The 144,179-nt window shown below is 47.2% G+C and overlaps 3 protein-coding genes across 6 annotated transcripts; 1 reads left to right on the forward strand and 2 right to left on the reverse strand.

Moving 5' to 3' along the window:
• Window positions 1–22,906: 22,906 nt before the first annotated feature.
• TMPRSS3 (transmembrane serine protease 3) lies at window positions 22,907–44,507 on the reverse strand. Of its 2 annotated transcripts, none has more exons than XM_068976686.1 (13): window positions 44,490–44,507; window positions 42,999–43,140; window positions 37,619–37,729; window positions 36,670–36,786; window positions 36,166–36,289; window positions 33,308–33,433; window positions 31,908–31,951; window positions 31,167–31,332; window positions 30,301–30,470; window positions 28,010–28,105; window positions 26,792–26,934; window positions 26,002–26,154; window positions 22,907–22,924 (listed from the first exon to the last, which is right to left on the reverse strand). In XM_068976686.1, exons 1-13 carry the CDS (start codon window positions 44,505–44,507, stop codon window positions 22,907–22,909), a joined length of 1,428 nt encoding a protein of 475 aa, XP_068832787.1. The 2 variants fall into 2 exon arrangements, with proteins under 2 accessions (XP_068832787.1, XP_068832796.1); XM_068976695.1 differs by lacking the exon at window positions 44,490–44,507 and adding an exon at window positions 43,599–43,724 and having other exon boundaries at window positions 42,999–43,143.
• Window positions 44,508–57,038: 12,531 nt separating this feature from the next.
• UBASH3A (ubiquitin associated and SH3 domain containing A) lies at window positions 57,039–97,128 on the forward strand. Of its 2 annotated transcripts, XM_068983660.1 has the most exons (14): window positions 57,039–57,151; window positions 59,325–59,378; window positions 63,734–63,920; window positions 66,384–66,582; window positions 71,016–71,185; window positions 72,672–72,880; window positions 82,338–82,464; window positions 86,950–87,053; window positions 88,599–88,717; window positions 89,716–89,808; window positions 92,073–92,217; window positions 92,831–92,937; window positions 95,434–95,543; window positions 96,991–97,128. In XM_068983660.1, exons 1-14 carry the CDS (start codon window positions 57,039–57,041, stop codon window positions 97,126–97,128), a joined length of 1,875 nt encoding a protein of 624 aa, XP_068839761.1. The 2 variants fall into 2 exon arrangements, with proteins under 2 accessions (XP_068839761.1, XP_068839770.1); XM_068983669.1 differs by lacking the exons at window positions 92,831–92,937; window positions 95,434–95,543 and having other exon boundaries at window positions 96,991–97,054.
• Window positions 97,129–119,517: 22,389 nt separating this feature from the next.
• RSPH1 (radial spoke head component 1) lies at window positions 119,518–133,514 on the reverse strand. Of its 2 annotated transcripts, XM_068984984.1 has the most exons (9): window positions 133,461–133,514; window positions 131,180–131,293; window positions 130,972–131,077; window positions 129,584–129,674; window positions 128,956–129,091; window positions 124,070–124,141; window positions 121,456–121,615; window positions 120,357–120,497; window positions 119,518–119,570 (listed from the first exon to the last, which is right to left on the reverse strand). In XM_068984984.1, exons 1-9 carry the CDS (start codon window positions 133,512–133,514, stop codon window positions 119,518–119,520), a joined length of 927 nt encoding a protein of 308 aa, XP_068841085.1. The 2 variants fall into 2 exon arrangements, with proteins under 2 accessions (XP_068841085.1, XP_068841094.1); XM_068984993.1 differs by lacking the exon at window positions 131,180–131,293.
• Window positions 133,515–144,179: the final 10,665 nt, after the last annotated feature.

Consider the following 144,179-nt stretch of genomic DNA (forward strand, 5'->3'; position numbering starts at 1 on the left):
CAAAATGGATTAAAGATCTAAATGTAAGACCAGAAACTATAAAACTCCTAGAGGAGAACATAGGCAAAACACTCTCCAACATAAATCACAGCAGGATCCTCTATGATCCACCTCCCAGAATACTGGAAATAAAAGCAAAAATAAACAAATGGGATCTAATTAAAATTAAAAGCTTCTGCACAACAAAGGAAAATATAAGCAAGGTGAAAAGACAGCCTTCTGAATGGGAGAAAATAATAGCAAATGAAGCAACTGACGAACAACTAATCTCAAAAATATACAAGCAACTTATGCAGCTCAATTCCAGAAAAATAAACGACCCAATCAAAAAATGGGCCAAAGAACTAAATAGACATTTTCCAAAGAAGACATACGGATGGCTAACAAACACATGAAAAGATGCTCAGCATCACTCATTGTTAGAGAAATGCAAATCAAAACCACAATGAGGTACCACTTCACACCAGTCAGAATGGCTGCGATCCAAAAGTCTGCAAGCAATAAATGCTGGAGAGGGTGTGGAGAAAAGGGAACCCTCCTACACTGTTGGTGGGAATGCAAACTAGTACAGCCACTATGGAGAACAGTGTGGAGATTCCTTAAAAAATTGCAAATAGAACTGCCTTATGACTCAGCAATCCCACTGCTGGGCATACACACCTAGGAAACCAGAACTGAAAGAGACACGTGTACCCCAATGTTCATCACAGCACTGTTTATAATAGCCAGGACATGGAAACAACCTAGATGTCCATCAGCAGATGAATGGATAAGAAAGCTGTGGTACATATATACAATGGAGTATTACTCAGCCATTAAAAAGAATACATTTGAATCAGTTCTAATGAGATGGATGAAACTGGAGCTGATTATACAGAGTGAAGTAAGCCAGAAAGAAAAACATCAATACAGTATACTAACACATATATATGGAATTTAGAAAGATGGCAGTGATGACCCTGTATGCGAGACAGCGAAAGAGACAGAGATGTGTAGAGCAGACTTTTGGACTCTGAGAGAGAGGGAGAGGGTGGGATGATTTGGGAGAATGGCATTGAAACATGTATACTATCATGTAAGAAACGAATCGCCAGTCTATGTCCAATGCAGGATACAGGATGCTTGGGGCTGGTGCACAGGGATGACCCAGAGAGATGTTATAAGGAGGGAGGTGGGAGGGGGGATCATGTTTGGGAACGCATGTACACCCATGGTGGATTCATGTCAATGTATGGCAAAACCAATACAGTATTGTAAAGTAAAATAAAGTAAAAATAAAAATTAAAAAAGAATGATGAGCCATGTAGAAAAAAAAAAACTAATTAATACATTTTTTTGCTTTGTTCTTTCCTTTACAACGGAGTCCTTTTCACAGTGAGGTTGTGTGTATAAGAGCTGATGTGACACTGATGACATATCGGGCTTTCCCTTAAGCGGGAGGCCCGCATCTGGGAGGGGCTCCTTTGCTCGGGTCCTCCAGGTGTGGCCTCCTCGACTCTACACCCAAGGGGTCTCCTCTAGCCCCCGTGTCCCAGGTCCCTCCCCTGCGCTGGCCTTTCCTGCCCTGCAGCTCTCACTACCTTCTAAGGGACACAGGGATTTGCTTGTACCCTGGGCTTGTTATTTATCGATCCTCTCCCAGCCCTCCAGCAGAGCAGAAGGTCCGTGATATGCAGGGCTTCACCTACTTGGTGCGCTCAGGTGGACAAGCACCTGGGGTGCCTTATTCAATAAATATCTGTTGAAGAATGAATGAATGAATATTGGAGAAATGTTTTCTCTTCATTGAAAGAGTAGGCTCTGGGGAAAAAGTCAGGCCTTGGAGAGAGACTGATTTTTCTTGGGTGACCTGGTAAGTTTGCCCTGGTGGTCCCTCTGGGAGAGGAGTAGAGTCAGAACCGGGGCAGCCACGTTCTGAGTAAGGCTCACCCCCAGCCCACCCCCTTGGCTCCGGTTGCCAATCCCAAGACAGGGTGTCCAGGAGAGGCTCAATGTGCAGGATACATGGCTGTGTGTTACTCACTCCTTGTGCATGTATGACTTTGACCTCCCGTGTAGGTGGTATGGCTGGCAGAGCCCCTGTCACTCTCAGGCCATCTCAGACTTGCAGCAATGACTCCAAGACTCCTAGAAGACGAGGCTAAATAAGATCACAGAATCACAGGATAATTTATGATTCTATTTTTCTTTTTTAATGACCACTTGAAAAAGACAAGGCACTGAATTGAGTGTTGGTCTGCTAAGGGGTTGCGTCATCTTGCATAAATAGTTTAAGTCCTCTGGGTTTCACTTTTCTTACTGGAAAATAAAGTGGATGGACCCCGAGGGAGCTGGAGCCTGATCTAACCTGCCATCCTCTCATGCTAGGGTTCTGGGGTGGAGGATGCCCCTGATTTTGCATGCCTAGCAGATCTTCCTGCTTTGGGGATAAAGTTCTCCATCTCTGGGCCCCCTCCGCCACCCACACTGCCCGTGGTGTGACTTGGCCTGACTTGCCCCATCTCCTCACCCTCACACTGGTTCTGCTCAAGGGTCAGTGTCTGAGTTGGGAAAGCTGGGTGTCCTCTGTCTGCCCATCCCATCAGCTCTCTGAGCCTCTGGGGGGGTGGCACTGCATTGGCTGTGTCCTGCCTTCATGCCCTCGGGCTTCTGGCCACTGTGGTGGAGCCAGGAGGACACGGGTTCTTGGGAGGAAGTCAGCAGAGTCACCCTGGATGGGCCGTGATCCCAGGTCCACCTCCAGCCCCAGTGGGCAGTGTTCTCCACACAGTGGTCTTCTCCAGCCCCCCAAAACCAATCCCTCTCCTCACTCCTCTGGCAGAGAGGTTCACAAGCCCCACAGAGTGGTCAGCACTGTCCATCTAACTTTCTTTTAATTTCCTGGATTGGGAGTGACAGGCTGGCTGATTGACACAGAAATTGCTACCAACAGTGACCCTCTTTCTTAACAGATCCTGAAAATGAGACCCAAGTTTGGCTCCCCGGGCAGGTCTCCAGGCACAGGTCACAAACCCATCAAAGGTGGTGTGGAGTGAAAGTAAGGCAGGGTACCTGAGGAGGTGAGGCAGGGGGTGTGAACAGGGGGGCATCTCATTTCCCTGGTAACAGTCAAGTGGTAAAGATGGGGGTCAGTTGGCTTCTTCCAAGAGCTACACAACATTCAAGAAGGAAAGAAGAAATGGAGGGCTTAGAGTGTCCTCCTGGGAATGGGACAGTGGAAAGGCTTTCCTGGCTAAGCCCCCAGAGTGGCAGGGCAGTGAGGGTGGGGCTCAGGTCCAGCCCGGACACTGGGTTTACAGCACCAATTAGATGTCCATCATTTCCTGCTTCATTACACCAAAGCCTTGACACTGGAGAGCAAAGAGTTAAACTCTAAACATGAGATTGTGATGCTTGGGCAGAAAGATGAGAATGACGATTTGGGATACTGAGCAAATGCCCTGACCCTTTCCCCCAGCACAGGTGTTCCCTCTACCCCCATCTGAGACTGAGCATCTTTCCTCTCCATAAACACTTCCACTGACCATTGCCCAACCACACACCCCACCGCCCACCCCGCCCCAGCTCACACGGGATGCAGCCACAGGATGAGATCATTTCTACGTTTCTGTATCACTTCCAGGCACATGAGGCTGTGATGCCTCATAGCCCAGACAGAGGTACAACCTGTGTCCAGGAGAGTTGCAGAGGGGCATCAGCAGGACTCTGGAAGGACAGGGTGTGGGGTGGTGGCCACAGAGGATGAGGTGCCATGCTCAGAGGGCTGGCATCATAACACTCCCCAAGATTTGGGAGAGATGTGCTGACCAAGCACACGACAGGCTGTGACCATCCTCAGTTCAGTTCAGTCGCTCAGTCGTGTCCAGCTCTTTGCAATCCCATGGACTGTAGCATGGCAGGCTTCCCTGTCTATCAGCAGCTCCTGGAGTTCGCTCAAACTCATGTCCATAGAGTTAGTGATGTCATCCAACCATCTCATCCTCTGTTGTCCCCTTCTCCTCCTACCTTCAATCTTTCCCAGCATCAGGGTCTTTTCCAATGAGTCAGTTCTTCACATCAGGTGGTCAAAGTATTGGAGTTTCAGCTTCAATATCAGTCCTTCCAATGAATATTCAGGACTGATTTCCTTTTAGGATTGACTGGTTGGGTCTTCCTGCAGTCCAAGGAACTCTCAAAAGTCTTCTCCAGCACCACAATTGGAAAGCATCAATTCTTCAGTGCTCAGCTTCCTTTATAATCCAACTCTCACATCCATATATGACCACTGGAAAAGCCATAGCTTTTGTCGGCAAAGTAATGTCTCTCCTTTTTAATATGCTGTCTAGGTTGGACATAGCTTTTCTTCCAAGGAGCAAGCGTCTTTTAATTTCATGGCTGAAGTCACCATCTGCAGCAATTTTGGAGCCCAAGAAAATAAGGTCTCTCACTGTTTCCATTGTTTCCCCATCTATTTGCCATGAAATGATGGGACTGGATTCCATGATCTTCATTTTTTGAGAGTTGAGTTTTAAGCCAACTTTTTCACTTTCATCAAGAGGCTCTTTAGTTCCTCTTCACTTTCTGCCATAAGGGTGGTGTCATCTGCATATCTGAGGTTATTGCTATTTCTCCCAGCAGTCTTGATTCCAGCTTGTGCTTCATCTAGCCCAGCGTTTCTCATGATGTGCTCTGCATATTAGTTAAACAAGCAGGGTGACAATATACAGCCTTGATGTACTCCTTTCCCAATTTGAAACCAGTCTGTGACAATCCTGCTAGTGGGTAACCAAGTCCTGGGCTGAAAGTGGCCAGGAATCCATGCTGCAGAAATACTGGAGTCCCACCCTCCACCCCTCAAACAGGGCAACCTTGCTACTCAAAGTGGTCTTGGGTTAGCAGAATCCCACACAGGGATCTCAGCAGACATGCTCCCGCCCAAGCTTCATGAGGTCAAATCTGCATTCTAGAAAGTTCCAGGCACTGCACAGGCACGTTAGCTGTGGGAAGATCAGAGATGAAGCAGATACAGGGGTCCCAGGCTCAGGGAGGTTTCACTATTGGATGGACCTATGGTGTGAACCCTTCTCAATCACCCTGGGGTCCAACAACCCTCAACTTTGCCCTCAACTATCCTCCCCAGGCTCCTGCTGATGCAGTACTGCAGTCTTTTGGGTACACCTGTCACTCAGGTGTTCATAATTGCCCTGAGGGGACACCAGCATCCTTCACAAGACCCATGGCTCCTTAGGCCTTTGTAATCCAGAGTTGAGGTGGAATCCAGAGTCTCTCAACAAGAATAAAGGCCAGTTCCCCTTGAGGAAGAGCCTCACAGTAAGGCCACAGATGCAAGTGCTGAGCCTTCCCCAGAGTGATCTGGGCCATCCACTATGCTCATTTGCTAGAGATAAAGTATGTCCCCTCAAAAGATGCTGCAATCCTAACCCTTAGTACCCATAAATGTGACAGTATTTGGAATTGATTTGCAGATAATCAAGTTGGGATGAATTCATTAGACAAAGTATTAAAAAGCAGAGGCATCACTTTGCCAACATAGGTCTGTATAGTCAAAGCTATGGTTTTTCCATTAGTCATGTACAGATATGAGAGTTGGAGCATAAAGAAGGCCAAGTGAGAAGAACTGATGCTTTTGAATTATGGTACTGGAGAAGACTCTTGAGAGTTCCTTGAACAGCAACGAGATAAAATGAGTCAGTCCTAAAGGAAATTAACCCTGAATATTCATTGGAAGGACTGATACTGAAGCTGAAGCTCTAGTACTTTGGCCATCTGATGGGAAGAGCTGATTTATTCAAAAAGACCCTGATGCTGCAAAAGATTGAGGGCAGGAAGAGAAGGGGATGACAGAGGATGAGATGGTTGGATGGCATCACTGACTCAATGGACATGAGTCTGAGCAAACTCAGGGAGATAGTGAAGGACAAGGAAGCCTGACATGCTGCAATCCATTGGATTGCAAGGAGTCGGACATGAGAGTGACTGAACAGCAACATAATCCATTATGACTGTGTTCTTATAAAAAGAGAACATTTAGACACAGATATACGCAGAGGGAAGGGGATGTAAAACATAGACAGTTAATACCATATATGGCCAAGGAAACGCCTGAGGTTGACAGAAGCTGGGGGAGAACCAGGAACAACAGTCACCCTCAAAAAAGGAGCCAACCCCAGTGACAGCTTCATCTCAGACTTCTAGCCACTAGAATGAGAGACAATAAGCTTCTGTTTTAAATTCAGTTTGTGGTACTTTATTACAGCAGTCTCAGCGACTAATACAACCAGGGTGACTATGTATTGGAGAAGGAAAAATAAGACTTTCTGAAGGTCATTAAATATTGGGTCTGAACTCACACCAATCCTCAGAGCCCAAACATCACGTGGTTCACCAAAGATGGAGCCAATGGGTTTCAGGTGCAGGCTGAGGTCTTGGCCCAAGTCTGTCTCACTGTGGGTCCGGCAGTGTGACACAGGCATCCTCGGGGATCTCCGCAGGCCCAGAATTGATACATTCAGTAGGCACCTTGCTTCTCTGATTTTTGGAGAGGGTTATTATAGCAGAAGTCTCTCTCACCAAGACAGGGAATCAAAACCACTATCACAGTCCAGGAAAGAATTATAGAAATCAATGCCATTATCAAGGAACTGGAAAATTCAGGAGTGGTAACTGCACATGCCCTCTGAGTCCTGTGTTGAGCCAGTACTCAAGCCTGGTGAGTTATGGAGAAGGACTACAGAGCACACCCTCCTTATAAAGGGCCAGCCAGTGGATATTTGAGGCTTGACAGTGAAAGCTGCTCAGTCGTGTCCAACTTTTAGCGACCCCATGGATTACACAGTCCATGGAATTCTCCAGGCCAGAATACTGGAGTGGGTGGCCTTTTCCTTCTCCAGGGGATCTTCCCAACCCAGGTCTCTTGCATTGTAGCTGGATTCTTTCCCAGCTGAGCCACAAGGGAAGCTCTGTTTGAGGCTTAGTGGGCCACATTTGGTCTCTGTCACAGGTTCTTTTTTAAATTAATTTTTATTAGGGTATAGTTGCTCATATGCTCTTTGTTTTATTTTCATTACCCTTAAAACATGTAGAAACCAATCTCAGTTTGCAAGTTGTATAAAAACAGGCCACAGGCAGAGTTTGGCCCACAGAGTGACGTTTATCATGTGCCCTTTGTATAGAGTATCATACATTTAACTAAGTGTGACAATTTGCTGTTGAGGTTCTGGACATGATATTGTTCCTGGAACAAATGCCCTGGTATTTGACATGCAGCTACTGACCTAGAAAATGTTTGATTTTCCCCCATTTCTTAGAAAAGATAATCAGAAGTACATTGCCTTTGCATGGTGGGAGCAGCAATATACTTCTGCTGTGTGAACTTTGGTTATGCCAGGTCTCCTACTCTCTGACATAACTAACACATTCAGAGGAAACTTGAACAGTATGCTAAACATCCTGCTTTCTCATTACATTGAAGATTACATTGATGACATGATGCTATGTTGATTGGATTTGGAAAATGGGAAGTTAGAGGCCTTGTTAAAACACACTTGCAGCAGAGATAGGAACTGAAAAGGTTCAGGGACTATAAGTGAGGTGTTTAGGAGGTCTGGGGCAATTCTCTTAAAAGAAAAAGATAAATTTCTGCACTTTGTACCACTCATTCCCTCAAAATACTCATCGGGTTTTGAGGTAATATACATGACATTGGACATATTGTTTTGGCTTATTTTCCAGCTCACCAATAATTTTTCAGTTCTCAGTGGAGTTCAGAATCATAGAGAGTTCTGCAGCAGTTGCTCCAGGCTGTAATTCAAGATGCCTTGCCACTGGGCCCAGAAGTTCAATGGCTTGTGAAATATTCATGGCAGGCACAGATATTATATAACACCTTTGGGAAGTCCTACTAAGAGAATGGGCTTCCCTGGTGGCTCAGTGGTAAAGAATTCACTTACAATGCAGGAGACACAGGAGACTTGGGTTCAGTCCTTGCATCAGGAAGATTCCCCTGGAGAAGAGCATCACAACCCACTCCAATACTCTTGCCTGGAGAATCCCATGTATAGAGGCCTGGCGGGCTACAGTCCATGGGGGTCACAAAGAGACGGACACAATGGAAGTAACTGAGCACACACGCACGCACCAGGGAAATAACCAAATTCAGCTGGAGTGACAGCAGGTGAAAACAGGACAGGAAATGGGAAGGAAGTTAAGACAACCCACTTTGACATCCTGACCAGCAACCAAAGCAGGTACTGTAGCAGCTATGTTTAATGAAAATGACAGAAAATGATAGTAAATATTCAACACATTTCTGGAAAGTTTAGGGGTTTCTAAGCCTTATAACCATCCCCATGGAAAAGAAATGCAAAACAACAAAATGGCTGTCTGGGGAGGCCTTACAAATAGCTGTGAAAAGAAGAGAAGTGAAAAGCAAAGGAGAAAAGGAAAGGTATAAGCATCTGAATGCAGAGTTCCAAAGAATAGCAAGAAAAGATAATAAAACCTTCCTCAGCAATCAATGCAAAGAAATAGAGGAAAACAACAGAATGGGAAAGACTAGAGATCTCTTCAAGAAAATTAGAGACACCAAGGGAATATTTCATGCAAAGATGGGCTCGATAAAGGACAGAAATGGTATGGACCTAACAGAAGCAGAAGATATTAACAAGAGGTGGCAAGAATACACAGAAGAACTGTACAAAAAAGAGTTTCATGACCAAGATAATCATGATGGTATGATCACTCACCTAGAGCCAGACATCCTGGAATGGGAAGTCAAGTGGGCCTTAGAAAGCATCACTAAGAACAAAGGTAGTGGAGGTGATGGAATTCCAGTTGAGCTATTTCAAATCTTGAAAGATGATGTTGTGAAAGTGCTGCACTCAATACGCCAGCAAATTTGGAAAACTCAGCAATGGCCACAGGACTGGAAAAGGTCAATTTTCATTCCAATCCCAAAGAAAGGCAATGCTAAAGAATTCTCAAACTACCGCACAATTGCACTCATCTCACATGCTAGAAAAGTAATGCTCAAAAGTCTCCAAACCAGACTTCAGCAATACGTGAACCATGAACTTCCAGGTGTTCAAGTTGGTTTTAGAAAAGGCAGAGGAACCAGAGATCAAATTGCCAACATCTGCTGGATCATGGAAAAAGCAAGAGAGTTCCAGAAAAACATCTATTTCTGCCTTATTGACTATGCTAAAGCCTTTGACTGTGTGGATCACAATAAGTTGTGGAAAATTCTGAAAGAGATGGGAATACCAGACCACCTGACCTGTCTCTTGAGAAATCTGTATGCAGGTCAGGAAGCAACAGTTAGAACTGGACATGGAACAACAGACTGGTTCCAAATAGGAAAAGGAGTGCGTTAAGGCTGTATATTGTCACCCTGCTTATTTAACTTGTATGCAGAGTACATCATGAGAAACGCTGGACTGGAAGAAGCATAAGCTAGAATCAAGATTGCCGGGAGAAATTTCAATAACCTCAGATATGCAGATGACACCACCCTTATGGCAGAAAGTGAAGAGGAACTAAAAAGCCTCTTGATGCAAGTGAAAGAGGAGAGAGAAAAAGTTGGCTTAAAGTTCAACATTCAGAAAACAAAGATCATGACATCTGGTCCCATCACTTCATGGGAAATAGATGGGGAAACAGTGGAAACAGTGTCAGACTTTATTTTTTGGGGCTCCAAAATCACTGCAGATGGTGATTGCAGCCATGAAATTAAAAGATGCTTACTCCTTGGAAGAAATGTTATGGCCAACCTAGATAGCATATTCAAAAGCAGAGACATTACTTTGCCGACTAAGCTCCGTCTAGTCAAGGCTATGGTTTTTCCAGTAGTCATGTATGGATGTGAGAGTTGGACTGTGAAGAAGGCTGAGCTCCGAAGAATTGATGCTTTTGAACTGTGGTGTTGGAGAAGACTCTTGAGAGTCCCTTGGACTGCAAGGAGATCCAACCAGTCCATTCTGAAGGAGATCAGCCCTGGGATTTCTTTGGAAGGAATGATGCTAAAGCTGAAATTCTAATACTTTGGCCACCTCATGTGAAGAATTGACTCATTGGAAAAGACTCTGATGCTGGGAGGGACTGGGGGCAGGAGGAGAAGGGGATGACAGAGGATGAGATGGCTGGATGGCATCACTGACTCGATGGACGTGAGTCTGAGTGAACTCCGGGAGATGGTGAAGACAGGGAAGCCTGATGTGCTGCAGTCCATGCAGAGTCGCACATGACTGAGTAACCGAACAACAGCGAAGAAAAGCACTGAACGTAAACTGCCCTTAAGTAGAGCTGCCCAAGGATGGCAGTTACTGCCCCTGAAGCTGCTTCTGCGACACTATTTCACAAGCCCAAGATTATCCCATGGTTTACTGATCAGTCACGATTGATCAGTGTGGAGAGATTCATTTACTAGACCAAGGTTCTAGATTTGATCATCTCTAAAGTGGCTCAGGTGGTAAAGAACGCACCTATCAATGCAGGATACGTAGGAGGCGCAGGTTCAATCCCTGGGTTGGGAAGATTCTCCTGGAGGAGGAAATGGCAACCCATTCCAGTATTCTTGCCTGGGAAATCCCATGGACGAAGGAGCCTGGTGGGCTACAGTCCATGAGTTCACAAAGAGTCAGACACAACCAGAAGATAACACACATCGGAGAACACAGATCTAAATAATTCACAGGTTAAAAAATAAGTTTCAAAAGAAATTTAAAAGTACATAGAGCTGAGTGAAAGTGAACACAATATGTCAAAATTCATGTGTGTGTGTTCAGTCGTTCAGTCGTGTCCAACTCTTTGTGACCCCATGGACTGTAGCCCACCAGGCTCCTGTTTTCATGGAATTTCCCAGGCAAGAATACTGGATTGGATTGTCCTTTCCTTCTCCAGGAGATCTTCCTGACCCAGGGTTTGAACCCGTGTCTCTTATGTCTCCTGCATTGACAGGCAGGTTCTTTACCACAAGCACCACCTGCTAAAGCAGAGCTGAGAGGGAAATTCATTGCATAGACTTATTAATATATAAGAAATGGGAAAAGTTTTTAAATCAAAAAATTAAATTTCTTTTTTAACATATTTAAAACATTTTTAACCATGCGGCTTGTAAGATTTTAGTTCCCCAACGAGCTGTGCAACCTGTGCCCCTTGCAGTGCCATGCAGAGTCCTAACCACTGACCTGCCAGGGAATTTCCAAAAAATTGTTTCTACCTCAACAAATTAGAAAAAAAATAAGAGCCAAATAAGTCCAAAGAAATGAGAAGGAAGAAAACAAGAAAGACAAGAGCAGAAATCAAAGAAATGGAAAAATAGGAAAACAATAGAAAAAAACTAATGCGCTCAGAAGCTAGTTCTTCAGAAAAATAAGCAAAATTGACAAACTTCATAGCTTCCCTGGTAGCTCAGATGGTAAAGTGTCTGCCTACAATGCAGGAGACCCAGGTTCTATCCCTGGGTTGGGAAGATCTCCTGGAGAAGGAAATAGCAACCCACTCCAGTATTCATGCCTGGAAAGTCCCATGGACCAAGGAGCCGGGTGGGCTACATTCCATGAGTTCACAGAGAGTCAGACATGACCAGGTGACTAACACGCATGGGAGACCACATTTCTAAATGATTGACAGGTTAAAAAATAAGTCGCAAAGAGTTGGACATGACTGAGCGACTTCACTTCATAGCAAAGCTGACAAAAATTGAAAGCAAGAAGGCACAAGTAACATCAGAAATGAAACAAGGGATATCCCTACAGACCTTGCAGACATCTAAAGAATAATAAGGGAATTCTGTGAAAAATTTTACACTTATATATTTGACAACATGGAAGAAATGGATTAATTCATCAGAAACCATGAAAAGCCAAAATTCAGTGAAGATGGACTAGACGATCTGAATAGCCCTATAAACATCAAAGAATTCTAATTTGTAATATAAAACCTCTGAAAAAAGTTTCCACCCAGCTTTAAAAGAATAACAATAATCTTACATAATCTCTTTCAGAAAATAGAAAAAAGATAAATATTTCCCAGCTCATTTATGAGGCCAGTATCACCCTGATACCAAAACCAGTCAATGACAACACACATAAAAGGAAACTAGGAACCAATGTCTCCTTTGAGTTTAGACGCAAAATTCCCCAACAAAATATTAGCAAACTTAATTCAGCAATATAAAAAAGAGCATTCTATACTGTGGACAAATAGGGTTTATTCCAGGTATGCAGGGCTGGTTCAACATCAGGAAATTATCAATGTCAAGGTAAAGAGGAAAAACCATGTAATCATAACAACAAACACAGAAAACAAATTGACAAAGTCTGACAGTCATTCATAACAAAACCTTTCAGCAAGTTCAAAATAGTAGGATATTACCTCAGCTTGGAAAATGGAATCTACACCTAGAGCTGAGGTCAACCTTAAAAAAGCCTGATGCTTTCCCCCTAAAACTGTAGCAAAGCAAAGCTATCTGCTTTCATCACTTCTATTTAATACGTCCTAGATCTTCTAGCCACTGAAATAAGGGAACAAAAAGAAAGAAAAAGAACACAGACGAGAAGGGAAGAAAGAAAACCATTTGTAGGTGGCATGCTTATATGTATAAAATCCCAAGGAAACGAAAAACAAACTCTTAGAAATAATAAAGTTCAATTAAGTCATAGGATTCAGGATCAATATGCAAAGATCAAAGGTATTTCTACACCTCTCAGTTGTTCAATCACTAAACAGTGTCCAGCTCTTTGAAAACCCCATGGACAGCAGCATGCCAGGCTTCCCTGTCCTTCACCACCTCCTGGAGCTTGCTCAAACTCATGTCCATTGAGCCAGTGATGACATCCAATCATCTCATCCTCTGTCATCCCCTTCTCCTCCTGCCCTCAATCTTCCCTGCCTTCAAAGTCTTTTCCAATGAGTCAGCTTTTTGCATCAGGTGGCCAAAGTATTGGAGCTTCAGTATCAGTTCTTCCAATGAATATTAAGGGTTGATTTCCTTTAGGATTGATTGGTTTGATCTCCAGTCCAAGATACTCTCAAGAGTCTTCTCCAGCACCACTATTAGAAAGCATCAATTCTTCAGCTCTCAGCCTTCTTTATGGTCTAACTCTCAGTTAACATGCACAAACTAAAATTAATGTGATACTATTATAACCACTTAAAAGAACACTTAGGTATATGTTTAACAAAACACTTTACAGAACTGAATGCTAGAAATGACAACATTCTGATGAAAGCAATCAAAGAAAATCTAACAGATAGGTTGGAAGACTCACCATAGTCAAGATGTCAATTCTCTCCAAATTAATCTATAGGTTTATGCAATTCCTATCAAAATCCCAGTAAGGCATTATAAGCATAGAGAAACTTACTTTAAAATTTATATGGAAAGGCACAAGCCCTTGAATAGCTAAAACAATCTTGAAAAAGAACACAGTGAGATGAATCATTCTACCTGATAATATGGCTTTCTATCTAGTGGCGGTAATTGAAACAGAGGGATAGATGAATAGAACAGGACAGGGGACCCAGACATAGACCCACATAAATATGCCCAAATGATTTTTGACAAGGGAGTAAAAGCAATTCAGTGAAGGAAAGACAACCTTGTCAACAAATGGTGCTGGGCAAATGGACATCCACAGGGGGGAGAAAGTGAACTATGACTTAAATCCACATCTTATTTACTCAAAATACAGCATAGAATCGAATGTAAAACATAAACCTATAAATCTTTTGGAAGAAAATAAGTGAAAATCTTTGGGACCAAGAACTAGGCAAGAAGCTGTTTAACTTCGTACCATGAAAAAGACAAATAAAAATTGTGATAAATGGACTGTGTAACCCATTCCCCAAATTTAAAACTTTTGCTCTCTGGATGTCTGTGAGAGGAGAATGAAAAGACAAGCTACAGACCAAGGGGAAATATTTGCAAGCTACACATCAAACAAAGGACTTGTATCTAGAAGGTATAAAGAACTCTCAAGACTCAGCAGTGGGGAAACAATCCAATTAGCAAACAGGCAAAACGGGAACAGACATTCCACCAAGAGGATGCACAGATGGAAAATGATCACCTGAAAAGGTGTTGAACATCAGCCCTCTGGGAAACGCAAGTTAACTCCACGATGAAATACTGCCACACACCTATCAGAACATCTCCAATAAAACACAGGCACAATAGCAAATGCTGTTGAGGCTTCAGAAAATCAGAACTCTTGTGTACTTCTGGGCTTGTCAAATGCTGGAGTCGCTCTGAGAAAGAGGGCAGCAGTTTTCTAAAAATCTAGTTATGTGACTGGAGGATCCCCCAGCAAGTGCACGTCTGGGCATCTATCTGAGAGAAATGGAAACTGTCTGCTTCCTCTATGGGACATTTGGAAATGACTGTATTTTGGAAACGAAGAACAGACTAGTGGTTGCCAGAGATTAGAGAATAGGTCTGGGGTCAGGGGTGGGGGTGGTAGATTCATGAGGGAATTATTAATAGGTGGGGTTTTTAAAAGGGCAGAGGGGGGATCCTCACAGCCTTGAAACTGTTCAGTGTCTGCACCGTGGTGTTGGGTACACAGACCTACACAGGTTCGACAAGGTGAACAGAGCTGAGTACACACAGTACACACAGGCACACAGATAACACACCACATACACAGACCCAGACACAGCCTGCATACACACACCACCAAACACACATACTCACTCCACATACACACACATGCACATAAAAACACATAAACAGAAACACGACACATATAAACCAGAAATACACACATGTACAAACACATACATGTACACACAGACATACCGCGCGCACACACACACAAACCACAAATACATACATACATACACACATAAGCAGACACACCACCTGCACACACACATATGTTGTGGCAATTCGAGCATGGGTTGGAAAAGAACTTCTAGACACAGAGGGAGTGAGTTTATTAAGAGCAAAGAGCAGAGATAATGAGGGCGCTGCAAGCACACCAGGTCGACCGCCTGCTAGATCAGGCAGAGCCAACCCCTTTTGTGGGTTAGTGGCCAATTTTTATTGGGGAAGGAAGTGACAACCCACTCCAGTGTTCTTGCCTCGAGAATCCCAGGGACGGGGGAGCCTGGTGGGCTGCTGTCTCTGGGGTCACACAGAGTAGGACACGACTGAAGTGACTTAGCAGCCAATTTTTATAGCCTCAAGACAAAGCAAATTCCTGCTAGAAGAGTAGAGTGTTATAGGGTGATTACCAGGGTGGGCAGTTTTGCCTAATTTGAGGTCAGGAAGCTGGTTGTTAAGGATCGGGGGGTGTAGCCAGTGGTTACAATGGGGCTCAATCAGTTCCAGGGATGACCTTGTGGCGCTGGGATAGGATTCCATATTATACATACCACATATACACAGAGACACACAAAACACATGCCACATACAAACACACACAGGAGTATAAGGAAGACTGGACACATCCAAATATGGTCAATGCACTTGGTCACTGTCCACATCCTGCCTGAGATGGGGTCCTATAGGTTTGTAAAATGTCATCATGAGGGAAAATGGGGCCACATTCACAAGAGACCCCTCTCTGCCTTACTCCTCATGCCTGCACGTGATGCTGGAATGATCTCAATAAAGATTTCAGTTAGAAAATATTAGCCTGATAAGAATAGTTTTGGGAGGGACTTCCCTGGAAGTCCAGTGATTAAGATTCTGCTTTCCAATGCAGGGGATGCTGGTTCCATCCCTGGTTGGAGAGCTAAGCTCCCACATGCCCTTTGGCCAAAAAATCAAAACCCAAAACAGAAGCAACGTTGTAACAAATTTAATAAAGACTTAAAATGGTCCACATTTTAAAAAAGGGCTTCCCTGGTGGCTCAGCTGGTAAAGAATCTACCTGCACTGCAGGAGACCTGGGTTTGATCCCTGGGTTGGGAAGATCCCCTGGAGAAGGCAAAGGCTACCCACTCCAGTATTCTGGCCTGGAGAATTCCATGGACTGTATAGTCCATGGGGTCGCAGAGAGTCGGAAATGACTGAGCGACTTTCACCACATTAAAAAAAACCCCTTTAAAAAGAATGTTTCAGAAATCATGGTTCTGCGGCTTCATTAAACCAAACATAACTAAAATATCATTGTCACAGTTGTTTTTGTCAGCAACGCTCTGTGTGGTTGGCCATGGGAAAGTAAACGGAAACACCAGCACTCCACCCAGCCCCACGCACGTGACTGCACCGGTAGATAAGGCCCCCCAGCACCCCCCACAAAGGCCCACGGGGGAACTCTTCCCTCAGCCTCAGGGAAGCTGGGGGCTGTGGGGGCTTCACGGCCGAAGGCCTGACTCAAGCCCTGGTTGAAGTGGGTGCAGACCCCCGAGTCCCCCCGGGGCCCCGCCATCTTCCAGCATCCCTTCTGGCTGGCTCTGACTGACAAGGGGCACCCCAGGGTTGGGGCGGGGAGCAGCTCTGGCCTGGCCACCCTCTCACAAGCCAGGAGGAAGGTGAGATGTGGCGCCATGGCCACAGGCCCAGCAGGCTCCTGCCCGGGGTCTGGGAGAGAGTCTGGAATTTCCCAGTGATCAGGAGTGGAGGAGAGTGGCCGCACTCCCCAGAGCCCCACCTGGCGGCCAGGCCCGGGAAGCGCCCAGGTTTCCTTTCCTGGAGGCTCTCTGAGGGCGGGTGTGATAAACCAGCAGTCTGGACCCAGGACAGCGCCTTGCTCTGTCCCTTCCCTTTCCTGGCCTTGTCCTCTGGGGCTGCGGGAAATGAGCACTAACTTCAGATACTGCGCTGGGAACCAGTGATGTTACACATTACATATAGTGTGCCAACCTGGGCCCCCCGCCCCCGGGCAATCCCCTGGGCTTGAGGAGAGAGCAAGGGGAATCGTGCAGAGGTGGGTCTGCAGCCACTTCAAGGGAGGGGGGGTCAGCAGAGGGCAAGGCACTTCAGGGGGAGCACAGCAGACCCCAGCTCTTCCTGCAATCCTCCCCCGCTGCTCTGACCCCAGCAAGGAAGCGAGGGCCAGTGGCCCTTCTAGTTTGCACCTAAGATGAAAAGGAAAGAAAGAGGGAAAACGGTAAAAAGATCCTGATAGAAAAAAGAAATCTGAAGTCCATTTCTTCAACTCTGAAAACGTGACATCAGAGCTCAGCGGATAGATTTTAAAGAGCACCAATATCGTTTCTTTTCATTCTTAGAGTAAATCCTCTATTTTGCCATTTCTCGCTGCTTGATAGTTTTTCTGTGAACTAGACTTGGAGTCATAACTTTTTACAGAATTATGATCGTGCTATAGCACTCCACGATACAGCGGAGACGTCTATGAGGACTGAGTCTTCACACAACGGGTGGTTACTGTGTACCTTTAAGGGGAGAGAGACGGATGGTTTTCTAAAGAGTCATAATTTTCAGTCATGAATGTAATGATTAGGTTGATTTTCACCTCCTTTCACACGTATATGTCCTGGTTTATCACACAGGGGCATTCAGGCAGAGTCCGTAGAGGTGGCGTGTTTATTTCATGGTATCACTCAGTCCTCCGCTGGTGTCCTTGAGCAGCTTCTGGGTTCTGGGCTGGATGCTGAGATGTGCAGGTGAAGAAAACATAGCCTGAACTTCAGCCTAGATGAGAGGCAGGCTCAGAAACAAGTGAGTTTGTTGCTGTATAAATATGCTTCCATCTACGTGTGCACGCATGCACACACACAAACAGAGTGTTACAGGACCCCTGAAGAATGACCTCTCTCTACAGGTCCATGAGCTTTGGGGAAAATTCAGACCATTTAGGAACCCAGAAGAGGCACATGAACCAGAAGGCAGCGAGTCTCCAGAAGCTGCTCCCAGGCAGACCGACAGACAGCCCCATGGTTCTCGGTGTGGGGCTGGGCTAGGCACAGAGGACCTTGTGTCCCACCTCACCGAGACTCAGCAGGCCAGCCAGGCTTTCTTTCCCGCAATGAGGGAAAGATGAGTAAATTTGTATTAATTAATTGAGTAGAAGCCAATGTTGTTTAAGATCTCACAGCAGAAACTTGATCCTTCTTGGTCATCACCAGCACATCTGTTTGCTGGAGGCTGGGCCCTTGTAAAATGCATCTGCCAGTAAGCCAGAGCTTGGCTGCTACACATGTGCCCCAGTCCCACTGTCGTGCTTTGGAGACATTCTTGCCGAGGAGCTTCTGGACACTGAGACCAGCACAGCTGCACCTGCACCTTGAGCTTCTTCCACCAGCGGTGGCTCCTGGGCCCTCCAGGGTGCAGGGTGGGGAAAGCACAGCTAGGCCTTCCTGGAAGCTTCTTACACAATCCAGGTGGTCTCTCCAGGAAAGGAGCGGAGGAGATCAGTTCCAGCAGTTTCCTCGGCTCCTGGCAGAAGCCCTCCTATTTAGGAGAGGGAGGCAACTGACAGTTTTTGTGGCCGACTAGAGTATTCACGCTGTGGGCCACTTTTGTATACTGTTTGCAAGCTTTGCGTAATATTATTAGGTTTTCTGCAGTTCTCAAGTGTGCTCTCACGCCACTGAGTTGTGTCCGACTCTTTGCAACCGCATGGACTGTAGCCCGCCAGGCTCCTCTGTCCATGGGATTCTCCAGGGAAGAATACTGGAGTGGGTTGTCATTTCCTCCTCTAGGGGATCCTCCCGACCCCGGGATGGAGCCTGTGTCTCTTACATCACCTGCATTGACAGGTGGATTCTTTACCGCTAGAGCCGCCATGGCCGTATAAAATACCAAGGTAATGAAAGAGAGGGAGAAAGAGAGAGAGAGGAGCCATTTCTGGGATACTGTCCTGGACATTTGGGGTCAGGTGGCTCCCTCATCCACTCAGGACCTGAATGTCCCACAGCTGCTTCTTCAGATCTGAGTCACCCCACCAGCCCACCCATGTGGAAGACAGCCCACCCATCTATGAAGTGTTCCTCTGGCTGTGGTCGGGCTGCAGGTTAGGAGAGCCCAGCCTTCTCTCCTGGCTCCTGCTCTGGCTGGCTGTTAGGCACGAGGTGAGTGCTAAGCTCTTTTCACAGGAAAAAAGAACAAGATGGCAAACAGCTCCACCCATAAACCTCAAGCCAGCAAATATCTCCACTGGGACTAAACATTTCTAGGTAACAGAGAAGTTGGTTATGATTTTGAATCACTATTACATCTCAACTGAAGCTGAAACCCCAATACTTTGGCTACTTGATGTGAAGAACTGACTCATTGGAAAAACCCTGATGCTGGGAAAGATTGAAGGCAGGAAGAGAAGGGGGCAACAGAGGATGAGTTGGTTGGATGGCATTACCGACTCGACGGACACAAGTTTGGGCAAGCTCCAGGAGGTGGTAATGGACAGGGAAGCCTGGCATGCTGCAGTCCATGGGGTCACGAAGAGTTGGACATGACTGAGCAACTGAATTGAACTGAATGGAACTATGTCTCAAATGGGTTCAAGGTGGTGGTGCAAAGTCCCTCTGGACTTAGATGCCAAAGCATGCTTTACTTCCTGTAATGTACGCCACTGCCCCATGGATGGTCTTGGAAAAATATTGTCTGTTTCACAGCTTGCTTTCCTCACCTGCAGAGTGGGACTGTGAGTACCCCTGTGTCCTAGGGTTGGTGTAACCATGAAACAAGTCAGCACATGAAACAGGCTTAGAATGGGGCCAGGACCCAGAACATGCCAAGGAACTGCCTGCCCTTAGTGTTACCCAAGACCTTTCGAAAGATGTAAGCCAGCAAATATTTCCCAACAAAATAGCAGAAAGAAACCACAATAGGCTTGAAATACTTTTCTGGTGACCTCAAAGTCAGGTTTTCACAATTGAGATGATCACATATGAAATCTTTCATCTTTTCACAACTTGGATCCTTAGTACTTGAGTTACCACTACTCTCTTTTATTTATTTATTTTTTTTTTTTGGAGTACTACTTAATTTCTAACAGGGTGATTTTAATGACACTGAGCTTCCCAGGTGGCGCTAGTGGAGGCAGAGGATGAGAGAGTTGGGTAGTATCACCAGCTCAATGGACATGAACCTGAACAAACTCCAGCAGACAGTGAAGGACAGGGAAGCCTGACATGCTGCAGTCTGTGGGGTCACAAAGAGCCGGATATGGCTTAGCAACGGAACAACAGCAACAAATTTTAGTGGAGATACATGGCTTTAGACCAAGAAATGCTCAAGTGCCATGATGCCATTATAGACTGAAATATGAAGAACTTGACTATTTCTCTTTCTTTTTTCTTATAGAACATTGTTTTTTATTGAAGTATAGCAGGTGTACAATATTAGTTTCAGGTGTACAACATAGTGAGTCAGCATTTAAATATGTTATTAAGTTACTAAACAATCACTGCGGTAGGTCTAGTTACCATTTGTCCCCATATCAACCTGTTACTGTATTTTTGACTATATATATGTGCTGTGTATTACATCCCTGTTGCTTATATATTTTGTAACTGGTTTGTCCCCCTTAATCTCCTTCACCCATTTCACCCAGCCCTCAACCCCTTCCCCTCCGTCGACCACCCAAGTGTTCTCTGTATCTGATGGTCTTTTTCTGCTTGTTCATTTCCTTTGCTTTTTAGATTTCACATGTAGGTGAAACATTTCCTTGATTTTTTTGTATTTGTCTTTGTCTAATTTATTTCATTTAGTATGATATTCTCAAGATCCACCCACCTTGTCACAAATGGCAGGATTCTGGGCTTTTTTATGGCTGAATAATGTTCCATTGTATATGTATGCTCCGTCTTCTTTATCCATTCATCTGCTGATGGACACTTCCATATCTTGGCTGTTATAAACAAGGCTGCTATGAACACTGGGGTGCATGTATCTTTTCTGAGTAGTGGTTTTTGTTTTCAGACATATATCCAGAAGTGGAATTGCAGGATCAAATAGTAGCTCTATTTTTAGTTTTTTGAGGAACCTCCAGACTGTTTTTCATAGTGGCTGCACCAACTTACATTCCTACCAATGGTGCACAAGGATTCCGCATTCTCACTGGCATTTGTTATTTGTGTTCTTTTTGATAATAGCCCTTCTGACAAGAGTGAGGTGATAACTCATTGTGGTTTCGATTTGCGTTTTCCTGGTGATTATTGATGTTGAACATCTTTTCATGTGTTTGTCAACCATCGGCATGTCCTCTTTCGAAAAAATGTCTATTCAGCTCCTCTGCCCATTTTAAAAATTGGATTGTTTGCATTTTTTTGCTATTGAGTTGTATGAGTTCTTTGTATATTTTGATATTAAACCTCTATTGGTTATATCATTTGCAAATACCTTCTCCCATTCAGTAGGCAGCCTTTTCATTTTACTGATGCTCTCCTTAGCTGTGCAAAATACTTTTTAGTAAGATTTATTTTTGCTTTTCTGAGGAGACAGGTTAAAAAAATGATACTAATTTCAAAGAATTTACTGCCCATGTCGTCTACAAATTTTGTATTTTCAGGTTACATTTATGTCTTTAAGCCCTGTGGAGCTTGTTTTTGTGTATGGTGTGAAAGTAGGTCACTTTCATTCTTTTGCATTAGCTGAAGAGATTGTTCATTCCCCCACTGTATATTCTTGCCTCCTTTTTGTAGATTAATTGCCCATATAAATGTGGGTTTACTTCAGGGCTCTCTATTCTTTTCCATTGATGTGTACATTTTCATGCCAGTACCATACTGTTCTGAGGACTGAAACTTTGTATTTGATATCAGGAGAGTGATACCTCCAGCTTTGTTGCTCTTTCTCAAGATGCTTTTGTGAGCTACCATTGCTTTCAAAGAAAGCTGGGCAGAAACACTCAAAATAAAAACGGTCTTATCGCTTTCTGACATGCAGAGAGATCTGCGCAGGAACTCTGATGCAGTGAAGTGCATCCTAGCAGTTTGCCTGAGTTCCTCCTCATATCTTCCTCCACCCCCCTCTAAGACATGGCCCAGGAGGCTCCCTGGAGCTGGCCCTTCCCCAGGCACCTGGACCCATCTCTGATCTCCTTGGAACTCACCCATCTTTCCCACTGTTGCCTCAGGGCGAAGCATCAGATTCCTATTCTAACAAAGTCACTTGTGGTAAAGCACCACTGGACAACGATTACTTACCAAGGAATCTTCCCCTGTTATGCGTGTGTTATGGGGACTTCAGAGGATGGCTGGGTACCAGGCGGGGCCTCTAACCTGCAGCCATGCAGGAGATTGAACAGGCCCATATGGAGAGGTAGAGAAACCCTAGTGTCTTAATGACATGAGACTGTCTAGTTGGCCTTCGGTAACAATGTGTGGGAGTTAGGTGGTCCTGACTTATTCCTTTCTTTTCTTACTCTGCTTCTGACTACTCTGATGTAATAGGGGATGATTCTGATCTCCCAGTAAATCCGTTCCAACAGATCAAAGGAATTGAGCCTCTTGAATTAAGCTTACATGAGCAATCAAGATTCATTGAATAAACTCCGAGTGATGAACTTGCTGTGAAAGTCTATGTCCTTCGGAAGCAAGAGACAATGATACATCGAGGACCAAAGACTACAAAACTATAATCACCTACAAGTCCCCACGTGTCAAAGGAGATCCTGGTACAAAAAATCGGTTTGGTTCTGGTACCTGCATAAAACGTGTGGACAGCTGTGTCTACGCTGACAGCACTCCTGTAGGTCCTGGCTGCGTATCTTTGCTGAGGGGCTTTGCAAGGGAGGAAACCAGATAGAAAAGTGGGAAAAGGCAGCACTTTGGAGGTGTTCCTGCTTCTGTTCTTGGGAAGATGAGAAAGGAGGTTCAAGATCGTTTTGTTCTGATGCCCCTCTGGCTTGTCAGAGATGATAGAAGAAAATTGTTCTCAGTGTGGAGGGATGAAAAGATGCTCCTTCATTCGGCTCTGCTGTTAGAATCCGTGGAAAGACGGGAATGTCTCCATCTTGGCAGGAACTCATGGTGGTAACTTGCCTCTAACTTGTCAAGTTTTCAGGTCCCTCTAGAAATGAAAACGTACGTATTACATTTTTCATCATGTCAAGTCATCTCTCCAATAGTAAGATAAAGCGTGACGTGAATGCTTGCCCAGTCGTGTCTGACTCTTTTCAATCCCATGAACTGTGGCCTCCCAGGGTCCATGGGATTTCCCAGGAAAAAATGCCACAGTGGGTTACCATTTCCTCCTCCAGGGGATCTTCCCCACCCACAGGCTGAACACACATCTCCTTGTGTCTCCTGCACTGCAGAGGATTCTTTACTGCTTGAACTACTGGGGAAGCCCAAGATCAAGTGAGTACCAGCATTTCGCCCTGAGGAGGGCGTCAGCCGTTCACAATGAATGGGGACAAAATTGGTCTCTGTTCCACGTGGATCCCGGGTAAGTGTGAAATAGTTTCCCTGCCCTGTGCACCTCCAACCAGTCATTCCCCACCTTCTCCATCTCCAACCTGAGACTTTTCCACCGTTTCCAGCTCTTAGCATCAGTGTTCCCTGCTCTGAGCTGTAACAGTGATTCGAGCTCCCAGTAGGGAGAGAAAACTAGTGGATGAAAAATGAGGCAGTAACCTTTAGCATCAGAGAAAAAAGATGGGCTGATTCCCCTCGAGGAGTGTGAGCTACTGGAAGGCCCTCCCATAGATGTTCAAAAGAACCAACTAAAACGGCAGGGCTGCTGGAAACCTCTCATGGAGGGAAGCCTCTTCTGGGTTGCCCCCTGAGACATTTGAGGGGACGTGACCCACGGAGGCCTTTAAGGGCCAGGGCAGCCCTGGTTGATATGCTCCCCAGGCCTCAGCGGAGCCATCCAGCTGCCCAGAAGAGCCTGCTCCTCCAGTTCTGGGAGGAAGGGGAGCCCTTTCTAACCATTCCACTTCCCTCAGCATGCCATGGAGCCTCCTGCATCTGAACCACCAGACGCCTAATGAGAACCTCTGGAACAGGTCCTGGGACCCTCAGTGCTAGCAAGCAGCTGAGGGAGGTGCTCTGCACCCCAGGGTAGAACTCATCACCGTGCTGTGCGGCAGGTGTGGGGCTGGGCTCTCGGAGCTGGTCAGACTCAGGCTCTGCCCCTCATTAGCCTGGGTGGGGGCTTATGAGGGTCCCATTACCTCTAATATGGGGGTGGTCCCAGGGCCCAACAGCCAGGGCAGTGCTGGGGGACACAGGCTGAGATATGAGGGCACCTCCCTTCAGAAGCTCCCACAGTGATTTTGGAACCCTGCGCCTGACCTGCACTCCACCCAGCTCAGGACTGAGCCGGGCTTCTTCAACCTGCTGCTGCGACAAGCCTCGTCACACAGACCCTCTCACCCCGCGAGCACCCTCATGGGGGTGCACCTCTGAGGCTCCCTGGGTGAATGGGAAGAGTCCTCCGCCCCACCCTTGTCCACTCGGCTCTCAGCCCACGTGACCCTCCCCCTCCCCACCCACAGGTCCCTCCTCCCCCACCCCCCCGTGGCTCTCAACCCCTTTAGTCCTGTTCACAGGCTGTCTGCAGCCACTGCAGTGAGGAGGCTGCGCTTTCAAATGTCTGTTTTCCGAAGGAGTGATGGGTTTGGGCTGAATTTTGTGCTGAAGAGCACCGCATGGCCCTCAGCACTGGGCCAGGCAGCCAGCTAACAGCCAAAGGGCCCCAGCAGGTTCCCCCGCAGCCTGTCTGCTGCCTCACCCTGCAGTGGGCTGATAGCGCACAGCTACACAACAGCAGGGCTGGAATCCTAACCAGGCCCAGGCCCAGGGCCGCAGCCCTGCCCTCCTGATTTAAGGCAAATATGCAAGGAAGAAGGAGTGGAAATTGACATCAAGGCACTTGAGCAGTTTGGTGCCCGTCTTAGTCAGCTGCTTTAAATGAAAAGAAAGTGAAGGTCATTCAGTCATGTCTGACTGTTTGAGACCCCATGGACTATACAGTCCATGGAATTGTCCAGGTCAGAATACTGGAGTGGGTAGCCTTTCCCTTCTCCAGGGGATCTTCCCGACCCAGAAATTGAACCCGGGTCTCCTGCATTGCGGGTGGATTCTTTACCAGCTGAGCTACCAGGGAGCATTTTAAAAGGTCTTGATCCCCCAGGACAGAAAGTAGATTACTGGCCACCAGAGGATGAGATCCTGGCAACATGGAGTGACTGCTTCATGGAGTCTCATTTCCAAGAAATGGAAATGTTCTGGGTACAGGTCAGGCAGCAGCAACACAACATCCTGAATGGGCTGAATGCTGCCAGATTTGCACGTTAAGATGGTCAGCTTCACGTTGCGTATATTTTGCCTCAATCAACGACAACAAAAAACCCCAACAAAACCAAAAAACCAAAGTTCTTTAAAAGTGGTCCAAGGCCTGACATGGGGCTCAGCCTGGCGATCAAGTAGGTAAACATTCGCTGCATGCCCGTAAGGTGGAAGGCAGGCTGTTGAGGCTCCTGCTCCTGGAGAGAGTGTCACCCCATGTTCACTAAGCCATCACGGTTGGACCTGGAGTCAGCTGGGCACTTTCTGTCCCTGGATGCTCTGTTCTTCCTCCCACCATCTCCAGGGCTCTTCCAACCCGCGCTGGTCCTACCAAGCCAACCTCACTGACCCGTCTCCCTCCTCCCACCCCCACTGCAGGGAGGCCCCCAAGGCACAGAGCCACCCAGGCCCCTCGTGATGCCAGACACTCCATCCCACCCTGGTTCCCCCAAAGTCAAACTCCCCAGTGGGCACTGAGGGCTTCCAGTCCAGACCTCTCCCACCTATCTCCATGCCCACACGTGCCCACCTGACTGGTCTCCACCCCCAGGGCTGGTCCTCAGTTGCCCCTCCTCTTTCCCCATTTGGCAGAAGTACATGGTCCTCCACGTCCCAGCCACACTCGCCCTGTGTGTGTCCAGCCCACCAGGCCCACCCTGCCAGGTCCTTGCTGGTGGGGTTAGCCATGCCTAGTTCACACCCAGGAGCACAAAGTCACTGCTTAACAAATGAATAATGAATTAGTCACTTCCTGGCTCCAGATAGCAGGACTGCGGGCCCACAGAAAGGATGCTAGAGCTAGAATGATAGGCACCAACATGAGCTGCAGGGGTCGTGGGGGCTGCAACCCACCTCCATCTGCTCGTGAATCCAGTCCAGGAAGGAAGTGATGCGTGTGTAGACTCCAGGCTTGTTCACCTCGGCACAGCCGATGCCAAAGCTGGTGGCTCCCACCAGCTTCCACACCCTCCGCTCCTGACACACCAGGGGACCCCCGCTGTCTCCCTGGATGGCAAGGAAAGAGCAAAGGGCAAGGGCACGGAACAGACATTGCCACCCTGTGTCCCCCGTCCTGGTGACAGGACCCTGCTTCACCGTATCACAAAACACAGCGTGTGGACGGAGCGGCATCCACCACCTCCCCCACTGCCCTCCTGGAACTGACTTGCCCTCCTGAGGCTGGGGTCATCCTTCAGGGATGGTCCCCCTCCAGCTGTCTCCCTGCCAGGGCTCAGTGTCCTGAACCCACAAAGTCAAGGCAGCATGGGGAGCAGAGGGGAGCTTTCAGAGGGAGGATCTGCCTGGCCAGGGGCTTCAGCTGAACCAGGCAGTGTTGGAGTCTCGTCCACTGTGGCTGCGCAGGCTAGATTCACTGGTTTCCCCTGCCCTCTGCCCTTTTGGACCCCCTGGAAACTCTGAGACCCTCCTTGCCACCTCCGCCCAGCACTCAGGCAGAGGGGAGCGTTGAGTAAACACGGGCCCGGCCAGACAGGAAAGGGAGCGATATCTTAAGCAAACTTCTTCCCACACCCTGTAAATTTGCTTTTCAGTCGGTCATAGGGACACGCTGACGGTAGTCTGTCCTGAGGGCTGGGTCGCCTTGCCCACAGCGTGGCCCCCAGACGTCACTGGGTGCCCCTACCTGGCAGCTGTCCACACCGCCTTTCAGGTAGCCAGCACAGAGCATGGACGGGGAGATGATGCCACCGTACACATCCCTGTGGTTGCAGACCTTGTTGGAGATGAGAGGCACGGCCGCGTGGTTGAGGACCGGGGAGGCATCACCTGGGTCAGATCAAGGGGATGGGGGCTCTGTGCAGTGAGGGGGCCCCACCGGGAGCTCAGATGACTGCCTGGGGGTGGGGTGGCCTGAATGTAGACAGCCTTAGAGCTCTGTCCCCTAGTGAGTGGGCTGGGGGAAACCCTGCTTCATCCCAGGGCCACTCATTTCCCTAAGTCACCAGTGTGGGAGGATGGGGCAACTATAGCCAGCAGGCGCCCCTCCCCCAGGGCCCTTCCTAGACCAAGCACTCGACCAACACCAGCCCATTTAGTTCCCTGAACCCAGGTAACAGAAGGAAACAGGCTCGTGAAGGTCCCACACACAGCCTTGGGGTAGAGCCTGGGCATGGTCAGCAGAAACGTGTCCTCCAGGCCCCAACCCTCGGAACCTGGGACCCTGCCACCTTCCATGGCAGAAGGGCCTTTGTGGATGTGATAAGACCTTGAGATGGGGACGCCTGCGTGGGTGGACCTTAAATGTAATCCCAAGGGCCCTTCAAAGGGCTAGAGAAGGAGATGTGATGATGGAAGAAGCAGGGGTCAGAGAGGAGAGAGAGACTGCGGGACCCTCTGCTGCAAGGGGGGAGGAGGAGCAGGAGCAAGAGACGCGGGGGCCCCAGAGCCTGGAAAGAGGGGCACAGACCTCCCCCCAGAGCCTCGGGGAGGATGGCAGCCCCCACCCTGACACATTGATTTACAGCTTCCGACAGCCTTAACTGTGACGTGGTCCACAAGTGTTGCTTTAAGCCTCTAAGTTTGGGGTCATGAGTTGGAGCAGCGACCAGAAAGTAACAACATATCTGCGGTGGTCCAGCCTCAACCCCCTCACCCAGAGGGATGGACCCCCTCTAACTCCACCTGTTTGTAGACTGTGACCTTCACATCTTATGGGCTCACCACAGGGCACACCCCACCTCTCACTCCTCTCAGGTCTCAGCGTCCAGCTGAGGGTTTGTGCTCCCCCTCTGACCATGACATGTCAGGGGGACATTACACCGGGACACCAGAGGGGAGCAGGCACCGGGGCCTCTTGGTTCTGGGCACACTGGAAGCAGAATCTTGATCTCAGACCACTGACCTCCATCCTCTGTGGCCCCCCAGCCTGATGTCCAGCACAATTTTCCATCAGGAAAGTTCTCTTCAGAGTTGGGCAAACAGACTGGTTGGGTCATCTCTGTTTGGAGAGGAAACAAGAGAGCTTAGGCCATGGAAGCTGCCATCTGAGAAAGCCGCCACTTGGTGTCTGCCTCTCGGGGCTAGCGGTTGGGGTGTCTCCCAGAGAAAGTCCAGGTCCCTGGTCATTTGCTCAGACTAGGGACCTCTCCCTGACCAGAGCCCTAAAACAACCCTAGACCATGGCAACATGAATGAGTCTGGACCAGAGGTCAACTCAACCCAAGACCAAGGCAACACGGATGAGTTTAGACCACAGGTCAACCATAGACCGTGGCAACGTGAGTGAGTCTAGACCAGAAGTCAACATATTTTCTGTAAAGAGGAAAATAGTATATATTTTAGGTTTTGTAAGCCATGTGGCCTCGATTTCAACCCTTATCTCTGCCACTGTAGCATGAAAGCAGCCACAGGCAGTGGTGAACAGGGTGGGCTGTGTGCCAATAAAACTTTACTTAAAAGGAGGCAGAAGGTCTAATTCAACCCATGGGCCCTAGTCTGCCCACTCCTGGTCTAGACTGTGGGCACACTGCTTTATGGAACATCGCTCTGTGAATCTTCCCATCCCTCCTGACACATCTGGAGGCAATGAGCCTGCCTGTCGATGTGGGCTGTATCACACAAGCCCTCCACCAGAAGCTGTCACAGGGCCTTCACATGGCTACATTCTGAAATATGAACTAAGCTTTCCAGGTAGGACAAAACTGGAAAGGTGGAGAAAGGACAAGGGCACTCATTTTCAGTTTTATCAAAGTGCAAGTGTTGGCATCTCATTTTTTACAACCAAGGATCATTAATCATAATTAGCAAAGGAACACCACCATTACAACTTCTCTTTGTTTTTCTAGAAATATTTGTCTCAGAGAGTGACGCATAGAGAATTCCGTGTGCTGTGTGATAAATGCATTGATGACTCTACCAGCTCCAACCTGCTGTTGGTCCTGAGCCAGCTTTCTGCTCCAGCAAGGGCCGTGTTTGTTATACTCTACCTGATCTCCAAGCTGCTCTCGTCCTTGGGGAGAAGAAGGGGGCTTTTACTGATTTAGGCGGAGGCTCATGTGCTCTGTCATAATGGCAAGCAGCTGGAGAATTCTGTCCTGTGTGACTTTTCTGGTGTTTTTAAAACCTCCAATCATTAGGACTTGACATTTCCATGGGTAAACAGAGCTGCTGGACTCAGCAGCTGGTTGTGAGAGAATATTTCTGAGTATTTCCAGGAGTTGGAGATGCCCAGTTTATCTTCCAGCTTATAAAGAAAGGGCCACAGAGAAGATCCCACCCCAGCCAGCTGGCCAGCCTGAGAGGCCTTCTCTTCCTCAGCCAAGGTCAAGATACCAGGCATCTGGGTGGCACTGGCAGAGCACCTCACCAGAATAAGCACCAAACAAGGAAAAGCTCTTTGCCCCCAGGGACCTAAGACCCTCTTCTGCCACCCACAGGTACCAGGTGGCCTGGTCTGGGGAAACCCCTTTAATCTCCAAGAGGCACTAACTGAAAAAAAGTAGCTCAGGTGAGACCTCAGTGGCCCCAGGAAAACCAAGTTGGCCAAACTAGAACCACAAAGACTCTGAAGTCAAATAGCCGTCAGAACCACAACCCACTAAAGTAGACCAAGAGCTGCACAGTAAACTTGAACAGGGTGACCGTCTGTTAAAACTGAAGATGTCTGTCTCCTAACACGCTGGCCCAACTGTCCAGGATGTGACTGAAAATTTCTCCTCATACCAAGAACCAGGAAAATCACAACTTTAATGCAAAGAGACAATCAGCTAAGAACAATCAACACTGAAATGAATCTAGACATCGGACTAGACATTGGAATTACCTAGTGGAGAAGGCAATGGCACCCCACTCCAGTACTTTTGCCTGGAAAGTCCCATGGATGCAGGAGCCTGGTAGGCTGCAGTCCATGGGGTCGCTAAGAGTCGGGCACAACTGAGCGACGTCACTTTCGCTTTTCACTTTCAGGCATTGGAGAAGGAAATGGAAACCCACTCCAGTGTTCTTGCCTGGAGAATCCCAGAGACAGTGGGCCCCCATCTATGGGGTCGCACAGAGACGGACACGACTGAAATGACTTAGCAGCAGCCGCAGCAGTGGAAATTGTAAGGCAGCCTTCATCAACATGCTTCAACGAGCAATTCAAATTCTCGTGAAACAAATGATAGCAGGAAAATAACAGATCCCCGGACGTACCATTGAAAGTGACAGGTCCGGCCAGCTTCATGAGGGCGATGTCATTGCCCAATCTCTTCGGCTTGTACTTGCTGTGGTAGATGATTTTTTCCACCAGATGGGAGGGGGCTGGACTGTCTAGCAGGGAAACAAGGCCCACCTGGATGGTCCAGGACTTGGGCAGGTAAAGACTGAAATGAGAGAGCCCCAAGCACTTTCACCCACAGATCACAAGTCTCCCGAGAGCCAGTGCTAAGGAGATGGCAGCAGATGCCCCCACAAGCCCTGCAGAAGCTCAGATCCACCCATGCGTCCCCTAGACAGGCCTTGATCTCTGCACCTCTGGGCATTTGAGAAATGAACTCACCTTTCCATAATGGCCCATTCTCCATCAGAAATCGAAATAGAGGCAGGTGGAAATAACACGGACACTTGCTACTGTGTTTGGAAGTATTTTCTGTGGTTTTCTTCCACGCCAAACCCCCTAACAGAGATTGCTCTGGGGAGCCCCCGCCCACCCTGCACCATCCCTCTCTCTCTCAATCACTACACGGTCCATGGGAATGAGCTATAAGGAGGTCTAGGGGGTTTGCATTGCTGTGTTTCCTATACTTGAGAGTTTCCTTCCCCTCTTTCTATCTTTTCTATAAGAGCTGAAGGTCCTTAAAATGATCCTCGGGTCTCCAATCCCACCCAGCTGATGGAGCCGGATCCACAGTGAGAAGGGTCTGTGGACCTTACCTTGTGACAATACTGTCCGTTTTCATGCTTTCTTGACCCGCCTTGCTGCTGACCACCCAAATCAGCCTTGTCCCCATGTAGCCTGTACTGGATGGGGGTCTGTGGGAGATGAGGATGCCCCCCACCAGGAGGTCAGGAGAACTCACTCATAAACACAGTGGGCAGCAGTGACAACCCACAGGGGGGTGATGACGGACCCTCCGCACAAGTGGTAGCCCTGGAACTGCAGACTGGCCTGCCAGGGCCACTGCGCCAGCGAGGATGAGTTTCCACCCACGATGCGGGGGCTGGAGCCGGTCCTCAGACCACAGGCTGCAGAGGGAGAGGGAGCGGTGGGGCGGGTGCCTCAGGGGAGGGGAGGGGGCAGGTCACCTGAGACAGGGGATGGGCAGGGTGCTGTGGGGTGCAGTGGGCACAGCCCGTTAGAGCAAAGAGCTGGGAGCTAGCATCAATCTCCGCATGACACTCATGTCCCCAGGATGGTGATAGCACTCCAGGGGCTGGGGAGCCTCATGAATGCAGGGGCTGACTTCTTCAGCTCCAGCTCCTGCAACAAGAGCCCCCTGCCAGGAACAAGGGGCTGCTGCCCAGGCTGGGGCTGAGGGGTTGGACTGAGCAGGCTGTGCCCACTTTCTGGTGGGGGGAGGGGAACCGTAAGTCAGGCTGTAGCAGCCACCACGGAATCACAGAGCTCTGTGCACTGTGGTCCTGTCTGCTGCTGAGCAGTCTCTCCAGGCTGCCACCCCTGAACCGGCAGGTGGGGTCACAGAGCTCCCACCTGGCACCCAGGAGGAAGGGCCTGGTGGCAGAGTGGTCCAAGCAGAGCGGACAGGAGCCTGTGAGCCAGGGCTTCCCTCTGTTTCTCTCTGCAGTCCTGCCACTCTCACCTGAGCACTTCAAGGTAACCACGTGGCCCGAGGTACATCCCTCCCTAAAATGGAAAAAGAGTGTGTTTAATGAAACATCCCAGGCCTCAAAGAGTCAGGTACCACTGAAGCGTCTTAGCACTCACACACCCGAGGCCTGGGAACCAAACACTTTTTACTTAAATCTTGGGCTAAAAATAAATAAATAAATAAACTCTATTCCCCCACTCTTGAATACAGATTTCAATTTTTAGTCTATTAAAAAACAACCAAGTCATTAACAACCAGTGACCACAGTGAAGTATGGTGTATATGTGAACACTGTTGAGTGTTTCTAGGCTTTGTATAGCTAACGATAAGAGACATATAAAGAGCTATATTAGATAAACATATACTGGTATCATTTGCTTGTCCATTTTACCTTGATGTCCTTCACTGGCCCCTGCGGGACACAGAATGTCCATTGGATGGTGTGACAGACTCCCCTGGCACCAAGTCCTTGCAGCCTGGGACACACGCACGTCAGACAGGAAAACCCACCCTGCGAACCCTCTGTAAATTCCTACCTTCAGAGCCCAGTCCTGTCATTCAATCATGCAAGAAAAAGCTAATGTCACCAGCCCAGGGTTTTAGGACCCAAGTAATGAACTGTCCCTGCAAACTGCATGTGGGTCCAGGGGGGCAACTGTCAACTCCACGACGGCAGGCTGAAGACTATTGTTTCCTGGAGCAAAGGGTATACTCCTCTTGGGGTTTGGTCCAAGAAATCAGGAAGAGTATGGAATGTGGGTTCAGAAAGCCTGTGGTACCTCCTTGCATCAGGCAGGTGACCCCTCTAAGCTTCAGGCACCTGTCATTTATGGATACCTCATTTCACCTTCCTTAGAAGATCTCCTGGAGAAAGAAATGGCTACCCTCCCCAGTATTCTAGCCTGAGAAATCCCATGGACAGAGGAACCTGGCAGGCTGCCGTCCATGGGGTCGCAAGGAGTCAGACACGACTGAGCGACTGACTGATTGACTGACTGACAAGTTATTTGGGGAAACATCTAATACAAATGGTGAACATTAAAGTACTTTGTAAAGAAAGTTAAGTTTCTTTCTTAATTCCTTTCTTTCTAATATTTTCCCCTCCTTCCTTCCTTCCCTTCTTTTCCCCAGACACATCTGCAGCGCCCACTATGTGCCCAGGCAGTACCGCACTTAACTGCATCAGGTGACCACTTCATCATCCTTCCTCCGTTTCTCTGCTGGGCTGTATCTGCCTGGTTTGGGGTTAAGTTCCTGTACTCCAGCCTGGTGTGTCCACCCTATCTAACCAAACTGGCCAAGCCCTCAACTTGCACTTAGAGAACACAACCTCATGCTCAAACTCAGTGCATGACTAGACAGAGTGGACCCAGCACCACCTGGTCACTAACCTCACGTACACCGAGTGGTGTAAAGCGGTCACTTTGTCATCTGGCAAGAGGTGATTGATGGACACGAAGTCCTCTCGAAACTGCTCTTCGAGCAAGTCCACTCTGAGGGTGTCTGAACTCACGTAGCTGCAAGCACATTGGAAATGCAGACTGGACCTGAGAGATTCACTCTGTGCCCCAAATCGACCTGGGCTCAAGTCATAGTGTCAGAGGTATCACACTGTGTAGGGGGGACGGAAGGTCCTGGAATGCTCCCAAACCATCAGTGGCTTCCTTCTGCCAACCTAGCAAAGCATTTCAGACCTGGAAGAGTCTGGGACAGCCCCCTCCCTGAAGCCCATTCACCCACCCTTGGCTCCAGGCACATGGGAGAGAGGACTACTTCCTGATGTAGCTAGGTGGACCCCCGCCTTGATGCTGCCTAAAGCAAGTCCCAGAGGGGACAGAACATGGAGCTCAGTGGGGTGTTTTCAGGTGGGCACCAAAATGGGGTTGCTGAGAAACCCAGGTAGGAATGGAAGATTTTCCCAGGCTGCCCAGAGCTGGTGGGGCTCCTGTTACAGAGAGATGAGCAGTAGACAGAGCGCTTTGTGAGGCTCCAGGACAAGTCAATGTTTGAAGGGCCAATGGAGAATGATGAAGAGGACATGATTTTCTTCAGATCAGGTGTTGGAAGAGTTATGACATAGCAGGACGTGGAACAAGCAAAAGACAAAGTCGCTGACTTGCTTCTCTCTCGAACTCACCAACTTATCACACAGGATTTCATCAGGTCACTGTAAATGCAGAGGGGTGGGGCGGGCGGCAGGCATGGGATACAAAGTGCAGCCGGGTTTGGTTTGGAGGAAAATGTAATCAAGGCCGTGGCACTGACCCTCCCAGCCTCCCCAGGTATTGCTCAACCCGCTGATACGGCAGGTGCCAGGTGAAAGAGCCACTTGTCACCAAGATGGAGGCCCCAGTGTAGGTGGGCTGGGCTACAGGCCGGGCAGTAGGGATGATGCAAAGGGATCCCAAAGGCTGCTACTGAAATCCCACAAATCGCCAGTCTCAGTGGCAACAATAGCCATGACCACAGGCTTACAGGGTATCCCTGTGGTCCAGGCTGGCTTTGGAGCACTAAGACACTTGAACCTCACAGCGACCCTCTAAAGCAGGTAGTGTTATTTGCCTTAATTTTGAGGCCCAGTCACATGACAGGGCTGCATGTGCACTGGGATTTGGACCCAGGCAGTCTGAGCTGTCAGTCCATCTTTTCTTTTTACCTCAGACCTCTGACACGGGATCAAAGGAGGGCTTTCAATAGAGACGTAGAATAAACAAGAATAAACAAGAATGGATACAGAATAAATCTTAGAACTGGAGCAAGAGATGGGGAAGCAAACAGCAAGTTTAGAGGGAAGAAGAATGGACGCTGTTGAGGTGACAGCCCAGAAACTTGGGTCCACTGGACTTACCCTCTGAGGGAGCAGGGAATGACCATCCTGGCAGATGGGGAGGGGTGAGCAAAGGAATGAGGGCTGCCGGGAAGTGTTGGAGCCAGGGAGGGTGGGGGGGTCACTGGGCCCTTCTGCTTGATGGAGAGAAGGTCAAGGATTCCAGAAGGGGAAGTATTCCAAGAGGGAGAGGCAGGGGAAGCAGAAGGGAAGGGGAAGGGACGCCCCCTAGTGAGGCCAAGAAACCACCTACCCGGGAGCAGAAATGTCCAAGGGAAGCTTTCAGCTGTGAGCCATGGTGGTGGGTGTGTGTCTGTGTAACTGGTGCGAGTGTGTGTGTGTCTGAGATACCGTGTTGCGTGATGTGGTATATGCATGTTGTGTAGTGTGTGAGTATGGTGTGTTTGCAGAGTGTGTGTGTGGCGTGTGTACTGTGTGAGTAAGAACCGCATGGTGTGTTTGCAGTGTGTATGTATGTATGTGTGTGTGTGGTGTGCAAGCTTCCTCCAAGTCTATGAGGAGTCGAGCCTACGTCATTTGTCATTTCTGAGGGCAATTATGGGAGTGATTTGCTATTGTCATCAGCCTAGAAGTGCAGCTGATTCCTGAATTCAGGTCATTGCTGGAGAAGAGGAGGCGGGTCTCAGGGATACAGGCTGGAGGGCAGGTTTCACCGGTTTTGGAGGAAGGAGCTAAGAATACCATACTTCACATTTTGCGAGTCCAGGGTCCCTGGATTCAGAGCACTGAGGTTTTGATGCCCATTTCCTTGGGTATAAACAGGGATGCTCACGTTCTGTGAGTAGTGTGAGCACTCAGAGCCCGCATGCTTTTAATCCTGAGAATCCAGAGCAAAGGGGAGCAAGAGAGATGTCCTAGGCAGCTGCTTGGGAGTGTAAAGAAGCCAGAAGAGGAGAGGGGCTGCATCAGGGCCAAAATATGTCACCCCAGTGCGAAAAGTCACATGGGCAACCCAGAGAGCTGAAATGCAGAGATTTTACTGCAAGCGTTCTTTTTCCTATTTAGTGCTAAAGAACTGTTTTAAATGATTATACTTTCATTAAATTACTGACTTTTCAAACTTGACTCTCTGGGGTTCCTTGGGAAGTGGGACCAAGCAGGGTGGTGGCTGGAAGCTTCCCTGCAACTGTGGTCAGAGGAACCGGGTGTTCTGTCTCCAGCTCTGAAGCTCTTTACTGAATGCTTGCATCTAGGGTCCTGGCCTGAGATGCCCCCCAAACATGCCATGTCCCTTAGTGTGTCAGGACCTTGGATTGCGCACGCACCAGTGATGTCAGACATCATGAGGTTGCCAACATCATGATGTTGAGGAGCCCTGTGGGTGCCCAGATAAACAGCAGCTGTCTGCCCACGTCGTGACCACTGCTTGTGTACTGCCTACCGCTGGATGCTCTGAATTACCTTGGAAACCCCAGCTGGGCGCAGGCAACAGTCGCATGGTGACTCTTCCAGTCCTCGGCGCACACGGTCCTCCAGGTGGCAGCCGTGAACACCTGGAGCACGGCGTTCTGGCCGCTCACACGGACTGGCCAGCACACAGGAAGACAGGTCATTAGTGCCCTGAAGGGCCCTGAGACCCGGCAGAGTTTCTCTGAAGCCAGCCCAGACCCTCCTGTGCTGAGTCTGACCTTCCCCTGACTAGCATCCCACCCCCACAGGGCAGCCACAGTTCTTATCATCTGGACCTGAGTCTCTTCCAATTGCTTATGGAGTCCCCCCAGCTTAACTTAAGGTCCATATAAGGCCCTCCCTTAACACCCAGCCCAGAGTTTCCTGGGGTGAATGCCAGTTGAGTCCCAGGTCTTGAGAATGGCATTGCATTGGACCCATTTCACAGATGGGGAAGGTCAAGGCAGAATTTTACTGAAGTTCTCCTGCTTCTGCAGTGAAAAGGCATGACTTTACCACATCGGTACTCATCCTCCCCGTCTCTGCAGTCTGACACCCCGTCGCATCGAGCCGTCAGCTCAATACACTTAAAAGACGACCGGCACTTGTACTTCCCAGAGCAGTCAAAGTGGACTGAGGAAAGGAGAGGGGGTGTCAATGAAGGCCTGCTTCAGTGCGCCCCACGGACAACCGTGCACCTGCCACGCAGCCTTGAACTTGCTCCAGACTGATAAAAGCTGCATTGAAACTGCCGCCCTCCCAGCAACCTGTTCCCCTCAGCCCAGTTTCTATTCTGGATTCCAGAGGGTGGGGCAGCTGCACCCCACTGTGTCTCCCTAAGTGGCCTCAAGCCACAACTCAAGATGAATTTAGACTCTGGAGACTCAAGGTCAACAGAAAAAGTGCGTGGCTGTGGCTGACTGGCTGAGCCAGTTGAGTGAGGACCCTGGCCTCCAGTCTACCTCCTGTCATCTCTGACCCTGGGTGAGAAATGAGGGAACTGTGGACCCCAATGGCGAGCACGTGGAGACTTAAACTGATCTGAGAGCTCCTTATTTGCAGAGTAAATGAGAAGTTGTTCCCGATCAGAGACCATTCAAATGATTCACTTTCTCAAAAGCCGCTTGCACCTTATTTGAAACCTGGCTTGGCCTGGCATGAATGGCCTCCTTGTCTCCTCCACCGGCTCCCACCCTCTCCTGCCTGTGGGTTCAGTTTCATCAGCTGCCTTTGGACACATCTATCAAGGCAGGCTCCTTAGTGACAAAGCCTCCAGCATGGCCAAAGGCTCTGACTGGGGCCCTCCAGAGTCCTGCAGGCAAATAAAGCTCAAATCAGCAAACCCAGAGAGTGTTTGCCTCAGTAATTAAGGCTGTGCAGTGGCCCTGGGAGGAAAGGGGACCTTGTGAGAGTCTAAATGCTTAACAAGTATTTGAGAAGCTACTAAATAATGGATGGTACTCACTGCCCAGACCGATGGCCAGCGCTAATATCAACGCAATTATCCCAATGACAATGATGGGAAAGAACTTCAATGGCAGCAGAGACAGGATCTGGGCAGCCACTGCGTCGGCATCTAGAAACCAAAAAGTGGGGCGGGAAGAGCAAAAGGCCATGAAACCACAAATTTGAATGAAAGAAAACAAAATTTAGCTATTCCTTCACCTGTCTTCAATGCAGCGAATGTTCCAGCCAAAGAAGGCTGACGCAGAGAAGAGATCGCCTACCAGGAGCACATTCTCTAAAATTTGAGCCCTACACTCCCTGACTCCAACCCAGTTCTATTCATCCTCCATTTGGGGCTGATGTGATGGGTTTAACTGTGTCCCCCTGACATGCTGACCTGTTTATGTTCAAACCCTCATAACTCAGAATATCATCTTATTTGGAAATAGAGTCTTTACAGAGAAGATCAAATTAAAACAAGGTCGTCAATCGAAAATGACTGGCATCCTTATAAACAGGGGAAATTCAGACACAGACCCATACACGAAGAGGGAGGATAATGTGAAAAGACACGGGCAGAACGCCACGTGAAGATGAAAGCAGAGACTGGAAGGCATGATTGTCAGCAACCCCCATAATCTAAGAGGCAAGGAAGGATTTCCCTGCAGGTGTTAGGGGGAGCAATGCCCTGTCATCACCTTGGTTTCAGACTTCTAACCTCCAGATGAGGAGGTGATAGATTTCTGCTGTTTTAAGCCATAGAGTCTGTGGTGTTGGTGGCCCTAGGAAACAAATACAGAGGGGAGGTAGGACCCCACTTCCAAGGATGTTTTCCTACAGAAGAGGGCAACATGCAAAATCCAAACAGGATGCTCTTGGGAGAGGAAGAGCTGGGACTTTGGAGAGGGTCACCAGATGGCATGCAGGTCATTCTCCACCAGTCATGGGTGCAGACACCGATGGCCTTCATTCCAGATCATCTCTTGGAGAGTCTCCCTGCCTGTGCTTGGAAACTCACAACTTGAAGTGAAGAGAGTGAAAGTGTTTGTTGCTCAGTCCTGTCCAGCTGTCTGTGACCTCATGGACTGTAGCCCACCAGGCTTCTCTGTCCATGGGATTCTCCAGGCAGGAATATTGGAGTGGGTAGCCATTCCCTTCTCCAAGGGATCTTCCCAACCCAGGGATCAAACTCGCGTCTCCTGCATTGCAGATTCTTTACCATCTGAGCCACCTGGGGAAGCCCCCACTGGCAATAAAGACTGTGGCTGTAAAATGATCAATAGCATTCCAAGTTGCCCAAAAGAGAAGAGAATTGGGAAAAAAAAATGAGGAGGGGTGAGGAAATAAATAGGAAAGGAGAAAAGAAAAGGGCATGGGGCAGGTTGTGGGAGAGAAGAATGAGGGGATAAGAGAAGCACACTAGGCTTAGTGCCAAGGGTGCCGAGCAGGGTGGAGGGACCATTGGCATGGCCCTTGTTTAGCCTTGGTTGGAGGAGCAGGTGGCTTGTTCCAGGCTGCACTCTCAGCACCCAGAACAACAGTGGCCACGCTGCAGTCCTCAATAAATGTTAGTAGATTTAAGGGAAGGAGGGATGGGCAGATGGATGGACGGATGGATTATTTCGGGATAATGAAGGTGGTTTTATCTCAGGGTCAGAGACCAGTTCTTTCCAGGATGACCAATTCACTGTCAGCAAAGCAGACTCCTTCCTTCTACCTTCCCTGCCCCAGGAAGCCTGTCCCAAACCAGTCAGTCTCCCCACTGAGATGCCCACTCTCCAGTCTCACTTACAGCTCAGCGGGAGCCCTGAATGGCGCTTATCCTTCTAACTGTTCTGTAGCTAAGAAGGAGATTTAGGAAGCAAGCCCTAACTAGATTCAAGTGCAAGTCGTTCAGTCGTGTCCAACTCTTTGTGAGAGTGGGTAGCCTTTCCCTTCTCCAGGGATCTTCCCAACCCAGGGATCGAACCCAGGTTGGCCACGTTGCAGGTGGATTCTTTACCAGATGAGCCACAAGGAAGCCCAAGGATACTGGAGTGGGTAGCCTATCCCTTCCCCAGGGGATCTTCCAAACCCAGGAATCAAACCAGGGTCTCCTGCATTGCAGGTGGATTCTTTACCAACTAAGCTATCAGGGGAACCCCAAAGAAAGTGAAAGTTGCTCAGTGCTGCCTGACTCTTTGTGATCCCATGGACTAGTTCTTGAGGCCAGATTACTGGAGTGGGTAGCTTTTTCCCTTCTCCAGCAGATCTTCCCAACCCAGGAATCGACCCGAGGTCTCCTGCATTGCAGGCGGATTCTTTACCAACTGAGCTATCAGGGAAACCCCTACAGATTCAAAGATTGTCCCCATCTGTAGATCCAAAGATTCTCCTTCAGCTAAAACCTTTGTATCAGCTCACGTTTGCCCCTTTACAGCTCCTCAGCCGCATGCCCTGTGGCCCCGTCCTGGCCCCACCCCTTGAGCTGTCTTTGAGGGCAAGCTTGGAATAAAAAGCAAAAGGCATAATATCTCTCCAAAGAAGGAATGCAAATGATAAATAAGCACAAAAGAACCTTCAATCTCTTCAGAAACAGAAGAAAAAAGCATATTAGACATGATTGCGTATCAACTTTGCAGTGTATTATTATTAGTATTACTCCTACTGAAGTCCAAGTGAAAAGGAATAGGTCTCCACTTAACAGTCAACAGGAGTATAATTTGTGTAAACTTTTTGAAAGTCAAACTGGAAATATGTATTGGTAAAGAATCCGCCTGCAATGCACAAGACCCCACTGGAGAAGGAATAGGCTACCCACTCCAGTATTCTTGGGCTTCCCTGGTGGCTCAGCTGGTAAAGAATCCACCTGCAACGCGGCCAGCCTGGGTTTGATCCCTGGATTGGGAAAGATCCCTGGAGATGGGAAAGGTTACCCACTCCAGTATTCTGGCCTGGAAAATTCCATGGACTGTATAGTTCATGGGGTCACAAAGAGTCAGACCACGACTAAGTGACTTTCACTTCACATTAAAAAGCTTAAAAATGGATAGAATATTTGACCTATTAATTTCACTTCTAGGAATTTATTCTAAAAAGTCATCAGAGATGCACACAAATCTCTACAAACAAGCACACTTAAAGGAATGACCTTGATAATATTGATACATGGGCACATGAAAACAGCCTGCTGCTGCTGCTAAGTCACTTCAATCGTGTCCAACCCTGTGTGACCCCATACACAGCAGCCCACCAGGCTCCCCCGTCCCTGGGATTCCCAAGGCAAGAACACTGGAGTGGGTTGCCATTTCCTTCTCCAATGCATGAAAGTGAAAAGTGAAAGTGAAGTTGCTCAGTCATGTCCAACCCTCAGCGACCCCATGGCGCCCCCAAAAAAGTAGCTGGTGGAATAGCAAATGGTATAGAAATGCTTAAAATGATAAAGAAGAGGACTCAGCAAACTTTTTGTGAAGGACCCAATGTAAATGTTTTCAACTTTATGGGCCATATCGGTCCCTCTCACCATTACTCAACTCTATAGCTATACGTGACAGAAGCCAGAAAAATGTGAATAAATGGATGTCTGTGTTCCAATAAACCGCAATTTATAAAAACAGACGATGAGCCAGATTTGGCCCAGGAGCCATTGTTTGACAACCCTAAAAGGCTATTAATTACTTAATGCCATGGAAAGATGAACATGATATTTTTAAGTTTCAAAAAAGCTTCAAAATTGTACAGATTGCATAGGCAGGCCTCATTTTATCACTCTTTGCCAGCCAATATTGCAGTTTTCATAAACTGAAGGCTTCATAAATTGAACACTGTGTAGTCAGATAATGGCTAACATTACTTAGAAATAAGTTAACTGTTTAATTAAGCTAAAACTCAACTTTTAACTAGGTATTATGTACATTGTTTTTATACATAATACTGTTGTACACTGAATAGACTACAGTATAGAAAAAGTGTGACTTTTACATGTATGGGGAAATCAAAAAATTAATATGACTCAATTACAATATTCGCTTAATTGGTGAATTAAGTGGTCTGGAACCAAACCCAAAATGTCTCTGGGTTCTCCCTTTATATGTCAGTTTCAAAGGGAAATACAGATATGTTGATAGGATAGGAAAAAGGCAAGAAAACCTATAAAATGCTATAGCGTTATCTCTGAGTAAGAGTATAAAATTGTGGGTCATTTCAAAAAATCTTTTTGATTAATTATATTTCCTAAATTTCTATCATGAACAATGCATTGACTTATTTAAAAAGAAAAGTTTTTAAAAGTTTTTACTCTTTCCTGAAACTAGGAATTAATCATGGAGAAATTTTCAAAAATTAGCAGAAAAGAATATGTATACTGCTATTGGTATTCATATGATATATATATTATAAAGTATTAGCAACAATTATATGTCAAATGATGCCAAATGGCCATGTAGATTATACATCTACTTGATGCAAAGTTGTAATTTTATTTAAAAAAGGGGGCGGCATGTTTATAAAACCAAGAAAACACATGGAACAATACATGTCTCTCTCTGCACTGTAGATGAGCATGTACTTATAGACAAGGACACAGAGAAAATAAAGAAGATATAAAATCCAGCTAAATGTTGGTGGTCAGGTGATTGCAGGGCACTTTTTTCTTTCATTTGCACTGATGCTAATTTTTGAAAAGTGTTTGTAAATTGTGTATCTTTTGCCTTACTTCACACCTCTTCTCCCACCTCGCATTTGTTTACATCAATTGTCCAAGTGGTTTAAAAGGAATCATATGACAGCCCCCCCACACCGTGCTTTCTGGAACATGTCGCTCTGCTCAGCCCCCAGTTCAGTCTTCCTGACCACGTCCGGGGCCAGGAGCCGCAGCTTCCTGTGACAAGTTCTGATAGGTTCTTACCAACAGGATCCTAACCAGGTATTAAGGAGCCCGCCATTTGTCCAAGCGTTTATGACCCACTTACAAAACCAACTTCCCTTCCTTTAGTTGCTAGAAGCAACTCCGTCACCTGCTGTTGAATTTTAATCTAGGCATCCGATACTTTCAGGGGACCCAGCTTATTTTAAGTTTTCTGGAGGGGCTGGTGACCGCTGATTGTCAGGACTTCCTGGAGAACTCAGAGATTTCCTGGTCAGGATCTGACCCCTAACTCCCCAGGAGAAACTGGAGCCTCAATTTCTGAAAACTTCCATCCAGAAAAATATCACTTGTCTCCAGGGAGTTGTTCAAAGAGGCCTGAACAAAGTGATGGCCTTTTTAATGCCCCTCCCGCTGGGATTCTGCAAACCCAAGGATGTGGCCTATGGGTGTGAGGACCCCTGGGGAGATATTTCTACAGGGGACCTTCAGCCACATGGATCATCCATATCTGGGGGGTAGGGTGGGGGCAGACATCACACCTGGTCCCGCTTACCTGGTGCAATAGGACTTATTTTCAAATCGTCAAGGCCGAAAAGTGATCTGAAGGAGAAGGGGGCTTCAGCTGCAGGCGGGTCGTTCTCCCCCATCGTGACTATTTCAGGACCTCGGAGGCCAGGCTCCACCTCCACCTCCACCTCCTTCTCGGAAAAGAGCAGAGAGTGCTTGTTTCTCTATTTAGAGTATTCGCATCAAAAGAATCTTTGTCGAGAGAAATCTTTGAAATCTGACAATCCACATAAAACGCACTTGGTCCCGATAAATCAAAACTATTTGTCCGGGGAGAATGCATCTCTTTTTTTTTTTTTTTCCTGAGCCCCAGCAAATAACAGAGAAACGTCGAGAGAGAGCGAAAAACTATGAACGTAATTCTTCCAAACATGATTTTCCCAGTTTGCTCAACCAATTTTCAGCTCAATTGAATAGCATGTCGTTAGAGATATGCCGGTTTATCATTTAGAAGTCAGTGTGCCATTATTTTTCAGAAGATAAATTACTTTCAAATACTTTCCTCCTCTCTTTTGTCCCCCATAAACTTGAACTTTTGCCTGCACAGGTGATAACACGTACCGTAATCATAAGTTTTGATACTTACCTTATGTCCGTGTCCCTAAAATGCAGACAGCACCAGGGAAGGGACAATCATCCCCGGTATTTGGAGCTTCCCATAAACACAACCCTTTCCTGGCTCACACAGGCTTGACCTAATTAACGATGGGAGTATCCTTGGCCTCTGGGTGCCCAGTCCCCCGCTTCCCTCACAAAGGGAGGAGTGGCTGGGCACTGACCACAGGCTTGCACCAAAGCTACACTGGGGCTCTGTTCCCTGCAAGAGAATTCCACTTGTCACGATGTTGAACAGGTGAGAAACCTTTGGAAGTCATTTCCAGTAACTCAAAGAAGGATGGAGGGGGCAAGGAAGGGGCCTAATGTTCCCAACAATATTCCAGCTTACTCTCCCAGGACTCAGGCATGAGTTCCCCAGGAAGCTGCTTCTGCAAAGAACTAAAACCTAGAACATTCCAACAGTCGTATAAACATAGATATGTAGATCACCCATTGTTATTTTCTGTTTACTTGTAACATTTGAAACTCAAAAGGGAACTATCAAGCCGCTTAAACTCTGTCTTCATGACATTTCTCGAAGTTATGCGAAAATCTAAGCAAGAGTTACACGTTAAAAACCTTTATTTCATTTTCACTGCAAGAGAAGCTTCAAACTGTATCTTAGGAAACTAATCAATTCACACTCAACATTTTTTACTTTGATGCTTGCTGATACATGCTGCTTGCCATCAGCTTACGGCAAATTCCACAGCGCAATTTTAGAACAAGCATAAGAATGAACAGCAAAATGCTTTCTGAAACAGGGAACCTAGGTAAGGAAGTCCCTTCCCATCAGGCCATGGCTGGGAGGTTTCCACTGAGAAATGTTGAGAAGTCAACTTTTAGAATCATCTTCTCTCCACCCACCCACTTCACTCACCATTTCTGGAGCCGCCATCCTTCAAAACAGAAATAGCTTCCTTTTTCATTATAAATGCAAGCGTGATGATAAGCAGGCCGCCAACAGCTTAGTCCAACCGGGAAATATTTCCACCGAGTCACTCAGCCTTGTCGACTCAATCATCGCAGCAAATGGCAAGATCGCGGGCCTCTGTGTAACCCTACCTGGCGGCAACTATCAGGTAGCCACTGGGGGTTGACTGCAGAGATCAGGAGGGGAAAGTGTGGCTCGCCTTTAATTAGTAAGTGAGCAACCTTTTCAGACACTTTTCATCTGAGAGGCTTTGGGTCACAGGCACCCCTTTTATTTAAAAGAACTGAGAGGTCCTGCCTGATGCTGAGCAAGCTCACCCAGGGAGCAGGGAGACGCTTTGGTGGGTGCTTCTAGCCCCCTGCATGCCTGAGCCTATATTTAGACTTGCAGCCACTCTGCAGACAAAAGACAAGGGACCCGCAGTCAGCACTGTGCAGACACTTTCTGGCTCCATCGTGCAGGGGCCTCTGCCTCCCAAGAGGCTCCCGCACACAATACAGCTCAACTGTGTGTAACCACAGAGCCCTGCTGCTGTGGGCCGGGGACTAGGAGCCCCTTTGGAAGGCTGGGGAGAATGTGAGCTAGATGGAAATCAGGCGTTCATTGATTCCCGGGCCATCTGCCATGGGCCAGCCATCTAGACGCAGAGCAGATGGCAAAGGGGTCAAAATTTCAGGTGAAGACGAATACTGGGAAGAGATGGGGCTGGGAAAGGCTTAGAGAATCGTGGGACAGGGTGGTGGAGGAAGGCCTCCAGAAAGAAGCGACGTTTTAGCAGAGCGCTCGATGACGTGATGAAGTGGGTCTTATGAGCTTGATACCGACCAGGATTCTTGACCTCCTTAATAAATAGAAATAGATAAGAGGCCAGATGAGAAATTCAGGCAAGGCTTTATCAGAGCTCCTACAGCCGCAGGAAGGAGCAAAAACAAGGAAGAGTTTCCCTTGATTGCTCCTCGAGGCTTGAGCTGGTTCCTTACACAGGTTGAAGGTGGGAGTGGGTCCAGTGGTCAGGCCAGAGGGGTGGCTTAGGTGGTTTGCCCACTCCTTGGGTCATGATGAAGGCAGGGGGCACGGGCAGTACCTTGCTTTGGCTCCCAGCTCTTCAGAAGTGGCAGTTGGGTGGTTTTGTTTTGGTCTTGTATTTTTTGTATATTGTCCAGAATTTGTCCCCATTGTGCATGCTTGCGGTTGGTTTTAGTCCCTTATACTTTCTTTGTATTTTGTTGCTTGAGGAGATGTTTGTCCAGGAGCAAGCACTGCAGTAACGGTCTCAGATCCCAGCAAAGAGGGGATCTCTAAGCAGGGGAACATCAATGCCAAAGGCCCAGTGGAGGGAGTGAGCTAGTAGCGCTGGAGAAACTCAGTAAATCCTCTGTGCCTGGAGAGGCTAATAGGCAGGTAAGGACCTGGGCCCCTGGAAGGACTCTGGTTTGGCATCTGTGTGAGGGACAGGCTGGAGGAGCTGAGCAGAGTCAGGTGGGGATCTACCCATGTGTGTAGGGTCAGGGCTGGGTGTGCAGAGGCAGGAGAAGGCTACTGAAAACCTGGGCCCCTGCAGCCATGACCAGGCGCTGATGGTGCAGGTGGAGATCAGGGCTGGATTGATATCATTTTTATTTGTTTATGCATATATTTGTGGCTGTACTGGGTCTTCGTTGCCACGCAGGTCTTTCCTTTAGCTGTGGCGAGGGGAGACTGTTCTTCATTGTGGTGTGTGGGGTTCGTGTTGCAGCAGCTTGGGCTTCAGGAGTTGTGGCATGGGGGCTCAAAAGTTGCAGTTCTCAGGCTTTAAAGTGCAGGATCATAGATGTGGCTCACTTTCATTCTTCCTTAACTATCATCTCCAGTCCCTGAAGGGATGAAATGGAAAGTGAAAGTGTTAGTCAATCATGTCTGACTCTGTGCCACCCCATGGACTGTAGCCCTCTAGGCTCTTCTGTCCATGGAATTCTCCAGGCAAGAATACTGGAGTGAGTTGCATTCCCTTCACCAGGGGATCTTCCCGACCCTGGGACCAAACCCGGGTCTCCTGCATTGCAGGCAGATTCTTCACCATCTTAGCCACCAGGGAAGCCTCCTTGAAGGAATATTTGCTCTTAAAGACAATGATAGGAAACTTAGAACTTGATCCTTTCTTTGCTTTTACCCAGATGTTGCGGGCACTGCTCCCAAGTGCAATTCAATCCTTGGAGGACAGAGTCCCGAATGTACTTTTGGGTGTCCAACACAATGATGAGTATATGATGGGGCTCCATGTATACGAGCTGATTATAAACGAAGGTGGATGAACAATATTGAATAGACATGCAGGAAACAAAAGCAATCCCAAGGTCATGTTAACATGTGTTCACATGTTGGCACGTGTGTCAGATGAGGTCAAAGATTGAGATAATTCACCAAGGGGGTATTAGGAAAAGAGCCCATGGAGGTAGCTGAACTTCTACCACCATGAAGTCATCTGAACTTCTACCACCATGAAGTCAGCTTTCAGAAAGGTAATTTACAATTCAATTCCATCACGCTCAAGATAAATGTTAGGAAAATAGAAATCAGCATACGCAGGGCTGGCGTCTGGTATTCACCAAGCCAATGTCTTCAGAGGTCTTGGTTTGGAGGTGTGAGAAGGGCCATCCTCCCCCGAGGGCACCCCCCAGGCTCTGTGAAGCTGTGGGGACCACCTGCAGACAGCTGGAGTTACAGGTGTGGTCGGTTTTCACCTTGATTCCTTTGGTGAGTGAAGGGAGGGATCAATCACAGTAGAGACCGTCAGTCAGGAAGCATCAGTCTTCTCACTGTTGGCCTTTGAAGATAGCTTTTCATTCTAAGAAAAGTGAGTTAACCTCGATACGGCATTTCCTGGTATACGGAAGTAAGTTTTTTTTTTTTAATAAAAAAGGTAAATATATTTTTTAGTGTTATAATCATCATTGCTCTAAAAATGGTTCACCTTTAGAAGAGAAAATTATGTTTGAGTAGAAGCTGTATTTTAGAGTCCAAAGCTGCCTTTTTCCCTTTGCGTAGCAAGCTTTGTCTCTTTTCAGATGTTCAAATGTAAGATTTGCAGTTCATTTGATTTTGAAGTGATTTCATCTTTTGATGTCCTCAAGGGAAGAAGATAATACTTTAAAATATAATTCTTACATTTCACACTTAAAGGTGAAATACGAAAGCCTTTTCCCCTGAGGTGGAGAACAATATAAGGAGATTCACTACATAGATATATATCATATGTATTCAATATTTGATGTCTGAGCCAGGGCAATAAAACCAGAAGGAGAGGGTGGGAAGGAGGAGGAAGAAATAATAAGGAAAAAAGAAAAAAGATGAAAGAAGAGAAGAAAAAAGAAAGGAATAATGGAAGGAAAGAAAGAGAAAAGGAAAGAAGTAAGCAAGGGATGGAGAATTTTTAAAAGGAAATATGTACTGGTTAATAAAAAGAAATAAAGCTATTATTGATTGATAGAAAAAATTATTTTGCACATAGAATATCTTTAAAATTCTAAAGATAAACTATTAGAATTAACAAATTAGTGAAGCAAGACTGGTGAATATAATTTAAATATAAAATAATGTGAAACCAATAGTATTTTGATTTCTGAGCAACAGAATCAGAACATGAAATTTCAAAAAGATATAATTTACAGTGCATCAATAATAATCAACTATCTAAGAATAATAGAATCAGTATTGCAAAATGTGAAAATTAATAGAGGGAAACCAAGGCAATGGCAACCCACTCCAGTACTCTTGCCTGGAAAATCCCATGGACAGAGAAGGCTGGTAGGCTACAGTCCATGGGGTCACAAAGAGTCGGACACGACTGAGCGACTTCATTTCACTTCACTTCATTAAGATGGAATTGGGAGGCCAGAAGGGGGCGCTCTCGCAGACATATAGGTAGAAATGCCAACTACAGGACGAACTGTCAATATCAGAGACCCCAACAGAAGAATCATCAAGAGGAAAGAATTACCAGTAATGAGGCCCCAGCAGGAAAAGAGGCACACTGCATCTTCTTCAAGGAATTGACCAACCCGGTAACTCAGCCAATGAGAAACCATCATCACCATGCACTCTCACTTTTCTCCAAAAGACTTAGTTCAAAATAAGCCCTCCCAACCTCCTCTTTTTTAGCTATAAAGTAATGTCACTGCAGATGGTGATTGCAGCCATGAAATTAAAAGACGCTTACTCCTTGGAAGGAAAGTTATGACCAACCTAGATAGCATATTCAAAAGCAAAGACATTACTTTGCCAACAAAGGTCCTTCTAGTCAAGGCTATGGTTTTTCCTGTGGTCATGTATGGATGTGAGAGTTGGACTGTGAAGAAAGCTGAGTGCCGAAGAATTGATGCTTTTTGAACTGTGGTGTTGGAGAAGACTCTTGAGAGTCCCTTGGACTGCAAGGAGATCCAACCAGTCCATTCTAAAGGAGATCAGTCCTGGGTGTTCTTTGGAAGGACTGATGCTAAAGCTGAAACTCCAGTAATTTGGCCACCTCATGTGAAGAGTTGACTCATTGGAAAAGACTCTGATGCTGGGAGGGATTGGGGGCAGGAGGAGAAGGGGACGACAGAGGATGAGATGGCTGGATGGCATCACCGACTCGATGGACATGAGTTTGGGTAAACTTCGGGAGTTGGTGATGGACAGGGAGGCCTGGCATGTTGCAATTCATGGGGTCGCAAAGAGACATGACTGAATGACTGAACTGAACTGAATTTTCCTCTCCTTTATTTACTGGACTTCTCCATGATTTTTACTTTGATTTGCTTGTCCCAAATTGCAATTCTTTGTTATTCTTAAATGAACCTATTTTTGCTGGTAAAATAACTGACTTGTATTTTTTTAAGATCAACAATCTGGACACAAAAATTATGTAACAATTGGAAGTGCCTGGAACTTGGGCAGCTCGAATAAGATGGTCAAATTCCTTGAAAAACAATATGAGTAAACAGAAGAAGACTAGTCCTATACTAAATAAATTAAATCTACAGTTTAAAGTGGAAGTGAAAGCGCTAGTCACTCAGTGTGTTCGACTCTTTGCAACCCCATGGACAGCAGCCTGCCAAGCTTCTCTGTCCATGGAGATTCTCCAGGCAAGAATACTGGAGTAGGTTGCCATGCCCCTCTCCAGGAGATCTTCCCCACCCAGGGATCGAACTCAGGTCTCCTACATTGCAGACAGATAGTTTACCATGTGAGCCACTTCACCCAAAAGAAAATTCTAGGCTCTGATGACTTCAATGATTATTTTTTTCAAATATTTAAGAAAGAAACTATATCAACCTTACAAAAACTCAAGAACTTGAAAAGAGATAGCACCTACCAACTCATTTATGAGAGCAGAATAACACCGACACTTAGGGTGACCAACTGACCCCTCATCTTCCTGGGACCAGGGGGGTTTCCAAGGACGGGAACTTTGCATGCTAAGACCAAGAAATTCACAGGTCAGTCAGAATGAGGTGATCACTCTACTGACAAAACCTGGCAAGGAAATTATAAGAAAACAACTGGCCAAGCTAATTTACAATTACTGATGCAAAAATTTTAAGCAAAGCATTAACAAATTGATTCTAGCAATCCAGGTGGTGCTAGTGTTAGAGAACCTGAGAACCCATATAGGAGACATAAGAGAAACGGGTTTGGTCCCTGGGTCAGGAAGATTCCCTGGAGGAGGAAATGGCCAGCCACTCCAGGATTCTTGCTGGAAGAATCCCATGGAAAGAGGGGCCTGGCGGGCTAGTCCATGGAGCCACAAAGAGTCGGACACAATTGAGCATGCGCACACCAATATATACAAAGGGTAACATACTATGGCTAAGGAGGTTTTATCTTTTTTTATTTTATTTTTTAAAATAAGATCATTTTAACATTCAAGAGTCCGTTGGTATCAAACTCTCTGAAGCCAGATTTTCTTCATATACATCAACCAAAACAACAAATATTGACGCTGATTTGAATGCAGAAGCAGCAGTGAGAATTCAGGTGTCTTCTAATGTTACGTTGGATATTAAAGAGATTTGCAAAAATGTAAAACATGCCAATCTTATCAGTAATTTTTGTTTTGTAAAATATAGTTTTCTGTCACCAAAATAGGATATTTACATTAACATATAATGGTTTATTATTGCTATTTTAAAGTGGATTAATAAAATTATTTTAATTTGTCAGTTTTTTAAAAAGTCAATTGGTATAATTATCGAATAAAGAAGGAAAACAATATGATCACCTCAACAGATGCAGAAAAATCATAAGATAAAATTTAATATCTATTAATGACATTTTAACACATTTCAGTAAACCAGGAGTGAAAAGGAATTTCTTTTATTTGATAATGACTGCCTACCAAAAAGCCACTTTTATGGAGGTCTTTGCCCCACAATATGGCAAGAAAAGGAAATAAAGTTCATAAATATTAAATAAATGAATTTTATAAATATTAAAAAGTGAGGGGGAAACTGTCCTTATTTGAGGATTACATAATTGTGTACATAGAAAATTCAGGAGATTCTACAAATATTAGAATTAATAAGTGATGTCATGTCATTACATAAAATAAGTGATGTGATGTCAGTACATAAAAATCAATCATGTTTTTATACACAGGCAACAAACAAATGTAAGTAGAAATCATTTTTAAACAATAGTACCAAAAACAAACAACATGGAGGAATGAACTTAATGACAGAAGTACAAAGCCCTGAAAACTACAAAGCATTACTAAGAGAAATTAAATAGAGAGATATACCATATTTATGGAATGAAAGACTCAGTATTGTTGAAATTGATCTACAGAGTCAGCAAAATCTCAAACAAAATACCAGCAGGATTTGTTTTTTGTTTTTTTCTGATGGAAATTGGCATACTGCTTTTTATTGTCCTTTGGATTCCTTGTCTTTCCTTTTTTAAAATCAGTTTTATTGAGGTTTAGCTTACACACTATAGAATGCATCCATCCTAAGTGTTAGTTCAGCCATTCTAAGTGTTTAGTTCAGACCTATGTGCCGGTATAGTCACCACCAAATCAGGAAACAGAACATTTCCATTACCTGCAAAGCCCCTAGATACACTAGTTTCGGTCAACCACTTAATCTGCTTTCTGTTTCTATAGATTAGTTTTATCGTTTTTAGGATTTCATTTAAATAAAATCATATAGCGTGATTTTGTCGCTGGCTTTTTTAGCCAACATAATGTTCTTTTAAATTCATCCATGATATGGCATAAATCTACAGTGTGTTCCTTATTACAGATAAATGTTATCTCATTGATTGAATATACCATAATTTGTGTATCCATTCACTAGTTGATGGACATTTGAATTTTTTCCGGTTTGGGTCTCCTGAGAATAAAACCGTCATGAAGGTTCATGTAAAGTTTTAGTGTGGACATACATCTTGATTTCTCCCTGGAAGATTGCTAGGAATGACTTGGTCATATAACAAATGTATGTTTAACTATAAGAAACTCAAATGTCAAAATGTTGGACAATTTTGCATTCCCACCCACGCCATACAAGAGTTCCAATTATTCCACAGCCTTGCCTATACTTGGCACTGTCTGTCTTTTCAAATTTAGCTCTCCTAGGAGGTGTATTTGGGCTTCCCTGGTGGCTCAGATGGTAAAGAATCTGCTTGCAATGTGTGAGACCTGGGTTCAGCCCCTGTGTTGGGAAGATCCCTGGGAGGAGGGCGTGGCAACCCACCCCAGTGTTCTTGCCTGGAAAACCACCATGGACAGAGGAGCCCAGCGGACTATAGTCCATACGGATGCAAAGAGTCAGACATAACTGAGTGACTAAGCACATCACCGTAAGTGTATCCGGCATCACATTGTGGTTTTAATTTACATTTCCCTGATGACTAATGATGTTGAATAGCTTTCACGTCCTCAGGAGCCGTTTCTGTATCTTCTTTTGTTAAGTGTTCATTTAGATCTTCTGCCTATTTTTAAACTGGATGGTTTGTTTTCTTATTATTGAGAAAATTATATATATACACAAAGAGTGGGACACAACTGAATGACTAACACTACTATAGATACATATACAATGATATTATATTATATTATATTCTGGATTTAAGTCTTTGTCAGGTGTGTATCCCTGGGTCAGGAAGATCCCCTGGAGAAGGAAATGGTAACCCACTCCAGTATTCTTGCCTGGAGAATCGCAAGGACGGAGAAGCCTAGTAGGCTACAGTCCATGGGGTCGCAAAGAGTCGGACACGCCTGAGCGACTTCACCTTCACCTTCAGGTGTGTATATGATGATATCTCATCCCTGTCTGTTCATGGCTTTTTATTTTCCTTATGATGTCTTTTAAAGAGTAAATGTTTTCAATTTTGAAGCCAAATTTATCAATTTTCTACTTGTATGATTCATGCTTTTTATGTACTAAGAAAACTTGGCAATCTCCAACATAGGAAAGATTTCTTGTTTCTTTTAGAAGTTCCACAGTTTTAGCTTTTACATTTAGGTCCATCATACATTTTGAGTTAATTTGGGGACACGATGTGAAGACAGTGTTGAGAGTCATACTTTCTCCATACTGATATGCAGTTCACAGCACTGTTTGTTGAAAGCATTATCTTTTCCCCTGTGAATTACATTGGCTTCCCTGGAGGCTTAGACAGTAAAAAAATTGGCCTGCCAATGCGGGAGAGGATTCAATCCTTGGGTCAGGAAGATCCCCTGGAGAAGGGAATGGCAACCCACTCCAGCATTCTTGCCTGGAGAATCCCATGGACAGAGGAGCCTGGCAGGCTACAGTCCATGGGGTCACAAAGCTTTGGACACCCCTGAGTGACTAACACCTTATGAATTACATTGGCCCCTTTGTTGAGAACCAGTTTGGCAACATATGAGAGTCTTTCTGCACCTTCCAATGGCTCACTACAGCAACTTGACTTTTCAATTTATATGAAAAATCAAGGGGTGTCGAGGAGCAAGACAACCTTGAAGGAGGAGACAAAATCAGAGGGCTCAGTACTACAGTAATTAAAATAGTGTAATGTGGACACAAAATTGAACAATCAAATAATAAAACATAATAGAGTCAGAAACAGGCTGATACATATTCAATCAACTGACTTACAGTAAACATTCTACTGCAATTCACTGGGCAAAGGATAGTCCTTTCAATAAATAAAAACCGGGGAAATAAATGAACTTTCACCTCTACCTCCCCACATATATAAAATTACTTCAAATGGATAGTAGAGCTTCATGTGAATTGTAAACTTGGTAAAGTGCCAAGAAGAAAACATAGGAGACTATCCACATCCATATTGTATTAACAGTGATTTCTTCAACAGGATGTAGAAAATCCTAACAATGAGAGAAAAGATTGCTAAGTTAATCAAATGTTGTTCCACCCAAAGACATTACTAAGAGACTTTTCAAAAGCAGACCAGAGCTTGGAAGAAGTTATTGCATGTGCTCAGTTGCTTCAGTCGTGTCCAACTCTTTGAGACGCCTCTGACCATGGGGATTCTCCAGGCAAGAATACTAGAGTGAGTTGCCATGCTCTCAACCAAGGGATCTTACCGACCCAGAGACCGAACGTAAGTCTTCTGCTTCTCCTTCATTGCAGGAGGAGTCTTTACCCACTGAGCTGGAAGCCCAGAAAAAGTTATTCAGTTCAGTTCAGTTGCTCAGTCATGTCTGACTCTTTGTGACCCCATGGACTGCAGCACGTCAGGCTTCCCTGTCCTTCACCATCTCCTGAAGTTTGCTCAAATTCATGTCCACTGAGTCAGTGATACCATCCAACCATCTCATCCTCTGTCATCCCCTTCTCCTCCTGCCTTCAATCTTTCCCTGCATCAGGGTCTTTTCTAATGAGTTGGTTCTTCACATCAGGTGGCCAAAGTATTGGAGCTTCAGCTTCAGCATCAGTTCTTCCAGTGAATATTCAGGACTGATTTCCTTTAGGATGGACTGGTTTGATCTCCTTGCAGTCCAAGGGACTCTCAAGAGACTTCTCTAAAACCGCAGTCCAAAAACATCAATTCTTTAGCGCTCAGCCTTCTTTATGGTCCAACTCTCACATCCACACATGACTACTGGAAAATCCATAGCTTTGACTAGACACGTCTTTGTTGGCAAAGTAATATTTCTGCTTTCTAATATGCTGTCTAGGTTGGTCATAGCTTTTCTTCCAAGGAGCAAGCATCTTTTAATTTCTTGGCAGCAGTCACCATCTGCAGTGAATTTGGAGCCCAAGAAAATAAAGTCTGTCACTGTTTCCATTGTTTTTCCATCTATTTTCCATGAAGTGATGGGACCAGACATCATGATCTTCATTTTTGAATGTTGAGTTTTAAGCCAGCATTTTCACTCTCCTCTTTCGCCTTCATCAAGAGGCTTTTTAGTTCCTCTTCACTTTCTGCCATAAGGGTGGTGTCATCTGCATATCTGAGGTGATTGATATTTCTCCTGGCAATCTTGATTCCAGTTTGTGCTTCATCCAGCCCAGCATTTCACATGATGTACTCTGCATACAAGTTAAATAAGCAGGGTGATAATATACAGCCTTGACGTACTTCTTTCCCAGTTTGGGACCAGTCTATTGTTCCATGTCCAGTTCTAACTGTTGCTTCTTGACTTGCATACAGGTTTTTCGGAAGGCAGGTCAGGTGGTCCAGTATTGCCATCTCTCTGAGGGTTTTCCACAATTTGTTGTGATCCACAGAGTCAAAGACTTTAGCATAGTCAATGAAGCAGAAGTAGATGCTTTGTACATGTCTACACTGCTATGTATAAAATAGATAGCTAATGAGCACAGGGAATCCTACTCGGTGCTCTGTGTTGACCTAAATGGGAAGCAAATCCAAAAAAGAGGGGATATGCGTCAACGTATACATGATTCACTTTTCTGTACCACAGAAACACAGCATTATAAACAATTGTACTCCAATAAAAAATCTTTTAAAATGATAAAACACTAAAAATTAATTAATTAAAAATAAAATAATAAATAAAGTCATCCAACAAAAGATTCGTCTCCAGAGTTTCCACAAATGGATAAGAATGCCCAAACAACCCAATTTAAAAATGGCGGACCGCTCGAAGAGGCCCTTCCCCTAAGGGGAAATCCAAATGGCCAGTAACCCGTCTCAACGTGCTCAGTGTCATCGCCCTTTGGGGAAATGCAAATACAGAACCACAGTGAGATACCACGACACACCCCCAGATTGGCTGCAAGACTGATAACATCAAGTGTGGGCAGGAACTTCAATCCACTGCTGCTGAGGGGGCGAGCTGGTACGACTGCGGAGTGAAATTGCTTGGCAGTGTCTGATGAAGGATGAACAAGTCCTGTGATCGCACAATCCCACCCTGAGACAGGTGCCTAACAGAAATGCGTGCGTCGGGTACTCAAAGAAATATACCAAGAATGTCTGAAGCAGCAAAATGGAAAGGCACCCAAATATACATCAGCTGAGAACCAGAGAAATCAAGCATGGTGCATTTATCTGCTGGAACACAATACAGTGACGTATACAGCAATACAGTGAAATGTAGTTGCTCTCAACATGGATAGATTTCATGCTCGTGATTTTGGGCAAAAGGAACAGGCATAGAAGAGAACATACCATACGGTTCTGTTTACGTCCAGGTTCAAAGATGAGCAAAATTAATATGCAAGTGAGAGCAACAGCTACGGGAAAGGAGGAGGAAACTAGGAGGCTGGGCGAGCGGCACTGGGGCCGGGGGGCTTCCAAGGTTCTGCTGATGTTTAGAACAGAGGATCTCAACTCTGGCACTGCTAACATCTTGAGCTGGACCCTTCATTGCTGCAGCGTTCCTGGCCTCCCCACACTAGGCACAGTTAGCAAACACTCCCTCCTCTGGTTGTGACAATCAAAATGTCTCCCAACAATGCCAGTGGTCCCTGGGAATTGGGACCTGGGAAGAGGTCCCAGGTCAAGGACCTCTGTTTTACTGCTGGTCCTGGAGGATTAGGGGGTGTCAGTTCACTATGAGCTCTACACGTAGGATTCATCAGCTTTTCTGCATGCGTGTTAAACTTTATATTTTTACAGGAAAGAAAAGAAATCAATGAACAACTAAAAGAGCCAAAAATTTCAGAACTATGAGGGACAACAGATACAGTGTAGTTTAATGTCTTTTACAGATAGGGAAACTAAGATCCAGGTGGCTCAGGGTTCTGCCGCCAGTAGGACCCAATAAAGAACCCCACCCCGGATTCCCCTCCCCCAGCCTCCCTTCCCACCCATACCAGGCAGACTTCTCCCAGCCCAAGTCAGAACCAAGCCGATCCCATGACCTCCTGACCCCAAACCCCACTATGGAAGGGGCTTGGTGGACCCTGAACCCACACTCTCCAAAGAGAACTCTGAAAAGCAGTATCTCATGCAAACAGGATATTAGCTTTGTCAGAAAGATCAGAAAGGGCTTGAGGTTTTCTTCTTAGCCTCAGCCTCTCAGCTTTATCTGCTCGCTTCAGTCTGCAGCAGGAAGCGATGGCAGCGGGCGAGACCCAGCTCTATGCCAAGGTCTTCAACAAACTCAAGGGCCGCAGCACCCCCTCCCTCCTGGACCCCCTCCTGGGCATGGGCTTCCCGGCGCACACCGCGTGAGTACCGCCCGGCCTGGCCCGGCTCCCCGGACTCCAAGCTGACCCTGCTGCGGTCACAGAACTGCGGGCGGCTCAGAGCCCTGACTTCCTGTCAAGGGGTGTACCCTGCAGGCCCAGGATTCATCTCAAAATGAGGCCTTTTCTGCTTTTATAAACGACGCGCGCTTTGCCTTTTAAAGGCAGACTTTGCTGTCTGGTGATGGTGGGATCCTGAGGTTTGTGAAATTGGAACCAGGGTTTGGAGACGCCTGGCTGACCCTCTCTATGGGCAGTTTGGATAATCACAGATGGCTTTTGAGACTTTTGAAAGCCCCTAGGTCAGTCAGGGGCGATCTCTGATTCTGGGACCTGTTGAAATACACAGGAATGTTACTTCTAAATGCAGAGAAACCCCTTGTGGGTAAGGGTTCTTGACTGTGTGATAATGATAATGGTTAAGGAAGCCCCCAAGCAGGGAGGATGTGATCTTAGGAGAAGGGCCACACAGAGACGACTCCACCCTGAGTATCCCCACCCGAGACGGAAGGTGAAGGTGTTAGTCAGCTAGGTGATGTCAACTCTTTTGCAACACCATGAACTATAGCCTGCCAGGCTCCTCTGTCCATGGAATTCTCCAGGTAAGAGTACTGGAGTGGGTTGCCATGCCCTCCTCCAGGGAAGGATCCCCCCAGAATGATGAGCTTTGAGCCTGGCAGTGGTGGCAGCTTCCATGTTCTTCTTAGATCTGGTCCTTTTCATGCCCATATTCATGTGGGAAATACATCAGAAGTCCCCTTAGGTGACTGTGGATGGGGAGGGGGCAATCTCACCTTAAACAGATAACAAACCCCTGCCCAACTGCAAGGAATGAATGAGGCTGGACCCCTCTTCTCCCCAACCCAAATCAGGACTTTGTTGTCACGTGGCATTCACAGTAAACCAGGAGTCTGTGAGACAGGAACAGGATCAGGCATGTGTGGCTGCCTGCCGTAGGCTGGACGCCATCCTGGGCACCATCCATCAGGTGCAGATGAGGACAGAGAGGCAAGAAAGGGAAGGTAGAGGAGGGGCAGGGCTGGAACCGCAGTCCCGGTGCCTGTAAAATTCACTCTTCATTTTGTGACTAAAGTTGCCGTTAGACACATACTTAAAATTCCTTCCAATTTAAGGACTTTCCTGACGGCCCAGTGGTTAAGGTGCCATACTTTCAATGCAAGGGGTGTGGGTTCAGTTCCTGGTTGGGGAGCTAAGATCTCATATGCCACAAGGCTTGACCAAATTAAGCCCAATTCCTTCCAGTTTAAACATTAGCTATGTGTTGGTGTTGGAGAGACATGTTTGAAATGTCTCCCTGGGGGGGAGCACCCCAGTAAGTCTCCTGCTAACCTCTCCAGGTGGCCTCAGCCTCACCAGCATCCTCTGAAATAGCCCCCCTGGGCAGTGGCCATCTCAGGTTCCTGGTGATAGCCAGGCTAAATTTGAGGATGAATTGCCTTCATCAAACTCCTTTCTGTCTAGTTGGGTCCCTTTGGTTAAAACACAATTCACTGTACATACATCCCAGTTTCAAGGATGAGTAAGACACAGTTAAGCCCAGGGAGCTCGCAGATGGTTGGACAGGCAGGTGGACACGAGTCCATTGAGATGAGGGTAAGGTGGCCATGGGTGTGGTGGAGAAGCACAGGAGAGCTGCTCGCGCACCCTCCTTGAGCACTTTAGGGAGGGCTTCCTGGAGGAAGAACACCTGAGCCTAGCCTGGAAGACCCTGTGCCATTTCCCCCAGGCCATGTGGTCAGGGAGGCACGTGTACAAGCCAGGGCCATGGCCCTGCCTGGCTGCCTTGAAGATCTGAGAGTGCATGGGGGAGGATCAGCGAGGTGGGATTCAGGCAGCGGTGAACCTCAGGGCATGAACCCTTGGTCTCCATGCCAGGGACTGGGGGTGGGGGCCAGGGAAGGGAAATCATGGGTGGGAGTGGAGAGATGCAAGCAGTCTGTGTTTCCAAAACCACAGTGATGCTGCACAGAGGGTGGAGGTCTGGGCACTGCATCACGTTCTGAGGTCTAACCATACAGCTCCCTGGGGTCCCTCCTGAAGGTCCGGTGTATTGTGGAGACACCCCCCAACCCCGACCTTTTCCAAAGAATGAAAGTTAGCCTTCTGAGAGCTCCTTGCGCTCTGCCTCCCACAGGCTCAAGGCATTGGCAGCCACTGGAAGGAAGACGGCAGAGGAGGCGTCAAACTGGTGAGTGGGGGGCCTGCAGGTTGTAGAGCCTCTGCAGGGGAGCTGGGAGGTCCCCAGGATCCCCTGGGTGGGCAGGCACCTCCATGCAGCCCACAGTGCCCAGAGAAAGCAATAAAAAGCCCCCAGCTAGAACAGAAAACAAAAGAGAGAAAACTCTGAGCAACGTTTTTTTAAGATTTCTTAAAATTCTGATAGGATCCCAATGTGACTATCAATGAAGAGCAACATTCATGTGGTTTGTTGTTGAATAAACAAGAAAGAGACATTTTTGCTGATGTGAAATCGAGGTCGCCACTCTCTCCACTTCTGATGGAGTGAGAACTGGCAGGTGGTGGTGAGAGCCCCCAGGCCTTGGCATGTTGCACTTTAAGGGTGCCAGGTGCAGGGGAGCTCTGGGTTCCAGGCGGCCCTGCCAGCCTCTAGCTCTGCGGCTTTGCCAGCCTCCCACTGCTACGAGCCTTGCTCTCCTGCCCCAGGAATCAAAGAGAACGCCCTGTTCTCTAAAACTCGGGCCCGCCCGCATGCGCCGTCATGCCATCATTCTGTCCCACGGTGGGAAATCCCCTCGAGCTCCACCCTGGAATAGCTGCAGAAAAGCAGAAAGCCCAGGTCCCACTGGCTAGGGGGCTGTTCCCAGAGCAGGATGTGGAACACTGGGGGCTCAGCGTGTCCTCAGCGGAAACCCCCTCCTCCTCCAAAAACTCTGGGCCAAAGGAAAAAATGCAACCCCTGTAGGGGAAAAAAGGAAACACCCAGGACCCTCTGGACTAGGATGACTTTATTTTATTTTATTTGAATTGCCTATTTTTTTTCTTTTTTTAATTTATTTTAATTGGAGGCTAATTACTATATAATATTGTGGTGGTTTTTGCCATACATTGACATGAATCAGCCATGGGTGTACATGTGTTCCCCATCATGAACCCCCCTCCCAACTCCGTCCCCATCCCATCCCTCAGGGTCATCCCAGTGCACCAGCCCTGAGCACCCTGTCTCATGCATCAAACCTGGACTGGCGATCTGTTTGACATATGATAATATACATGTTTCAGTGCTATTCACTCAGATCATCCCACCCTCACCTTCTCCCACAGAGTCCAAAAATCTGTTCTATACATCTGTGTCTCTTTTGCTGTCTCACATATAGGGTCATTGTTACCATCTTTCTAAATTCCATATATATTCATTAATATACCATGTTGGTGTTTTTCTCTCTAACTTCGATCTGTATAACAGGCTCCAGTTTCATCCACCTCACTAGAACTGATTCAAATACCTTCTTTTCAATAGCTGAGTAATATTCCTTTATGTATACACAGCTTTCTTATCCATTCATCTGCTAATGGACATCTAGGTTGCTTCCATGTCCTGGCTATTGTAAACAGTGCTGCGATGAACACTGGGGTACACATGTCTCTTTCAATTCTGGTTTCCTTGGTGTGTATGCCCAGCAGTGGGATTGCTGGGTTGTATGGCAGTTCTGTTTCCAGTTTTTTAAGGAATCTCCACACTGTCCTCCATAGTGACTGTACTAGTTTGCATTCCCATCAATGGTGTAAGAGGGTTCCTTTTTCTCCGCACCCTCTCCAGCATTTATTGTTTATAGACTTTTTGATAGTAGCCATTATGACCAGCGTGAGATGGTACCTCATTGTGGTTTTGATTTGCATTTCTCTGATAATGAGTGATGTTGAGCATCTTTTCATGTGTTTGTTAGCCATCTGTATGTCTTCTTTGGAGAACTGTCTGTTTAGTTCTTTGGCCCATTTTTTGATTGGGTCATTTATTTTTCTGGAATTGAGTTGCAGGAGTCACTTGTATATTTTTGAGATTAATTCTTTGTCAGTTGCTCCGTTTGCTATTATTTTCTCCCACTCTAAAGGCTGTCTTTTCACCTTGCTTATAGTTTCCTTCATTGTACAAAAGCTTTTAAGTTTAATTAGGTCCCATTTGTTTATTTTTGCTTTTATTTCCATTACTCTGGGAGGTGGGTCATAGAGGATCCTGCTGTGATTTACGTCCGAGAGTGTTTCGCCTATGTTTTCCTCTAGGAGTTTTACAGTTTCTGGTCCTACATTTAGATCTTTAATCCATTTTGAATTTATTTTAAAGTCAGTGGCCAAATTGAAATTAAAAATAAATGTACTGCTGTGAGGGTCGTGGTTGGTCTCTGCTGGTGGTGACTCAGCCAGACACACCAGCAGACCCGCCAAGGATCAGGGAGACTGTGGGTGCCCTGGACTCTGCAAGAGTGGCCCAACCTCACTGGTAATCAGAGGGGTGCAAATTAGGATGCTGTTAACAACAAAAGGTAGCTTCAAGCGGTGGTGAGGATGAGGGTATGGTGGTCTCTCTCTCACTTTCTTGGTTGCAATTTGGGGTGAATATCAACACTGAAAATGTGGGTAGATGCTGCCTGGCATTTCATGTCTTAGTACTTTCCTTGGAGAAACACAAACAGCCTAAAAAGAATATGCAGGGGAATTCCCTGGTGGTTGGTCTAGTGGTTAAGATTCTGCGTCCAAAGCAGCGGTTGCAGGTTCCATCCCTGGTCAGGAAACTAGGATCCCACATGCCCCGGAGAGCAGCCAAAAAAAATAAAATAAAGAATGTGAAAAGATCTTAATCACAGTGCTATGAAGGTTTAAAAGAAGAAAACAACTTAAATGCCCGTCAGTGGCATGGATGGATGATGTACGGACTGTTTTATAGCCCTTAGAAGGTTCACTCTGACACACTTAACCAGATGTATGTGTATCAACAGGGAGAGATTACAAAAACATATGGTAGTTGTAGTATAATTTGAACAATAGCTTTTGATTTAAATAATACACACAAGTGCTACCTATGTACCTGTTACCTAAATGTCTATGAGGAAACAAAACAGATTGAGAGTTGAGATTTCCTCTCCTAGAGCTGGTAAGTGAGCTCTGATAAGGGGAGCAAAGCTTCCTCCTTGGTGTTTTTTTTATTGTTAAGAAGAAGGTATTTGTGCGTATCTCATGTCTTCTCCAGTGGTTGTACCCTGATTTCTAAATTTAATGTTATATCACAAGCACTCCTCTGAGCCATCAGAAATTATTTGAATCTGTCATTTCCAGTGACTACATGATAAAGTTATTATCACTTTTCGAGTCTTTTCCTTCTTTCCTGTGATAAATAATGGTATAATAAATATTTTATACATGCAGAGTTATCTACACTTTTTGCCTTGAATACATTTTTGGAAAGGATTTATTAGTTCAAATGGAAGGGGTATTTTAATGCCCTTGATACATCTTGACAAATTGCTTTAGGTAAAGATTGTAAAAATTCATCCTTCAGTCTCTGGGCACCTTTGACAAAATGAAGCATAGCTTTTCTCCTCTGAAAGGCATTATGGTAATTTTACAAGTGAGAAAAGTGGTATCTCATGGTTGCCTCAGTTTTATTCATTTTTTATTATTGGTGAGCGTGATCCTGACTTGGGGGCTGTATGTCATCTTTCATAGTATTTTAAACAACTTTCTGGGACTTCCCTGGTGGTCCAGTGGTTAAGAATCCACCTTGCAACGGAGTGGATGCACTAAGATCACACATGCCTAGAAGCGACTCAGCCTACGTGCCGCAAATACTGACACCTACACACCGCATCGAAAGACCCCACATGCTGTAACTAAAGCTTGCAGCAGCCAAATAAAAATAAATAGCTTTCTGAACTGAAAGAAAATAGACTAGCTACCTAAGTTCTGTCTAGGTCTTTGGGGCTTTGATGTTTATACTTAGTTTGAAGATTGAGATAAAATTAAAATGCAGGTTTTTCCCAGAAAACTGCAACCCTAAGGAGACACCTGACCCAGAGGGACCATTAGAAAACCAGGTTTTGAGTATTTTGGTCACCTTCTCACCTTGTCTTGGTTGTTAGCCTGGGACTCAGACTAGCCAGGGTCTGAGACCTGGATTCCCAGGTGGCGCTAGTGGTAAAGAAACTGCCTGCCAATGCAGGAGACATAAGAGACACAGCTTCTATCCCTGGGTCGGGAAGACCCACTGGAGAAGGAAAGGGCAACCCACTCCAGTACTCTTGCCTGGAGAATCCCATGGACAGAGGAACTTGGCGGGCTACAGTCCTTGAGGTTGCAAAGTTAGACACGACTGAAGTGACACAGCACAGCACAGAGACCTGGGTGGATGCCCAGCTCCTCTGCGATCACATTCAGCCCTGTGCTCGGTGAGTTCTGCCTGGGCACAGATACCCTGGTGCTCTACACATGGCCGGCTGTTCTGAGTCATCGTTGCCACTGCCCTCTGCCTTCCCTGGGAAAAGACTCATTTGGCCACAGTGCCAGATGACAGGGTCCCTTCCTCTCTTGCAGGCTACACTGCCATTGCAATGACCCTTCTCTGGACGACCCCATCCCCCAGGAGTATGCCCTGTTCCTCTGCCCCACGGGTCCCCTGCTGGACAAGCTTCAAGAGTTCTGGAGAGAGAGCAGGCGGCAGTGCGCCAAGAACAGAGCCCATGAGGTCTTCCCTCATATAACGCTCTGTGACTTCTTCACGGTGAGTTGGCCCAAGGCACATTTAATTCTTCTTAACATAGCAGCTGAATCATTTCCTGCAATAACTAGGTGGTGATGGCGCAAAACTAAGGGGTTTGTTTTCATAGAGTGGTCCACAGCAGTGATGTTTGTGTGAGATAGCCTTTACTTCCTCATCTTCATCTGGTCAACTCCTATTCATCCTTCAGAACCCAACTCATTTATCCTCTCCCTTTTTAAGTTTTCCCCACCTCCCCAGGTAGGCTTCCCTGATGGTTCAGTGGTAAAGAATCCACCTGCAATGTAGGAGATGCAGGTTTGATCCCTGGGTCGGGAAGATCCCCTGGAGAAGGAAATAGAAACCCATTCCAGTATTCTTGCCTAGAAAATCCCATGGACAGAAGAGTAGGATGGGCTACTGTCCACGGGGTTGTAAAAGAGTCAATGACTAAGCAGCAGCAGCTCCCCAGCTGGAAGCGTTGTGTGCTCTGTGCTCCCACCATCCCTTTGTTCTCTAACTAGTGGCTCTTTCCCTGTTGCACAGCAGTGTGTCTGACGCAACTTGGCATCCCTCACTGGACTGAAATCCTCAAGGGAGGGAGGAGGCTTTGCTCACTATTGTGCCCACAGAGACTAGCAAGTGCCTCAGCCTGAGTGGGGGCTTCACAAACCTGTGATGGGTCAATTAATGAACAGACTGGCCAGCCACAGATGGAGGACTTCTTCCTGCCCTGGGGACCAGCTCTCTGACTCAGAAGAGGTCAGAGAGGCCATTGTACAGGCTTCCTGGGAAGGTGAGAAGTACCTGGACTGCTCAAAGACAAGAGCGAGTCATGAGAATGAGAGGAGGGAAAGATACCACTGGGGCTCCTGACAAGAAAAACGGAGAGAGGGCACACTCCGCACCATCCTGGCTCTGCTGTCAGCAAACTCTCAGCGTCCCACTGGGGCCCAAGGAGTCCTTTGTTACAGGCTCCTCTGCATTGCGCAGAAAGGGAGCTGTAAACCTGTGCAGGACGGTTTCCAGAAGATGCCCAGGAGAATCAGTGCCTCCCAGAGCCCCTGATAAACACCCTCATTTGCCATGGGGTGGGGAGAGATTCCCAGGTTTTGAAGCCAGAAGAGTCCCAGGTAAGCTGGGTCAGTTGGTCACCCTGCTGGGACATCACTAGCATTTGTGATGCCAGCGACTGTGTTCCTTTATGGCTTGTCCTGGGAGCTCATCAGGGAAAGGAGTGGCAGCCAAGCCAGCCCTGAACATGACCTTAGAAATGGATGTGCCTGGTCATGACCACCGGGAAGCTGACCTGGGGATCCAGCTCCTCCTCACAGCCCACTGAGGCATGGGCACACGTGCACACATACACACATCACACACACAGTTCCCTTCTCCCAAGAGAGCTGCCCCGCTTTCCCCCACCCTGCCCTAGAGGCTGAGGGTCCTTTTCTGGCAGAAGAGCGTAACAGGAATTCACTCTTTGTCTGATTCTAAGAACATACAGCCACCAGATGGTGGCGTCAACTACAGCTCTGTGTATAACGTGGCTCCATGCTCCAAGGTGACATGCTTGAGGCCAAGAAATACATGTGAAGAGATGTTCATCCACGTGGCGATTATGAGTTGAGTGCCCTGTGGGTATATCCCATGCCTTCCAGGCCTGCGAAGGCTGCAAAAATATGGCAGGGGTGAATTTAGTGAGCTCCTGGTTAGTGGGGAGCTGTGGGTGTGTGTTAACAACAATGATAAGGTTCACAGCTCAGAAAGCAAGGGGGGCTATGGGAAACCCAGGGGGAGCCTGCTGCTGGGGAGAGGAGGGATCAGCCAGCTCCCCATGGGGGTCGCTGTGTTGGGGTTCACGGGGGTGCCCCATGGCCTCATGGAGTCTTCCTCACTGAGCCAGGAGCTGTGTGACCAGAGAGTGGGTGTGTGGGTGACAGTGGGGATTGATGGGGAGCTTATAAGCCAAGACCACATCAGAAGAGACCCTTGTAGACAAAGACGGTTCGATCACTGGCCAAGTGCGAGGCCTGTTGCCCAGTCTGAAGGCCAGCAGCCAAGGAATAGGCTACAACCCTCCTCAGTAGGTTACATTCTGAGCAGCGCACCCCAGGGCTGCCTCAGTGGAGCCTACAGGAACCCCCAGAAGCCAACAATGCAGTGCTGAGCATAGCTGTGCTCCATGGGAGTGGGACAGGGGCTCAGGATGCAGTATGGGGGGTGCTGGGTCAACTCGAGAAGGAGTGAAGGACGAAGTTCAAGGGACCCGGGGTTTCCTGCCTGGGCACTTAGAGGCTATTCCATTCCAATAAGAGCTTGACCTGAATTGCCTAAGGAACTGGGGACCAGACCCATCATCCCAAACACCGGGACCAGGCAAATTGTGTTACAGTGTCGTGAGCAGAAAGGAGGGTCCCACGGTTCTCAGGCTCTGCCTGGTTCTCATCAGTTAAGGTAATAGGTGACTGTCCTGTCTCTGTCCCTCAGTGCGAGGACCAGAAGGTGGAGTCTCTATACGAGGCACTGAAGAGAGCCGGGGACAGGACCCTGCACGCATTCCCCTCGGCCGTGCCTCTGGTTCTCCACTCTTCCATCAGCTTCCTGGGCTTCTTTGTGAACGACAGCCCCGCAGACATCATCCGGGAATTTGCTGTGATGTTCGCCACAGAAGCCTCCATCTTGGCAGGTAGGCAGCCCTGGGCTGTGGTGCACGCAGAGCCCTGGTTTACAGAAGGGAGTCCCTTTGCACCTGGGGCTGGGCTCACCACACTCGGATGCTGGGTGGAGCCCAGGGCAGCAGTAGTGAGGCTGTTCCCCAGTGCAGTGATGGTCAGCCTGCGGGCTAGTCTGATGGCGGGACACGGGGGTGCCTGCACCATCACCAGGCCACTTCCCCCCAACCTGGCCCTTTACGGCCAACAACTATGACTTAGCCTTAGCCTGAGGCTTAACAATTACCTAGAACCTCCATGAAATCCCAGAATGTCCTTCAGAAACCTGAGTAAAGTAAGTTAGACAGAGAAAGACAAATACCATATGATATTGCTGATCTGTGGAATCTAAAAAATAAAAGGCACAAATGACCATATTTACAAAGCAGAAATAGAGTCACAGATGTAGAAAACAAACTTATGGTTACCAAGAAGGGGGAAGGGATGAACTGGGTAATGGGAATTGACATATACACACTGCTCCATATAAAATAGATAACTAGTAAGAACCTGCGGTATAGTATGGGACTTCCCATGTGACTCAGTGGTTAGCAGGAGATGCAGGCTCAGTCCCAAGGTTGGGGAGATTCCCTGGAGGTAGAAAAGGCAACCCACTCCAGTGTTCTTGCCTGGGAAATCCCATGGGCGGAGGAGCCTGATGTGCTAAAGTCCATGGAGTTACTATAAGAGTTGGCCACGACTCAGTGACTATACAAGTGTAGCACCGGGAACCCTACTCAATACTCTGTAATGACCTATATGGGAAAAGAATCTGAAAAGAATGGATACATGTATATGCATAACTGACTGACTTTGGACTTTCCAACCAGTCCATCCTAAAGGAAATCAGTCCTGAGTAACTGGAAGGACTGATGCTGAAGCTGAAACTCCAATAACTTTGGCCACCTGATGTGAAGAACTGACTCATTGGAAAAGACCCTGATGCTGGGAAAGCTTGAAGGCAGGAGGATAAGGGGACGACAGAGGGTGAGACGGTTGGATGGCATCACCGACTCAACGGACATGAGTTTGAGCAAACTTTGGGAGATGGTGAAAGACAGGGAAGCCTGGCGTGCTGCAGGCCTTGGAGTCGCAGAGAGTTGGACACAATGGAGCAACTGAACTGAACTGAACTGATATGCCAAAAAAAATTAATTTTTAAGAAAAGTGAGCAAATAGAAAGACTCCGAGCTAGCAGAGGGCTCTTCTCTAAGTGAGAATAGCCTTGTTGCATTGATGACGGTTTTCAAAACACTCAGCTGCTGGGAAACGGCCCCGGGGGGTCATTGTGCAGCGTCGTGATGGTGGGGATTGTAGGCTGGCATGCCTCCCCCAGCCCCACATCCCACCTGGGACACCTGTCCTCAAGGGGCCAGCACTGTGTGTAAAACACAAGTCCTAGTTGATTTCTTGAAATTTTTTAGGTATGAGCATAGTCTAGTTTCCTTGGCCTCTTGGTAGGGGGATGGAGTCTAGGTGCATTACCTAGACTAACTTTGAGAATCAGCCAAATTCCCTTTTCTCAACCAGCAGCCCTGGTCTGGGGACTGGGGCTCCAGCTGGGGTTTAGTGGGAAGCATTCTGGACTTGAGCTCAGGTGTGAATTTTCCCTCATTCCTGGTTGGTGATGTGACCCTGAATCATGTCTTCTGACCCTGGAGTCATCTTTCTTTTCGAATGACTGGGCCCACCCTTCAAAGAGTACAACCTGTCTGGGAACGTCCTCGTGGTCCTGAAACACAGAGGTGCTCAGCACTGCTGTGTTTGCTGTGTCTGAGACTCAGAGAGACCATGGCGCCCTGATGGGAGGACGCCCCTCTGCCCCCAAGACGGGTATGAACTTCGATCCTGGCCACATAAATGGTTTCATCAATCCCAGATTTCCACCCGGAGACTGGCTTGGCAAGTCTGAGATCACGTGTTCTAGATAGATATAAACTTAGCCATGCCTTGAGGAGCACGCAGCTGCTCAGTGATGTCTGACCCTTTGCAACCCCATGGACTGTAGTCCACCCGGCTTTGGCATCCATGGGATTTTTTAGACAAGAATACTGGAGCGAGTTGCCATTTGTGAGGAGTGGTCTCCTTTATGTAAACCTGAGTTCAGATGACAACTCTGGCATCCCCTTGTCTCTAAAAGGATGACGTGGCTCTTACCAGGCTGCAATGTGTCAGCTGCCAGCCTTCACACAGAACCAGTGCCTCACTTACTTCCACAACCCCCTGCTCCCGACCAGAAGTGACTCCCAATGCCCACTCATTTTAACAGTGGAGTGACCAAGGGCCGTGAAGGGCTGTGACCCGCCCGAGGTCACTATCTTGAGTTGAAAAGTGTCCCCTAGAATTCACATCTCCCAAAACCTCCGAAAAGGACTTTCTTTGGAAATAGGGTCTTTGTAGATGTAAGTAGTTGAGGTCACACTAGTGTAGGACAGGCCCTAAGTCCAGTGACCAGTGTCCTTGGGAGACGAGAAAACACAGGGACACAGAAGAGAGGCCAGGCATTGAAGTGAGGCGGCAACGAACCAAGGAGCTGGAGGAAACAAGGAGACACCCTCCCGGAGAGCCTTCAGAGGGGGTGGCCCTCGACACCTTGGTTTTGGATTTCCAGCTCCAGAACCATGAGAACAAATCTCCATTGTTTTAAGCCGCCCACTGTGTGGTCATTTGTGACATCAGCCCAGGAAACCGACAAAGTCCTCAAGCACTCAGTGAGTATTAAAGCTGGCCCTAGAGTCCAGCCCTCTCCTGCTCCACCTGGGTCTCCTGCTGACTGGCCCCACATCCTGCGAGAGCTGGTTTTGACCCCCTGTCCATCACCCAACCCTGAGCTGGTTCTGCTCTGCTCTCCATGGCCGCTGCCCCGGGCCTGACCCTGTTGAGTCGGGAGGGGTCAGTCACAGCTCCAGGAGGCCTCCCTGGCATGTGTGTCCCTGCCCAGGGCACAGTCCTCAGGGGCATGGGCCATGGAGAGAAGATACACAAGTGCCCATTCAGAAGGCCAGTGACTCAGTGATCTCTCGGATGACTACCATGCCTGGCCCTTCCCAGGCCGTGCTGACTCACCCGCGGCAAGACAGCCCTCCCCGCCACAGCTGGAACACCTGAGAAAAGGAATTTCCCTGCCGCCCACACACTCTCTTATTTCAGGCGCCTCAACCCCCGCAACTTGCGGCATGGAGACCTCAGCGGTTTCTCTTTTGCTACCAAAGGCTCAGACAGAGGATAAAGATGTTGGTGGGGCCGCCAAGTCTGAGCTCCAGGAAGTGCGTCATTGACGTTGCTCAGTTGAGGACAGGTCCTTGTGTGCCGCTCAGTGTGGCCCGTGGGTAACTAATATCTGGGCTTCCCAGGAGGCACTAGTGGTTAGGAACCCGCCTGCCAATGCAGGAGTCGTAAGAGACGCAGGTTCGATCCCTGGGTTGGGAAGATCCCCTGGAGGAGGGCATGGCAACCCACTCCAGTATTCTTGCCTGGAGAATCCCATGGACAGAGGAGCTACAGTCCACAGGGTCACCCACAGTCGACAAGACTGAAGCAGCTGAGCATGCAAGCATGCATGCAACTCATATTTACTGCAAGTCTCTGGGGGACCTTACAGTTAAGAGGCTGGTTTCCCAGGCCAGCCCAGCAATCCTCACCCTCAGGTTGTCACTGTTGAAACTGAAGCTGAATCAGACCAAGACGCTCCCCAAGGTCACCTGCCAAATGGGGCAGGTAGGTCTAAAGTCAGGTCTATCTGCTTCCCGAGTCTGTGCCGTTCCACTGATCACTGCCTCCCCAGAACAGAGCCGCTTTGTGGCCTGGCTGAAATCAGATCCTGGCTGCTTCGGGGACACCACCGCCCACTGACCTGAGGGCCTTGGAACGAGGACCAGGAGAGCTGGGGCCCAGGGTACAGAGGTCACTCAAAAAGGCCAGGGCCTGGCCGCTCCAAAGTCTTCCTGCTTCACAAAGCCAACCGGATATTAGAGGTGCTGGGGTGTTTTCTTCCAGAGACTCGGCAACTGAACAAACGGCCACCAAGTAATGTGTGCATCCCAGGGGACGAGGGAGATTTGAATCAATTGTTGGAGCAACTAGCTTGCAAATTGATAGACACCCGCCCCCCCCAGGCATGTCCCCGCTAAACCTGTATCTCTACTCTCTCTGCTCACCTGCTTCCTGGTCAGATGTGCACGCTCCCAGCCATCTCCGTCACAAACTGACCTGCATGCATCTGGGCCGAGTCCTCGCCTCGTCGGGAAAGCGCTGGTGCAGGGGCAGGAGTGGGGATGGGCAGAGATAGGAAGACCCTGTGTAAAGGCATTTGCACCGCCAACCTGGTCGCGTAACCGCCCTGGACGGGGAGCCCTGGGCATGTGGTGCAGCCATCGAGGTCAAGGTGCCCGTGTGCCTCCTTTCACAGACTGCACGGTGAAGCCTTGCACCAAGCAGCTGCATCTCACCCTGGCCCACAAGTTCTACCCTCACCACCAGAGGACGCTGGAGCAGCTGGCCAGAGCCATCAACCCCGGCCACAGCTGCCAGTGGACAGCCGCGCTCTACTCCCGGGACATGCGCTTCGTACACTACCAGGTGGGTAAGCCCAGGCAGGTGGCTGGACTGGGCCCCCCAGCCTGGGAACCGGTGAGCTGCTGCCTGCCTGACACAGCCCTGACCCCAAGAGCCCTTGGCTGGAGGTATCTCAGTAGAAGGAAGAATTTGAATCCCTTCTTGAAAATCATTTTGTTGCCTGCGTTTTGGAATTAACATTCTTTTGTTTATGAGTTACAGACATCCAGAAATTTGGAAGGGAAAGAAGGAACATTTCTGGTATTAAAAGTGGACTGTTGCAAAGATTTATGAATACATTATGTTGGCTATTAATTTGTTTAAATGGTGACTTGAGTGAAGCCTCAGTCCAGGACTCCCTCCCTGCATGACTGGTATTAAAAATGGACTGTTGCAAAGATTTATGAATGCATTATGTTGCTTATTAATTTGTTTAAATGATGCCTCAGTGATTTAGTGACGCCTCAGTGATTTAGTGACGCCTCAGTCCAGGACTTCCTCCCTGTGGAATTGATTGATTTAGAAGGTTTTGTTATACTCCTTTTCAGACCCATGGAACAAGTATGAATCCACTGTGTTCCTTCACGTGGGAGAAGCCGTAAATAACCTCACTCCAATGGGGGCGAATGTGACATCTGGTTATGCTTTGAAATTTTTCATGTAAGAAATAAGTAAACAGAGATAGATAGGTAAGTACGTAGACAGATAAATAGATAGGCATAGATAGATAATTGATAGAGGATAGACAGGTAGGCAATGGCACCCCACTCCAGTACTCTGCCTGGCAAATCTCATGGACGGAGGAGCCTGGTAGGCTGCAGTCCATGGGGTCGCTAGGAGTCGGACACAACTGAGTGACTTCACTTTCACTGTTCACGTTCATGCATTGGAGAAGGAAATGGCAACCCACTCCAGTGTTCTTGCCTGGAGAATCCCAGGGACAGGGGAGCCTGGTAGGCTGCTGTCTATGGGGTCGCACAGAGTTGGACACGACTGAAGTGACTTAGCAGTAGCATCAGACAGGTAGGTAGATGCTTAGTAGATGATGGATAGATAGATAATAGATACAAAAATATAGATGATAGATAGATGATTGGTAGATGTTAGATAGATGATAGATGGGTGGCACTAATGGTAAAGAATTGCCTGCCACAGGAGATTCAGGTTTGATCCCTGGGTCAGGAAGATTTCCCCGGAGAAGGAAATGGCTACCTACTTTTGTATTCTTGCCTGGAGAATCCCATGAAAAGAGGAGCCTGGCAAGCTACCACCCACAGGGTCACAGAGAGTGGGACATGACTGAGTGAGCACAAATACAGATACCTTGGCAGATAGATGAGAGAGATAGAGACGTGACAGGTGGATACCAATACCCATTTCTAAGTCTCTCCAAAGAAGTCTGTGCATCCTTTGGTCACATTCCACTGTCATCAGCCAAAGGCTTGGGTGTGTCCTAGAGACACAGAACCCGCCCTTCCTCGAGACCTGAAGACTCCCGCCTCCTTTCCAGACCCTGCGGGTCCTGTTCCAGTACAAACCCCAGAATGTGGATGAGCTGACGCTCAGCCCCGGGGACTACATCTTTGTGGACCCCACGCAGCAGGAGGAAGCCAGCGAGGGCTGGGTGATCGGGATCTCGCAGCGGACGGGCTGCCGGGGCTTCCTGCCGGAGAACTACACAGAGCGAGCCAGCGAGTGTGACACCTGGGTGAGACACAGGTGAGTGCCGCCCCCGCCCCGCAGCCCACACATCTCTCCTGGAGTCAGAGAGTGTCTGTCTGGAAAGACGATCACAGTGCTTGTATGCTTCTAGATCATTCCACCATCGGTGAAATGGCCTGCTCTGGGCTGGCAGCATTATCCCTGTGGGTTTCTGGTAAATGTCTTGACCGATTCATGGCTTTTCACTGAAAACATTCAGAAGACATCAGTTACTCTATAAAACTTTTCTAAGACCATAATCCCCAAAGGACTACAAAATACACTTCCTTATTCTGAGCCTGAAAAATTATGGAAGCATGCAAGTACTGTGGAAGAGATAATTAAATTGAAAATAAGCACCTGAACTCAACTATGATACACCCATACAATAGAGTACTTGAGGTTTTTAAAAATGATCACAAAGAGGTATTTATGCACTGATATAAAAAAAATACAAGGTACATTGCAGAAGAATGTGTATAGGGTAGTACTAACTGTGGGGAACAGATGAATTAAAACATGGTCATCTGTACTCACATATGTTTATGCAAAGGCAAAACGATAGGATACTGAAAGAGGAACTCCCCAGGTCATTAGGTGCCCAATATGCTACTGGAGATCAGTGGAGAAATAACTCCAGAAAGAATGAAGGGATGGAGCCAAAGCAAAAACAATACCCAGTTGTGGATGTGACTGGTGATAGAAGCAAGGTCTGATGCTGTAAAGAGAAATATTGCATAGGAACCTGGAATGTCAGGTCCATGAATCAAGGCAAATTGGAAGTGGTCAAACAAGAGATGGCAAGGGTGAACTTCGACATTCTAGGAATCAGTGAACTAAAATGGACTGGGATGAGTGAATTTAACTCAGATGACTATTATATCTACTACTGTGGGTAGGAATCCCTTAGAAAAAATGGAGTAGTCATCATGGTCAACAAAAGAGTCCGAAATGCAGTACTTGGATGCAATCTCAAAAATGACAGAATGATCTCTGTTCATCTCCAAAGCAAACCATTCAATTTCACAGTAATCCAAGTCTATGCCCCAACCAGTAATGCTGAAGAAGCTGAAGTTGAACAGTTCTATGAAGACCTACAAGACCTTTTAGAACTAACAACCCCAAAAAGATGTCCTTTTCATTATAGGGGACTGGAATGCAAAAGTAGGAAGTCAAGAAACACCTGGGGTAACAGGCAAATTTGGCCTTGGAATACGGAATGAAGCAGGGCAAAGGCTAACAGAGTTTTGCCAAGAGAACACACTGGTCATAGCAAACACCCTCTTCCAACAACACAAGAGAAGACTCTACACATGGACATCACCAGATGGTCAACACCGAAATCAGATTGATTATATTCTTTGCAGCCAAAGATGGAGAAGCTCTATACAGTCAACAAAAACAAGACAAGGACCTGACTGTGGCTTAGATCATGAACTTCTTATTGCCAAATTCAGGCTTAAACTGAAGAAAGTAGGGAAAATCACTAGACCATTCAGGTATGACATAAATCAAATCCCTTATGATTATACAGTGGAAGTGAGAAATAGATTTAAGGGACTAGATCTGATAGATAGAGTGCCTGATGAACTATGGAATGAGGTTCGTGACATTGTACAGGAGACAGGGATCAAGACCATCCCCGTGGAAAAGAAATGCAAAAAAGCAAAATGGCTGTCTGGGGAGGCCTTACAAATAGCTGTGAAAAGAAGAGAAGTAAAAATTTGCAAAGGAGAAAAGAAAAGATATAAGCATCTGAATGCAGAGTTCCAAAGAATAGCAAGGAGAATTAAGAAAGCCTTTCTCAGCAATCAATGCAAAGAAATAGAGGAAAAGAACAGAAAGGGAAAGACTAGAGATCTCTTCAAGAAAATTAGACATACCAAGGGAACATTTCATGCAAAGATGGGCTTGATAAAGGACAGAAATGGTATGGACCTAACAGAAGCAGAAGATATTAAGAAGAGGTGGCAAGAATACACAGAAGAACTGTACAAAAAAGATCTTCATGACCAAGATAATCACGATGGTGTGTTCACTCACCTAGTGCCAGACATCCTGGAATGTGAAGTCAAGTGGGCCTTAGAAAGCATCACTACGAACAAAGCTAGTGGAGGTGATGGAATTCCAGTTGAACTCTTTCAAATCCTGAAAGATGATGCTGTGAAAGTGCTGCACTCAATATGCCAGCAAATTTGGAAAACTCATCAGTGGCCACAGGACTGGAAAAGGTCAGTTTTCATTCCAATCCCAAAGAATTGAGCAATGCCAAAGAATGCTCAAACTACCGCACAATTGCACTCATCTCACACACTAGTAAAGCAATGCTCAAAATTCTCCAAGCCAGGCTTCAGCAATATGTGAACCATGAACTTCCAGATGTTCAAGCTGGTTTTAGAAAAGGCAGAGGAACCAGAGATCAAATTGCCAACATCTGCTGGATCATTGAAAACAGAAGAGAGTTCCAGAAAAACATCTATTTCTGCTTTATTGACTATGCCAAAGCCTTTGACTGTGTGGATCACAATAAACTGTGGAAAATTCTGAAAGAGATGGGAATACCAGACCACCTGACCTGCCTCTTGAGAAACCTGTATGCAGGTCAGGAAGCAACAGTTAGAACTGGACATGGAACAACAGACTGGTTCCAAATAGGAAAAGGAATATGTCAAGGCTGTATATTGTCACCCTGCTTATTTAACTTCTATGCAGAGTACATCATGAGAAATGCTGGACTGGATGAAACACAAGCTGGAATCAAGATTGCCAGAAGAAATATCAATAACCTCAGATATACAGATGACACCACTCTTATGGCAGAAAGTGAAGAGGAGCTAAAAAGCCTCTTGATGAAAGTGAAAGAAGAGAGTGAAAAAGTTGGCTTAAAGCTCAACATTCAGAAAACGAAGATCATGACATCTGGTCCCATCACTTCATGGGAAATAGATGAGGAAACAGTGGAAACAGTGTCAGACTTTATTTTGGGGGGGGGTTCCAAAATCATTGCAGATGGTGATTGCAGCCATGAAATTAAAAGACGCTTACTCCTTGGAAGGAAAGTTATGACCAACCTAGATAGCATATTCAAAAGCAGAGACATGACTTTGCCGACTAAGGTCCGTCTAGTCAAGGCTATGGTTTTTCCAGTAGTCATGTATGAATGTGAGAATTGGACTATGAAGAAAGCTGAACGCCAAAGAATTGATGCTTTTGAACTATGGTGTTGGAGAAGACTCTTGAGAGTCCCTTGGACTGCAAGGAGATCCAACCAGTCCATCCTAAAGGAGATCAGTCCTGGGTGTTCATTGGAAGGAATGATGCTAAAGCTGAAACTCCAATACTTTGGCCACCTCATGCAAAGAGTTGACTCATTGGAAAAGACTGATGCTGGGAGGGATTGGGGGCAGGAGGAGAAGGGGACGACCGAGGATGAGATGGCTGGATGGCATCACCGACTCGATGGACATGAGTTTGAATGAACTCCGGGAGTTGATGATGGACAGGGAGGGCTGGCGTGCTGCGATTCATGGGGTCACAAAGGGTTGGACACGACTGAGCGACTGAACTGAACTGACCTCAACTGATGCCTAAAAGATCCCTGGAAGGGAAAAACCTCTAGAAACTTCCAACAGAGCTACCCTGCAGGGTTGAAGGTGGAGTTGGGAGAATGGTCTTTTATGTCTCTACAACTGCATAATTTTAAAAATTTTTGAAACTTAGAAATGCATTGCTTCTTCAAAATGTAAGTAATCAATTTTAAGTTTAAAGAAAAAAATATAAGGAAGTTGGGTCAAAGGGAGAGAAGTCAGACAAGCCTGGGGCCAACTTTGTACCCACCATGCAAGCTGTGGGACTCAGGCTCCAAGCCCTCCCACACCCAACGCGACACAACTTCCACAAAACCATCACCGTCATCCGGGGCACAAGGACACCAGTCATTCCAGAGAAGCACAATTTTTTGGATGGTCCAGTAGCCAGAACAAAATCACAGCACGTTGGTACCATGAGGGACTGCAGAGATAACTGGCTACGTCATCCTCTCTGAGAGGTGAGAATACTTGGGCCCAGGGAGCTGGAGGGGCCAATTCATCGTGCAACTAAGGAACCACTTGGTTCCTTGTAGAACCAGTTCAGTCAGTCCATTTAAGGAGTGACAGGAGGAAGATGCTGCTTCCACCCTAACTGACCATCTGAGGTCCAGGAGGCATGGGCTTCCGTCTGGCTCCTGTCTTTAGCAAGTCTTCCAGTCCTTGCTCAGGACAAAAGAGCTTCACTGGCATCAGGCAACTGGCAAGCTGGATGTTGCTAGAACTCTGCTGCAAAGACTCTATAGAAAATGAGTTTATGGTTGTTACATTTTTCATCTTACAGTTAATCTGTCAGTCACCTGCCACCGAAACAACCATTCCAGCTTTTAGGCTGGACATTTCTGGGACTACTCCTTCTAGAAGCAAGTTTCCTGTAGAAATGAATAAGTATTAATAAGAATCACAGCAAAAGAAGAGAAAACTGAGTGTTGAGCTGGGCTGCGGGTATCTGATGACCGTGTTTTGGAAGCTCCCTGTTCATGCTGGGGAAGACACATGACAAACAGTGGCCTGTGATCATGGCTCAGAAAGGCAGAGACCCAGCTCTGCTGTCAGACTCAGCTGTCCTGGCTACGTATTTTAAAACGGCCGAAAGTGTACTTTATTAAACATTCAGAGCTTTTTAATCAGAAACCGGCCCCAGAATGTCAGGACACATTGTTAATTGCTTAAGCAGAAATTAAGAAATTGCAGTTCAGTGACACTGTCCCAAGGCTACCTTGGCCACGGGCAGACACATTGTTGTTCAGACAGTGGATAAATATCTTGGAAAGTGTCAGCACAGAATTCACACTTGGCACCTGCAACCCAAGCAGGAAAAGTTTTCCTGCACCAGTGGCCCATCTCCAATACGACAATTCAGTCTTTGTGCCAACAGTTCAGTGTCTCTGGATTCACTTGGCCACAAAATGACCATTACTTTGTCCATTACTTTGAAGAAAAAGATCAGATGGAGTTCATACATGAATCACAGCAGTTTTCAACCCTCCGTGGAGAAGGAGGATGTAGTGTAACTGTCAAACAAGGAGCTGGGAATATTAGAGCTCAGAGAACACATCCTCTCTGAGTTAGGATGAGAGTCCCAACCTGGAAGCAATACACGCCCGTAAGTTTCCAAAACCACAGAGCAAGTTGGTGGCAAGTAGCTCAGAAGTTATAAAGGTGTTGTCATGAGCTGCACTGGGTCCCCAAAATTCATATGTTGACATCCTAATCCCCAACACCTCACAATGTGACTATATTTGGAGATGAGTCTTTAAAGTGGTGAAAAAGTGAAGTTGCTCAGTTGTGTCCGACTCTCTGTGGCCCCATGGACTGTAGCCTACCAAGCTCCTCCGTCCATGGGATTTTCCAGGCAAGACTACTGCAGTGGGTTGCCATTTCCTTCTCCAGGGGATCTTCCCGACCCAGGGATCGAATCTGGGTTTCCTACATTGTAGGCAGATGCTTTACCATCTGAGCCACCAGGGAAATTCTTTAAAGAGGGGATTGAGGTAAAAGGCAATCTCAAGGATGAGCCCTGATCCGTCTTACTGGTGTCCTTATATGAAGAGTAAGAGATAAGGACACAAACAGACACGGAGAAGGATGAGCACACCTGGACACAGGGAGATGGCCATCCACACGCCCAGGAGACAGGCCTCGGGGGGCCAGCCTCGACCACACCTCAGCCTTGGGCTCTCAACCTCCAGACTGTGGTTCCTCACTCTGGCATCTCTGGAAGACACGCTGGGACACAGTCCACACAACCCACAAATGGCAGCTTTGCCCCTGGTAAAAGTCAGGGAGAATTTAAACGCATCTGTCTCTATGGTGTAAGTTAAGCATTAAGTAGGTTTCTGAGGTTCAAGAGAAAAACAGAAATATCGAAATGCTACGTTCTTTCCTTTTTCCTCTCATTGCCAACATCCCCGTCATAATCTAGGTTGTATTTCATTTGACAGACTAGCAAAAAAAATTCAATTTTTCTCTCTGACTATAAACTTCACAGATGTTATTTATAGATAATGCCGCTTCACTACCTGCCCTGTGGGCCACAAGCAGGGTGTGTAGCGGTCGGCGGGGGGGCCCACCTCACCCTCAGGAAGGGGAAATCAATCAGCGTTTCCTGTATCAATGTGAGTCTCTACAAATATTGAGAGCATGTTCGCTTGAAGGGGGAAACATCAATGGTCTGAGTACGGGGATCGTGTTCTCATCTGCTTACCACCAGCTAAAGCCCTAAATGCTGTAAGAATATGAGCCAAGTAAATCTATTTAACCTGAACCCCTCCAGTAGGATTTACCACTCGAGACAGGAGAGATAACACGGAAAGAGAAGGTACAACTCACAGACGACTTCAGAAATGCTTTCACTACACTGAAACCCCACGTGGGCACTGAGTGTATGGTGGTGAGGATGAAAGGAGGGTGACCAAGCCCATGGGCCCCTGAGATGCAGAAGAAATGGCTCCACTCCCAGCTCAGGACCCGGTGAGGGTCTCGGGATGCAGGCCTGGGAGCCATCAGCCTCACAAGAACTAGAGAGCTTGGGGCCTCTCTGAGAGAGAAAGGAAACCATTTACCAATAGGCTGAATAAGTAGAAACACACCAGGTTCATGATGGAGCAAGATGAATCCTGTCAGAGTCATTTCCAAGTTTAGTGAAGTACCTTCTAGGGCAATCCCAACGGGGTCATTTGTCGGAACTTCACTGAATGTGCGAAAAATTTATCTGGGAGAATAAACAGGAGAGAAGAGCTGAGAACACTTTGGGAAACAAAAGTGATGGGAAGAGATATCTACCTTACCAGATATTAAAAGCATGTTATAGATCTATGATACGGCACTGATAAGGGAGAGAGAACAGATGGCAGAGCAGGAGGCCTGGTATATTAGGGGTTCCTATCTGATGGGTGCATCAGAAACAGGAGAATAAATGGGTATAAAATAGGCGGTATTCTGTATGATCGTATAGCACACACCGAGTCGAGTTAAACAGAAAATGAAAATTATTTTTAAATAGAAGGCAAAAAAAAAAAAGAAGAAAGTTTAAATGACGGTATTTCTGATTTCTGGACTGGGTAGTTTGAAAACAGAGAAGCCATGGAACATGTCTTAAGTGAGATGTAACAGAGCCATCTTTGGGGCCTCCCTGGTGGCTCAGACGGTGAAGAAGCGACCTGTGATGCAAAAGTTCGACCCCTGAGTCAGTAAGATTCCCTGGAGGAGGAAAATGGCACCCCACTCCAGTACTCTTGCCTGAAGAATCCCAGGGACAGAGGAGCCTGGCGTGCTGCAGTTCATGGGGTCGCTAAGAGTCGGCACCACTGAATGACCAAGCACAGCACTGCCTCTTTGGAGCAGTCTCTCAGAGCTATCTAAGGTGCTGTCTCCTGGGCTGCAGACTCCATCTTTAATAATGATTATTAAACGCTTACATTGTAAGCCTTCTCTATGTTAAAACCATAAACAAAACTACAATTTAAAGAGCAAGGTGATAATGCTTTTGAGAAAGTAAATAGTAATAAAGATGATGCTCCCTTACCACTCACTCACGTGAGAGGACTGTCTGCCTCCTTCTCGCCCACCATGAATCCCAGACACTCTGCTCACCAGCTGCCTGGTGACTGACTTTTTCATCTAGTCCACAGGCCGCCTACTGCATTCTTCACTCCTATCCGCTACGAGAGGTGAACGTTGGGAGAATGTCCCCAGCTCTGGTCACCTGCAGCCTCTGGGCCACTTACCCTTCTCCCCTCGTCACACTGTGGTGCTTGGGCCCAGCTCCTAGCTGAGGGTGCCCATTCGTAGTGTGTTTTATTGCACACCTCCTAGGCATCCTGCATCCTCCAAGGGCATTGTGCCAGCATCACCTGTCCTCATGAGACCCTCCCCAATGGCTCCCACCAGCAGACAAAGATGCTGTCATCTTAAAATCAAGCACAAGTTCTCTTTTTACCCTGTTTTCCTCTCCAGCTACTGTTCACTTCTTTGCTCTGAATGTCTATGTCTTTTGCTCGACCCTGTTTGAAACTTGCCCACATGCTATAAAGCAGCCTACAGGCCCCATGAGTGTAACTGGTATAACTAGTTATATACTTATACTCCAGTATAACTAGTCCTCCCCTCACAATCACCAGGACCCAGGTTCAGGTCCAGTAAGAAAGGGAACCAAGAGATGACTGTGGGTCATTCTTGTGTGTGTGCACGCTCAGTTGCTTCAGTCTTGTCCAGCTTTGTGTGACCCCATGGACGGTAGCCCGCCAGGCTCCTCTGTCCATGGGATTTCCAAGGCAAGAATACTGGAGTGGATTGCCCTGCCCTGCTCCAGGGGATCTTCCTGACCCAGGGACCAAACCCATGTCTCTTGCATCTCCTACTTTAGCAGGCAGGTTCTTTACCACTAGCACCACCTGGCAAGCCCAGATCATTCTTACATACAGTTTGAAAAGATGACCTCCCCTTTATAGACTGAGTTTCCCCTGGGGGAACCTGGCGGTTTCTTGTCATTGGAGGATTTCCACGGCCATTGGCTCTTAGTTCCTCTTTCACGCTGCTCCTCTGGCCCCCACCCTGTCCTCTACCTCGGCACCACCACCCGCTGGCCTTCTGGGGTTCTCACAGCTCTGGTGTGCCCTTGGTGGTCCTCAGAGCTCCCAAGCAACTGCCCACCCAGGGCAGCTTTCTTGATCCCCTGAACAAGCAGCAGCCTCCACCCTGTCTGCAACTGCTTGGGTACTGAGTTTGCCCACCTGCCCACTTGTGCATGGGTGCCTTTTCTGTGTGTTTCTATGGCACTGGTGTGTCTGTTCCGCTCCCTTAGCCCTGCATCCCCACCACGAGCGTCTTCATGCCTTTGGAAGGTGAATCTAAGAGGACAATGCTCTGGTTGCCCAGTGACAAGGCAGCACAGACGGGGCAGCTTAAACAGGTGTCCCTCCTCTCACAGTCCTGGAGGCTGGAAGGCCAAGCTCCCGAGGCCTCTCTGCTGGGTATATAGATGGTCGTCTCCTCTCTGTGTCCCCACAGGGTCCTCCCTCTGTGTCCTGATCTCTTCTCAGAAGGACTCAGGAAGGTTGAATGAGCACCCACCCTGGTGACCTCATGTTAACTTCATCCGCTCTTTAAAGGCCCTACCTCCAGACAGAGTCCCATTTGGAGGTCCTGAGCGTCGGGACTAGACATCTGGGGACACACAGTGCAGTCCACAGCAGTGATGGGGAAGATAAACCAGTACCAGCCCTCTGGATGCCATGCATTTGGGCACAGAGCGGTTTTGAACCATTGTTTTGTTTTACCCTCAAAATGACCCCATCCACCCATCTGGCCTCCTGCGTTCTCAGTCACATTATGACCAGGTACCTCCCAGTGTCCACGTGACATGACATCCCTTTCCTCTCCCACAGGACATACACCTTCAGTGTAGCCCCTGACCTGAGCTCCAGAAAGGATGGTGAGCTCAGCAGCAGACGGAATGGGGAGCCCAACCCGCCATCCTCGTCCAGGAGCCTCAGCAGCCTGCAGTCCCTACAGGTGACGGGGCCCTCAATGTCAAACGAGCCATGCAGCCGTGCCCTGGGTCAGCTCTGGGGAGACTCGGCCCCCCAGGAGCAGCTTTCATTCAAACACTGCTTCCCGGAGCTCAGGCCTGGGTGGGCCAGGAAAGGGCCTATCCTTCTGCTACCACACACTCACATATACACATACACACACTCACATACACACACATATACACACGCATATACACATATCCCTCTGCTCTGTCCACCCCGGAGAAGAGGGTGACCCCCCACACACATAGACATATACATGTATACACACTCACATATACACACACACACACGTATACATATACACACATATACACATACACACAAATACACACACTACATACACACATATACACATATATACACACATATACACATATACACACATACACACACATACACACATATACACACATACACACACATACACACATATACACACATACACACATATACACACATACACATACACACATATACACACACATACACATATACACATACACACATATACACACACATACACATATACACATACACACATATACACACACATATACACACACATACACATATACACACACATACACATATACACATACACACATATACACACATACACATATACACATACACACACACATACACATATACACACAGATACACACACTACATACACACATATACACATATATACACACATATACACATACACACACACATATACACACACATATACACACACATACACATATACACATACACACATATACACACATACACATATACACATACACACATATGCACACACATATACACACACATACACATATACACACACATATACACACACATACACATATACACATACACACACATACACACACATACACATATACACACAGATACACACACTACATACACACATATACACATATATACACATACCACACACATATAAACATACACACACTCACATATACACATACACACAACTCACATACACATATACACACACATATACACATGCACACACACATATATACACACACATACACATATACACATACACACACATACACACTACACACACATATACACATACATACACACATACACACATACACACATATACGCATACGCACACATATACAGATACACATATACACATACACACATATATACACATACACATATACACATACACACATATACATACATACACACTCACTACACATACACATATACACATACACACACATACACACTACACACACATATACACATACATACACACATACACACATATACACATACATACACACATACACACATATACACATACATACACACATATACACATACGCACACATATACACATACACATATACACATACACACTACACACACATACACACATATATACACATACACATATACACATACACACATATACATACATACACACTCACATATACACATACACACACACTACACATACACATATACACATACACACACACAGGGCTGTGAACCTGTCCAGTGTCCACAGTGTCCACACACAGCTCTTGTCCAAAGCTCGGTGCTCGTGACCAAAGCTCAGTCACTCACGGGGCCAGGACACATGGTGGGGAAGGGGCAGAGACCCAGCCCTCCCAGTTTGCCATGCTCTCTCCCTAACTCTGCCACCAGCCAGCTGACTTCTGCCCCAAGAACCCACCAGCCCCCAGAGGCTGCCTCTAGGTCAGACAAGAGCTGATCTCAGGGCAGGGGACAGCAGAACAGCGTGAGGGCATCACGGTGACCTCTAGCCGGGTCCTCAGGGGACAACGGCCCAAGAAGAGGAGCCACTGACTGGGGGCCAGAGGCCTGCCAGCCCCAGGCAGACACAGATGGGCACCACCCCCTGCCTGCCTCAGTCTTACTGCGGAGGGGGAGAACTGGCCTGGACTAGGGCTGGGGGCCCCCTGAGGCCGAGCCCCCTCTTTTCAGATTGAGCAAGGAGAGGAGCTAGGTGGAAAAGCTCAGCCTCGGGCTCAGCCTCTGTGTGGACGTGCTGGTGTTTAGTGGGTGAGTCCCTGACACCAGTCCTTGTGAACGGAACCCTCCTCTGGTCTGAGACCACTTCATCCACGCTGCGAGAAAGGAAAACTGGCTACAGGTGTGCTAAAACAATCATGTAGCGGGCTGAACAACGGCCCCAAAGAAGTGAGGTCTCAATTCCTGCTGCCTGCGAAAGTTACAAGGAAACGTGTGTCTGCCTGTGGGGCTGAGATGAGGATCTCAGTGGAGAGGTTGTTCTGGATTATCCCGTGATTCTAAACCGAATCACCGAGAGCAGGGGTGAGATGTGCGTAGAAGAGGAGATGCAGCACTCAGGGAGAAGCCATGTGACCAGGAGGCACAGCCTGGAGCCACACACTGAGGCGGCCATGTGCCAAGGATGCTGGGGCTGCCGGGAGCTTAAAGAGGCAGGAAGGACCCTCTTCTAGAGTTTCTGAGGAGAACTGGCCCTGCGATACCTTCATTTTGAGCCTTCAGAACCAGAAGGGAACAAGCTACTTTTGTTTTCAGCCCCTGAAGTGGGTGCTATAACATCCCCGGTGATCTCAGCCCAAACATCCCTGGTGACCTTGAGTCATGCGTCCTCTGTGGAGTCCCCCCAGCCCACCTCCTGCACCACAGCTCTGCTCCCCCTCATCCTCTGCCATCTGTGACTCAACTTTCCATGCTTGTCCTCAGCCCCAATGAGACCCCCTAAGTGGGGCACCTGTGGACGACACCGTGTGTCCCAGAATCAGGCACAGGTGCTCCGGATGCTGATGGCACAAGTCGCAGGAGACCACGGGCCTGTGCCGATGTGGAATTTCCCATCCTGCTCTGGAACTTCTGTTCAGTCGCTCAGTCATGTTCGACTCTTTGTGACCCCATGGACTGTAGCCCGCCAGCTTCCTCTGTCCTTGAGATTCTTCAAGTGCGTTGTCATGCCTTCCTCCAGGGGATCCTCCCAACCCAGGGATCAAACTCGTGTCTCTCTATATCTCTTGCATTGGCAAGTGGGCTCTTTACCACAAGTGCCACCTGGGAAGCCCCTCTTCCCTGGTTACTCAGAGCTAAACATATACCCTGACACCAAGCAAAGAACCATCTTTAACATGCCAACACCTGGGTGGTTCTGGAGGGCCCCTCGGAAGAGGACAAGTGCCAGCAACAGAGGAGACTAGGATGGATGGATGGATAAATGATAGACAGATAATAGATACATAGAAGGTACATCGATAGATACATTAGATACAGATGGTCCCCAACTTATAAGGTTCAAATTATAATCTTTTGACTTTACGATGATGTAAAAGCAAACTCATTCAGAAGAATTTTAAATACGTGAATTCTGCCCTTTTCCAAGACTAGTGATGGGTAGTCCAGTCCTCTCTCTGGTGCTTGGCAGTGGCAGCACAGCCCCATTAGCCCTTGATCATTAGAGTGAAACACTAATACACTGATAATCGTGCTGTACCTCGACAGCCGTTCCGTTTTTCACTTTCAGTACCGTATCCAGCAAGTCACAGGAGATGTTCACAATTATAAAATACGCTTTGTGATAGATGAGTTTGCCCAGCTGTCACCTAATGTAGCTGTTTGAGCACGGTTAAGGTAGACTGGGCTGAGCTAGATGTTCGGTAGTTTTGATACATTAAATGCATTTCTGACTTAAGACATTTTCAACTTATGATGGTTTTATTGGAATGTAACCCATCACAAGTTGCAAAAAGATCTGTACTTATCTACATATCATATATATACATCTATTTTATCATGTAATATATATTTTATACTATTATGTTAATACTATAGATTATGGATTTCCCTGGGGGCTCAGAAGGTAAAGAATCTCCCTGCAATGAGGCAGAACCAAGTTCAATCTCTGGGTCAGAAAGTGTTTCATTCCAGCAGCCTGAAGGGACAAGACCAGGGTAGGTACTTGGAAGAAGAGGGAAGGTGGAAGACCAATGTGCTGAGGGGTGGACCATTCATTCCACTTTCTCTCCATTTCCTGTGTACACTCTAGTGCCCAGAACATTAAAGGCTGCAAGAAATTACAGATGATTCCTACTCCCATCTCATTGTAAAGGCTCAACAGGCTTCCCAGGTGGCACTAGTGGTAAAGAACCCGCCTGCCGATGCAGGAGACACAAGAGACATGGGTTCAATCCCTGGGTTGGGAAGATCCCCTGGAGGGGGGCATGGCAATCAACTCCAGTATTCTTGCCTGGAGAATCCCGTGGACAGAGGAGCCTGATGGGCTACAGTCCACAGGGTTGCAAAGAGTCGGACATGACTGAAGCGACTGAGTACAGCACCGCATAGCTTTTGAACAAGGACAGGAGGGATGCCTTGGAGTGGGGGCCGGGGACAAGTCTCAGAACGCAGTGGTAAACTTCAGGCGCCTCTCCTCCCCCCATCCCAGGCCACGATAGTGAGGAGAAGCGTCCTGGTGGTGCGCCATGGGGAGAGGGTAGACCAGATCTTCGGGAAGTCCTGGCTGCAGCAGTGTACAACACCCGATGGTAAGTACAGTCCTGGCAGGGTCCAAACGGAGGAATTAGAGCTAACACAGATCGCGTCTCAATATTCTTAGTCAGAGCCCTGGGGCACCATTCTTTACTCAGACTGGACTCCCATCAGAGCCTAACCTCCTCCCAGATCCTCGGCTTCTTTGGAGCCCTGTCCTCTGCCTCGCAAAGTGACCACAGATGAAGTATGAGTGAGGGCAAAAGACATCAATAGAATAGGTTCACATCTGGGGAGTCATAGATGCTCTCGAGAATATCATAAAAGTGACGGACCTTCTCTTTGAATGGAAAACAATTAACCACCTTCCGTGCAGACTCAGCTAACACTTTGGCATTTAATTAAAAAAAGCCTTTAAGGCTTCCAGTTCCAACAAGTCTCTGTCAATGGAAATTCTGGGGAGGTGGCTTCTAGAAAAATCTTGCATGGAACCTAAAAAGACAAGACATGGTAAACAGCCGCTACCTCTCTGATTGGTGAACTGTTTGAAGGCTGGGCTGGTGTGTTCACGCACCAGTGACTGACCAGCCACATGACGTACATAGAGCAGATCTCAGGAGAGGAATTTGGCTGCTAGAATCTGTTGCGGCCAGGACGTCTTGGGGATGTGTGAGAGGATGTGAGGGCTTGGTGTGTTCTGGAGTCCCCTGTGGGGATCACAGATAATCTGAGGATGAGATCAGACCTAACCCTACTGACTGTTTACTCTGAGCCAGGCTCTGGGCTCCAGGCATCTTCTTACTGACTCATTCAAACAACTATATCGTCACCCATGTTTTACAGAAAAGGGGAGTCAGTCAGCTGCCCCTAATACACAACTAGTCACTGGTGGTGCCAGAATGTGCACCAGACCATCCAAGCATAGAGTTCAAGGTCAAACTCAAGGTGAACCAAAGTGCTCTGAGCCTCTGAATGGATTGGGGTGAAGGCGAGGCAGTCCCAGTGAATCTCCCTGACGTCCACTACCCCCTGAAAAGTGAAAGTGAACATGAAGTTGCTCAGTCCTGTTGGACTCTTTGCAGCCCCGTGGACTGTAGCCCACAGGCTCCTCTGCCCGTGGAATTCTCCAGCCTGAAGCAATTGACTAATAACACACAATGCAGGACCCGCTCCTGCCATCTGTATTCCGGCCCACAGGCAATGTGACACCTTAAAGCCATGGAGATGGGTTGAATTGCACCTAATTAATTAATGCCAATTTGAGATTCGTATTGAGTTAAGCTAAGTCAGTCATGGAGATGCTTGTTCTTAATCAGGGCAGTTGCAAGAGAGTATCTTTGGGAGGGGTTTTGAGAGGATGAAGGTCTGGTGGTGCCTGCAGATGAAACACAGGTTTTCCGAGTTTGAGGAAATGTGTGCTGAGTAGAGTAGAATTTCCTCCTGAAATTCAACCTACATCGCAGGGTGCATTCAAGAGAAAACACCATTGACAACAGTTTAATTACTGTGCTTCAAATGTGGGTCTTGATCTTAAGCATTTAGTGGGGCAGGTATGACCTAACTTAATGGAATTGAACAATTGGTGCTTATTTATGCTGTAGGAAGATATTACCGGCCAGACCTGAACTTCCCTCGCAGCCTGCCCAAACGGAGCCGCAGCATCAAAGACTTTGAAAATGATCCTCCATTATCGTCTTGTGGAATTTTCCAGTGCAGGATGGCAGGTATGTTTGAGGCTCAACCTAGGAGGAATGGGGCTTCCCAGGTGGCTTGGTGGTAAAGAATCTGCCTGCCAAGGCAGGAAATGAAGGGTTCAATCCCTGGATTGGGAAGATCCCTTAGAGAAGGAAATGGCAACCCACTCCAGCATTCTTGCTGGGAGAATCCTATGGACAGAGGAACCTGGCGGGCTACAGTCCATGGGGTTGCAAGAGTCAGACATAATTTAGTGATTAAACAGCAATAACCAAGAGAATAGTAACTGATTCTAGCAATGATTATCACACTTGCACTGAGCCCTTGCCACGTGCTTTGAGGGCAGTAATAGCATTATCCTCACTCTGCTGATGAAGAAACTGAGGCCCAGAGAGGTTAAGTATTTGCCCAAGATCACACAGCAACCCAAGATCACACAGCAACCCAAGATCACACAGCAAGTAGGAAGCTCAGAGACTTGACCCAGGAATGGATTGGTGGGGAAGTCAGGAGGAATGAAAGGGACAAAAAGAACAAGAGAGAAAAGGAAAAAAAAAATCGGTGACCACTGTGTACACTAAGGATGTCATTATAAAAACTGAAAGATACATCCTGTCTTTGATTTTATTTCAAAATCTGTCCCTTTGGGCTTTTGTTTTGTCTGAAGTTCTGGTTTCACATGATTGACCTTGTGGAAGAGAAAAGGCCATTGAGCTCATCTGGTCTGCATTCTATGAATTAAGAAACTCAAATCTAGAATCGGAAAGGTTCATGGGCTCCTCAAGTCACACACTGGTTAACTGGAGGAACACACTAAAACCAGCTCCTCCCTGGGCGCATGCTAGCTGACCTTAATCGCAGTTTCCACCCACTCATCAGGCACAATTGTACGGGGTGCATACACTGGGGGTGGGATCATGGAGCTACAAAAAGCTTTCTTTCCACAGGTAGTAAGCTGCCCTCCGAAGTTGCCCCCTTGGGCAGCTACAGTGATAAAGAGGGCACATTTCCCACTGCTGTTTTCCAGGGGAAGCTCTGCTGGACAGTGGCATCAGGATCGCCTCGGTCTTCAGCTCCCCTGCCCTCCGTTGTGTGCAGACGGCCAAACATATACTGGGAGGTCAGTGAGAACTCCAGCGACCTTCTCACGTGGCTGTGACCTCATGGTTCTTCTCTGGGGGGAGAGGGCAGTGAGCAGAGGTGCAAAGAGAGTGGATGGCTGTGAATGACAGTCTAAATTTACAAGACAGTTGCGAACCCTGAGAACTGTGAGGAGGCACTGAGCCTGTTAGCATTTCTGGTAGGTCAAGATTTTAATTTGCCTTTGACCAACTTATGCATGCATTTTTTTAAAAACCTGGGGGTGAGTTTCTTCCCAGAGAACTGGGAACTGCTCTGGTCCCTTCTAAAGTACATTTAAACCAGTTCTAATGAGGTGGATGAAACTGGAGCCCATTAAGAGTGAAGTAAGCCAGAAAGAAAAATACCAATACAGTATAGTAACACATATATATGGAATTTAGAAAGATGGTAACGATAACCCTATATACGAGACAGCAAAAGAGACACAGATGTAAAGAACAGACTTCTGGACTCTGTGGGAAAAGGCGAGGATGGGATGATCTGGAGAAAAGCATTGAAACATGTGTATTATCATATGTGAAACAGATCGCTGGTCCAGGTTCGATGCATGAGACAGGGTGCTCAGCGCTGGTGCACTGGGATGACCCAGAGGGATGGGATGAGGAGGGAGGTGGGAGAGGGGTTTCAGGATGGGGAACACATATACTCCCATGGCTGATTCATATCAATGAATGTCAAAAACCACTACAATATTGTAAAGTTATTAGCCTCCAATTAAAATAAATAAAATTTTTTAAAAAGTCTAAAATGCAGGCCTCCCAGAAGCAAGGGGAGGGGCTCCTGGGAACTGTTCAGTGCTGTCAAAGCCTGCTGTATGTTAGGAAGCCAGCGGCAGACCCTTCCATATGAGTGTCTACCTACAGGAAGAAGCAAGTCCCTGCCAGAGGGGCAGCTGCCCTGGAGGCCCCAGTTCAACCCCCACCCCAAATGGGGAAGAGGGCATGAGACCTGGGTCACCCTAGGAGCATGGCAGTGATGGGACCAAGAACAGAGTGCATGGACACAGGGGCGGGAGTGAGCAGGGGGCTTGCCTCCATGTTCTCAGAGACACAGAAGTCAGGTCACCAGGTGAGCACAAGGCAGGAGGCACTGAAGTTGGGACACGCCAATCAGGAAGGGGACTGGGACGGAAACGTGGAAGTACAGGGTGACCACGTGAGACCACGGGCACGGCCCGATGTCAAGACCCATCAGCTGGGCTGGGGCAGGTGTGGGCAGGGAGGAGCCAGGTTAACCCCGGACAAGTCTAAGAAGTGAACACAATGAAACAGCAAAGGGCAAGAGATGCTGAGAGTGTACAAAGGAGGGCCAAGGAGACAGAGCTGAGATTTTAAGCTGCCTAAGAGGGGAGTTAGAGGCTGGGGAAGGTGAATGATCCGAAGAAAAGAGTGGGCTCCATGGACCGAAATCCCAGGAGGCAATAGGAGGGCTGGAGTCAGATACGAGAGGGAGGAAGCTGTAGAGAAAGGAGGGTTGGCTGGACACAGAGGAGAGAGAGGTTGGCGCTGAGCTTAGAAGAGTGGTGGAAAGGATGTCATTGGAGGAGGAGTTACCGAAGGTGTGAAAAAAAAAATCAGTTTATGGAATATATTTTTCTATAGCAAAAATATGTACTATTTTTGGCAAAACAGATCATGACTTCCATTTCCAGTTTTCTAATTTACAATAGAAAGTGGAGCTTTTTTATTTTCTCATTAAAAAAAATCCTAGGGAAGGGTGAGTTGGGAGAGTTAGAATATTCTAGAAGATGACTCCCATCCACCCTCCGCTTTGGCTCGGTCTGGGCTAAGTGTTTACCAGGATGGCGCTTCTGTGTGACTAACAGGCTCCACGGTTGTTCGTCTTTTCCGAGGATCAGTGGACCAGCCAAGTCCTCGTGGGTGCACTCCTTCTTAACCTGAGAATGAGCCCAGGTTCCGTGTGCAGTGGGACATGCAAGGATAGGATGAGCACCAGGGTGCTGTTGGTGTCTCCCAGATCCCAGGAGACTCTGGTCCTTCCTGATGGACAGAGGGTCATCCTGTTAGCCTCCAACTGCCCAGTGGCTCTTGTCTGAGAACTAGCATGACTGTGCATCATCACAGGACAATATTCACCAAGTGAAATAAAACCACATTCCGCCCCCACCCCCCACCCCCCCCACCCCCGCAAAGGGTTGATTTAGACCTAGAAAGAGACTTATTTACAGAAAGCCAAAATAAACCCTGAAGATGATAAATACTTGTGTTCTGTTGAATTCAGAGTTCAAACTGGAGAAAAAAGTTAAGATAAGAGTGGAACCTGGCATCTTTGAATGGACCAAATGGGAGGCCGGCAAAACCACCCCCACCTTCATGACCCTAGAAGAGATGAAGGAGGCGGATTTCAACGTCAGCCTGGATTACAGGTGAGCCGCCTCATGATGTCTGCAACTAGGCTTCCTCCTTCTTGTTAAAGATGAAGATGACGGTATAATTCACGAGGAACCACTGCAGTGGGGCGTGGCGGAAGAAGAGAGATGGGACTCTCCTCCAAATACAAGACCCAGTGGGGATTTTTCAACCAGGAGAGGGGTGGGATAGGCAGTTCATATAAGAATAGGGCGATTCTTGCAGACCTTAAACGATCCTTACTGCACACAGGTGGGGGACAGACATGTCTGGAGGTAGAGGGGGAGTCGAGTTTGCTCAGCTATCCAGGGTGGTCAGATACAGGGGGTGAGGGGTTCTGACTGAACTCGGTCCACAAGGTTGGACGTGAAGCCTACAGGTCAGGCCCACTGAGAAGAAGGTCAGGGAGCCCAGCTAGCATCTGTCAGCCAGAGAACCGCCCGTAGCTGGCTCTGCCATCACAAGCCTGTGTGACAATGCAGGCTGCAGCCCCCAACACCAGCCCTTTGCTGGTTTTGGGCACAAAACTGGAGGCTCACTGCTGACCGTGAGCCCTAGCTAGAGGCAGAGCCATCTCGCTCCTTCTGGTGACACGTGGGCCAGAATGGCAGCTCCCCTCCCCTCCTCCAGGCCCGCCTTCCCCCTCGCCTCTCTCCTGCCGGCCGAGAGCTATGATGATTACGTGCACAGGTGTGCAGTGAGCATGGAACAGATCGTCAGCACCTGCCCACAGGATGGTAAGTGCCCCAGCGACCTTGGTACCAGCAGCGGGGGCCGGGGTCCCTTACCTCTTAGTTGGAAATGGCTGATTTTGAACCTAGGAATGCCCTGACCTCCCCTCCAGTTTCCCCACCTCCAGAATGCTAGACACTGCCTCTGTAGAGACACATGCCCCCCAAACCTGGGGCCCCCAATTCTGGAACCAATGGGACCCAGGATAGCAGGGTCAACACAGACCACCCATGCCTACTTCCCAGGAAACAAAAGTAGAAGCTAAGAACCAACTACCAAATGTTGGGTCCACCCATGCCTACTTCCCAGGAAATAAAAGTAGAAGCTAAGAACCAACTACCAAATGTTGGGTCATGACTAAATGACAATTCAAACAAAACATCTGTTTAAGCTGATGGCTGAGACCATTAGAGAAATTTAAATATCGAAGATGAATATGGAAATATTAAAAAAAAAACACTGTTAATTTTGTTAGTGGGGTAATGGTATGGCAGTTGTGTAAAAATGAGAAGTCCTCATTTAGAGATGCAAACCGTGGTACATCCTGCAAAGTACCGTGATGTTTGGGCTATGCTTTAAAAACTGCATTAAGTGTCCATCATCCAATCAACAAATTAAGATGAGGTACATATGTACAATGGAATACCACTCAGCCATAAAAAGGATGAAATTTTGACATCTGTAACAGCATGGATGGACTTGGAGGGCATTTTGCTAAGTGAAATAAGTCAGACCGAGAAAGACAAACATAGCACTTGTATGTGGAATCTGAAAATTCAACAAACTAGTGAATATAACACAAAAAGAAGCAGACGCAGAGATATAGAGAATGAATGAGTGGTGGGAGAATGAACCAGTGGGCAGAGGGAAGGGGTAGGGAGGGGCAAGATGGAAGAGGGGAGTAGGAGATACAAACTGCTGCTGCTGCTAAGTCACTTCAGTCGTGTCCGACTCTGTGCGACCCCATAGATGGAAGCCCACCAGGCTCCTCCGTCCCTGGGATTCTCCAGGCAAGAACACTGGAGTGGGTTGCCATTTCCTTCTCCAATGCACGAAAGTGAAAAGTGAAAGTGAAGTCGCTCAATCGAGTTCGACTCTTAGCGACCCCATGGACTGCAGCCTACCAGGCTCCTCCATCCATGGGATTTTCCAGGCAAGAGTACTGGAGTGGGGTGCCATTGCCTTCTCCAAGGAGATACAAACTACTAGGTATAAAATAAGCTGCAAGGATCTACTGTGCAATACGGGGAAAATAGCCAATATTTTACAGTAACTATGGATGGAGTATAACTTTTAATATTGCAAACACTATATTGGATGCCTTATATAATATTGTACATCAACTATACTTCAGTAAAAATAAAAATACCTCGCAGGGAAGGATGTCAGGTAACAGACAGATGATACCAGATGGGCAGAACATCAACAACTGTTGGAGCTCCCTGATGAGGACACGGGGATTCATCAGACCTGCCTTTGGGGTATATATGAAAATGTCCATGGTGAAACATGAAAAGCCAATCCTATAAGATTTAAGTTAGCAAGTGTGAACATCAGCTATGTGTCTGGCATCAAATAGAACATCATGGGAAAATCTCAGTGAAGAAGACGCATAATCTACCCTCAAGCGATTTGAATGTTGTTAGAGGAAAGGGGCAGATATGTCTGGAATAGCGGGAATGTTACGGGCTTCACCTGTGACTCAGTGGTAAAGAGCCTGCCTGCAGTGCAGGAGATGGAAGAGGTGGCCTCCAAAGTCATGGTGCCATTGCAACCCCTTGGACTGTAGCCTTCCAGGCTCCTCTGTCCATGGGATTCTCCAGGCAAGAATACTGGAGTGGGCTGCTTGCCTTCCTCCAGGGGATCTTCCCAACCCAGGGATTGGACCCTTGTCTCTAGTGTGTCCTGCATTGCAGGTGGTTCTTTACCACTATGCCACCTGTGAAGTCCTCACAGTCACGTTAGGGCAACCTGAATGGATCGCTCTGTGGGCCAGGACTTTCCAAGGAAGCTCGGGTTCCAGTTTCCTCCTCAGGTGGTGCAGTGGGTACAGCCCCAGGGTCTCCCTGACTCGGCAGCAAGTCTAACACCCCAGCCTGGCTTCATCCCAGCCTTGGCTGCCCATACATGTTGCCCTGGACTCTGGAGGTCCTTCCATAAAGTGAGAGTCCTCTGTGGTCCATTGTGATGACCAGCTGATCAAGCTCAAGTTCACAGGCCTGGATGACACAGCTCAGAGCATGGCACTGTCCCATCCCAGAAGCTCGAGGGCAGGTATGTCTATGCCGGCCCCGTGTGAGGATGCAACAGGCTCAGAAGACCTTACATGCAAACCAGAGGCCAGTTGCCAGTGTTATTAACCTGTTATCAACCACGCCTGCCTCCACCCAGGGTCGCCAAGGCCTCAGGGCAACACAAGTGTATTCCACCCGACCACTTTGAGGCCCTGATAAGGGGCATCCTCTGTGCCTGCCCTGACTCGGGGTGCTTTCCTCCCACAGTGGGCGTCATCCTGGTTGTGGGCCACGGCTCGGCACTGGATACCTGTACTCGCCCGCTGCTCGGGCTGCCGCCCCGGGACTGCGCAGACTTCGCCCAGCTCGTGAGAAAGGTACGTGCCCCCTCTTTTCTCTTGGAGCCACAGAAGCAGGCAGCCTGAGGATGCGGGTTCCCACACCCCCTTCTCAGAACAGAGACAAATGTCCTGAACAACCCAGGGCAGCAGGAACCACCCCCCTCCTTGTCCCCTGAGAAGGTGTCCACTGGCTCTTGTGCAGAGGGTGGCCTCAGGCGTGGGACTATCAGAGGATGTCTGTCATCTTTATCATCACGGCAGCTTTGGCCATTTGCTGCCAAGTTAATATAAACAACAAGACAGAGGACTTTTATAATCAGGTCATATGATAAGTCCTTACCACTCTAGTAGTCAAGCACATGGTCCATTTGGCGAGGGTAGGTGCAGGGGTTGAGCAAACTAAGAAAGAAGAGAAAGAGCAGTTACTGGGCTGGCTTGCTCCGGGGATGGGGTGGGTGAGTGGGGAGGCTGGAGACAGACAGGAAGTAGCCCCTCCCTCTAGCCTTTGGAGTCATCAAGCCGTGGAACATAGGAGCTTGTTGAAGCTGTCAGAGTGCCCGGTGCTGGGCCGGGGTCAGCTATTGATGTCCAGTCATGAACTCTCTGGACCCCATGGACTGCAGCACACCAGGCTTCCCTGCCCTTCACTGTCTCTGGGAGTTTGCTCAGATTCTTTTCCATTGAATCGGTGATGCCATCCAACCATCTCATCTGCTGTCATCCCCTTCTCCTGCCCTCAACACATACTGAAAAATCAAGTGGGTGATGGATGTATAGAGAAGGATAACAGGTGCACCAACCTGTGGAACATCACCCAGCAAAGCAGAGATGGCTTTCCTCCCATTGGCGAGATGAAGGAGGCAGGCAAACTCAGGACTCAGCCCTCCCCATTCCCTGCCCCAGAGCCCTACTCAGGGACAGACTTGCCCTCTGCCCCTGTCCTTTCATCAGGTTAATCAGTTGATTGAAGAACAACCTTGAGGCTGGGAGTGCAGCAGTGCAGATAACACCTGTGATGAGCAATAGGTCCCTGAGCTGGTCACGGCACCATTGCTGGCCACAGCTTGTTTGCTGCAGGTGTGGGCAGCAAGGTGTCCCTGAGCCCCCAAGTGGCCTGGGGACTGCAGAAGAGTAGACCCCTGGCCTGGCCTGGCCCAGCCAGCACCTTTCTTTGCTGTGCAAAGCCCTTGGGTCTCTGAGCCCCTCCCTGCACTGCCAGGAAAAGATACAGTCCTCCGTCACCCTGAGATGCCATGGCACCCCCAGTTGTGACATTCAATGAGGTCTGCAGACACTTCCCACTGCTGTGGGAGGGGCGGGGAGTCCCCCTGGGGGCCGCTGTGTTGGATGTTGGTGCCAACTTCAAGGTCACAGTGCTAGCATGGATGTATTGTGCCAGGCTTCAAGGCTGTTGGCTTGAGAACAAGTCTAAAATCGATCGACCTGGTATGGAATATTAATAACTGATTTAACTCTGCTCCAGATCCCGTCTCTGGGTATGTGCTTCTGCGAAGAAAACAAAGAGGAAGGAAAATGGGAGTTGGTGAACCCGCCTGTGAAGACACTGACTCACGGCTCCAACTCTGCGTTTAACTGGAGGAACTGGATCCAGGGCAACTGAAGGCACCTCTGTGTTTACATGACTCACATTGGAGAGAAGGGACTCCTCAGAGGCCGTGAGACACTGCTATCTAGAAGGGATGCTGGTCTCCCCGAGGTGATTCGTAGAAGCACAAAATGCACTTTCAGACACCCGAGTGTTGGCCATCTGCCAACCGCCACCCTCCGAGCTAGGTTGTGGGGACACCATCTTGTACCCTGTGCATCGGCTGTGCCTCTTGGTGGGGGATGAGGACCCGTGACTCTGGTTCCAGGATTTAAAGACCCACCCCAAGCCTATCCCAGGGAAAATTCCACTTTATATGTTTTTGTCAAGTTCCCAGCTATTTTTCCTTTTTCTGTTTCAGTCACTTTTGGGCTGTTTCCACACAGGCTGAAGGAGGTAAAATATTGAATAAAATGGTGCAAGGAAACCACCTACCAGATCAAAACCAGGAACCGAGCTTGGTGTCTATGACCTGCTGCTGCTATAATGAGTAAGCCCACGGTGGTGATTAGAGACCCAAGTTTTAAACACATACACGTTTACTCTGTTGCAGCCCAGCAGGCCAGCAGTTCTGAAATGGGCCAGAGGAGTACTCTTCTTCCACAGCCCTCAGGGAGAGTCTGATTCTCTGTTTCTCTGGCCTTCAGAGGTGCCTACACTCCGGCCCCTGGCACCTTCCTCCATCCTCAAAGGCAGCGGTGGCGCCCCTTCAGATCCCCTGCTCCTCTACCCACACAGCCACGTCGCCTTCTGCTCCTGACTCTCCCATCTCCCTTTTGGGAATTCCCTCAGATTACACTGAACCCACCCAACAATCGGAATAACTCCCCATCTCAAGACCCTTAACTTAATTCCACCCACAAAGTCCCCTTCGCCATACCATGTGACACAGCCGCAGGACCAGGGACCAGGGCGTGCACCTCTCAGGGGCCACCCTTCAGCCCATCACCCCACAGTCCTCTCAGGGGCCGCCCTTCAGCCCATCACCCCACAGTCCCTCAGGGGCCGCCCTTCAGCCCATCACCCCACAGTCCTCTCAGGGGCCACCTTTCAACCCATCACCCCACAGTCCCTCAGGGGCCGCCCTTCAGTCCAGCACCCCCCAGTCCCTCAGGGGCCACCCTTCAGCCCATCACCCCACAGTCCTCTCAGGGGCCACCTTTCAGTCCATCAGCCCCAGTCCTCTCAGGGGCCACCCTTCAGCCCATCACCCCCCAGTCCTCTCAGGGGCCACCTTTCAGTCCATCAGCCCCAGTCCTCTCAGGGGCCACCCTTCAGCCCATCACCCCACAGTCCTCTCAGGAGCCACCTTTCAGTCCATCAGCCCCAGTCCTCTCAGGGGCCACCCTTCAGCCCATCAGCCCCCAGTCCTCTCAGGGGCCGCCCTTCAGCCCATCACCCCACAGTCCCTCAGGGGCCGCCCTTCAGCCCATCCCCCCACAGTCCTCTCAGGGGCCGCCCTTCAGCCTATCAGCCCCAGTCCTCCCAAGTACATTGGGCTATTTATACAGAGGCCAGGATGGAAGGGGTTATGACATCCCCTTGGTGCAGGGCTTACTCAGTTTCTCTTTTTCTCCATTTTGATCAAGTGGAGCTGGGAGAACGGCTTTGAAAAATGGAGGGGGTGGGTCCCGCCCTGACTATCAGGAGAGAGAAACCAGAGAGGACCCCCACCCAGGCACAGTGAAGCCTCCAGGGATGGTGCATCCAAGGGTGCTCTGACTTTGAACAAGCTGGTCCAGGCAGTCAATGGAGGGGGCACTCAGCTGCGTCCTCTTACCCCATCCTTGCCCAAGAAGAAGAATTAGCTCTCAGAGTGCTCAGAGGGAGGGTGCGGTCATGCTGAGACACGCTGCCCGACCCCAACACCTCCGTTCTTTTCTGGATACACCAGTGCCCCACTGACGTTCCTAATCATGATGGTGAATAAAAATGTCACAAGTCAAGCTCATGGGATTTACACAGTCGCCACTTCTTTGGGGTGGTCCCCAAGATATCTGGGTTCACCCTCTGCGGAGTGAGGCTTCTGGGTCTCATGGCCTGAGTGATGAAGCAGGCAGACCACCACCTCCTCCTCACTGGACTACCTGTGGGGGTCTACACCAGACAACAAGATGGATCTGAACCTCAGAGCTTGAGGTCAAGTATGCAAGAAGCGCAGTTCTCTTTATATCCTATAACGCTGGTTGACAAGACCTCCTTCTGCGACAAAGGTAGAAAAGCCCTCTTCTGTCATTCTTGACTTCTAGAATGACCCTCAAGTGGGAGGTGGGAGGAGTGGGCGGGAGAAGGCTGGAGAACAGAACTATGCTGGGGAGGGGCACGGAGTGGGATGCCTTTGGAAGCTTTTCATTATTTGGCATAAGTTTTTTGTGAACTAATAAGCCAAAAAAAAAAAGAAAGAAAAAATTTCTGAGCACTTTCTTCTTTCCTTTGGCCCTGCTGGTCCTCAGGGTTCACAAGCCTCATTCGACGCCCTGCTGATATCATCTGGAAACAGACATCCTGTTCCCACAAGCTCCCACCTCCAACCCTCCCCTCACATCATCTCTTCAATGTCCTCACCTATAGACAGGAACAAAACTGGAAAGGAACCCTCCAGCGTGGTTTACTCACATCCCCGATTCAGCAAACGCTGTCTATGAAACTGGGGGCACGATGACTGGGATTCTTCCCAGCTGAGCTTTCTCAGAAGGGAGGAGGCTGAAACCGGAGGAGGAGCTGGCCTAGGTCTGGGTTGCCGAGGAGCCGGGGATCTTGAACTCATACCCGTGATGGAGAAGCACTGAGCTGCAGATTCTGGGGCCACAAGTCCCTGCTAAAATGCTAAAGTTTCTCTGAGAAGAAAGACCCGTCATGTTCCACTGAAGCCAGTCTTATTTTAGAGCCAAATATGAGAAGCTTCAGCTACGAGTTGTGTTGCTGAATCCTGTCTTCCCTTCCAAAAATTCGTTAAGATGAAGTCCTAACCCCAGCATTTCAGAATAGAACTTTTTTTTTTTTTTCTGGACAGGCCTTTAAAGAGGTGATAAAAGTGAAATGCACTCATTGGGGTGGGCCCTAACCCAAGATGACTGGTGTCCTTATAAGAAGAGGAAATGAGGACCCTGACACACACAGGATGACCATGTGAGAACATGGAGCAGATGGCCATCCCTATGCCCAAGAGAGAGGCCTCAGGAGAACCAGCCCCACCCACACCTCCACCTTGGATTCCCAGCCTCCAGAGTGTAAGACTCTAATTAGCAACTGTTTTTTGAGCTGCCCAGCCTATGGCACTTTGTCAAAGCAGCCCCAGGACACTAATACAGAGCGTGAAAAACACTGATGCAAATGCCAAAAACAGATGTTTCTGAAGGGCTGGACCAGCCAGAGGCATGCAGCTCCGCACAAGGAAGATAATACAAGTCACACCAACCGAACCCATTTAATGCATCCAGATTCATGCATGACCTATTCTGACTCTTTCTGTACCTATTTTCAAAGAGCAAACACAAAAATCTGACTCCCTGTGGGCAGCTCTTGCAAGGAATAAAGGCAAGAACCCAGGCCACACAAAGATCCTCTCATGCTGGCCCTGGGGAAGAATGAGGTCTGGGGACATTGTGCCAACACCCTGAGCTCCTCTCCTCCCACCCCATGTATTTCCCAGAGTCCCCAAGGGAGCATGGGTGCTTGAGGAGGGGTCTGTGGGACACTGCCCTTCTCAGCCCCCAAGTTCATGAGCCTCTGGTGTCTTTGCCAACCTGCCACCTAGAGGAGGGCCAGGCAACCACCTAGGTCACGGCCAGGGCTCCCAGAACCTCTTTGCACAGAGACAAGTTGGGGTTCTCACCTTCTCCCAGGCCCTTTATTGCTTGGACTCAGGGGCTCACAAAGGTCTACAAACAGCTCTAACTGCTCCTCCCACTGCATCCATATCAGCACAAGGAGCCGTGGAAGATGAAGTGGGAACAGAAACATCCTTCCCACCCATGCACGTGCAGAGCCCCTGCTCCTTCCAGGCAACTGTCACGTGGAAAGCCAATCGTCAGTATTTGCAGATGCCTGGACCACAAGCCTGGAACCCCATGAAATAGACTGAAATCCTCACACCCCAGGAAGCGAATTCAGCAACGTGGCTGAGTTCAAGGGTGAATTCAGATGGCAATAGCTTTTCTTTATGGCCACATCCTTAGGGGCTACAATGCAGGCCATGTCCTGTTTGCATGGCCATGATAGCACAACGTAAATGCCTTAGGAATACACTTACAGGACTGATGAACATAGCTTCTCCCTGAGGGACACAGAGGAGGCTGGGGTGGCTCCCACACAGAAAGGAAGACTCAACATCCACAAAGATGTGTCTCGTCAATGAACCCACAGAGGGATCACAGTCAACTGAAAACTCTAAAAATGACTTTCGAGGGAGATAAGTGGAGCTGAAAGTTCATGTGGAAAAACAAACATCCCAGGAACAATGAACAAATTCCAAAGAGAGTGATGGGGGAAGGAAGGGAAGTAACCCCAAGAGGTAGTAAACACGCTATAGAGCTACTGTAGTTAAAACAGTATGGCAGGCATGCTGGATTTCAGGCGGAGAGAGCAGAAGTATAAATAGAAAACAGGGGTTTATGTTTGTTAAACTGGGTGATGAGACGACTGGGGGTAATTGGATGGTTAAGTCAGTGATGTTGAGACAATGGGGTCACCATCTGGGGAAAGGAAAGGTGGGATCATCCCTCACTCATCGCAAAAAAAAAAAAAAAATCAAAGATTTAAATGTAAAAAGTGAAATTGTAGAAGTACTAGAAGACACCATGTGAGAATTTTTTTTTAAGTATTTCAGAGTATGAGGAAAGCCTTTGTAAAACCATGACACAGAAATCTGGAACTGTAAAAGGAAAAAGAGATAAATTCAACTAAAACATTTTTCAAATCTGCTTTAAAAGGCACCTTAAACAAAGTTTAAAAGTACAAGCTGGAAAAGCCATCCGCTGCTCCCTACCTGCAGCCCCCTCCTCCCGGGAGCTCTCCTGCAGTCCAACCCTCCCAGCCTCTGCCTTCTGTACCCCAGGGACCCCCGTGCCCTGAGCCATGCTCTGCCTTGCCCTGCTGTTTGCTGTCACTTGTTTGTGTAGACGTCACTTGTTTCAGAGGGTGCAGTAGTGACTGGGTGCCAAGTTCATTGTAAGCCAAGGACCTGGGCACAGAGCGGCACCCAGCCACCTCTGAGACAGTGATGCACCTGCCAACCTGCTCCATTCACATGGTCCAGGGTTTCCCAGTCTTGGCTCTACTTATACTGGGGAGGGTCTATGGTTTGCTGTGGGGGAGGTGCCTTGCACATTGAGGGACATTCAACAGCATCCTTGGTCTAGACCCAGTAAGATGCCAGAAGCACCCCTCCTCCCTATTACAATAACCAAAAAGTGTGTGTGTGTGTGTGTGTGTGTCTGTGTGTCTGTGTGTCTGTGTGTGTCTGTGTGTGCTTAGTTGCTCAGTCATGTCTGACTCTTTTGCAACTTCAAGGACTGTAGCCTTCCAGGCTCCTCTGTCCATGGGATTCTCCAGGCAAGAATACTGGAGTGGGTACCCATTCTTTTCTCCTGGGGACCTTCCCGACCCAGGGACTGAACTCAGGCCTCCTGTATTGCAAGCAGGTTCTTTTTACCATCTGAGCCACCAGGGAAGCCCCCAAAATGTCTCTGGACATTGCCAAACGTACCTGGGAGCAAAAGAGCCCTGGTTGAGAACCACTGATGCATTCCTTTGGCAGAGATGCTGAATACCCTGGTCCTGGGTGATGACATGTCAAGGCACTCAGGCTCCCCAGGACCCACACAGGTATGCCAGCAGAACCCCTGCTGGGTACACATGCTACTATGGCGACAGATGTCAGAATGAATAGGACCCTTCTTGAGCAGAGCAGCTTGTGATGATGCGAAGCGCAATAGGTGCCCGTGAACAGATGTGTGAGTGGCAGGGATACTCTGCTCTGACAGGCGCCTGAGTCCAGTGGCCAGAGCTTTCTGTCCTGGTGGCCAGTCCTGGTGACAGTCCAGCCTTGCTTCTAGTTTTTTAGTGTGTTTGACTGAGTCTTCCAACCAAATTCTAGATCTTTAAAGTCTGTTTGTTTGTTTGTAAATTTTTAACTTTGTATTGGAGTATGGTTGATTTACAATGCTGTGGTAGTCTCAGGTGTATAGCAAAGTGATTCAATTATATATATATAATATATATCTCCATTCTTTTTCAGATTCTTTTCCCACATGGGTTACCAGAGTATTGAGTTCTCTGGGCTATACAATGTGTCCTTGTTGATTACCTATCTTAAATATAGTAGTGAAGTGAAAGTGAAAGTGAAGTCACTCAATAGTGTCCGACTCTTTGCGACTCCATGGACTGTAGCCCACCAGGCTCTTCCATCCACGGGATTCTCCAGGCAAGGATACTGGAGTGGGTGTATGTTAGTCCCAACCTCATGATTTATTCCTCTCCACCATCTTACCCCTCTAATAAACATGAGCTTGTTTCCTGAGTCTGTATCTGTTTTGTAAGTAAGTTCATTTGCTCGCATTTTTAGATTCCACATAAAAGCAATACGATATGAAAGTCTGCCATGAACACCCAAAGGCTGTAGAGTCCTTGGAACCAGCACATGATCCTAAATCAGAGTAATCTTCTCCTCAGTTCCTCCCTACACTCCCCTCTACCCAAGTCCCAAGGGCCAGCAGAGAGTGTGGATGCACAAAGATTGACAGAAGTGCTTGAAATAGGTTCCATAATGAAGGTGACGTTAATTACTCAACGTGTATAAACATCACCTCCAGCATTGTGTATAAACATTTCCTCCAGCAGAGGAAATGTATGGGGTTCAAGAGATCCAGGTGTGAGCTCCAATCTTGTCTTTACTCATGAGATTGAAGACACAATCTCCGTGTGCCCTGGGCCCACCATTGTGACACTGGCAACGTCCCTCACTGTTCTGGAGGAAGCCTCATTCTCTTACCGGTGGGGGGGGGGGGGGGGGAGGGGGACTGATCGGGAGTGTCTCTGATGTTTGTTAATTTCCGTGGGGCAAATACTCCTCTCACCTTGGTTGATTCTGAGCCACCACCAGTGTTGTAACAGTTGATTTACAAAGTGCCTGAGAATTTCAAAACCCACTCTCTTGATCCGGTATGAACTGGCTGAGAGCACCAATGCTCCGTTGGCTTAGTGGGAGGGGCTTTGACCGGCTTGTGGGCACTATCACAAGTGCATCAGGCTGGTGCCCACTTCCTGCAGAGGAAAACCAGTCTCTTTCACAAAATGGGGAGAGGCAGGAGGAAGGGGCCAGATCAGAAGAGACCGTGGCCCTGGGCTGGGAAGAAAGACTCAGAAGAGCTGGGCCTGGGGTTCAGAGTGAAATGCTAGCCTCCAAGGTTCTCTCTTTTGGGTTCCCAGTCCAGTTGGCGACTCTGGCACCTGCACCCTGCCTGGAAGGAGCCCCTCCCCTTGCCTGTACCCAGCCACCCCATTCAACTGGATGCCGCCTGCTTCCACGCCCCCCACCCACCCTGACCTGCTGCCTCCCCCACACAGGAAACGGACACACTTCCTCCGAGGCAAGACAAAGCCAAATACTCCACACGCTGAGTGAACTCTGGGAGGTGGAGGCGTCAAACTACCAACTGAACTTGACTTTTAGAGAGTTTGTAAGTTTTACAAGGCTGCTCCATCACAAAGGAAGCCAGCTGTATCTAAAGGTCTTTGCAAGTGTCTGCAGAAAATTCCCAGAATCCTTAGCTTCTCATTCCTGTCTGGTTCCAAGGAAATGCCATTTCCAGCTGTTGGGTACCATTTTATTCTAAGACTTCAGCCTCCCAAAACGCTAGAAACCAAACATACACACACACACACACAATCTTCTCAATGAAGTAAAGATGTCCTGGAAGAAATCATTCCCCAAATGAATGATCTGGAAATCTCAGATTTCTCCTTCTCCCTCCAAAAATGTCTCTTTCAAGCCATAACTCATTATCTTTCACGCTGTTCCATTCACAATAAGATGAGGATCTGTTAGTGCAATAGGCCAAATACTGCAATTTCCAAAGAAACTATAGCGTAAAAGCGAAAAAAATCCCCAAAGAGAGGTGCTCTAAATGAGCCATAGGTAAGCTCTCCCCTAGAACCCTTCCTGGAAAGGGAGTCCAGCTTATTTTAGCAGCTGATTCTGGAAAACATGTTTTACTGCGTTCAGTGGTCCTTGAACAAATTTTGCTCTTCTTGGTCTGGGTGCTAACAGAAGGGCAGACACTGTACCCTGGCTCACATCATCATTATTAAAAAGTGGGGATCTCAGAGCTTATAATCTGGGGAAACACAACCAGCCTTTGAGGAAAGCAGGAAACTCTGAATAAGCCATCTAACCTCTTGCTTCTCAAAATTGTGGTAGGATGGACGTCACCTGGGAGCTTGATGGACATGCAGAGTCTGCATCAAAAGTGAATGAGTCCCAAAGGTAACTTGTTATGGGACTTGCTTTCTCACCGTGAGCAACTAGAAATCTGGTCTCAAAAATATATGAAGTAGAATTTTTTAGATGTTGGACGTGTGAGACTGCGGCAGTGTGAGACTGTGATGATTGAAAAGGAAAACAAACAAACAAACAAAAATGAAATGAGCCCTAATATCATTGCAGCTTTCTAGTTAGAAGTAATTTCTAAACCAGAATGCAGGGAAGGAAATACAAACAGAATCTAGAGATCTTCCACAGTTGAGTGATGGATGAAGCGGAGAGAAATGGTAGGACAAGGAACACAAAAGGAGGGAGACACAGAGAAAGAGGTCTAGAATCTACATGGAGGTTCCCTTGAGTCCCCATCTGAGCAAGAGTAGAGAGAAATTCCACCAAGTCAGGCAATGAATGACCACTGAACCATAAGCAAAATACTTCTCAGAGGTTACGTGTGTGTGAAACACTTAAGTTCCACCAGTCAGCATGCAGAGGTTCTCACTGAATATGTAAGGCATTCAGTAGGGGCCAAAAAAACTTACATGTTAGTGACAAACCTAGATAGGGTATTAAAAAGCAGAGACATCACTTTGCAGCAAAGCCCATTTAGTCAAAGCTATGGTTTTTCCAGTCATCATATGTGGATGTGACAGTTGGACCATAAAAAGGCTGAGAGCTGAAGAACTGATGCTTTTGAATTGTGGTCCTGGAGAAGACTCTTGAGGGTCCCTTGGACTTCAGGGAAACCAAAGCAATCAGTCCTAAAGGAAATCAACCTGAATATGTATCGGAAAGACTGATGCTAAAGCTGAAGCTCCAATACTTTGGCCACCTGGTGTGAACAGCTGACTCATTGGAAAAGACCCTGATGCTGGGAAAGACTGAGGGCAGGAGAAGAAGAAGATGACAGAGGATGAGATGGTTGAATAGCATTACTGACTCCATGGACATGAGTTTGAGCCAACTCTGGGAGACAGTGAAGGACAGGGGAGCCTGGCATGCTGTGGTCCATGGGGTTGCACAGAGCCAGATACAACTTAGCAAATCAGCAACAACAACAACAACAAATCAGGATACCACCCAATAATTTGAACAGGAACATTTAACATAAAGAATTGTGAACTGTAACAGGGGAGTAAGTATAAAAATTGAAAAAGAATACTAAAACACAACTTAAAGCTGAAGGACAATATCCAAGAATGGACAACTGTGGGAGGAGGGCTTCCTCCCTGTGGCTGGGGTTCAGACCTCATTGGAGACAGTATTTGCAAGTCACCGGGTGCAAAGAACTTTGCTAGATTGTGCAATCCAGAGTTGGTTCACAGCAACCATGGAAACAGGAAACACCCTGCAGGTACAGATGGACCAAAGCTGGTGAGCCAGTGTGCAGAGAGGGATGGGACATTGGAAGTCCACTTCCCAACAGAGTGGCGTGAAGCCTGGTGTCCATGTCTGAAGGGCCATATCCAGGTGGTGATCAGACTGTGTTCAACATTAAAAGAAAAAAAATAAAATAAAATAACCAGAATCAGAAATAGAAGCTCTTTCCTCCTGAAATTTCCCTCCAGCACCCTCTGCTGACAAAACTTAATATTGTGCTTTTTGAAGAGGAAGAAGAATCATGTCCTACTGTTTCCAACCCCATGAACTGAAGGCTGCCAGGCAAGTTTTCCAGGCAAGACTACTGGGGTAGGTAGCCAATCCCTTCTCCAGGGGATCTTCCCAACCCAGGGGTCAAACTCAGGTCTCTGGCATTGCAGGTGGATTCTTTACCATCTGAGTCACCTGGGAAGTCCCACTGAAGATGAGACAGGCTTAAAGCCTCATTACTGCAGCACAGGAGAATCACTGGTGGAGCAGGAGCTGAGAGGCAAACAACTGATAAATGACATGAGTCACATCTTAGCAGTGGGACAGATACAGAGTAAAAGGACACTTTAGACCTGCTCCAAACAAATATAAAACAAAAACATCAAGCCAGTCTTCAAATATCTTAACTGTGAGACAGAAAAAAACTCCAACAGTCTTCAATGAAGTACAATAAAACCCAGAGCTCAATATCAAACTGACAATGTCAGACATGTAATTGAAAATTACTAGACAGGAATTCAGCCTTTGGTCAAGACGGAATTAGAGGGATTGGCTCTCCTTCTTGCTAGAAATGGAAATATATACATAACATAATGGTTATTGAGCTCTTTTACACCAGGCCACAGAGGACAATGAACTCTGGGAGAGAGAAACAAACAAGGTAGGCCATACAATTGCCTGTCTTCCTGCCTGGGGACAGAGGGTCAGATAATAGTACAGAGAGGGAGAGCCTAGGCAAGCCCAGCAGGCTGCCTGAGTAGATGAGATGGGGTGAGAGGTTGCAGTGACAAAACAGCAGGAATTCACCAGTACCAGACAAGAAAGTTGCACAGAGAGAACTGCAGGGACGTGTGGATGGTAAACTTCAATTATTCAGCGGTGCACTTATTCACTTCTTTGGCTGTTTCAAGTCTTAGGTGCGGCACATGGGCTCATTATTGCATCAGTATACCAAACTTCATTGTGGCACACAATCTCAGGAGTTGTGGCGCACAGGCTTAGTTCCTCTGCAGCATGTGGGATCCCAGTACTCTGACCAAGGATAGAATCCATGTCCACTGCACTAGAAGGTGGATTCTTAACCACTGGACTACCAGGGAAGTCCCCAACACACTTGCTTAAATCAAGTATCTTGAGATGAAAACTACAATTTTAAAACTGAGGCTTAAAAACACACTGGATCGAATTTATGGTCAATTAGACATTGCAGAAGAAAAGATTGGTAAATTAGACCACACAACAATAAAAACCAACCAAATAAAAACAGAGAAAAATGACTGACAACAAAATAGAACACTAGTAAATTGTAAGAAAATCTTGAGTGGGCTAGTGCCTGAAGAACTGGAGTTCTTGAAAGGGAAAGGGGAAAAATATTTTTGAAAAGCAATGGCTGAAATGTTTCTAAGTCGGATAAAAAGTACAAACCCACAGCCAAGAATTTCAACAAACTCCAAGCACAAGAAATATAATGAAAATTACATGAGAAAAAATATAATCAAATTGTTCAGAACCAGGAATAAATAGAAATCTTAAAAGTAGAAAGAGTAAAATTATACAAAACATACAGAGGCACAAATTTAAGAATGACTGCAGACTTTGTGTCTGAAATAATACAAGTAAGAGGAATGTGGACAAGGATCTATAAGTATTGAAGGAAAACCTGTCAACATAAGGTTCTATACCAAGTGAACACATGCATCAAAAAAAAAGTGAAATAAAAACTTTTTCAAATATAAAAAGCTAAAGAAGTTTATCACCAGCAAAGCCACATAATAAAAAAATATAAAGAAAATTCTTTTTCAGAAGGAAATGATGCCAGATGGAAATCTGAATGTATACCCCCAAAATAAAGAATATCTACTGTGGTAATTGGATGGATAAGTACATAATATTTATTCTTATTGTTATTTTTGAGACCATGAGCTAGAGAGACAAAAATAATAACAACGTAGGATAGGGTTTGTAATACCTGATGAATTAAAATACAGGGCAACAGTAGACTGGAAACGAATGGAAGGATTATATTGTGGGATTCTTATACAACATAGCAACTAGTATCCTATCACTTGAAGGCAGACTGTGAGTATTTAAATATGTGTACTATAGACCCTAAAACAATTGCTAAAAAACAGGAGAAAAAATCATGTCTAATAATCTAAGAGATAAAGGAACCATAAAAGTAATCCAAAAGAAGACAAAAAAGGAGGGAAAAGGCAGTAACAGTTGGCTTTAAACCTAACCATATCAATAATATCAATAAATAATACCAATAAATATCAATAGTCTAAACATACCAATTAATGTAGTTCCCTGGTGGTCCAGTGGTTAGGACTGGGCACTTTCACTGAAGTTGTCTGGGTTCATTCTCTAGTTGGGGAACTAGCATTCCCCTGAGCCACAAGGCATGGTCAAAAGAAATAAATAAAATAAAAAATAAACATACCAGGGCTTCCTTGGTGACTCAATGGTAAATAATCTGCCTGACAATACAGGAGACACAGGTTCAATCCCTGGTCTGGGAAGATCCCATGCTGCAGAGCAACTAAGTCCTTTCACCACAACTTGGTGCTCTAGAGCTTGGGAACTACAACTGTTGAAACCCTCATGCCCAAGAGCCCATTTCTGCAACAAGAGAAGCTACCACAGTGAGAAGCCCTTGAGTTGCAACTAAAGAGTAGGCCCCACTCTCTGCAACTAGAGAAGGCCCACAAGCAATGAAGACCAGAACAGTCATAAATAAATAATATTATTTTTAAAAAAAGACATACCAATTAAAGGGGCTTCTCTGGTGGCTCAGATGGTAAAGAATCTCCCTGCAATGCAGGAGAGCCAAGTTCAGTCCTCCTGGGATCCAGGAAGACTCCCTGGAGGAGGGCATGGCAGCCCTCTCCATTTCTTGCCTGGAGAATTCCATGAAGAGAGGAGCCTCAAGGGCTACTGTCCATGAGATTGCAATGAGTTGGACATGATTGAAGTGACTTAGCATGCTTGCACACACCAATTAAAAAGCATAGATAAACAAATAAGATAAATAATCAAGACCTAACTATATGCTACATACATGAAATATCTTTTGTATGTATTTTTTAACTTATTCTAAATAGAAGAATAGAGAAAGAAATACCATGCTTGCTCCATTCAGAATAAAGCTGGAATGGCTATTTTAATATTAAACATTTCAGAACAGTAGAGTTATTAACAGAACCCTAGGGTTCAATCCCTGGATTGGGAAGATCCCCTGGAGAAGGAAATGGCAACCCACTCCTGTATTCTTGGGTGGGAAATCCCATGGACACAGGAGCCTGGCGGGCTACAGCCCCTGGGGTCACAAAGAGTCAGATACAACTTAGTGACTAAATAACAAGAGCAACAACCCCTTGGGCACCACCCACCCCTTACTCCCCAGCCCCACTTGCACACACTTCCCTACAGTGTGCACTTTACAGTTATTCAGACACGTGTACTCCTCACTGTGATGGGATATGGATGGGACATGAGCTACCCATCCTGTGCGTACTGCAAGCAATATTTTGATCACAGTCCATTCTGCAAGTCGTGGTCATGGAAAAAGCAAATAAAAGAATCCCTTGAGTAGAGTGGCTTATAATTTTATTTCAGTAGTTGGTTTTATTGTGGCGATAAACCTAAAATAGCCCACTTACAATACATTTTATGACTTTATATAGCTTGTGACTTCATAATTTTGTGACACTTATGAAAAATATATTTATATTAAACTTGCAAAAGGCAATACAATCCAGTAATTTAGTGTAAGTTGTTTCACATACTTTCATCTAAATTCTAGAATATTGTTTTCAGATAAATTTATTTTATTCAGCAGATATATTCTGGATCACTGGTGTATAAAAGGAATGTGAGTGGACTTAATCACACAGCTACAGTAATGACTGTTCATCATGGTACATAACCATATTACCTACATTTTCTCATTCAATCCTCAAGGCAACTCTTTGAGATATACAGTGAAAAAAAAAATAAGCAACACGCAGCGATCTTGATGCCAGCTGGCTGCATGGCTGGTGTCTGAATTCTGGTGCTTGGGACGCATCTGTCTTCGTCCTGACCCCCATGACTCTGAGCCATGTTATAAGTGCCCTAAGACAGCGGTTCTCAAAGTGCGGTCCCTGCGTTAGGACAAGCACACTCACAGAAACTGCTCACCCTGCCCAGGCACCACGGTAATCATCTGCATGAGTCATTTTATGACAGGCAGTACTGGTAAGGAACGTGGAATTAATAAGCCACCACCAACCGGAAGAACTGGGGAAAGGTCAAAAGGAGACACCTCATGTCCCACCACGTCCCAGAATCCTCCTCGCTGGCATCCGTCTTGGCTGAGCAATGCAGGCACCACCAGGAAGCACCCTGGGTCAGAATGATTGGCCAGAGACAACCGGAAACTAATGCCATCACCATAAAACCCGAGCGTAGGGAAAGAGCAAATTAGCCAAGATGGCATGGTCAGGCTCTCTCGTCCCGTGGCCTCTCGCTCTTGCCCCCGTTTTGTAAATAATGATTATGTAACAGCAGAGATCCCTTATAGCCCTGGGAATGCGTGTCACAAGGTACCCACTTGGTCACAGCTACCTTGTGCTGTATGCCTGTGTGAGCTCTATCTAGAAAGCAGGGGCGATTGCTGCTGCGTCACAGCTGTGTCCTTTGGGTCAGCCACGGGAGGAGAGAAGATAGCATGTCTACTGTGACGACTGCTGCATCAGTCAGGAGAGAATAAATGCATCTGCAGTTCCTATGGCTCCTCGAGTCTCCTTCCAGCCTCTTAGCTCACACCTTGCCTACCCTGGGTTCAGCAAACAGGGTGAACCCCAAGACGGTCGGCACTGTGAACAGGATCAGCAATACACCGAGACTGTGAGCCACGTGGCAGAGCAGTCCTGGGTTCCCTTACCCTACTGCTCTCCACCTGGGTGCCCCTTCCCAATAAAGTCTCTGGCTTCATCAGCATGTGTGTCTCTTCAGACAATTCATTTCCGAAGGTTAGACAGGAGCCCCCTTTCGGGCCCTGGCAGGGGTCCCCCTTCCTGCAACACCTGAACCAACAGCACCTGCATCCCCTGAGACCTTGTGACAAACAAACACACTGGGGCCCACCGCAGACTCAGTGAATCAGAAACTCTGGGGTGGAGAAGGGTAATCTGTTTTCACAACCCTCCAGGAGATTCCAGTATACACTTAAGTTTGAGAACCACTGCAGTGAGGGAACTTAGCTTTGTAAAAGAATCCCATTGCAAGTCCATTAGGAAGGCTGGCTCTTTGAGGTTGGTGATCAGGTGTTCATGTCCCATTCTGCCCAGGACCCACCCACCACCTCTCACACCCCCAGCCCTAGAAGAGAACTGAGGCCAGCAGATCAGATTTGCTCAAAGGCAAGACACTATATGACAAGAAAATGGTCTCATGACGTGACATATATATGCATACATATACATATGTATTCATCGTGTACATCATGTATTTACATATGTGCATATTTGTTCCTTCTTACAATTTTGATGAAGAAATAACAAGGTCTTCACTATACAGAAATTCAAAAATGCACACACCACCTTGCAGTCTGAGGCTCTGCACTGCAATAACCCCTCTCCCCAGAGAAGCTCCTGGGACCCCATCCACCCTTCATGGGGGTTCCTGGGAGTTTGAGGATACTCCCAAGAGCTCAGTAAAGACTAACCAGTAAGTTCTTCCTGCCAAAATTCAGTTATGGGAAAAGAAATTACTGCATACTTACCCGGATTACAATAATTGTAATCCGGGTAGTTACAATTACAATATTGCAATTGTTAAAGCAGTGTTTGATGAGCCTGCAGGAGGCCAGCTTTGTTTTCACAGGACCAGCATCAACACGTGGTCTTGGCGAGAGGCCCCCTGGGGACTGCCCCCAGGCCAGGGGGAAGGGTGCACAGATTTTTGCTCCCGGATGGGACTCCCAGGGACCCAATGGAAAGTGGGGCTGCTTGGGTGGAGTCTTAAGCAAACCACGTATTCCTTTTTTTCTTTAAGTCTCAGCAAAAGAAGACCCTGAATTTAGGGAAGCTAGCTTCCCTGGTGGCTCAGAGGTTAAAGCGTCTGCCTCCAATGTAGGAAACCCGGGTTCAATCCCTGGGTCAGGAAGATCCCCTGGAGAAGGAAATGGCAACCCACTCCAGTATTCTTGCCTGGAGAATCCCATGGACAGAGGAGCTTGGTAGGCTACAGTCCACGAGGTCACAAAGAGTCGGACAGGACTGAGTGACTTCACTTTCACTTTCTTTCAGAGACACAGACCGCATTTCAACTAATGGTCATTTTCTTATCTTCCTCCAGATGTCTGAGGAAGAAGACAGAAAGGCAGACGACCAACTGGAACGCAACCAGCAGCAAGGAGCCTGAAGCACGCATGCGCAACGCTGCTTCGGGCCTGCCTGGGTAGGTGGGACGGCGCCTGCGCGGTGGGGCTCCTAAAACAACTCTTGCCCAAACCTGCAAGGTTGACTGTTGCGTGTGCACGTGGTGCCAGAGTCTGTGGTGAGGGCTGGGTTCGCAGGTGCAGACCTGGATGTCTCTGACCTGCGTGGACCCCGCTGGAAGCTCCACTCGCCTTCTCCTCCCCGCAAGCCTCGCTCCTCCACTCCTGTGTGTCCCTCCCTTAGGGAAGCCAACTTCTGTTCTTAAAGCCTTTCAGCACTTGCTGGGGGCAGGTGGCTTTGCAATCTGATGCCTGTTCTGCCCAGGACCCACCGACCGCCTCTCACGCCCCCCAGACCTAGAAGATAGCTGAGGCCAGCAGAGCCCAGGGGATGAAGCACAGGACACCCCCGCATACACACTGGAGCGGGGGCGGGAGATGGCACCCCCAGGGAGAGGATCACAGGTCCACCTGGTGCCACCAGCAGAGCCTGGGGGGCCACGTGGACGTGGAGTCAGACTACTGGACCAAGTGGATGGAAAAACACCTAGATTTGGCTGGAATGTTTACAGGTTCTCTCATCTGGGGTTTACATTTGGCTCAAGCCCTGAGAGGGTGTTTAATAATCTACCAGGTTGACTCACTGAAGCCTGAACATGGGTGGTTTAGAATTAATGAGGTAGAACTGCTTGAAATCCCTGGCCTGCTGTGCAGAACAGAGGCCAAAGGCTCAGGGAAATAGAACTGTGGAAATGGGTCTGCTGTTCGCAGCTGACTCAGCCAGCCCCTAATTGCAGCCCTCTCCCCAGAGGCCAGATGACAAAAAAAAAAAAAAGCATCCTTAAGGAGCTGTGGGGGTCTGTCCTCTCCAAGCTGGAAGTGAAGTTGGGGCTGAATTCCCCATCTTGGTGGGAATAATGGGGCCCCCATGAAGAGAGCAGTGCCCAACCACCAGAAAGGAGGCCCAGGGACAGCAGGGCAACCATGTTGCTGGCTCCTTGCTCACAGGGTCCCTAGACCTGCGGAAAAGAGATGCCTGCCTGCTAAGTCCTGCTCAGCAGATGAAGGCTTGGAAATCCCAGGACTGCAGCCCAGTTCCTGGCCCTCAGTCAGTTCCCTGCACCCCTCAGGATGGTCCTTTGTTAGGTGTGCCCTCCAATGATCCTGTTTTGAAAGAGCCATCTGTTTCTTTCTGGGATCCTGATCTCAGAGGGCTGTGCACTCATGGCCTTTCATCTCAGTGGGGCTGATGGTCATTCCAAAAGCAATTATTTAAAAATTCATCAGGAAGTTCTCCTGACCACAAAGACAGTCCAACTGAAACGGAAACCAAAATTCAAGTAAGGAGTGAAAAAAAATGGGTTTTGATTTAGACTCTGGCTTGATAAACTAAAAATTATGAACATGGGTTAGTCTTATCTGGTTTTTACCTAAAGGTAAATTAGGCAAAACTGCATTTCTGCTCAAATTCTTGGAATAAGGAATAAGCCAAAGTGAGCGATGGCAGTGGGGCTCTCATAATGGTTCTGGCAAAGTTTTTGAGAGCATCACATCATTGTAGATCCTGTGACTGACCAACAGAGTACGTGCACCAAGGTGATCCTTTTCGCAGAAATATTTGGCCTGTGATTTTTCCCAAGAGCTCTTCATTCTCCTTTGAATTAAGCTGCTGTGTTTTGAAGGCCTTGTTATGTCTCCTTTGTCAGTGGTCTCCCGTGCATGCTAAGTTGCTTCAGTCATGTCTGACTCTTTGCAACCCCATGGACTGTAGTCTGCCAGGCTCCTCTGTCCGTGGACTTCTCCAGGCAAGAATACTGGAGTGGGTTGCCATGCCCTCTTCCAGGCGGTCTTATACCCGATTGTAATTCAGTCTAACTTTGCCAGCACCTCTCCCAGTAGTTTTGTTTGTGATTTGAGCAATCCTCCAACCTTAATCGATTCCATGAAATCTTACGTCTTTTGCAAGACTGGAATTTTCACTTCGGCATCTGTTGGCAGTAGGCTTGTATTGTATTGCAGAAAATTTGACAGTCAGAAAAACTGACTGCCAGAAGTGTGGGCATGATGGTCAAAGACAGAAAGGTGCCAGCACTGCCCAGGGCTCGGTGTTGAGTGAGGAAGCCTTCTTTCGGTGGCCAGTGCACTGGCTAACACGGTCAAGGAAGCCAGACTGCTCTTGCTTCACTGTGTAACAGGAGATCCTAGCAATAAGCACCCCACTCCAAGCCCCACCTCTAGCACACTGCCTGGCAGGCAGCTGGCTTTCAGGAAATACTTGCTGGATGAATGAATTGAAAATTATGGGAAAGGCATAAAGAAAAACAAAAGAGGGCTAGGAGACAGGACATCAAGGAGGGGTCTAGAAGAAAGCAGGTCAAAGGAGGCCTTTGTGAAGAGGTGGAAGGTAAAGATGAAATAGTAGAAAATATATAAATTGGTCTCTATTCCAGGTACAGGGTTTTTCTTGGTGATAAAATAACTAGGAGCATCATTGTTCTAATGTTTGGTCCTTGACCCCAGTTCTTGACACAGAGCTCCTAAATCCCTTGGAATTTCCTGGGTGATAGGAGGGTCTTTTCTTCCAATGAGATGACTCTGGGTGGCTCCTGAATGGGAACTGATCTTACCAGAAAGACCAGCCAGGATGAGAAGCTTAGAGTTTTCAGCCCCTGCTCCCCGCAGTTCTCCAGAGATGGGATGGGGGCTGGAAATGGAGTTAATGATTGATGGTGCGTATGTGAGGAAGCCTCCATAAAATTCCAGCAGGATAAGGTTTGAGGCTCTTCCAGTTGGCTCTTCTGGAGCATGATGCACCCCAAGTCCATGGGTTCAGAAGCTCCTGTGCTCAGGAGCCTTGTACCTGTTCCTCTGGGCGTTAATCTGCTTCTCTTATCTCGTCCTTTAATAAACTGGTAAATGTGCTTCCCTGAGTCCTGTGAGCGGTTCTTGAAAGTTATTGCATCCAGAAGGGAGGTGGGTCATGGATACCTCTGATTTGTAGCAACGTCAGACAGAAGTTGTGGGTCAGCTGGGGACCCACTCCTGGCCTTCAGCATCTGCTGGAGGGCCAGGCAGTCTCATGGGACTGAGTCCTTCCCCTGTGGGATCAGATGCTGTCTCTGGTGGGAGATAATGACTTTGGCCCAGGGCAGTGGTGGCCACACAGGGCGACTGGATGCCAAACAACACTCCTCTGATCTGAAGAGCCAGAGGACCAAGTTCACGGCTACCACAACTACTGGAAGGTGAGCAGAGACTCCAGGAGCAGAAAAAGCCAGAAGGGAGGAGCCTCAAATTCTGTGGATACGTCTGCCCAGATTAGATCCATCAGAATTTCGAACTTCTTCTCATCAAGGATGGTCAGGAAAACAAAGAAGCAAGCATGAAAGAAAACATGTCTGATGGAGGGTTAAATCCAAAGAGATAAGAACTTTTAAAAATCAAAAAAAGTGAGACAAGCCAATTTAAAAAACTGGGAAAATATTGAACAAACATTTAACAAAGAGCGATATGTAAATATCCAATAAACCCATGAATAAATGCTCAGTCTCTCAGATGGGAGCAGAGTTTTATTAAAGTGAGAAAGCTTCTGACATAGACACCAGAAGGGGGATGGAGAGTGCCCCCCTTGCTGCTAGTCTTAGCAAGGGAGCTATATACATTTCAATTGCTTACTAACAGTAAGTCAAAAGAATGTCTCAAGATTGTAAAGATCTTACCAGACCTACTCCCACAACTTACATTTTAAGATAACAGAATAAGAACTAATAATAGAAAGATCTTACCAGACCCGCTCCCATAATATACATTATAAGATGACAGCATTATTCAGAAGGGTCTTAAGAAGGAAAAACATGTCCTCAAGCAAGATGCTATACTGACTAAAACAAAGCAATAAAGAAAAAAACCTTTGTCCTTTTCTCCTCCTTGAGAACTCCAGACCCCTATCTCCTCCTCAAGAGCCCCAGACCCCTTTTCTCCTCTCAAGGGCCCTGGACCTCTTCCTCCTTGAGGGCCCCAGACTCCTTTTCAACCTACCTGAGAATTAGCTCTCTCATAAACCTTCCAGGCGCCTCTGTCTATGGGATTCTCCAGGCAAGGATACTGGAGTGGGTTGCCATTTCCTCCTCCAGGGGATGGATCTTCCTGACCCAGGGATCGAACCCAAGTCTCTTGCATTTCCTGCATTGGCAGGTGGATTCTTTACCACTGCGCCACCCAGGAAGCCCTTTTAGTTGTTTAAGGCCACCTAGTTTGTGTAATTTGTACAGCATAATTCTTAAGGGTCCTAGGATTTTCAGAATGATAAATGAGCAAGGGCTTCGACTTCAAGTTACCAGCTGCATTAACCTCTAATGAGAGAATCAGCCTGTCCTCTGTAGATGTGCAGTCAGGCATTGACTTCTCTCTAGTATGAAAGTCCTAGAAGGCATCTTCTTCCCGTGTAGGCTGTGCTGTCTACGCTGAACAACAGAAGCCACCTTTGTTAACTACTTAGCTAGGCCTTCTGAATAAGTTGCTTCAGTTTCCACATCAGCACTTACTGCTTCACCTTGTATTTTTATGTTATGGAGGTGGCATCTTCCTTAAACCTCATGAACCAACCTCTGCTAGCTTCACACTATTCTTCTGCAGCTTCCTATGTCCTTTGGCCTTCACAGAGTTGGAGAGAGTTAGGGCCTGGCTCTAGAGTAGGCTTTGGCTTATTGCTGACATGGAGACAGTTCTAGTGGTCCTGAATATTCACTAGAAGGACTGATGCTGAAGCTGAAGCTCCAGTACTTTGGGCACTTGATGTGAAGAACCAACTCATTAGAAAAGACCCTGATGCTGGGAAAGATTGAAGGCAGGAGAAGGGGATGACAGAGGATGAGATGGTTGGATGGCATCATCGACCCAATGGACATGAGTTTGAGCAAGCTCCGAGAGTTGGTGATGGACAGGGAAGCCTGACATGCTGCAGTCCATGTGGTCACAAAGAGTCAGACATGACTGAGCAACTGAACTGAATAATAATACAATGCCTGCAAAATGCAATAAAGCAAAACACAATAAAACAAAGTGTGCCTGTTACTCCAGGAATTCGAATGTGACCTAAGTGTCAGCCCCTGCCCACCAGGAGCCCAGAAGAGTGTACACACAAGCAAAGCCGCACCTGTGGGCACCCCTGCCCTTCAGCCTTCTGTGGGGACTGCCGGTCAGGAACCCCAAAGCCCACACTGAGATGCTGAACGGATGTACAGAACAGATGGGAGCTGATGGTTTCTTACTGACCTGAGCCTGACGTATTTATTACATTGTGTTTTATGAGCATTGCACACAAGAATTCTTTATTTTCTAGGTGTTTTCCTGGCTGGCTTGAGGGAAATTTGAGAGAGAAATCTCCATATATAGTCACTCTACCAACTCAGCCAAAATCCATTTCCATTAGCCATCTTCACCGCAGACACAGTGGTAGGATATTTTTCTTTATCCTAGGAAAAATCAGCACTAAAAATAAAATCATGGCAGGACTTCCCTGGTGGTTCATTGGTGAAGACCACCTTCCAGTGCAGGAGGTGTGGGCTTGATCCCTGGTCAGAGAGCTATCACATGCCTCACAGTCAAAACACCAAAAACATAAAAGAGAAATAATACGGTAACAAATTCAATCAAAACTTTTTAAAATGGTCCACTTTAAAAGAAAATAATCTCTTAAAAAATCATGGCAAAATAACTTGGTAACTTTTAAAGAACTTGAGAATTTGAAGCAGAGGCTATTTCATAAACAAAGGAAAATAAATTTATTTGCAATCATAAAACATTTTAACAAACAACTAAGTAAGAAAGATTAGTGATACATCAGTAATTATTATCCTGGTGTCAGAGCATCTTTCTGATCCATCTCCTACCATCCTGGCTTTGCTTCATCTTATTCTAGCAGTTCTGACTGTCTGCCTTCCTCTTCTTCAAAACTAATGTTTCCTGAGAAGAAAAAGGACACGTGAGTGTATTAACCTTATTTCTATTTAAAAACTGTTGATTTGCTTGCAGATCTTTTGTAATAAATATTAAACACATTATCAGGCAAAGTCATGGAATGTTAACTTTTATCTTAGACAGACTTATATAGTTTTTGCTTTGGTACCAGTAATAAAGTAGGCAAAAAATATTTTCAGAGTAAATGCTAAGACAAGAATATGCATGTCAGTGAGAGTAAGGTTCATTGTTATCTTTTGCCTATGTGCACTGATCAGTCATGAAATTGATGGACTATAATTTATGAACAACACTGTTGAAACTCTGATCTCTATAGAGGCTGTAATCCACACTTCCCACCCTCCTTCCCCACCCCCATAATAGTGTTTATGTGAATTAATGATGAAAAATTAAATGTTGAAAGGGTTTACATTTTGAAGGTATATGCTATATATTTCTACACAGAGCATGATTACAAAGTGTGATAAAGGTGAAAACCATGTCATAAAACAAAGCCACATCATTATCTACAGGGAAACCCAAATCACGTGGTGTTTGGTGAAATGGAGACTAGCAAGGACAGAGTCAGAGAGAACACGTGTCACACAGCTGTCCTTGTGCAGGACAGCTAAGAAGGAGTGACATTCCCAGAGTGGATCCCCCAAGACATCCCATCCCCAGGCCTGACCCAAGGATGGCCTCCAGCAAAGGCAGAGAAAGCGCTGTGTCCACTCCGGGGTGCTAGTGCCTCGTCCCCTCCTGCCCTCCTCGGTCACCGAAGCACAGGCTCACCCTGGTCTAAGCTGTCATATTGGAATTCCTCTCGGTCCTCTCTACTGGCGTCTCCCTCCTCCTCTCCAGGCCGCGTCGACTCTAACTCCCCCTCTGACAGATCAGTCAGAGGCTGGACCTCCTCCGCCATCTCGCCCCCACCTGAGATGGACAAAAGGAAACGGTATCAGCAGGCGCCTTTCAGCACCCACTCCTGCCTCCTGCTGACAGCAGCGCCTACCTCTCCATCAGGGGACCACCCCCAACTCAGAGTCTCAGCTCCACCCAGGCCTGACACCAGGTCCCCGTCCCCATCACAGTGACGGGTTTAAGGATGGGTGCCCTTTGTCTGATAATCTGATTCCCAAGGGTTTTTTAAGTGTACAGTATATATCCCAGGGGTTTTGATGAGCATACGGAGAAAGAAGCTCTCTGTTTTCCAGGGTTCTTGAGCAGATTGGGTGACGATATGATAAAGTCACTGAGCTTTGGTCTCCAAAGGGAAGGGGGTACCACCAAGTAGAGCCAGTACACGGGAAAGTGGAGACCAGAGAGAAGACGCCTGATCCAGCCAGACCTGAGGTCGTCCTACCCGACTGCTCCAGTGGGATGAACCAATGAACCAGTAGCAGTATTATTCCACTTAGGCCAGTTGGAGTTGATTTCAAGCCCTTAGGGTTTCTTTGGTGGCTCAGATGGTAAAGAATCTGCCAGCAATGCAGGAGACCCTGGATCAGGAAGATCTCCTGGAGAAGGGCCTGGCAATTCACTTCAGTGTTCTTGCCTGCAGAATCCCATGGACAGAGGAGCCTGGTGGGCTACAGTTCATGGGGGTCACAAAGAGTTGGACACGACTGAGTGACTAACACTTTCAATCACTTGCAACAGAAGGACTCCTGCCCAGTGTAACCTTTGATCCTCCACAGCCCCCTGAGGACTTGCCAGGAAGTCCCCTGTGATGGTCACAGGGAAGTACTGTCCTTCAGGAAGGACTTGCCACTCCAGTTGCATTCGGAGCCTTGCCTAAGTCATGCCCACAGCCAGTCACAAGCCAAGGATAAGCACTCAGATCCTGCTCCCCGGAGAGCCCCATTCCACTCACCCCCCTAGACCTCCATACCCTCAGCTCCTGGGGCCTCCTCCTGGCCTGGTCTGTCTGCAGCGGGCTGCTCCTGGGGGAGGGTCGGGGTCCACAAGGCCAGCTCTGTGATTTTGGTGGCTTTCCATTTTGGAATGACAGTTATCAGTGTCTCCTCCTCCTCCTCCTCTTCTCCTCTTTCCTAAGTTAATAAATGTAAATTTACCAACATGCGTGGGATGTTTACAGTGCAGGTAGATGGGACAGGTTTTGAAAGGTGCTTTAACATTTCTATAACAGGATTCAGTGATCAGAGTAATTGCCAGTGTCAATGGTATAATTCGAGAGCTGAAAATGGAGCTTAAAACAACAGGGATGAGACATCAAAGTGGGATCAATACAGCTCCTGCACTGATTTCGGTGACAGTGCAAGAGGTTTTCAGACTAAGGTTTCCAGTTAAATGGCCAGAACTAATGACTCTTTGCAACCATTCAGCTACATTTCAGCTCTAAGATTCTTCAAACGTAACAAAACAAACACTGAAAGCAAGTAGGACCCCATGGGGCTCCTGGGCATGGAAATCTTTCTGTGTCCCCCATTTCTTGTTTGTAGGAAGCAGACTCCAGCCTTTATGACTTTCCCTGAGTTCCCAAGGGCAGGTTCAGGCACTTGCTAACCAGGGAAGCGACGGGATGCAGAGACGAGGGAGGAGCAGCCAAGAAACAACAGAGCAGCCGTGGGGCAGGGTCCCGATTCTGCTTCAAGAGACACACGGAACTGTATCTTTGAGCTCTTCTGCAGAATTGAAACCCTAACAAGTGGAAGATGTCAACTACCTGATGAAACATTCTTCATTCTGGAGAGAAGGTCACAGTTGGATAACCTGGAGAACCACAGAACTCATCAGGAGAACACCTGAGGCCAGGTTAAAGGGCTGCAGGCCCTGCACACACCCCATCCTTGTCAAAACCCTGCCCTTGAACCACTGCTATAAAACTCACCAAATCCACCCCCCCCCGCCCCACCCCCCACCCCCGCCTTGGGACACACTAAGGAAGGCCTTAGCTCGCTATGTCTTCCTTTGCCTGGCAAACCAGTAAAGCTAGTCTCTTCACCAAAACCCTGTCTCTGAGATTCAATTCTACATGAGTGGACAGAGGTCAAAATTCAGCATCAGCATCACTGTGAGCAAAAACCTAAAAACACCCAAAGACATCCACGTAAGGACATGCGAGGGCATGGACTCTTAAGTTCTAGTCTCAAGGATTATGGCGAGAAAAAATAAAACACAGTCAAAGTAAACAAAGTCCATCAGTTCTAAACGTGGAATAGTTTATTTGTTGTAGTTCAGTTGCCAAATCATGTCCAACTCTTCGCAACCCTATGGACCGTACCACGCCAGGCCTCCCTGTCCCTCACCATCATAATGTATAATTCCAACAGTGGTTAACAGCCACGTATGTCAGTGTTGCCAAGCATATTGGTCTGCTTCTCAGATTTGTACCCATCACAAAATTCCAAGGTTTGAACATCAGTCCTATAAATATGGAAAACTTCACTGTCACAAACATGATAATATCTAACACACAGAGTGACAGATCCCTGCCTAATACTTCCACTGAGCCACTCAGAAATTAACTGCACTCCTTGGTTTAAAAATTTCTGAGATTTGTCCCCCAGGAAGGGTGACACCAGGACTCTAGGACAGTGGTGCTCAGACTTCAGTTGTACCACAGTCCCCTGAGAGGCTGTTAACGTACAGATCGCTGGCCAGCCCCAGGGTTTCTGATTCAGGAGGTCTGGGGTGAGGTCCAGTAACCTGAACGTGGAACAGACTGCCAGGTGTTGCCAAAGCTGCAGGCCCAGGGACTGCACTGCAGAACTACCGTCTAGGGGATGTCTGCTGTCTCATCACTCGTAGGTGCTCACGTGCTCTCCCCTCATGATTCAGGCCCTCCTTCTTCCAGCTGCTGGAGGGTGGGTGGCCGGTCACTCATAGCAAAGTCCTCCCACGAACTGCCCTTGGCCAAAGGAAGCCACACAGCCCAGGTTTCATGCCCACCCCGTTCATGGGCAGCCCACAGCCAGTGACTGGTCCACATGGGAGTCTAAGGTACCTGGCCTCTCTTCAGAACATTTTTAGAAATTATTTTATTTATTTTTGGCTGTGCTGGGTCCTCGTTGCTGCTCTTTCTCTAGCTGCGGTGAGTGGGGGCTACTCTTCCTTGGGGTGCACAGGCTTCTCCCTGTGGACACTTCTCTTGTTGCAGAGCACCAGCTCTAGGGCATGCAGGTGGCCCGAGTTGTGGCTCCTGGATTTGGGAGCAAAGGCTCAATAGTTGGGGCGCATGGGCTTAGTTGCTCTGGGGCTTGTGGAATCTTCCCATATCAGGGATCGAACCCTTGTCTCCCGTACTGGCAGGCAGATTCTTTACCACTGGGCCACCAGGGAAACCCTGTTCAGGACATTTTGAAGGGGTATCCCACTTCAGAGCTCCCACAGGGTCCCATCACAACCCAACTTTCCCTTCTGCCCGACTCCGTTTCCTATACTGCCTCAGGGCAATGGATCCCAACACAGATCTACAGGGTCAGCCTCATCCAACAGTTGATCTGCCTGTGAATGTAGAAAAAGACACAGACTCTGCGACTTACCACGTCAGTCAAGCGATACTCCCCGTGCTGTTCACATCCAATATCAAACACGTACTTTCCAGGGCCAACAGGCTATGAGCAAAGAGAAGCAAACTTCATTCTCGAGTGTCAACACCCGGCGGAAAGTACAAAGTGTGTAAATGTGTACACAAAGTACATAAAGTATAAATGTGACCTTCATAAACTCTATCCAATATCATGGAACTGGGGGAAATCCAATACAAATTAAAGATGGCTTTGTAAACGAACAGCTAATGGAATGCAAAGTGTAGGTCCCCCTACACTTGTTTTTTAAAAAAAAAAAACAACTACATTTTATTTCTTGACAAAAGTATTTATAACAGAAATTTTACTTAGTCAACACCCACAGTCAAACTAGCTAGAAAAGGACTACTAATAAATAATTTTAAAATATTTATGGAAATATAGTTGATTTAAAAAGCAGAGACATTACTTTGCCAACAAAGGTCCATCTAGTCAAAACTATGGTTTTCCCAGTAGTCATGTATGGATGTGAAAGTTGGACAATAAAGAGAGCTGAGCCCTGAAGAATTGATGCTTTTGAACTGTGGTGTTGGAGAAGACTCTTGAGAGTCCCTTGGACAGCGAGGAGATTAGACCAGGCAATCCTAAAGGAAATTCGTCCTGAATATTCATTGGAAGGACTGATGCTGAAGCTAAAGCTCCAAAAAATTTGGCTACCTGGTACGAAGAACTGACTCACTGGAAAAGACCCAGATGCTGGGAAAGGTTGAAGACAGGAGAAGGAGGGGACAACAGAGGATGAGATGGTTGGATGGCATCACCAACTCAATGGATATGAGTTTGAGCAAGTTCCAGGAGTTGGTGATGGACAGGGAAGCCTGGCGTGCTGCAGTCCATGGGGTCACAGAGTCAAACACGACTGAGTGACTGAACTGAACTGAGTATGAACATATTTAGAGATATTCTTCCATAACATCAGTAGTCAGTGTGGTATGCTATTTCATCAAGAATCATCATCTATTTTACTCACTGTTGTTAATATTTGTTATGCTGATACTTTGACAAAAAACACTATGTAAACGTATTCTGAGCTACATCTTTAGGTACCGTCTTGATAATTTCCTCAAAGTAAGTTTATAGAAATTGAATTTCTGGACAAAAGTATGTATAGGTAGATAGGTAGATAATCTGATAGATAGATTTTATCAGAATGAGCCTCGAGTAACTTTTACTCCCACAACAGCACTTAAGATCCCTTTGTCCTCAAACCCCTAGTTTTTCCTGGGCATTAACATTTGTTCTATCTTTACATTCTTATATGTAAAAAAATAGGATCTCAGCATTTTAAGTCACATCTTTTACATTATTAGCAAGGCTTAATTTTTTTCAACATTTTTGAAATTTAAATCATGTTGATTGACATAAGTGGTTTACATATTACATGTTACAAATATCCCAACCCCATTTGTCCTTTAGGTTTTAAATGTTCTTTAGGGTGTTTTTCTAATCTATATGGGATTATGTTTGTCAAGTGGGATCTTTTGGTTTTTCCTTTATATTTCTGTTTAGAAAGCCCATCTTTCTCAAAAAAGAAAAGAAAATGCCTATTTTTCTGTCTGCGATTTTCTGTTTACATTTAAATATTTATTTCTTCTAGCAAGTACGGTTGGCCAAAACATGTGCTTGGATTTTCCATGACATCATATGGAAAACCCCAAATGAAATTTTTGGCCAACCCAGTATCTTCACCTAAATGCTGAAGGACAAATTCTGGTTTTATTTTTCTCCCAAACTGTTATCAAGCTGTCCCAGCACCATTTCTTGATTTCTCCCCACCATTTCTTTCAACTGGAAATGACATCATTTCAAGTGCTAAATTATTGTATATGCTTGAATCTGTCTACTCTGGGACCTAAGTCACTAACTACGTATATCTCTAACCTAGCAGCACACTGTCTTCGTTATTGAAGCTTTATACTATATTTCACAACTTCCCAGCAAGCATGTGAACAGGTAAGTCTCTGAAGGAAGAAAGTCAAACTAGCAGGAGAAGTATTTGAAGATGCTGGGCCTCACCAGTAACCAGTGAACTGCACACTAAAACTATGAGATAACATTTTTTACCCAATTAGGTTTGAAAAAAAAATTAAAGACTAATAAAATCCAATGTTGGTGAGAAAATGTGATGAAGAGACTCCCATATTCTGTTGATCAGAGTATAAACTGGCTCAGCTTTTCAGGACAATTGGCAGTATCTGGCATCATTTAAAACATCAACAGTTTGAAAAAAATATCAAATCTAGGAACATAGGCTCCAACAGTAGACTGCTGGCATTTGAATCCTAGCTCCATCACATAACAGAACAACTCTGGGTGCCTCAGTTTAACCTGTCTTTGTTTTTTGTATCCTCATACATAAATGGGTACACTTTTATTTTAAATTATATGAGTTAATACATGTAAAATACTTAGAACAGTGCCTGGCACATAGTAATTACTCAAAAAGTGATGCAATATTATTAAAGGAGAATGAAACTAAGTTATATACAACATTTACTGCATCTAATCATCAATAAATCACCAGCATCTATAAGAAAAAAAATATCAATACTTGTAGATTCCCCAATTCCGGTAGCTAACCAACATAAAAACTTCCAAATGTTCACAAAGATAGAAGATGTTTCTCTGGGTATATTTTTGTGTCCTGAAATCCTGAAAGAGATGGGAATACCAGACCACCTGACCTGCCTCTTGAGAAATCTGTATGCAGGTCAGGAAGCAACAGTTAGAACTGGACATGGAACAACAGACTGGTTCCAAATAGAAAAAGGAGTATGTGAAGGCTGTATATTGTCACCCTGCTTATTTAACTTCTATGCAGAGTACATCATGAGAAATTCTGGGCTGGAAGAAACACAAGCTGGAATCAAGATTGCCGGGAGGAATATCAATAACCTCAGATATGCAGATGACACCACCCTTATGGCAGAAAGTGAAGAGGAACTAAAAAGCCTCTTGATGAAAGTGAAAGAAGAGAGTGAAAAAGTTGGCTTAAAACTCAACATTCAGAAAACGAAGATCATGGCATCCGGTCCCATCACTCCATGGGAAATAGATGGGGAAACAGTGGAAACAGTGTCAGACTTTATTTTGGGGGGTTCCAAAATCATTGCAGATGGTGATTGCAGCCATGAAATTAAAAGACACTTACTCCTTGGAAGAAAAGTTATGAGCAACCTAGATAGCATATTCAAAAGCAGAGACATTACTATGCCAACTAAGGCCCACCTAGTCAAGGCTATAGTTTTTCCAGTAGTCATGTATGGATGTGAGAGTTGGACTAAAGCTGAAACTCCAGTACTTTGGCCACCTCATGCGAAGAGTTGACTCATTGGAAAAGACTTTGATGCTGGGAGGGGTTGGGAGCAGGAGGAGAAGGGGACGACAGAGGATGAGATGGCTGGATGACATCACTGACTCGATGGATGCGAGTCTGAGTGAACTCAGGGAGTTGGTGATGGACAGGGAGGCCTGGCGTGCTGTGGTTCATGGGGTTGCAGAGAGTCGGACACGAGTGAGCGACTGAACTGAACTGAACTGAACAGTGGTCCTATTTGTGTAGTTAAAATCCCCACACTGTACTTCTGTAGGAGCTGTCTGTGTAAATCTGTACCTCCAGGCCGCTTGAGGTGGGCGGGGAGGAGTCCAGAGGCAGAGTGTTTTACAAGTGGAACATCCTGGTGTGTTACCTGTGCAACTGCTAACTGACAGAACAAAGTCTCACTTTCATTCTCATCCCTCAAGTTGGTTTAGGTTCACCATATTCACTGATTCCTCCCAACCAACTTGTGTTAAATTCTCTTTCCTCCACCCACCTCCCTGTGCCAAAGAAATATCCCAGGAGAATTTTGCAAAAATGACATATTCAGTGGAGAAGGAAATGGCAACCCACTCTAGTATTGCTGCCTGGGAAATTCCATGGACAGGGGAGGCTGGCAGGCTATAGTCCATGGGATCACAAAGGTCAGACACGACTGAATGACTAAAACAGCAAACATGTTTAATGTATAGATTTGAGGGAAAGCTGCCTGCGCTACAGAGACTACAAGTAGAATCTGTAATAGGGGGGTGAATTATATGGGAATGAAAACTGGAATCTGGGGCAACTTTATTAAATCAGTTGGATGTTCCCTATGTCAACATCTAACACCTTTCATTTGCTCCAAAAACTCTCTTTTTGTGGAAAGTGTCTGTTCAACCCCTGATCAAAGCTACAGCAAATGCAGGGTGGTAGGTAGATTCCAAATGATCCAGGGTTTCTCTGTATCCCACTAGGGCTCGGCAAGTAGGACAAGCAAGGCCGCAGAATCCTCCAAACAGAGATGATCCATCGTGGGTACTGTGAACTGGAAACCTCCAGGCCCAAGGCCAGGAGCAGCCCTCCAATCCCACCGCAGCCTGGAGTGGGTGGGCTGGTGCAGAGCTCAAGGGAGGAACTCATGGGGTCTTCCTTCCCAGGCTCAGGCTGCAGGCCTCTCAGGAGAAAGAAAGTCAAAACATCACATGCCCAACTGCTCAGTCATTTGAACAAGTAGGTATTTCACATCCAATTTACTTATGAGACCAAGGTCAACATGCGCCAATGCTATAAGGATTCCCACTGCTGGGAGGCTGTGTGAATGCTACTGAGACGCAGAGACCAGCCAAGCCTCCCCGCGCCCACGCTGTCCTCTGTGGGTAGCAGAGAGGCTCAGCTCTGTCTCCCTGTCTGGAGCGGGTGGAGGGTTTGCCTGAGTTTGTCCTCTTTCCTGCTCACACATAGTCACAAGCAGGGCGGGGGGTGGGGCACGGAGGCTGCTGCTTTGCACGGGGGTGGCATATGTCACTGCCCATTGACTTACGTTTTTGTTCAAGAACTTGCCCTGGTACCTGTGGTTCAGGTGGATGAGCTCAGCTGCGCCCTCCTGTTGGCCATTCACCCAGGCACCCACGTACTTGCTGCCCGTCTCTGCATAGAAGTAGGTACCCTGCCCGTGCCTGATGAAGACGAAGAGCACAACACACTTGGTTCTGCTGCACTGAAAACCCTTCCCGGTTTATGAGACAGAAATTTAAATCCAGGGGGGCTTAGGCTGATGTGGCTCACAAGCGAAATGGCGTCTATATCTGGGCTCATTCAAAACACATCCTGCTCACAGTCCAGGCATGGCTGGGCACCCCGGCTGGGCACCCCTGCTGGGCAGCCGTGACCTCCTGCCCATCAGCTGGTTGGCTCAGGCAAGGGCCAGGGCTCCCGGGAGCTGTGGTTCAGCCCCAGCATGTTGTCCTGTGCCCTCCATGGCCTGGGGCCCTTGGGCCTGTTTCCCAGGGAACGCACCTGACCAGCAGGGCATTGCCCACAGGCTCACCCTAAAGCTATGAACTGCAGGGCCACACTGCCCAGTGGGCTCCGGTCATGATTCTGTTGCTTAGTCACGGTCGTGTGCTCACGACGTGAACCGAGCTGTGGGTCCAAGGAGGGAATCGAACCTTTGGTGGGCAAACCATTCTCCGGTGTAGGTGTCGTTGTTGACGTAGTAGTACACGCCGTGGCCATGCCGAAGGTCATCTGCCCACTCCCCTGGAGGGACCACACAGACATGTGTGTATGTACATATATATCTCCACATATGCACGTATTTTATCATACAGAACATATATCTTGTCATAGTAATAACATATACAGATAGAAATGTTGTTCAAATTAGATTAACATCTACACTGAAATCAAAATGACCGCAATGAGATTAGGCTCATAAGGATTTGAAAGAATTAAATTAAATCCTAAATTAAATTGCTTTGAGCTGATTTAAAAAGCAGACGGAGCTATGTCTGGAGCCTGTTTTCTAAGATTCATGAAACAAAACAAAAGAGAAATCCCATCTCTAGTAGAAAGAGCAGCGACACTCTCCACTATGGTCTCAGGTTCCAGCAGAAGTCCCGAGGCAGCCTTTGGCTCTGGTTTCACGTGGCCAGCAAGCAGGCTGCTCCAGCCTGTCCCCTGAGAAGGTGGCATCCGAGCTAAGACACGCCACTCTCACACAAGTGACATTGTCCCTCGCCTGCATTTACTGAACAAGTACCATCGGTTAGCCCTGGTTCTGAGCATCTCACCTGTGTGAATCCATCTGGTCCTCACACTTAAGAGAAGGAGGCAGAAACAAGGCAGAATGAGGTCCCTGGATAAGGTCACACCTATTGTCACCCCAGCTCCAGGGTTGGGCTCACAGACCTTTTTGGAAATCTGATGAAAACTAGACAATTTCTGCCCAGAAAAGCAGCCCAGAGTCTAACCTTTGCACACGGTTTGCGAAGCTCACCACCCATCCCTGCCTGTCGGAACTGCCTTCATCTGTCGTTGGGATTGACTTCCCTGGTGGCTCAGACAGTAAAGAGTCTGCCTACAATGTGGGAGACCTGGTTTCAATCCCTGGGTGGGGAAGATCCCCTGGAGAAGGAAGTGACAACCCACTCCAGTATCCTTGCCTGGAAAATCCCACGGACGGAGGAGCCTGGTAGGCTACAGTCCATGGGGTCGCAAAAAGTTGGACACAACTGAGCGACTTCACTTTCACTTTTCACTTGTCATCACACAGGTGACAGTGGTGGGGGGAGCAACAGTGAGGTTCATGTTAGGGGGCAAGAATCTTCCTGAGACGTAACTCTGCCATGTAACACAGAGGTTACAGCTACGGCAGAGGTAAGAACACCTCCCAGAGTGAAAGAATCATCATCTAAAAAAACAACTCCAAGGAGAAGAAAACCACCAAGCACCAACAGCCTGGTTCCACCCTACTACCCCGGGTCTACCCTCACCCCACAGCTTCCCTACACCCTACCCCCCCAGCAAGAAGGTTTGCTTCGTGGTAACACTTCACCTTCATATCTCGATCCATCTGGGTAGATGAACGTGCCTTGGCCGTGCTTTTTGTTTCTAACATATTCTCCGATGTACCGAGCACCATTTTTAAATTTGTAGATCCCCTGAAACACAGTGATGATATAATTTATATCACTCCTGAATTTAATGATTGCTAATAGAGCATTAAATCGGGAAAACCACCCACTCAAGTCACCGATTCTGACCTGGCCATGTCTTTTACCATGCTCATAGTTCCCTTCATATACGTCCCCATTGGGCAGTCTCGCTTTCCCGTGTCCGTGCCGTTCACCTGCCTCATTCCGTTCCCCTTCATACTCCTGGACAGAAGATAATCACAGCTACTCTTTATTAAGCACTAACCATGTGCTAAGCATTTCATAAATTCAACAGCATTCCACTGAATTCTCCCAACCCTTGACCTTGTCTTACAGGTGAGGTAGGTTCCAGGCCTGGGTGACACGGAGCATCAGTCCAAGCTCACACAGCTGGTACCTGTCCGCGGCCGACTTTCACTCTTTCCCTCCACTTTATTATGATAATCCTTTACACTGTAAACAAAACCAACCACTTGGGGGAAAATGAAAGATGGTCCAAGTTGTGTTCTTTACAAGGACATGTCGGAACTATTAATAGCATTTGCAGGTGGAGCAGGTCCTGAACCCACCTTCCTCCAATAATCCATAATTTAAAATACAAATCATCCCTGGGTGTCCATGGCCTGGAGACAGCTTTGACCTTGAGGAAAGCTCTGATGTCAGGAGAGGAACAGGGGGAGCAGAGGAATGAACCAGGCTCAATGGTCAGCTTGAGTTTCCAAACTCAATTCAGTTTAACTTATTTTTAAACTCAAGAGACTTAAAGTTCAAACACTCATAACCCAATAAGGAAATAATTACATATCTACCTTTATAGTGGGCTTCCCTGGTGACTCAGATGGTAAAGAATCTGCCTGCAATGCAGGAGACCTGGGTTCGATCCCTGAGTTGGGAAGATGCTCTGGAGAAGAGAATAGCAACCCACTCCAGTATTCTTGCCTGGAGAATTCCATGGACAAAGGAACCTGGAGAGCTATAGTCCATGAGGTTGCAAAGAATTGGACACAACTGAGCGACTAACACACACAAACACACACACACACACATCTTTAAAGTAAATCAATAAAAAACAATACTAGCTTCTCATTTCCCTATTGTCTCTATCCTTCATAAAAGACATGTTTCTCAAGCACCTAATTACATGGGTGTATTGGAGAAGGAAATGGCAACCCACTCCAGTGTTCTTGCCTGGAGAATCCCAGGGACAGGGAAGCCTGGTGGGCTGCTGTCTATGGGGTCACACAAAGTCAGACACGACTGAAGCAACAGCAGCAACAGCAGCATGTAAATAATAAACAATGAAATGGCAAGGGCACAGAGCATGATCTGACCTGGACTTGGATCTGGATAGACATTAGCACAAATTCAGACACATTGGCATCCCACTCCAGTACTCTTGCCTGGAAAATCCCATGGACGGAGGAGCCTGGTAGGCTGCAGTCCATGGGGTCGCGGAGGGTTAGACACAACTGAGCGACTTCACTTTCACTTTTCATTTTCATGCATTGGAGAAGGAAATGGCAACCCACTCCAGTGCTCTTGCCTGGAGAATCCCAGGGGCGGGGGAGCTGCCATCCATGGGGTCACACAGAGTCAGACAGGACTGAAGTGACTTAGCAGCAGCAGCAGCAGCAGATACATTAAATCAAGGGCTTCAGGAAAAAAACGTTTTTGCAGTTTTTGTGCTTTTCTAGCACTGTTTGGCTCAGAAATTCATGCTCAGAATATAAGGCAAACTTTTATAACCTTACAAATTTGTTTCAGGGTTAGTCTAAATCAAAATGTATAAAAGACTCCCCTTCCTTCCCCAGAGACTCCTAATTATACCCAAAACGAGCCGCAAGGTTGGCACCTTTCTCAGTCCCTTGGACAACAAGATCAAACCAGTCAATCTTAAGGGAAATCAATCCTGAATATTCATTGGAAGGACTGATGATGAAGTTGAAACTTCAGGATTTTGGTCATCTGATGTGAACAGCATTGGAAAAGTCCCTGATGATGGGAAAGATTGAGGGCAGAAGGAGAAGAGGGCATCGTGGAAGGGTCGGAAGAGTCCAGCTTGGGATGACCAGCCATTCAAGGAAACTGCCTGCATGGAGGGTAACAGCAGGACGCTTTCAAAGCCTTCTATTTGGAAATCTTTGCCTTTAACGGGAGGAGGAATGGTGGAGGGGGGAGCGAGAAGGGATGTGGTAAGCAGACGTCATAACGTTTCACCTTTCAGAGCCAACTTGCAGGACGCAGCGCCCGCTGTGGCCAGCATGGTCCTTGTCTTTGGCTGGTCCTCCCGGAGGGACTGTGGCGGGCCTCCAGGCCGCCCCACTCTCTGAACCCGGTTTCCAAGGGTCCACGCAACCCTGGGAGCTCCTCCCTTACCCGGAACTCTCACCCCAAGATCATTCTCTCCCTCCTCTTCCAACTCCTCCGAGCCCAGGTCCGACATGGCTTCGCCCCAGTCTGGATGCCCGCTGCCGCCTGCGCCTTTCTAGTCGGTAGGTACCAGCTGCCTGCACCACCGCGTCCGTCGTCGCCATGGAGACGCGGCCAGGCTCTCTCCCTCCCAGCCGTGGCCGAGATGCTGGGAGGCAGGGGAGGAGTAACCGTTAACCTTCGGGTGCTGTCATAGCAATGGGACGCAACCGCCGGTTGCCTTCCGGGAAGAGAGAGGGGTGGGGCCTGGGACGGGACGGCTTGGGAAGGAGCCAATGCCTGCCTTCAGGTGCTGTCACAACAACGTAAGGAGAGCCTCGGCCAATCGTCACCCAAGGAGGAGGGAGGGGGCGGGGCCTGAGGCGTATTGGGTACCCACCTGCTCTCTTACCTGGACACCCCCTTTAACCAGCGGCTGGGTGATGCTGAAACTAGAAGGGGTGGAGGAAGCTCATAAGGCCAGCTCTGGAAAGGGCCTTGCCCCTCCTAGAGGTGGACACTGACTCTTCTCAGCCCTGGCCCTTGGTTCCTTGGGTCTCTCCATAGGCCCTGCCTGCCCCTCATTACCTTTCTGGGCTCTTCTGACCCTTCCATGTTGGCGGTCCACAGAGATGCGTTCTTTGATATCTTTTCTTGTGTTTGTAAGCATCTTCTCCTGACTCAAGGAGTCAGCTCCAACTCATTAGCAGATACAAGTCTACCCTGATGCCAGTCAGGTTTGACAGCCCTCCTCCATCTCAGATGTGAGACCAGTCTCCTGAGAGTTCCCAGTGGAGCTTGCTCCCTCACACACACGCACGCACAGTCACATTCATTCCCACTCTTAAATGGGCCTCTCTTAAGCTTCCCTCCAGTTATCTGACACTCGGTCTGCCCAGGACCCCTCATGATCTCCTTCCCAGTTCCTCTTGCCACCACCCTGATCCAGGCCTTCTTCCTCCCCTTGTTAACTCTGGCAATAGGCTCTGGTTCAGCCTGTTTGTCTCCAGACTTAGGCACTCTTAACCACTTCACCCTCCTCCTCTACTCGGAAACCCACGTGCAGACCAGACTGCATGCAGACCGCTGTATTCACTATCTCCATATTCAAATCCCAAGTCATCCTCTCAGCCTCCTGGTCCATCAACACCTTCCTATACTTGTTACATGATTCAGATAAAGCAAACCGTGAGCACTGTCCCCAGTACATCCTTCACTTCCCCTCGTCTGTGCCTTTGCCTGTGCCAGGTGCTTCCCCTGGAAGTCTTCCTTCTGATGGCCTTGCCTATAGCCAGAGCCATTCTTCAAAGACTGGCTAAGGAACCACTTCCAGAAAACGCTCCAAATTCATGATAAGAATGCCCCCGGGGAGGAAGAGGGGGGCAGGGTTGGAAAAAGAGGAAAGGACTTCACCTCTCTGTATCATCTGTCTATTATCTATCTATCCATCTGTCTATCTAGTTTAAAGGTCTGAGCGTGACAATATGCAAAATTTAAAGTAGTGAGTTTTTATTAGTATGTATTAACCATATTTTCTCTGTATTTTTAACTTTTTACTCTATATATTGGACACCTTCCACCTGCAGCTTCTTCTGATCCTTCAAGTGAGTTGTTCTCACTGTCTTTCTCTTAATTCCCATTGTACCTTGAGCCATCTTTATCATACACACAGGACAAGCTCTGTCTCACGTCACAGTCATCCAGGTGGTTGTCTGATTATTAGACACTCAGGAGCCACACTGCCCTCATCTCTGCCTCCCCACAGCACCTAGAAAAGTGTTTTGCACACAGTGGATGATCAACCAAGCCAGGGAAATCCAGTCCACGTGAGCCTTTAGAGTCCCCTGGTGAGATGCAAATATATTCTTCCTTTATCAGGTATACTTGGAAGCATCTCTATTTTGCATGTGGAAATAAACAAAGACCACCCAATGAGAGCAAGCAAAGACTTTTATTTGGGGCTTGCTCTAGTAAGACGGTCAGTCATGATCACTTATATTTTGAAAGAGACTAAGAAGCAGGCAGAGGAGTGGGAAAACTTTATATAGGAAAAAAGGTAAGAATTTAGTATCCTGATTGGAGGCTGAGAGTATGGGGAAGCTGCTGGAGGGCTCAGGAGAACCCAAGCATCCTATGTGATTGGTGAGGGTAGAAATTCAGCTTTCTCTGATTGGCCCTAAGCTGGAAATGGGGGCAAAAATTAGGTAAACTCTCAGCTATTAATCATGTCCTGGCCATTTGGCGGTGTGTGTGTGCTCAGTCGTGTCTGACTCTTTGTGACCCCGTGGACTGTAGCCCGCCAGGATCCTCTGTCTATGGGATTCTCCAGGCAAGAATACTGGAGTGGTTTTCCATTTCTTCCTCCAGGGGGTCTTCTCTACCCAGAGATCGTCTCCTGTGTCTCCTGCATTGGCAGGCATATTCTTTACCACTGAGTCACCTGGGAAGCCCCATTTGGAGCCTATTGTTAAAGGGGTTCTTGTTTGCTCCTGGATCAGTTAGAAAAGGACTGAGTTCCTGCGGGTCTGGCCTACAGAAGGGTGGTTTCCTGGGAGGGTTACTGTAGATAGTGGGTTGGTTTCCTGGGCTTGCTGCTGCAAGTTGTGGATCAAACTTCAGTTTTTAATTATGGCTTGGCCACTGTACATTTGTATATCTAATTCTTAATGTGTTTTTGCAAATTATACAAATAACTGTGTTTTATCTTAAATCTAAATATTGCATGGTATTCTTAGTGGCTTTTAAGGTTTAATACCTTCTATAATAATAATATTCCCAATTTTTAATTATTTAAATCTAATACTTTAAAAAATTGATCTGCTGCTGCTGCTGCTGCTGCTAAGTCACATCAGTCATGTCCGACTCTGTACAACCCCATAGATGGCATCCCACCAGGCACCCCTGTCCCTGGGATTCTCCAGGCAAGAACATTGGAGTGGGTTGCCATTTCCTTCTCCAATGCATGAAAGTGAAAAGTGAAAGTGAAGTCACTCAGTCGTGTCCAACTCCCAGCACCCCAGGGACTGCAGCCCACCAGACTCCTCTGTCCATGGGATTTTCCAGGCAAGAGAACTGGAGTGGGTTGCCAGTGCCCTCTCCAATGGAGGGAAAACAGGTCTTAGAGTCATCTTCATTTAGTGGAAATATTACTCACCTAGAGCCAAAATGCCCAACTTTTAAGTCTGGGATCCCACAGCCTATTAGCTTTGGTGACCTCAGGGAATTCACCGGTCCTCTGAGCCTCAGTTTCCTATCCTGCTGTTCTTGTTCAGTTACTAAGTTATGTCCAACTCTTTGTGACCCCATGAACTGCAGCACACCAGGCTTCCCTGTCCTTCACTATCTCTCAGAATTTGCTCAAACTCATGTCCATTGAGTCACTGATGCCATCCAACCATCTCATCTTCTGTTACCCCCTTCTCCTCTTGCCCCCAATCTTTCCCAGCATCAGGGTCTTTTCCAATGAGTTGACTCTTCATATCAGGTGGCCAAAGTGTTGGAGCTTCAGCTTCAGCATCAGTCCTTCCAGTGAACATTAGGGTTGATTTCCTTTAGGATTGACTGATTTGATCTCATTGCTGTCCAAGGGACTTTCAAGAGTCTTCTTCAGCACCACAGTTCAAAAGTATCAATTCTTTGACCCTTCTTTATGGGTCATAAAGCCTTCTTTATGGTCGAACTCTCACATCCCTGTCCTGTTAACTGAGGGGAATAAACCCTTCCCAACTCAAACAGCTGCCCTGGGGATCAAAGATGACACTTTATTAGCACATTATTTATTATGATAGCTATATAATGCTATCAACAAAGATATTACAAAAGTATCACACATCATTAATAGAAAGTTCTCATACCCACCTCCCCCTAAAGGCATGTTGTGGGATGTTGCTGGGGCGGGAAGCAGTGACTGAGGAAACACAGAGTTTGATCTAACTGGCAGCATTACAGAGCCCAAACACATAAAGCAGATATACAAATAATCCCCAGGTCTTCCAGAACACACAGACCTTTCCCTCTGAAACAGCTGCATAATGGAAAGTTGCAGTCTTAACCACATCTCAGACCCAAATCCATCACTCTGAGAAAAACAAAACAATGTACAGGCAAATTAATGCACAAGACCCTACAATTATATTGTTTGCTAGCTGCAAAGTTAAAAACATTGTAAACACCCCAAATGAACAACATTTCTTGTGGGAAAAAGTGGGGACTTCAGAAGGACCAATGATTGTGATTTTCTTCTTTATATTTGACAGATGCCACATTTAATTCAGTGGACCATGTCTTTTTTATAATAAAACATCAAAACATTTTAAATATTAGAAATCTGAAATGAAATGGAAATACAATCAAGAATATGCAACTAGATGTTAACTTTTCCACACATTAAAAAAATGTCAGAAATTCAAATTTTCTCTCACAATGCCAGGAAGTAATAATGTTCTGACTGTGCTGGCAGTGTTTGAAGAATTTTATAGGAATTGTCTTATTAAATAATCACTGTCATTTCCCCCTTGTACAGCTAAGGAAAAGAAGCCACAGAAAGGTAAAAGACATTGCTCAAAATCACACAGCCAGTGGGATTCAAACCATGCCATCTGACTCAAGCTATTACTGTTAATCAGTATACTGCCCTCCCCCCAGATCTCTGATTTAAAGGAATAACTATGGTTTTCTGGAAGTGACCTTAACCATCTACCAAGTGGAGAACCACTGGCTCAAAGATCCTTTGATTAAAAAAGCCTGAAAGTGGTTTAAACACACCCTGCTCTGGCTCACACCATAAGCAGCTGGATGTCTAGCCATTGAGTTATTAGATCCTAAAACTTACAATTTGATTTATGCCTTAAGCAAATAAGTCAGAGTCCCCCCTGCCCCCCAAAGTCCCTTGTGGCTCTGTTGGTAAAGAATTTGCCTGCAACGCAGGAGACCCAGGTTTGATCCCTGGGTTGGGTAGACCCCCTGGAGAAGGAAAAGGCAACACTCTCCAGTATTGTCTGGAGAATCCCATGGACAGAGGAGCTTGGGGGACTATAGCCCATGGGTTAACAAGAGTCAGACATGACTTACTGACTAAATCACCAGCATCCCTCAAAAATATCTTTCAGTCAATCTATAGTAATTTCATTACCCTGCAGGTTTAGCAGTTGCAAATAAGGTAAAGTGAGGTAAACTTCAGGACTGGCCCCCCAGCCTCCTGCAGCAGCAACTAGCCCAGAGATTGCTTCCAGAAAGAAGTTGCTGTCGCTCAGGTCAGGCTGAGAGCCCCACCCACTCTCTCCCTAGGAGAGACCAGAAAAGGCCTCATTAGGTCCATGGGACCCCAGGCAGCCCCAGCCTCTGTGACCCTTAACCCCTAGGTGACAAGCAAGCATTTGGTGATCACAGAAGCAGAGCTTTCCAACTCTGGAGGCCTGCAGAGCGCTCACACAGCAAGACCATCACTAGGAGTTTCTTCCCAGGAAAAGGGAAGAAGTCCTCTTCTACTTCCTACCCCGGCCCTGGAGGTACTTCCATAATCCCCCAGCCAACCGGCCCCTCCCATCACCCCCCGGGAGAGGGTTCCCGTGCTCTCCCCTTCCCCCCCGCCCCGCCCCCGCCCCGCCCCGCCCCGCCCCCGCCCCCCGCCCCATCCGTGCGCAGATAAGGCCTCCGAGGGAGAAGGGAGGGGCTCGGCGGCGGCGGGGTCTCGGGTGAGTGGAGAAGGCCAGGACCACGGTTTCTCTGAGCTCCGTTCCCCCAGGCAGAAGTTATCTTTTTGCTTTTCTTTAGTATAAATGAGAGCCCCTCCTCTCTCTACCTCCCCCACCCCCAGCGAAAAGGAGTGATGGAAACCCAGTCGAAGGTTCGGCGCTGAGGAGCTGAGAAAGGTGCCTAGTGCTTATAGGGTGGGACTACCCCGGGGGGAGGAAAGTGCCCTGGAGGCCTCCTGGGGATCCGCTTCCAATCTTCCACACCTTTCTGACTCGCCTCCTAGCGGGATCGGGCTGCCAGGCAGTTGCCATGGCGACTGGCTGAGTCGAGGCCCTTCCCTGCTTGAGAGTGCAGTGCTCTGCTAGGTCGCTCAGTAGTGTCGGACTTTGCGACCTCGTGGACTGCAGTCCGCCAGCTCCTCTGTTCAAGGGACTCTCCCGGCAAGAATACTGCACTGGATTGCTATTTCCTTCTCCAGGGGATCTTCCCAACCCAGGGATCAAACCCAAGTCTCCCACGCTGTGGGCCGATTTCTTACCGACTGAGCCACCAGGGACCGTGGGCGGCAGAGAAAAGTCCCAGAGGACTGATGTAAATAGGGTTGGTTCCCTGTTTGTTTACAAACTGCTCAGATAAAAACCACAAACTTTTCAACATAATGAATTCAGGCCCATCTTCACTGTGGAAATGGAAGGTTGTTTATTAAAATACTTGTATTCTTGGGAATTGAACTCCTCAGTTCAGTTCAGTTTAGTTCAGTTCAGTCGCTCAGTCTTGTCTGACACTTTGCAGCCCCATGGACTGCAGCAGGACAGGCTTTCCTGTCCATTACCAACTCCCGGAGCATGCTCAAACTCATGTCCATCGAGGCAGTGATGGCACCCAAGTATCTCATCCTCTGTCGTCCCTTTCTCCTCCTACCTTCAATCTTTCCCAGGATCAGAGTCTTTTCCAATGAGTCAGTTCTTCGCTTCAGGTAGCCATAGTATTGGAGTTTTAGCTTCAGCATCAGTCCTTCCAATGACCATTCAGGATGGATTTCTTTTAGGATTGACTGGTTTGATCTCCTTGCAGTCCAAGGGACTCTCAAGAGTCTTCTCCAACACCACAGTTCAAAAGCATCAATTCTTCAGTGCTAAGCTGTCTTTATGGTCTCACATCCATACCTTACATCCATACATGACTACTGGAAAAACCATAGCTTTGACTAGATGGACCTTTGTTGGCAAAGTAATGTCTCTGCTTTTTAATATGCTGTCTAGGCTGGTCATAGCTTTTCTTCCAAGGAGCAAGCATCTTTTAATTTCATGGCTACAGTCACCATCTGCCATGATTTTGGAACCCAGGAAAACTGAACTCCTATATTTAAACAAACACACACTAAGAGGTGTACCTACTGATACATATAAAGACACAGGCACTGCAATTGCTTTTTTTTTTTTTTTAATAGAGTTTCTATGGCATTTAGTGGGTAGGAGTCAGACCCAAATTTGAAATCTTAGCTTTGTTTGCTTCTTTCTGAATAAAATGGAGGCAATAGTTCACTGTCCTTTTAGGGTTGGTGTGAGGTCTAAATAAGATGTTTATAATGAGCTTAGTGTGTGCCCAGCACACAGTAAAGCAGCTGGTAAATACTAGCTATTATTATTAATAATTACATTGTTGTTGCTCAACAATAATAGTAAATGTTCACTATTATTGTTAATAACTACACTTTGGTTACTCGTATAGAAACAAACACATTCTGTTCATCAGCAGGTCTCTGGGGACTCTTTGACTCCAGATTATCTTGGTCATTTTCAATTGTGTCTTCGTGGAGAGGCTCAAACTGCCAAACATGGTTCAGCCAGGTAATTGTGACAGTCAGAAGCTACTCTGTGAACAAAAGATGATGTTTAATGCTTATATTCAATACCACTAATACCCATAAAGGTGGAAAGAGACAGAAGTTTCTGGAAATACACAGATAAGTAGGTTTCTATGTGTAAGGAGCTCTTTTAACTGTTTGAGGTTATGTCTCTTATACAAGTACAGCTTCCTGGTGGCTCAGATGGTAGAGAATCTGACTGCCCTACTGGAAACCTGGGTTCAATCCATGGCTTGGGAAGATCCCCTGGAGAAGGCAATGGCTACCCACTACAGGATTCTTGCCTGGAAAATCCCATGGACAGAGGAGCCTGGCAGGCTATAATCTATGATTATCACTCTTATAAGCGTGGCAGTTGACAAGAAGGAAATACAGATCCCTACACACCTACCCAAGTTATGCAGTTTAATGGAAGGATATTGAGAACACTGTGGTCCAGAGAGGAAATAAATTCTTTTCCACTCAGGTCGTGGGATTACTCAGTAATTCATCACAACCAGACAGTCTAGTAGAGTCAGCCAGGGTGGAGACGGGAAACATCAGGAAGTTGGACAGATATTTCATGTTGGGCTGCAGCTTGAGGATACAGACTGTGTCCTCCCTCCCCTCCCCGACCTGATAGCTGTGCCGGGCACACAGTAAGCCCTCAATTGAAGAAGTTTATCTCAGTGGTGTTAGCTAGCATTTTGCAACAGAGTTGTACTTTATGCAACACTTGGAAAGGAAAGAAAAGTAAAATATATCAGTTTTACATTCTTTTTTCCTGCTAGTTTATATCTTGTTTGTTTTTTACATTCTCCTTAAATCAGACTTCATTTTCAAGGGGCTCTCTCAGTATATCAGTTATAACTATGACTGAGTGTGTGCTGGGTCCCTAGTCAAATACTAGGGGTTATGAGGAAATGAGAAAAAAAAAAAATTACAGGCTTATTTGGGACAAATTTGACATCAATCCATGCTATTAAAAAATTTACTGAAGCTATCATATCTGATGGCTACATGTTAATGCCTTATTCTAAAATGAATGTCCTTCCCGACTAGCAGATAAGAAGGTTGTTTCTGCGTCTGATATTACCTGTGACCTTGCTATGACCAGCAGTGATGGTGGTGGGAGACCCCATGGGACAAGGGGCTGCACCTTTCAGGGCCAGACGAGTCTCTCCGAGTAAGGAGCAGAGGAGGAGGCTGCAAGCTGAGTGACATGTCCACACTTCCCAGAATCAGGCTGCCTGACCTGTCGGAGGTCATAAGGGTCAAATAAGATGTTGAGGATGAGAATGCTCTGGAAACGCCAGATGCTGGGGAAAAGTAACATGCATGTTGAACTGACCTTTTGAAGTCATCGATTATATAATGTTTGATGCATACAGAAGAATACATATTCAGAAATGTCAGTGACGTAACAAAGTCACTCAGCGAACACCTGGGAACCTCTCCCCCAACTAAAGAAATGAATGAAACAATGAGGAAAATCATAGCCCTCTGAGTGCATAGGTCTCTGTCCACACCTCAAATCCGACTCTACTGTAGAACTCAGTTGTATAGGATGAAGGGTTACTGGGCGGTGGGAAGGAACCTTAAGACTATAAACAGCGACGCCCGCACTGCCTTCTGGAGCTCCAGTCCTGCCCACTCCAGCAGAGTGACTGATCGCTGCTGCTCCCCTGCCTGCTGTGAGTCATTTCTCTTCTCTGCTAATTTCCTGGGCAAAGCAGCGTCTCAGAGTGCCTTTACTTTGTATTTCCTTGATTATTTGTGGAGATAAGGCCCCTCCCCGCCCCACCCCCAGGGCTCCTTCTCCCTCTACCTTAGCTATTGCTAACTATTTAGATCGCATTTCTCCAGGACACCCTCATGGATCCTCGTATGTTGTTCCCTTGTTCTCTGAAACACAAGACCCGTGTTCTCTACCTGGGGGATAGTTCTTCAGCTTTAATACAGTAATCCCCCTACATACGAATCGTCAAGCTGTGAACTTTCAAAGATGCAAACATGCATTCCATCAGCGTCAGGCGTGAGTGAAACTGCAGCTTGCCCTTTGTCTCCTATTGCTGGTGACCCTTCAGCTCTTTAATCTCCCACCTCCTCTCCCTCTTCCAGGCAGTAACTCTTCTTGTCTGTTCACTCAGTGCTAGCCCCCGTATGTCAGCTGGTGTCCTGGACTACTGTACTTTTCAAGATACTGTTCTAATACTAACTTTTTTTTCCTTCATTTTTTGGTTGTTTCTTTTGTGGATTATTTGTGTGAAAAGTATTATAAATCTATCCCAGTACAGTACTATATAGCTGATTGTGTTCATTGGGTACCTGGGCTGAATTTGTTGTCCTTATGAGCAAACTGGACTGGGAATGGAACTCATTCATACATAGGGGACTAACTGTACCTTCCCTAGATGTCACCTCTGGGGCCGCCTCTCCTGATGGCGAGACGCCTCTCTGGCTCCTTCTGACACCCCTCTGGCTGTGGTTGTTGCCCCCCCTGCCTAGTTGTGACTTGTGTTTCTGGGTCAACCTCCCTAGGGGGACCAGGGCCTTGACCCCGGCAGTCTAGCACACAGCCTAGACTTGGGTTATTAAAATTACTAAATGCTCTCAGAAAATTGGGAAAATACAGTCAAGTATAAAGAGGTAAGTAAAGATGACCACTAACCCTGCCTTCCAAGACTTCTTGGATCCTCTGCTTATCCTTCCAGCCTTCTTAATTGGGGATGTATTTGTTTTTAATTGGAGTAGTTTTATTTTTCGCTTACGATTATGGGGTGACGCACCCAAATGTCTTCAAAGGTGTTTTCAGAAACAATAGTATTTCATCTTAAAAGTTGCCGTCCGTGTCCATGCTCAATCCTGTCTGACTCTTTGTGAGCCCACCAGGCTCCTCTTTCAATGGAATTTTCCAGGTGGGAATACTGGAGTGGGTTGCCATTTCCTCTTCCAGGGGATTTTCCCTACCCTAGGACTGAACCTGCACCTCTTGTACTTCCTACATTGGCAGGCAGATTCCTTACCACTGAGTAATGGGGGAGGCATTTCACCTTAGTTCAGTTCACTTCAGTTCATTCATTCAGTCTTGTCCAACTCTTTGTGACTGCATGGACTGCAGTATGGCAGCCATCCCTGCCCATCACCAACTCCCAGAGC

Source organism: Capricornis sumatraensis, chromosome 1 (genome assembly GCF_032405125.1).
Source record: "Capricornis sumatraensis isolate serow.1 chromosome 1, serow.2, whole genome shotgun sequence".
Lineage (NCBI taxonomy): Eukaryota > Metazoa > Chordata > Mammalia > Artiodactyla > Bovidae > Capricornis > Capricornis sumatraensis.

Excerpts from the sequence above, each read along its gene's own strand:
- TMPRSS3 (XM_068976686.1), bottom strand. Across the intron at positions 36,290-36,669 it reads GGAGGATGAGTACCGATGTG|TCCGTGTGAGCGGCCAGAAC; the intron begins GTAAAGTCATGC and ends TGTGCTGGCCAG. Across the intron at positions 31,952-33,307 it reads CACCACTCGGTGTACGTGAG|GGAGGGATGTACCTCGGGCC; the intron begins GTTAGTGACCAG and ends TTTCCATTTTAG.
- UBASH3A (XM_068983660.1), top strand. The coding sequence starts at position 57,039 with ATGGCAGCGGGCGAGACCCAGCTCTATGCCAAGGTCTTCAACAAACTC. Across the intron at positions 88,718-89,715 it reads TTTCCAGTGCAGGATGGCAG|GGGAAGCTCTGCTGGACAGT; the intron begins GTATGTTTGAGG and ends GCTGTTTTCCAG. Across the intron at positions 89,809-92,072 it reads GGCCAAACATATACTGGGAG|AGTTCAAACTGGAGAAAAAA; the intron begins GTCAGTGAGAAC and ends TGTTGAATTCAG.
- RSPH1 (XM_068984984.1), bottom strand. The coding sequence starts at position 133,514 with ATGTCGGACCTGGGCTCGGAGGAGTTGGAAGAGGAGGGAGAGAATGAT. Across the intron at positions 129,092-129,583 it reads GAATGGTTTGCCCACCAAAG|GCACGGGCAGGGTACCTACT; the intron begins GTTCGATTCCCT and ends CGTCTTCATCAG. Across the intron at positions 120,498-121,455 it reads GGAGGCCCCAGGAGCTGAGG|GTGGGGGCGAGATGGCGGAG; the intron begins GTATGGAGGTCT and ends TGTCCATCTCAG.